This window comes from Polypterus senegalus, chromosome 10 (assembly GCF_016835505.1).
Source record: "Polypterus senegalus isolate Bchr_013 chromosome 10, ASM1683550v1, whole genome shotgun sequence".
Lineage (NCBI taxonomy): Eukaryota > Metazoa > Chordata > Cladistia > Polypteriformes > Polypteridae > Polypterus > Polypterus senegalus.
In genome coordinates, this window is record NC_053163.1 from 139713683 (window position 1) to 139857861 (window position 144179).

Sequence of the window (144179 nt, forward strand, 5' to 3'; positions counted from 1 at the left end):
CTTGTACCCAGAGGTAGACAGTGAAAGTTCTACAGCAACAGGAAGATAAAGCCTATCTTTTATATACACTCTTACCTCGGTAATAAAATTTTGATGTTTAAATGTTCACGTAATTCATTCTGGAGGATTTTTGCCCTATATTTCATCTTAAGAAAACTGTCCCTAATTATTTAAAGTTGTTCTTATTATTTTATAATTGCTTGACATGTTTAAACAAGGTGACTTACGAGAGAGAGAGAGAGAGAGTGAGAAGTTGGGAGCATGCACTGATTACAGAACGTTGCCGCACCTACCACACTGTGTACCACCTGGATTGAGATCCAAGTGCAGCCAAGCAATGGGTGACATCAAAGTTTCTTTTTACAGTAGCTGGAGTGCCAATCCTGCCACCAAGTCCCAAGGTCAGGATATATTATAACTATCTATGGGTAATTTTTACAGTTGGAGAAGAGGCAGGTTAAGTATCATGCATAGGGTCACACACCATACTGCCTTCACATTTCTTTGAATATGTGAACTGTTGGACCTGCTCACGATACTGGCCCTTGACATGACACAGACTGCTGGTGTTAGGCATGATGGGAACGAATAGTAGTTCTGTAGTAGCTTAGTAATATTAATAATGCCGTAGAAGTTTGGATTTCTTTTCATGGCTGTATTAATATATTGTATTATGTTGAGGTTTGTTCCTCCATTGTCCTTAAGAAGAATGTAGAATCCAAACCACAGATGCAGTGCTGATTGAAGCAGTTTACAGTGTTCAGTTTACTCAATCCAGCTTTTAGCTCACTCATTCCACTCCTTTCTCTTATTGTCTGATTTTTGCACAGTTCCCAAGTGTGGTAGGGAGTGATACTCTGGGGAATTTCAAAATGTAACTTGATGTTATTCTGGTGAAAATAAGTGAATTAGATTGGTATCTTTAGCCTGTTCTCACCAAAAATATTTCTTCCTCCTCTTGCCTCTTTTCTTTTTTCTGCCTCATGCCTCAGTGTGCACACAGCCTTCTGCTAATAGTGTACTCTCAAACTGTGTGACTTATTTTTATTGAATTTTGGCTGTTACTTAAAGTAATCTTTTAATCACTAACAACATGATGCTCTTGTCTGTCATGACTATCATTATCTATTGTGTAAGAACAAAACATCTATTTGTGATTACCATAATTGTTTTCCTTCAGGACATGGCTTATTTAATAAGAATTATGCTCTTTGATAAACTTACAATGACATTCTTTATGGCTTTTTGTTGGGGTTAGGCTAATTTAAAAGTGAACCTGAACTAAGCCTAACTACAGTATATCCCAGCTCCTGCCTGTCTGAAGAATTTCCAAGAATGAAAAATATTAGTAAATTAGGCTACTTGTGAAAATATTGCATTTTACACCAAAGCATACAAAGAAGGTTGACTGTCCTACTCCCTTCTGAGACAACATAAGATTTAAGAAGAGTCTGCTGTCTCAGCCCTTCATTGTATCTGAAGGTTGTTTAAAGATAGATGTCTGCTATTAAATTGCATTTCTCCTAAGTACTGTTTGTGAAATGCAGAAAAAGTGATTATCTTTACTCTGAAACATTTATACATTTGAATTTTGCTTGCAGCACAGTGGTGCAGTGACCAGTACTACTTTACAGCTCCTGAGTCTTGGGTTCAAATCCTCTATATAAGGACCGTACATGTTCTCCATATGTCTGAGTAGATTTTCTTTAGTTGTTTCAGCTTCTTTCGTACGTTACCAAAGGTGTACAGATTAGGTTGATTGAATGAAGGGTGAGGATATGTGAGTCTGTCTTGTGATGGCCTGCACCACATCTATTTTTTAGTTAGGCCCAGGTGCTCCCTGAATTGGATTAAGCAGAGTGCTGCAGTAAAATAGTTCTTTTCCTTTGCATTTCACTGTGGCCATAGTCCATAGTTCAATAATTGGACAGATATTGAGGGGCTCCATTTATGTTAATCAGTTTTGAACCACTTTGTTTCCTATCTGTGAAAACAAATTTGTGCCTGCACACAGTGAAGAACATTATATAAACACAAAATGTATTTAATTATATTTTTGGATGTCAGTGCTATTTTACCAAAAGAGACTTGCTCATTTCAAAACAAGCAAGTTCCCATATTCAGTTTACCAGGGATCCCACCTTTCCACCCTAAAGCCATACAAAGCAAGCTTGCTTCTAATTTCTTCTTGCACCTTTAATAAAACGACATTCTGCTTTAAGTATTATTGTGATTTGCCTTTGCTGAAGCTCATGGTTGTAATGGAGATCCAAAATAAGTTGAAGCTGTGCCAGGCCTATCTATTCTTAACCAAAACGCCCCTGCCCTGTATTGATGCACTATATATACTTAAAGAGAAAAAGCCAAAATGATGACTAGACATCAAGCCATTCAGTGATGTGGGTTCTTTTGTGTACATCAATAGCCTTTTGAGAGAAAATGCAAGCAGCAGCCAAGAGTTTCACTATTATAATGGCGTAGTCAGCACCTGTATGAGCTGTGTAAACAAAAGATCTGAGGGGGCTTGACTGTTTTAATGGTCATTTTGATGCCTTGTCTCGTATGTTCTACCAGTAGATAGATAGATAGACAGATACTTTATTACATAGTGGTCTCTGAAGTCAGCTGCACAAATAAGACCCGACTCCTGAATAAACGGATGAGCAAGACCATAAGAACATAAGAAATTTGACAAACGAGAGGAGACAATTCAGTCGATCACGCCCGTTTGTTTAGCTAAAAGCTAAGCTGTCCCAACTGCATTTCAGGACCGATCTGAGACTCCGTACAGACTGTGGCAGAAAAGAGGATCTGGCAAAAATAAAGAACATCATGACTATTGGCATTGATCCTCTAGAAGTAGAAATATAGTCATGTGTACTAACACAGTGTATTTTTTGTCTGCATGTTTGTTCAAAATGGAATATTACGCGGCAATATAATTAACAGGGATTTATAAAACTATGTCACTTAATTCTGTTTAATAAAAAGCATAAGTATACATGATGGAGCACCTAGAGTCACCCTCTCATTCCGTCTTGGTCTGTTAAAAGGCCTTCTGGGGCTGTGAAGCATTGAGACTATGTGATGCTATCTGCCATACAATATTTTTTGGGAACACGATACATTAAATGTGGTTTTCAGTTTGGTTTTTTTTTTTTTGTTTTTCTACTGTTTTTCACTAAGGCAATATGTACTTTTTACTCTGTTACTACAGCAATATATTAACTTCTTCCAAGGAATCAATATCTAACTGTTTTATCGGTCTGTTTGTCTATGCATCCATCTTTCAGTGTCTTTCCTAACTGTCAATTTATCATATCTATCTATAAGAATAAACATAAGGAACCCATTTCAAAGTCTCCTTAGGGCAAAAGAAGTATAGCAAGCAGTACAGTTCAAATGCCTCCTAAAAACACCCTAGGTGCTATCATAGGGCCGAAAGGACTTGAAATGCAGAAATACATCTGCCGGTCTGAGCACCTCTTTTAAATCTTTTTTTCTATGCCAGATATTGCAGGAAAGAATGTGGTTGTTGGGCCAGAGCAAGAGTTTTGAGCAATGTTTATTTCATCACTTTAAATTAGGATAAAAATATTTGTTGACAATGTGTGATGACTGATTCTGCTGGGGTAAATCTTCCTCTTACTCCCCAACTCTCATAACCTTATGACTGGGTTAATGGGTTTTGAAAATAGATGAGTAGTTATATTTTGTTGACAAAGATGACAGTGGGATGAAGATTAATTACTTCACATTGATGAACATTTACAGTAAGATGTATCGATACATGCGTCTGTTCTTCACATTAGGCAGCACATTAGTTAGCACATCTGCTTCATACCAATAAAGTTCAAATTCCTGTCATGTCACTGTTTGCACAGAGTTTGAACATGCTGTGCTTTTGATGGTCCTATTATCAAACCTTGAACCTTTGTCAGATTCCACCCAACTTTTTATTTGGTTAAAAAAAAAAAGGATCTTATTTTAAAATAAGGTGATAAACTTACCACTAGAATATAACTTAAATATGATATTTTCTCAACTGAAGCAAATATAATTCATATGTATGATGGTTGAAATCAGTGCATGAGAAAAATTAAGGTCATTTTTTATTATTTTGTTTTTTAATCTAGCAGATTATAACTAAAACTAAATCAAAACAGTAGGGAAAAAACATAGGTTTGAGAACACAGGAGGGGAAATCTGCCACATCTAGAAATGGGTGCAGTTTGTCAGCTCTACAGTAAGACATGTGAGCAGATTTAAAAACAAACCACAGTTATTTATCATCACTCTAAGGGCTGAGTGGAACTGGCACTTATAGTTACTTTGGTTAACCTCCTTAGCGTTACATTTTTTCTCAAAACATCATGAAAAAAGTGTTTCATCTGAAAAAATGCATTTTTAATTAAATCTCTTCTTTTTACTGTAAAGCATGCAAAACACTTAAAGTACAAATTTATCAGTGTAAAAAGTATACTACTACAAATAATAGTGAAAAATAATAATATGAAATTAATAAAAATAATAATAATCATGCAAATACCGAATATGCTGTCAACATATGTCTTTTGTGTGGTATAAATCTGAACAGGAAAACTGCTTAGGTGTGTGGTCATTTACCCGACACTGTTCATCATAACAGTTTATCTCAACAACAAATCTTTCCAACATGTCATCGTCAAGAAATTAACTTCAAGTAAGTAAGTGGATCTTGGCTGTCAACGTTCTCTATTAATCCAGGCCACACCACAAAATGAGATCTGGCTTGCTTATTTAAGGCAAAGTTAACAGAAACCCAAACGCAATTGAGCGTAATTTTCTGATTCATCAGAATCACTTTTGGTTTCACTGTCCGTTTCGCTGACTGAAGACAGATTCACATCACAGCTGATGAGAGGCTCCTCAAGATCACTGTGTTACATGCAAGTATCTATCTATCTATCTATCTATCTATCTATCTATCTATCTATCTATCTATCTATCTATCTATCTATCTATCTATCTATCTATCTATCTATCTATCTATCTATCTATCTATCTATCTATCTATCTATCTATCTATCTATCTATCTATCTATCTATCTATCTATCTATCTATCTATCTATCTATCTATCTATCTATCTATCTATGAGCATGTAACACCTGGGTTGCTGTATAATGTTTCTTACGAGACAGCATTATGAGGCTAGGAGAAGACGCATCTACACCACTGCCAAGGTAATGCTTGGGCCTGGGCTTATGTAAGACACACCTATACCATTGACTCGAGTAACGCTTGGGACTAATGATGTTGGCACTTTTACAGCCCGAGTAATCCTCGTTTACGTGAGACTTGTCTATACAGTTGCCTGACTAGCACTAAGGAGGTTAAAGTGTTTTATTTTTAAAAAAATTGGACAATAAATAGACTGTGTTGGTTGTACTGAATATCCATTTTCTGATGGTTTGGATCTCTAGGAGCCAAAGTCAGTGTTTGCTAAAAGTTGCTCATAAAAAAATGACAGATGACTTAAATAAGCACAGATTAATAAAATGAGACGTTTTTGTTCCTAAAACTTTTTTGACCTTTGTCAATTAGCTTAGTTACAGAAACTAAATTATAAAAACTGATACTTGTTCTAAATTTTTATGTTAGTTGTTATACATACACACATATATATATATATATATATATATATATATATATATATATATATAAACTGCTCAAGAGGCTAAAGAGTTAATGAAACAATGTACTCCAGAAAAACAAATCAAAGTTACACTCATATTGGTGGAGTACATTATAAACTGCTCAAAAAATTAAAGGAACACTTTGAAAACACATCAGATCTCAATGGGACAAAGAAATCCTCCTGGATATCTATTCTAATATAGACTGGGTAATGTGTTAGGAACGAAAGGATGCCACATCGTTTGATGGAAATGAAAATGATCAACCTACAGAGCCCTGAATTCAAAGATGCCCCAAAAATCAGAGTGAAAAAATTATGTGGCAGGCTAGTCCATTTTGCCAAAATTTAATTGCAGCAACTCAAAATTGTACGCAGCACTTTGTATGGCCCCTGTGTTCTTGTATACATGCCTGACAACATCGGTGCATGCTTCTAATGAGATGACAGATGGTGTTGTGGGGGATCTCCTCCCAGATCTGGACCAGGGCAGATACTGGTCCTGCTGATGGGTTATGGACCTTCTATGGCCCTCTCCAGCTCTCCTAGAGTAACTGCTTGTCTCCTAGAATCTCCTCCATGCCCTTGAGACTGTGCAGGGAGACACAGCAAACCTTCTGGCAATGACACGTATTGATGTGCCATTCTGGAGAAGTTGGACTACCTGTGCAACCTGTGCAACCTCTGTAGGGTCCAGGTATCGCCTCATGCTACCAGTAGTGACACTGACTGTAGCCAAATGCAAAACTAGTGAAGAAACAGTCAGAAAAGATGAGGAGGGAAAAATGTCAGTGGCCTCCACCTGTTAAACCATTCCTGTTTTGGGGGTCATCTCATTGTTGCCCCTCTAGTGCATCTGTTGTTAATTTCATTAACACCACAGCAGCTGAAACTGATTAACAACCCCCTCTGCTACTTAACTGACCAGATTAATATCCCATAAGTTTCATTGACTTGATGCTATACTCTCATTAAAAAGTGTTCCTTTAATTTTTTGAGCAGTGTATATATATATATATATATATATATATATATATATATATATATATATATATATATATATATATATATATAATATAGTTGTAGAATCAGTTCACAGCATACAGTTACATTGCATGATGAAACAACCATTTTAGTGTTGCATCCACTAAGTACATTTGTCTCATGAAATGAAGTTGTTCTGCGTAATGCTGGTCAAAAGTACAAGGCGACATGCCTTTTGTTTGCAGACTATGTATGATGTGATTTGTCTATTTAAGATATGTGTATGATAACTGATAGCATTCTCTGTATGTAATTTATTGTATACTAGCAAAATACCCGCGCTTCGCAGAGGAGAAGTAGTGTGTTAAAGAAGAAATGAAAAAGAAAAGGAAACATTTTGAAAATAACGTAACATGATTGTGAATGTAATTGTTTTGTCACTGTTATGAGTGTTGCTGTCGTATATTATATATATACACACACACATATACATATACACACACATCTATACTAATAAAAGGCAAAGCACTCACTCACTCACTCACTCACTCACTCACTCATCACTAATTCTCCAACTTCCCGTGTGGGTGGAAGGCTGAAATGTGGCAGGTTCATTCCTTACAGCTTCCTTACAAAAGTTGGACAGGTTTTATATCGAAATTCTACGCGTAATGGTCATAACTGGAAGCAGTTTTCTCCATTTACTGTAATGGAGATGAGCTTCAACGCCGTGGGGGCGGAGTTTCGTGTGACATCATCACGCCTCCCACGTAATCACGCAGTACATAGAAAACCAGGAAGACCTCAAAAAAGCGCTAAAGAAAACATGCATTATATAATTGAGAAGGCAGCGAAACAATAAGAAGCGAGCGAGTGACATATACAACCATATTCATGAGTTCTGCTACTTCGGAAACAAAGCACGATGTAAACCTACACTTTAAATTAAGTTCATAGACAGGCTGCCGCTGGCGTTTGTAATTTAGTGCCTGCCCATATAAGGCCGTCCGTCAGCGGCAATCCAATAGCAAACTGCCACGGGTAAATATTCACGGGTGAAGGACTGTGCTTATGGAGAGGAAGATGAGATGGTCAGGGTGGTGTTTGACACAAACTCAGCGAAACTGCGAGAGAAAGTTTTAAGTGCCAGGACTAAGGTAACATTAAATACAGCCATGGACATAGCACGAGATGGCACCAGCACAGCTGGGAACCTTCGATGCATGTACACCGAGTGGCTCACGTGAACTGGCGCAGTGCACAGATAAAAGCAACAGTTCCAAAGAGCTGAACAAAACCGAATTACACAATTGAAAAGGCAGCAAAAATATGAAGCGTCTCATACATACAAGCATATTCATAAATTCAACTACTGCGGAAACAAAGCACACGTTGGAAAAAGTCAATGTCCCGCTAAAGGAAGACAGTGTAAAAAACCGTGCATGCAGTGTGTCAGGTCTCAGATAAAGAAGAAGACGAGCTGTTTATTGATGCAGTAAGAAGCGAATCGATGAATGAAACCTGTCATCTTTACAGCGATTGACAAACACGGAATGTAACTTGAACACAACACATCCTACAAATACGAACCTGATTGAAAGAAATAATGATAATCAAATCCTTGATGACAGCAACACTCAGTAACACTCACAAAACAAATACTGTATATTGACAGTCATGTTACGTTATTTTTAAAATGTTCCCTTTTCTTTTCTAGCTTTTTTAACACACTACTTCTCCGCTGCGATACGCGGGTATATATATATATGTATATATATATATATATATAACCCGATCTACATACTCGAATAATGGATACTTTATTCGCCATCAATGATTGTTTTGGTAAAGCCATACTCAGTGTATTCATTAGATGAGCGGTAAAAAGTAAGAGCGAGGGAGGATGACTTATTGAGGCATGCAGGCTGTAGTCTTGCGTCAACTCTATCTGAATTGCGATCACATTTGAAAAATATATCTTTTCAAGTTCTATTTAGTCCATATGTGTCAAACTCAAGGGCGGGCCACATCCGCCCGGCGTGTAATTATATCCGCCCGAGATCATTTTATATACTGTATTATTGTTATTAAAGCCCGGGTATATGAAGCGCTGGTAACACAATAAACTACAGATCCCATAATGCAGCGCTTCAGCTGCCTTGCCGAACAGTTACTGCGTTAATCAAGTCTACCTTATGATGCTGCAAGTTATTGCGAAGCTAGCTCACACGATGCTGAAGAGAAAAGTTGATTCTGAAAATAGAGCCTTTAAAACCGATGGGAGGCTGAGTATATGTTTACTGAACCCGTGTGTCTCATTTGTGGAGCTAATGTGGCTGTAATTACAGAATTTAATCTAAGACGGCACTATGAGACAAAACATCAGGGTAACCTGAAAGACCTGAATGCAATGCAGAAGATACAGAAAGCAGAAGAATTAAATAAGAATCTGACACTTCAGCGGACGTTTTTACCCGTGCACAATCACAAAGTGATTTCAATTGAAGCTGCTTTTATGGGAGACACAACCACTTGCCCCACTTTCCCTATTACCAAGTAATGTTAAACCAAGTCGTCACTACGGTGTTCCCAAATCGCACTTTGCTGATAAACTGAGCGCACTGAGTTTGCACGGCGCTTTGGTGACTTTGAAGAACAAAAAGTCCGTCTACATGCGGCTCGAACCTTGTGCATGTTTGGTAGCACATATCTGTGTGAGAAGCTCTTCTCAGTGATAAAGACTAACAAAACAGCACACAGGAGTCGCCTCACTGATGAGCACCTGCAATCCATCCTGAGAATCTCCACAACACAGAACCTCACACCAAACAGAAACGAACCTGTGCCAAAAAAGATGCCAGGCGTCCAGCTCTAAAATGACATATGAGCAAAGACAACTGAATGATTTGATTTGTTATTGCTGAAAGGAACACATTTTATTTATATTTCCAGGTTTTGTTATGCAGCATGTTCATATTTGAATTTGTATAATTTTGACAGGATATATTTTTATGGAGAGCAAAATCTTTTGGGATATTTAAAATCTAAGTTTATTTTTATAAAATATAAAATTACATAAGAGTAAAGAAATTTGAATGTTTGTTCTTTTAATGTTTACTTTATTTCTAACTTGTATAATTTAGACAGGATATATTTTTATGGAGAGCAAAATATTATAAGTTGTTTAAGGTTTGAGTTGATTTATTCAGGAATAATATTCCTGTCTGTTTTACCATTCCTACCAAAGATATTTCTGTCGACTAAATAAAAATTCCTTCTATTTAAAATTTAAATAGAACTTGAACAAATCGATAGTTCATAATATCCACGCAGACTTGCGTAAGAGCGGGAGTTATCCGTTTTAACAAGCAGCGTATTGCACTGATCTGAAATAGCTGTGTGTGTATATATGTAGATATGTATGTATATGTATATATATGTTTATATATGTGTGTGTATGTATATGTATATATATATATATATATATATATATATATATATATATATATATATATATATATATATATATATATATATATATATATATATATATATGTATTTGTGTGTATATATGTGTGTGTATGTATGTATGTGTGTATGTATATATACTGTATATATATTTACACACACACATAAACATATATATATACATATCTATACATATACACATATATACATACATATATACATACATACATACACACATACACACATATATAAACATATATATACATATACATACATATATACACACACAGCTATTTCGTATCAGTGCAATACGCTGTTTGTTAAAACGGTTGACTCACGCTCTTACGTGCAATAACAAATCAAATCATTCAGTTGTCTTTGCTCATATGTCATTTTAGAGCTGGATGCCTGGCATCTTTTTTTGGCCACAAGTTCGTTTCTGTTTGGTGTGAGGTTCTGTGTTGTGGAGATTCTCAGGATGGATTGCAGGTGCTCATCAGTGAGGCGACTCCTGTGTGCTGTTTTGTTAGTCTTTATCACTGAGAAGAGCTTCTCACACAGATATGTGCTACCAAACATGCACAAGGTTCGAGCCGCATGTAGACGGACTTTTTTTGTTCTTCAAAGTCACCAAAGCGCCGTGCAAACTCAGTGCGCAATAACTCTAGCCGCAATAACTTGCAGCATCATAAGGTAGACTTGATTAACGCGGTAAGTGTTCTGCAAGGCAGCTGAAGCGCTGCATTATGGGATCTGTAGTTTATTGTGTTACCAGCGCTTCATATACCCGGGCCATTAATAACAATAATACAGTATATACAATGATCTCGCGGGCTGGATATAATTACGCCGGGCGGATGTGGCGGCCCTTAAGTTTGACACATATGGACTAAATAGAACTTGAAAAGATATATTTTTCAAATGTGATCGCAATTCAGATAGAGTTGACGCAAGACTACAGCCTGCATGCCTCAATGAGTCATCCTCCTCGCTCTTACTTTTTACCGTTCATCTAATGAATACACTGAGTATGGCTTTACCAAAACAATCATTGATGGCGAATAAAGTATCCATTATTCGAGTATGTAGAGCGGATATATACAGTGTATATATATATATATATATATATATATATATATATATATATATATATATATATATGACAACAACACTCATCACTCACAACAGTGACAAAACAATAACATTGACAATCATGTTACGTTATTTTCAAAATGTTTCCTTTTCTTTTTCATTGCTTCTTTAACACACTACTTCTCCGCTGCGAAGCGCGGGTATTTTGCTAGTATATATATACTGTTTGGGGTGGGAGCAGCTGTTGGTGGTGGTGCCAGAATCCATCGAGGAAGAAAAATGAAAAACATTTGTACAAAATCTTCATTTATCTATCCATTCCTAAATAATTAAATGGGCAGGCTATTTCATATCAGTGCAATATGCTGCTTGTTAAAACGGATGACTCTTAATGCTGCGTGGGTATTATGAACTATCGAATCTGTTCCAGTTCTATTTAAATTTTAAATATAAGTAATTTTTATTTAGTCGACAGAAAAATGTTTGGTAGGATTGGAAGTTAAATGTAGTTATCATTGCATAAATTTTTCTTCACCATAGAAATTTAAAGACTAAATTCAACTTACATTCCTACCGAAGATATTTCTGTCGACTAAATAGAACCTACTTATATCCAAATAGAACTTGAAAAGATATATTTTTTCGAATCTGATCGCGCATTTTAAATCGACTTGACACACATTACATCGAGCCTGCGAGCTATTATGTGTTTTGGTGTTCAGCCAGCACTAACGGGTTCCCTTATATATGGGGTAATTTGCACACCACACATACAATACTGTAGCTATGAATATTAAAATATAATCAATTTTACATGCAGGCTTGTCTTGATTAAATTTACTGGCATTCTCTGATAACAATTCAAATGATAAAGTACAGCTGGTTTAATGCCAGACAGTGTGGGTTTTCCTCTTTGGCGTTGTGATATGTGTAGTATTTATACCTTTTTACATCAGCTTTTTTGTTTAATTCAAGGTTTTAACACCTAAAGAAACTAATTTTAGTGTTTGTTTAGTGAATGTCATGAATTAAAAAAAAATAATAATTTTCTTTACTGACTTGATTTTCTTTGTGTACACCACATTTTTAGTATAGATCACACATTTGGTATTTAGTACACCGTATTAGTCCCCAAATGGAAATCGTCTTTTTAAATGTCAGAGCACAGAGTCAGCTATTGCATTCAGGTTAAGGGCCTAAATCTAGGGCCCAACTGAGTAGGATCCCTTCTGGTAGTAACAGGATTTGAACTGGCAACCTTCCAGCTACCAGCACAGTTCCTTAGGCTCCGAGTCACCGTTCCCCATATAATCATGTGATTGTGGCCATGATTGTGACATCATGAGAAGTTTATGCATACATTTTTAGGTTTTTCTAGCCATTTTCTATCCAATTCATTCTTGATGGTAGTTTATTCATAAAAAAACTGATGGAGGTTTACAAGTTTTTATTGTTAATTTGCTATTTAATATTTTTACTATTTTGCTTTTTTTTTTTGTTTTTGTTCCCAACCTTCTCTAGGGTTGAGTTATATTGTATCTCAAATTTTCTGAGATTTTGTTGATAACAATAAGTAGATAATATTTTGAAAACTTCAATAATGTGTTTTTAAAAATCTTATATTGTACGTGTTCCGTCTCTCTTGTCAATAGGATATTATGTACTAATGATATTAATGGAAACAAGTTATTTAAGGAAAAAAGGGTCTTATTTATTTACTTACAACTGAAGCATTCAAGTAAAAACAGTACAAAACATCAAAATCACCAGTGCAAGTATTTGTGAGATCAAACAGTGCAAATATGAGTAAAACATTTCAAAGTGGCCTACAGGATTTTCTTTGTACAAATTTGCACAAGACCAACAAAAACTATTGTAATGTGATCAACAGACACTTCCCCTTAATGTAAACAATGCATGAATCCAAGGGAAATAAAATCCTAATTATAATTGAAATGCAGGGCATGTGTAATCATTCAGCTGCTCTGCTTTGAGGTGAAGTTTGCAGCTTTACAATTAAGAACAAAAATCTAACCTATTGTACTATTAATCACCATGTCCAAACTTCAGGTTCTGTCAAATACTGCACAAACAAAAAAAAAATATATATTATTTAAAGCACACATGCGGTAGTCTGTCCTACTAGTCTACACGTAGTCTTACTGTACCAGACATTTATTATATCCAGTATGTCTGGAGGCAGCCATGAGTGGTAGATACAGTTAGACGGCTCGCTGAGTGTCATATTTCTAAACCAATCCATCATCTCATGAAGGTGGAGCTCAGAGTAGAGGTGGTGATTTTGAACAATGGTGCTCTTGTTAATTTGATCTGAGAGAGAACAAGCCTCTGGAAATGCAATTTATGCATTTGATGTAAATGATTTGTCACACCTAGTCAAATGAAGATGAAAAGGACCGGTGCTAAGAGAGTTGTTAACGAAGTGCAGATTTCAGTACTCAAAACACCTGATTCAATAAATCTGCCTTATAACACCAGTAGAAGCACACATGGTGCTGTAAACATCATTATCTGTCTATTCTGTCACAGTTACAGTGTAAAAATTAATCACTATGCTTCTGTTACTTTCTGATATTGAGCTCCTGAACTGATAACAGCAATTTTAGCTTTTTTATTGTCTTCTAGTGTCAAGTCTTTTTTTTTTAGTTTATTTTTTATCTCTCCCCAAAACTCCAGTGGATTAAAATTAACAAGATGGAGAAATTGGGGGAGGGAGTTTAGGAAGAAGATTTGCTGTGTGGGATTTCGCCTCTGTTTACACAGACTTTTTAAACTTTAACCCCTAGACATATATTCTCATTTGAGAGTCACGTATGGCCCCTGCAACATTTGGCTACTCTCAAGGCATATTTTTTTCAATAATGTCAGCTCACACACTGTTAAAACAACAATTAAGATATTATCATAGACGATGCATATTGCACTTCCCTAGACACCACCGTTTTCTGCTTTATAGCATTATGGTTTCCAAGACATTTGTTTCTAAAAGGCACAAGGACAGTGCAGCGTATGATATCACTGGAGCGAATATATATAAAAATCAGCAAGCATCCCTTAATTATCTGAGAGTAGGATACAAACAGTGTTGGTACTTAATTCTATTTTGACTACCTCTTTCCTGACATATAAATGGGCTTTGTTTCGTCTTAGGTTTCATAGATATTCGATAATAACCTTTGCTTGATTTTTTGATGACATTTAACTTCTGATCCCTTCCACTTTAAAAACTTCTCTGCCTCATTTTTGCAGTCAGTACGGTTTTCAAAGCTTGAATTTCAGCACAGAATTGTGTGTATTCCGCACAAAGTTAGTAATGCCTACAAATTCAAATTTTTAGGGTGTGAATTTCCTGCACATATTTAATTGGTAAAAACATTTTATATCTTGTTGCAAGGATAGTCTGCTTTTTAAGTCACTATTTTATAATTATGACACATTTATTACTTAGGAATTGATTTATTTTTTCATTGTTTAAGTTTTGCTAAGGTCATATGCATAGGATGTCGCCTTCCTGTTGGCATTACTCTTGATGGAACTCACAGCCGCGTAATTCAGAAGTCGACTGTATAGTGGAGTTGTGTAAGTGTGCAGCAGGAACAAAGAAAACTGTGTTTACACTGCTTTTTGGAAGACTTGACTAGACTTTGCTAAATTGAAGGCTGACATATACGTGAGCTCTCCAATAATTAAGAGATTCAAGAACTTGGATTTTTTTAGTGAATTTGTGTTTAGGTTTATTCTTATTTTATTTGATGAACCGACAGCTGCCAATTTGTGGCATCAGAGTGGGCTGATTGCATTTAACCATTAATCTGAAAAGTAAAAATCAGTGACACTAATGAACAGATTATAAGCAGTGCTCAAGAATAACTTGGGACATTGTGAAAATTGGCTGTAGACAGCTGCCACCTCTCTTAAGAAAGACATTTTAATAGAAAAATTTGGTACCTAGGATACCACAATTCACATTTACATTCTCTGATGGTCTTTTGCAAATGTATATTTAGAAAAGCAAATATATTTGCTGCTAAACTAATAATAGTCATGGTTATTCACAAACACGTGTCCTTTCAAAGGAACAGTGAGTAAGAACCTACCCTGGCAGTACTGAGCACAGAACAGGAAAAGGGCCTGGTTAGGGTACCATTCAATCACAGGCTCTACTAATGCACACACCCACACTCACATTAACCAAACTGGAGCACCCAGAAGAAAAACAGACGCAGGGAGAACATTCCAACTTCATACAGATAACCAGGTGCTGGATTTGAACCTGGTACAGTAAATGTGTAAAGTAGTGCTACTCAGTGTGCACTACTGTGGCACCTGAGCTAAAAATATGTTAACTGTATTTTAACTAATCTCCAGCTTGTAAAATTAATAACATTTACAGATTTACACTGATTGCTTACCTGTCTTAAAGCTGCAGAAAAGTATACTCTTGCATTAAAAACATTATAGAGGTTAGACATCTTCTTTGTCACATATACTGCAAGAACATAGTGAAGTTCTTGTGCCACAGTTACAGTGACATACAGTATAAATAATAATAAATTAATAATTAGCAGAAGATAAATAAATTCATGAATAAGTAAATAAGTAAATGTTTTAAACAAAGTAAAGTTAAAAAGTAACACAGTATAATTACGCATAACATAGCATGGATTCAAAAATATTTTATATTTTCTTTGCGTATTTTATCTTCTCTACATTTTTGTATAAGTGTGCTGGTGCAGAGAGCTGAGACAAGTTCTTAGTTAAAATGCAAACACAAACTTAAATTACTATTACATAATTAGTACAGATAAAGACATAGATGTGTTTTAAAGGAACACAAAGAGATGAGAAACTGATTTAACATAAGTAGAACCAAGCAGTAAATGTTCGTTAATTGATGATCTGTGGCCAGGTGGCAATGAGAGAGAAGAAAACAAACTGTAGTCTGCAAAATGCATGGAGAAAATAAACCTCTGGTGTATACATTGGTCAATTTAAAACAGAGAAAGTCGAAGACAAAGTCACAGTCCTGGAAACCTTAGCCAACTGTCCACGAAACCGCTCCTGGGCAAAGTGCAGAGGAGAAAGACAGTTACTTACATATGTGTATAGAGTTCTTCAGTGAACCACACAAAGCTTATGTGACTTAGTCAGGGACACACAATGAATCAGAGAGAGACTGAACCGCTAACTTAGTGTTGTCTGAGGCACGAGACTTTAAACACTATCTGCCAGGTACATAAAATTCAGGATCGGTAAAAATTGATTACAGTAATTCAGAGAGTTCAGTACCCCATGGAATTTGGTCAGAAACAGCCAATATAGGGGCATCTTGTTAAATTTTGTATTTTCTTTTCATTCAAAGGCTTTCAAAAAATCATTTATTTTAATAACAAGTGTGCCTGCAGGTGCGTGGGCTTTCTTCATGAGAACTGCAGTAAGTTAAATATATGCTAGTAATTTCATTTTAGAATTTGAAGGAAAGGGAGCTTGTCTGCCTTCTCAGAGGTAATAGAAAGGATTTGTTGCAGTGAGGATGCCTGATCCAAAAGAACTCACCATTGAATTGGTGCTTTCAGAGTAGCTTTGCTTTTCAGTAATCCAGCTGCTGTATATGAGATCTCAGATATCAGTAGATCACCAAATCTGTATTTGATTGCATTTCTTACACCATTGTTCATGAATTTAAGATGACCATATAATTACATGCCCTGTCAACTCCTGTCAAGTTCCAATTGTCACCCAGTGAAAGCAGTGCAAAATCATCATTTTGTATTTCTTTATTTAAGTGTAGGTCTTCTCAGACTATTGACTGATTATCAAATCATTTATATTTTAAGTGTATATGAACTTGAAAGAAAAAATATTGTCATTAATATGTACTTAAAATCTGAGATTATGCAGATTTGTAATCCTTTGGAATAATGGGAAGGTCTTTAAGGATTGTAGATTTTTAGTGACATTGTCCTGGTGGAATGTGAGTGTTCTGGACATGTCTGCAGGGCTTTTCCATTAGGTTACCACTAATCTGTAAATTGGCCCCTTAAGTCTGTGTCATATTAAACAGGTTTTTCAGCTTTCCTTTATTTAAACAGTCCTAGCCAGCTCGTGGTGCACTCCTGAGAAGCTGATCATCTAATGTGACTTGCCCAACAACTGAGGCCAACTAGTCTGTGACAGGCTAGGATAAAATCAAACAGGTTTGATTTTCTTTTAGGTCAGAGGATGGGTTTTTTGTGTGCAAGACTTGAGAACCAATGAATATTCAGTCACAAGTACAATGCAAAACATATAGTGATGGGGAGCACCATGTTGTGAACCTCACAAATAGAATAGAAGTTTGTCTGTCTGATGTCTCATGTTTTATGTACTCAAACAGGCTGGAAAAAATAAATAAAGCAGAGAATTTGCTGCTGAACTCAGAGCAGCTTTTAACGCTTCTTATAGCAACAGTTCTGTCAGGCAACATGCTATATTGGCTGTGAGAAAAAGTTGCAAGCATGATTGTTATGGAATATCGGCGCTTGGTTGGTAAATGTTACAAGGGCTACAATTTTTTTTGTTGGGTAAGTTGACGTGGTGAAGCAGCAAAATCATTGAACTTGATCAGCAAATCTGACATACCCCAGAAGAAAATGTTGCATAATGTGAAATTCGCTTAGTGAGTAGCTGTATGTCACGTATACACGGTATGGGAGTGTACATGAGTGTGTGCATTGCACGGCACTGATTTTGTTTCCCACCTTGCAATAAGTGCTACTGGAATAGGCACCAGCTCTTAACAACCCTAGGCTGGATATGGATGAATAGATGGAAACTACCAGTGTCCATCAGGCCGGGCGGTGTCCTGAAGGTTTGTCTTCCTGTCTTATTTATCTTGCAGTAGCAAATGAGTTGTTTTAGGTATTGTGTACTGAGAAAAATTTTAAAAAGATATATATTTTTATATATATTTATATATATATATATATATATATATATATATATATGTATGTATGTATGTATGTATGTATGTATGTATGTATATATACAGTATATACACAGTGGGTACGGAAAGAATTCAGACCCCTTCAATTTTTCACTCTTTGTTATATTGCAGCCATATTGCAGCTAAAATCATTTAAATTAATTATATATATATATATATATATATATATATATATATATATATATATATACACTGCTCACAAAAATTAAAGAAACACATTAGATACATCAGATCTCAATATGAAGTTGGATATCTATACAAATAACGACAGGGCAATGTCTTAGGATGCCAAGTCTTTTAATGGAAATAAAAGTTTTCTGCCTACAGAGGGCTCAATTGTGTAGACACCCTAAAATCAGAGTGAAATGAAGATGTGGCAGGCTAGTCCATTTTTTCAAAAACTTAATTTCTGCTACTCAAAATGCTTTTCAGTATCTTGTGTGGCCCCCACGAGCTTGTATGCATGCTTGACAACGTCGGGGCATGCTCCTACTGAGACGACGGATGGTGTCTTGTGGCATTTCCTCCCAGATCTGTATGAGGGCATCCCTGAGCTGTTGTAGAGTCTGAGGAGCAACCTGGCGGCGCCTAATGGACCAAAACATAATGTCCCACAGATGTTCTATTGGGTTTAATTCAGGGGATCGTGAAGGCCATTCAATTCCTTCATCCTCCAGGTACTGCCTGCATACTCTTGCCACATGAGGCCGGGCATTGTCGTGCATTAGGAGGAAACCAGGACCTACTGCACCAGCGTAGGGTCTGACAATGGGTTCAAGGATTTCATCTCGATACCTTATGGCAGTCAGAGCACCATTTCCTACGCAGTAGATGTCTGTCGTCCCTCCATGGATATGCCTCCCCAGACCATCACTGACCCACCACCAAACCTGTCATGTTGAACGACGTTGCAGGCAGCATATCATTCTCCTTGTCTTCTCCAGACTCTTTCACGTCTATCACAGCTGCTCAGGGTGAACCTGCTCGTCTGTAAAAGTACAGGGCCAGTGGCGGACTTGCCAATTCTGGTGTTCTTGAGCAAATGCCAGTCGAGCTCCACGGTGCTGGGCAGTGAGCACAGGGCCCACTACAGGAAGTCGGTCCCTCAGGCCATCTTCATGAAGTCTGTTCCTGATTGTTTGGGTAGAGCCATTCACACCAGTGGCCCTCTGGAGGTCATTCTGTAGGGCACGAGCAGTGCTCAGCCTGTTCTGCCTTGCACAAAGGAGCAGGTATCGGTCCTGCTGATGGGTTGAGGACCTTCTACGGCCCTGTCCAGCTCTCCGAGAATAACAGCCAGTCTCCTGAAATCTCCTCCATGTTCTGGAGATTGTGCTGGGAGACACATTAAACCTTCTTGCTGCAGCACGTGTGGATGTGCCATCCTGGAGAAGTTGGACAACCTGTGCAACTTCTGTAGGGTTAAGGAATCGCCTCATACTGCCAGTAGAGATGATTACTCAAGCCAAAACTAGCACGAGTGGAAAACCAGCCAAAAAAGATCAAGAGGGAGAAACTTGAAATGACCTCCACATGTAAAACCAGTCCTGTTTTGAGGGTTTTCTAATTGTTGCCACTTTAGTGCACCTGTCGTTAAGTCCATGAACAACAATACAGCTGAAAGTGATTAACAATGACCTCAGCTGCTTAACCAACCAGAAAATTATCAGACAGGTTTAATTGATTTCATGCCAGGCCCAATAAAAAAAGTGTTCTTTTAATTTTTGTGAGCAGTGTGTAATAAAAGGCAAAGCCCTCACTGACTGACTCACTGACTCATCACTAATTCTCCAACTTCCCATGTAGGTAGAAAGCCGAAATTTGGCAGGCTTATTCCTTACAGCTTACTGGAAGTTTCCTTTCGAACTTCTACGCGTAACGGTCATAACGGTCAACAACGTCCTCCATATTGAACTTTCTTATTCATGGCCCCATCTTCACGAAATTTGGTAGACGGCTTCCCTGCTCTAACTGAAACCAATGTACATACTTATTTCGGTGGTATGACGCTACTGTCAGCCGCCATATTGAACTTTCCAACGTCACTAATTCTCCAACTTCCCGTGTAGGTAAAAGGCTGAAATTTGGTACTTATTTTGGTGGTATGATGCCACTGTCGGCCGCCATATTGAATTTTCCAACATTACTAATTCTCTAACTTCCCGTATAGGTAGAAGGCTGAAGTTTGGCAGGCTCATTCCTTACAGCTTACTTACAAAAGTTAAGCAGGTTTCATTTCGAAAATTCTACGCGTAATGGTCATAAGGGTCAACAACGTCTGTCCTGTTGAACTTTCTTATTTATGGCCCCATCTTCTCAAAACTTGGTAGGCACCTTCCCTGCACTAACCAAAACCAATGTACGTACTTATTTCGGTGGTATGATGCCTCTGTCGGCGGCCATATTGAACTTTTCAACAGTCTTTTTTACTTATGGGCCCATCTTCAAGAAATTTGGTACACGGGTTCCCAACGCTAACTGAATCCTACTTACGTACATATATACGTCCATAGCCTGCAGCTCAGTCACCGTGTGAGGCGGCGTTGGGTCCCCCATCCCAACGCCTCCCACGTTGTTGGCTGCCTGCCTATATAAGGCCATCCGTCGCTCCAGTCTCTACATTCCCTTCCTTGCTTCGCCACGGGATTCATGTCTCCCTACTGATAACTACAGCCTTTTTGATTAATCCACGGCTTCTCCGCTGTTTTATTGTTTGTTTATTACAATTATAGTTATTGTATAGGTATTTTACACTTACTTTACATTGCTCAGGTACCCATTTCCTTTATCATTCCAGCTGTACCCCCATTAACATGTCTATCGAGGTGATCACCATCGATCAAAGAACTGTCACTTACTGAGTGGTTTCCATGCCCGGAGATGGCACCTACCTTTTCCATTCTCTTTGTTACATATTGCACGACCATATCAGGCTCACTCTTGATATCTGGAGGAACATTGTGTCTTATGTATTGAATGACTGGGACAGGTTCAAGGTTTGGACTGATGACGGTACAGGAGATAATTATACTACACAGGAGCACTATAAGAGTGAAATGCTTAAGCCCTTCACCTATGCATCTGCATGTGAATTGATGGCTGCCGCTGAATTGTTCGGTTGTCGCTTTCAAGTGTACCGAAATGGCCAAATATTTTACACCTTTCGACAACCGGCAATGCCTCTTAAACATCTTGGATTGACAGGTGATGATTTCAGTAGTGGACACTTTGATGTTTATGAATGTTTAAACTCCCAAAAGCTGGATGTGAAGTTATGGATGAAACTGGTTGTATACTTACAACGCTTGACAGATGCCGAATGTTTCTTCAACACAAGTCCTACAAATACTGCCGTAATTGAAACAAACCATGAAACTCAAACCGATTATGACAATCCAACCTGTGAGATTTGAAGCAAAATTACTGTTCACATGGCCAACTGTACGTTGCATGCTCAAGAGTAAGCTCCGCGCACAGCTTGGTCATATTACAACCGGAGGGCCGAACTCACAATGTGTTATACAAGGAGATCCTTAACAAATAATTATTGGTATATTTTCTCTCAGTTTTTAAAAAGGTTTAATTTTCTTCTTAATAAAAATTTTAAGGCAGTACTTCGCCGCTGCAAAGCGTGGGTATTTTGCTAGTATATATGTACAGTGGAACCTCGGTATACGTTCTTAATCCGTTCCAGACCCTTTGACTTATACCAAACAAGACGTATACCAAACAAATTTTTCCCATAAGAAATAATGGGAAAATGATTAATCCGTTCCCATGAAAAAAAAATCCTATTGCTATTGGCATATTATACAGTACATTGATGGGGTTGTATAAAATAATTTAAACACTGCTTAATACTAAAATACATAAATACAAAAGCAATTAGATGAAATAAATGAAAATTTTACCTCACTTTACTTTTTAATAACATCTTTGTTTTTCACAATTGTAGATACCGTTGTTCTCGGCAAACGGTATGCAACAGCCATGTCCCGGATACGCATGCCACCTTCATACTTTTCAACAATCAATTCAAATTTACATGAAAAAAACACAAAATCACATTGTGACTATGCAGGTTTGCTGTATGCTCCCATCTGCTGCCGGGGAGCCCTTGAATACTACACCGTCGGTAATGTGCCTTGCTACTAACCTCATCGGTAAAAACAAAGCAAGGGGATGGTGAAAAAGTACAAAGTGATTTTATTAAAACGATTAACAAAACAAGGTGTTCAAATTAAAGTGCAGTCTCCAAAGTTCCAATAAATAATCCATAAAATCAGAAGTGAAACGTGGAGGTTAAAAACAATAGAAAAAGTCTTCTTAAAACAACGGTTAAAAGCAGGAAGCATTCTTCAAAAAACACGAAGCCCTGTGCCTGCTTCCCAACTGGGGAGTTGCCCTACTTGCAGCCGACCTTCACACTGCCTGCTTCAGCCACTTCATCCATGCACTCGCTCGCGCTCTCTCTCTCTCTCTCTCGCGTCCGTTCTTTCTTTTTACTCCCCTTCAAGCCAACTCGCGCTTCTGTTTATCAAGATAAGCAGCCCTCTCTCTTTCACTCACTCAACCTTCCGTCTTTTTTTTCTTTTTACTCCCCTTCTAGCTGACTCGCGCTTCTGTTTATCAAGATAAGCAGCCCCAGGAACAATCATGAATGCGGACGGTCCCTCACAAGTGCACTTTGGTGAGAAATGCCCACATCGCTAATCGACCTTCAACCACATAACCACCACGCCCCCTCACCAAGCTGCGAGCGCGGTGATTATTTATTTTAAAACTGGACTTTGACAGGAGCTGTGGACCCGCTATATCACACATGTGAAAGTTCACAGAGAGTTATAGCGGCGGTTGTTCACTGAATGCTAGCAACTGGCACACTAACGCTCGTGGGCAGTCGTAGCTTTGTCTCGTGAGAGGTTAACAAGGTTAGCACGTGAGTCGTAATCCAAATAAAGGTATAGCAAGCAAAATTTTTTGTGTCCAAACAGGACATATACCAAGTTGGACTTATTCCAAAGCAGACGTATACCGAGGTACCACTGTATGTATATATGTGTATATATATATATATATATATATATATATATATATATATATATATATTTATATATACACACACACAAGTACTCCACACTTTACGACCTATTTGCTTAACGACTACTCGCACTTACAACCAATCGAGTTTCAACCTGCAATTCGGGGAATCCCCTTTCTCAGCTTGAGTGTCGGTCAGTGGCAAATGGTGACATGCGCACTGAGCGTACTATAGGCTTGCTATGCGTTTTTTCAGTCAGTTTCATTCCTACAAGCAGTCGCTGTGTAACCTCATTTTTCTTTTACATATTTGTAACCCCAAAATAGTACAGATGTTGACGAAAGGAAAAAGTATGGCATCATCTGCAGAAATTGTTAAGAAACGAATGAAAGCTATCGACCTTGAAATGAAAATAAAAATCATACAAGACTACGAAGCTGGTAAAATGGTTAAAGAAATAGCATGTGACTTGAAAATGGCACATTTGACAATTTCAACGATTTTAAAGGATAACGTTAGAGTAAAAGAGGCGGTGAAATCATCTGGTTTGACAACCAGATGCAAAATAATATGCCGATATGCCTTTTAATAATTCAAGCTAAGGCACGCAGTATCTTTAAGACTTTGAAGGCACATGAAGGCGAAAAATCGACAGAATCATTTACAGCAAACCATGGATGGTTTCAACGGTTTAGGCGGAGATTCAACCTGCACAATTGGAGAATCTGCAGCGAGGCAGCAAATGCGAATGTAGAATCAGCAGAAAAATTTGTTGATGAATTGGTTGGAATAATTATAAAAGGCAGCTAATACCTGAAACAGATATTCAATGTGGATGAAACCGGGCTTTGGTGGAAAAAAATGCCTGAAAGGTCCTATATGCACAAAGAAGCTAAGGCAATGCCCGGTTTCAAGGCTATTAAAGACAGGATCACGTTGTTGTTGGGAGGGAAAGCCTTTCCCGGTCTATCACTCTGAAAACCCACTTGCAATAAAAAACAGTCTGCCCGCTTACTATCGTGCAAATAAAAAGGCATGGATGACGCAAACTTTATTTTAAGATTGGTTTTTGAACTGCTTCATTCCCTCAGTCCAACATTATTGTTTGGAAATGGGAGTTCCTTTTAAAATTATTCTCCTGCTTGATAATGCTCCAGGCCGCCCCCAGCATCTTGATGATGTACACCCAGACGTAAAGGTGGTGTATCTTCCTAAAATCACAATTGCTGTCCTACAGCCAATGGATCAGGGTGCTATAGCTACGTTCAAAGCTTTTTTATTTGCTCACGACTTTTTCCCAAGCTCTAGCAGCAACAGAAAATGATGTAGTAACCGTTCGTGATTTTTGGAAATCGTACAGTATTTTAGATTGTATTAAAAACATTAAATCAGCTTGGGCCGAAGGGACAGATAAGTGTATGCAAGGCATATGGCATATTTCCGGCGCAAGCTCCTCGCTTATCGACCAATTCGCTTAACGACGTAGTCGTAGGAACAGAACTCGGTCGTAAAGTGAGGAGTACCTGTGTGTGTGTGTGTATATTGAGATAGATATATATATATATATATATATATATATATATATGCACACACTCATACACATATATACACTGTATAATAAATATAAATTCAGTGCAGGAGCCTATTAATCTTGATTATTTTCTCATCCTAGAACAAAAACTGGCAGGCTGCAAAATCATCCAAATCATCATGCAGATTTCTCGAGTCACTAGCTTTTTAGGGAATCCTCAGCTGCCCTTTCCATTTCTGCTAAGCATTGTACATTGAGCGGCAGGTGAGCGATTATTGCTAAAAGCTGGCACCATGGGATATCCACGTGTGGCCCAGCATAGCAAAGAGTGCGGTCTTCACCTCCAAGCCTAGAAGCCAGAAAGCTAGAATCTTCTGCTTTATTGTCGAGGGAGGAGTTGGCACAATCTGTATTCCCTACACTGTTGCACTTACCGATGGCATCCCACAGTGCAAAGCTTTTGCCTGTAACAAGCAGCAGCAGCAGGAGACTGTTGATTTTAAATCTCCCCCCTGAGCTCAGGACTAAACCTGTGCAAATACAGTGGTGGCTGAAAAGGAAAAAAAAGCAAATGAAATATATTTATATTTTGAAAAATAGCAGCAGGAGAGTGGCTGCAAGTAATGGCAAAGTTTCTTAGCTGAAGTTAGCTAGTTATGCCATCAGTGCTGGCATACCAGTATATATGGGCATCCAGTCAGTTAACTTAGGGAGTCAGCCCTTGTTATTTAACAGTATAGTGACTGCTGATTTTTATTCCAAATTTCTCATTTTTTAATTGAACTCCAATTTTGGCCGTTGAAAGCACATTGTCATTTAGTTAGGTATCATCCATCAGCTCTCACTCTGCAAGAACAGAAGTTCCTAATAACATATAATCAATAGAATGTTTTGAGGGGCATGATGAATCATTACTTCCCTGTCCCTAAACGTATTTTTGTTCTTAGCTTGTTTTATTTAAATGATTATGTTACGATCACTATACTTAGCTACAAATGGTACAAGCAGATGGTTACTTTCATACTTGCACATCATTGTGAATTAGATAGGTGAAGCAAAACTGTAGTGGTTAGCAGAGTTTCAGAGTAGTTTGGGGTTCAGTTCCTGGCCTGGGCACTGCTTGTGTAAGGTTTGCACAATCTCCTTGTGTCTATATGGATTTTTCTGATGTGTCCCAAAAACGAGTGCTGGGTTAGGTGGCAGTGTGAGCATGTATACTGCATGTGTTGTGCACCATTTAGGGCCGCTTCATACCTTAATCTCAGGACTGATGAGTACTAGCTCCCTGGAACCCCTGAACTCAACAGACAAGTTAGAAAATTGAAATATGGGTGTCAGTTAAATAGATTTAATAACACAGTAGCTTAAAGGTTACCATTGCCACCTTAGTCTTAGGTTCATATCTCCGCCCAGTCACAATATGTGTGAGATTTGCATAGTCTCACCACTTTATTGTAAATGTATCTCCATATTTCAGACATGTACGGGTTAAGTAAACTGATCACTGCCCTGTGAATAGATGTGCCTAGCAATGAAATAGTACTCTGTTCAGGGTTAAGTCTTGCTTTGCTTTTCAAGGGTAGTACTCAGCTCCCTATGACCCTCAGTTAGAGTGTGAAGGTTCAGAAAATGGAAGAATGTTAATTGGATGGTAATTAAAAAGGATACTAGTTTAAAATTAAATTAAGAGCTCAGATAATTGCTAAAGTATTGAACCAAAATAAATCATATATAAATGGTTGCTGCAATAATTCCTGTGCCCTAAAAGCATTATTGTAAAGAAGTAAACCTCACACTGTTGGGAATTTCTAGCAATTTCTGATAGAATTGTAAATGATGAAAAGGTATTGACAACAAGTATTGGACTCAAATTAAGAGATTTATTGAAATTAAAACCTTCATAGTATTGTCACATGTACATTGTACAGTAGAATTCTTACTTGTATGTGCTATTGAACATGCAACATGCCACCACTCTCCTGTGCCATGATCAGTGAGTATAACAGCCTTTACTCAAAATGTCTGTCTTAACTCAAGACCTCTGCCTTCCTTAACCCCAAAACTTCTGTCTTCCTTATATGAAATAACTATCTTACCTTAAACTCAAAATTAAAACTATGGAAGACCGATCAGTCTTGGTATCACCCTTCAATAATGGAGATAGAATCTGTTTGCCAACTCCATATCCTGTTATACGGTTGCAGTAAGATACCTCATGCAGGTCTGCATTGTGGCCCAGTTTGCCAGCTTGCACCTTATGTAGTGCTGTAAGCAGAACAGCAGACCAACATTTTCATCTCTTAACTACAAAAGTGTCCACTTAGTTCACAGAATAGATTTGACTTTTTTAACCTAGTGTTCATGAGCAATATGAAAGTGAATGAATGCACAAAATATAATAACTCATAAGTCAAAAAAGAAATCTTATATGTATTTGTTTTATCACTGTATTTATTCAATGAATGTTTTATCAAAACACATTGTACAGTTGTTTCTTAATTTCTGTAGTTAGAAGTTGGTGGTATGGCCTGAAATTTACATTGTGGTATAACGAACGTTCTGGCAGTTTCTCTAGATTCTTATATAATGTATTTGTACATATGTCAGACTGAGACTTGTTTTTATTTAAACAGATAACTAATGTAATACCAATTAGTGTAATTAACACAGTCACACATCTTACTCATTGAAATGCCTGTTAATACTGCGCTTCTTCTTCTTTCCGCAGCTCCCATTAGGGGTTGCCTTAGCGGATCATTTTTTTCCATATCTTCCTGCTGTGCTACTCAAATAAATTTGACTGCAGGGATTCATATCTCTTAAATCGACAAAAGTATAGTTTGTTCTCTCTCCATCGCTCACTTGCTGCCGTTGGTGCTTCCAAGCAAACACAGAACAAGACGCAGCTTCTTCCTTTCCTCCCTTTTCTTTTTACATTGGACCCCAAGAGCACATTGAATAATACTATTAAAGGAGTAGGCTAACTTATTACACAGTTCATTAACTTTAAGATGCTTATTCACTGATGCATAGTCACATGTCACATGCCCTTTTGCCTAAACATTTTGTGTTTTATGTTTAAATGTGTTTGCAGGTTTTTCACTAATTTTTAACGTACAAAAAATGTTTTGTTTTTTTTACTTTACCCAAATCCATACCAGAAGGAGAATGCTATCCAGTAAACTGGAATCACCAGAATATCACCCAGTAGTTAGTGATAAGATGTATTCATTTAAGAGCAGCTTCCACAAATTTAAGTTTGCCTTCTTTTTTGTTTGTCTTATTAGTAAAGCAGTTTGTCTCAAACACTAAACTACCACTCAACATGTCATGCAGCACTTTATGGATCTTTTCAGGGCTAGGGTCTCCCAGCTAGTGATAATGATCTGACCTTTTCTAAGACAGGGCTCAAGTGCATCTTTTGAACCACGTTAGTTCTCTGGTGTCAGTTCAGATGAGATGAGATTAGACAGGAATCTCTGCAGTGACACTTCTACTAGAGCTGGTTCTGGCTTTCATATAGGTCATCTTTGCCTGGAAGTGGTGGAGGGGTTTCTCTTAGTTTAAGAAGAGAACCTTATTGAGGCAGCTGTAATATTTAGAGAAGAATGGTACAAACATCACCATAAACCAATAGCTTGGTTTCCATCATGAGATCGGTGTTTTTAAATGCACAGTGGCTTGATTTCCTGAAGGATGAGCTGAGCTTCTGGTTAGCTGCTAAAGTATGGAATAATAGCTGTATGGTTTACAAGACATCACCTTTGCAGTCTAACCATTGTTCTGGTGACTTTATTGAAGGTTAATATTGCTAGGGTTACGTAGCCAGGAACTTCTCCTCTTAAGCACAGTTCTGTTGTGTGTGGTAGTATCAATCTCTTTTACCTGTAGAAGTAGCATTCAAGGTTGCCATAGGTTACTAACTGAACCATTTTAGAGGATAAGTGAAAACAGGTAATCTGGCTGCAGTAGACAGTTACGCTATCATTTTGCTTGCTGGCATGAAAAGAGGAAGAAGTCCCCTCTGTGTGAGACTTGTCTTATTTTCACTGCTACTTTCAGGCTATGTCTGGTTTGTTTTAAAATGGTTTATGAGCAGTGGTTAAACTATTGATATTTGGAATCTTTCTAAAAATTTGAAGAAATCAGAGATAGACATCATTGTAACAGCTAGCAGAGTTCAGTATGGATTTGCTTCTTTGGCACTATGAAACAACCTGCAATGTACTGACACTTAGGTTGGGAATGAAACATTGCTAAACCAGGAAAAATCGAAACAGGATTGATTGTCTTGGATTGGACTCATCTAACTTGAAAGCTCACAAGAGCCATTTTTTATTTTTCGAAGACTATTGTCAGTATAAGGTATGTTTGTGAAGCAGAGTATGTTTTTAATGGAGGACGGCTCTCCTTTTGACTTCATGCGTACACATCATGAATGTGTCGTGCTTGTTCAGTTTAGGGTCATGGGGACAGAAGCCCATCCTAGCAGTATTAGTAGCAAAGATAATCTCTCGTAGGCCAATTTAGAGTTAACAATTAATCTTAACATTCAAGGCAAACTATGGAGTACCTGGAGATATTAAAATTATTCCTATTCTATTGCATCTCTCTGCTGTAAGTTCTGGGTTGTGAGCACTGCTTCTTTAAGGGAGACGGACATTACACTCTTTATTAATAGCAACCAAACCCCAAATGAATTGGACTTTGAAGATCCCTTTGACTCATAGAATGTTGCAGTATCTACTAAACCTTCATGGCAGAGTATTTGCAATTTTTGGTAAACACTGGGGCTTGCCAAATAACTTATATTAAGAACCATTAACCTGGAAAAATTAAGCCAAAATGCTGTTTTGTTGGGGCATGGAATCATTATAGATGATAGAGCAGAAACCCGATTGCATGCTCAGGCGAAGGAAATATTTAATAAGATTTTGAAATCTGTCTCGTGACGTTTCCTGGGGCAACAGCATACTACATTATTGTATCCTCATACAAACCTCTCCTCTTTCAGACCAAGCGGGACAAATCTGCATTGCAAAGGAGCCAAGGGCGATAGCAACATTGGCGCATGCAGCAGGGGATTGCGTTCCTCTCTCAGAAGTGTTTATAAATTATGGAGCTACCTGCCTAGAGATCTTTTTTTAATGCCCTCTGTTTTTTTCCCAAGGAAGCGCAGAAGCAGTGGGGGGTGAAAATGAGCATTTAGTTACCACACAAACACAAGCGTGTGAAACCCAAGGTAGTCATGGAAGCTAAATCAGCTCCTGAAGGAGTTGCCTGTAGCACATTAACACTGGAGTGTTTTGTTTTTTTTTTTGTTTAAATATAAATAGAAAGTTGACCTCTGATTACACATGTAGCATCTTTAACAAAGATATTGGACAAATTTGAGAGGGTCTTCCACATATGAAATATGCAGTATGGGGCTCCATCTGCACTAAAGGGTGGTAGTACCTGCCGTCATGAATGATGAACAAGGCCGTGTTATGTCCCCCTCCCTCCCGTGGGTCAGTCTTGTGATTTAGGCAACCTGATCAGACTACATAAAGCGTAAAGCATTGTCCTTCTGGGAAACACGGTTATGTTCGTAAACAATTCACTGCAATCTGACACCAGGATTTTATCCATCCCCTTTTCCTTTGAGTTGTCAGTCCTTGCCACTCAGTCACACTTATTGTCTTTATTATCGTTGCTGCAATAAAACACTCTGCCTCTTTTTCTCTCTTTCTTTCTCCCCCTCCGTGATTTTAGCTGGTTGAGTGCCTAGAAATGCCTTTGTGCCATCCGCTTCCTCTAGGCTCTCAAAATAAACTGCCGCTTTGAGCTCCAGGTATATGATGATGGTGTACAACTACTGATTGTTGACAGTTGTACTAAATGCCTTCAGAAGTGATATTTGAAAGGATTTTATCCTACAACATTTTCAAATTTTTTAATATCGTCTTCACCAAAGCAGTGTTTTTCATATTAGTTTGCAATCCCTCTTTACGAGGGGGTGTTTGAAGCACCTCATTCTTCCTTGTTTTGCAAACCCATATGTATAAAATAATTAACAAGAATATTTTGCAAGCATAAATCCCTTTCTCTGCCAATCTTCCATATGCTGAAATGGCAGTCACTTTCATAGACAAGGTAAACAGTTAGCAGCCTCTGTCTAGGCTCCCATGAAAAGGTTCAGATTCCAGTCCCAAAAAAAGGATTAAGATTTAAAGCTGTTGGACTCAAATAGATTTGTCAAGCAAGCAAGACTTTGTGACCAGCGCTGGGAATATCCTGCTTGTACATTCCTTTCACAGTCTGCTTGCATACTCCCCGCCGGGTGCTTATTTAGGTTTGGGATTGGGGTTAACCAAGTGATCAATAGTATTTGTGTTGCTGACCTGTGTCACAACAGAGCATTTTCCTAGTAGTGTTCAAGGGTCTTATGGGTCAAGGGTGATAGTGGGGGAGTTTAGATTTCTTTACTCTTTGACTTGCAAATAGTATTGAACATTCAGTCAAGCGAATCAAAGCTTTGATCGTTGTGTGCTCTAGAAATTATGCAGAGTGGCACAGTTTTGTCTTTTCCACACTGGACAAATGGCATACTGTGTGTTCAGAAAGTATTCAGACCACTTCAGTTTTTTCACATTTTGTTATGTTGCAGCTTCATGCTGAAATCATTTAAAATCATTTTTTACCCTCATCAAGCAACACTCAATACACCAGAATGACAAAGTGAAAACAGGATTTTAGAATTTTTTTTGTAATTTGTTAAAAATTAAAAAACTGAAATAATTATTCAGACTTTTTCCTCAGTGTTTAGTTGAAGTGATGACAGCTTGGAGTCTTCTTGGGTACGACGTGACAAGCTTTGCACCCCTGGTTTTGAGGATTTTCTGCCACCCTTCTCTACACAGACTCTTTATCAGGCTGGATGAAGACGGTCAGTGGACAGCTATTTTCAGGTCTCTCCAGAGATGTTCAATTGGGTTCAAGCCCAGGTGAAGAAGGACATTTCTAGAGTTTTCCCTAAACCACTCTGTTTTTGTCTTTGCTTTGTGCTTAGAATGATTGCCCTGTTAGAAGGTGAACTTTTGCCCAGTCTGAGGTCCAGAGTGCTCTGCAGCAGGTTTTAATTAAGGATATTTCTAAACTTTGCTTTGTTCAGCTTTGTCTCTGCCTTGACTAGTCCCCCAGTCCCTGACACTCAAGATTCAGTGACTACCAAGCTGCACCATTGGAGTGGTATTATGCAGGTGAAGAGCGGACATAATGCTAAGAATTGAGCCCAGATAGTTCAATCTTGGTTTTTCATTAGATCAGAGAATCTTGTTTCTCACCATCTAGAGTCCTTTAGGTGCCTTTTTCAGACTACAAGTGGGCTTTTATATGTCTTTTACTGAGGAAAGGCTTCCGTCTGGGCACAGTGTTGATTGTCCTTCTCGATTCTTCTCCCATGTTCTCTGGAGCTTAGTCAGTTTGACCTTTGAATTTTTAGTTTAGTCACCTCATCTACTGAAGTGAGGAGTCCTGTTTGTTCCAAAGTTCCGTTTAATAATTCTGGATGTCATGGTAGTCTTGGGAACCTTTGATGCTACAGAATATTTTTCTTGCCTTGCCCAGATTTGTGTATCAGTACATTCCTGTGACTAAAGAGAATGTTTTTGGAAGAAGATTTCATTAGCAATTAGTAGGAGTGGCGGAGGTTGAGGAGTGTAACCAGAAACCAATATGCAAAGGCAGTAGAGGAACAAATTATCATGGAAGCAGTTATCGAAGAGCCAAAATACAAACCGTAGTTGAGATAGAGCTTACAAGTCAAAAGCCTGAAGATCTTAACAATAGAAAGTCACTGTGAGTGATTACAATTTTTTTACAGTTAAGTTCAGACAAAGAAACCTCTGTGACCCTTTGTCTTTAAATAGCCTGACATACTATAAACAGCATCACTATGGGGAAGTGCCCATGACAAATAGTGTAATGCAAACATTAAATGAGTTAATCAAACTCTGACTATGGAAAATAAATAATAAAAAATAAAAACAAATGAGTCAACAAAATATTTCAAACACTCCAGAACTAGTCTTAAATTACTAAGGTTCATTTACATAAAACATTAAAAGCAAACTGCAAAGCAATACAAAAGTGTAGAATCCAGAACTTTGCACACAATATACTCAATGTAATGTAATGTATGGTCTCCTAAACAGCAAATGTTACTCTTATGGCTAGGTGTCTGTTATAAATGGTTTGGATGATGATGAGGGTTGAGTTATCATATAATGTAATGGCCATAAATTCCAAGTAGCACATCTTAGCTCACAGGAATGGAATGAGCTGTTGGATAAAGATGCTGTAGAACAACAGATTATAGAGACGCTGGACAGCCTTGGTGATGATGGCTTGATGGCTTCTAATATAGTACACCCAACATCTTTTCTGGTGTTGTCCCCAGTGTGTCTAGGGTCAGTTCCATAATACAGAAGTGAACAAAACTAAATAGTTGCATGTCTAATGAAAGCGGTTTACAATCCTGAGTGGCCTGTTTAGGCATTCTAGATGTAAACTCTTAAGAGCACCAAGTGTAGCACTTTCACCCCAAGGTATTGCTCCCTCTTGGTTTTATAGGATGAATAGGGACTCAGTCTAATTTTGCTGATTATAAGTCCCTCCCCAGCATCTTCATCATCATGTTTCAACTCATTGTATATCTTTCTCACTTTTGCTTAACCCTCACCTTATCAAGCACTTTCCATGCACAATTGTGAATTTAAATGTCAGGACTTTCTGGCACCCAAATCATTAGGGTTGTGGTCCCCCATATACCCAATCTGCATTATCACAACAACACACATTTCAGTGCCACAAACAAAGCACCTTGCTTTCCTCTTCTGCACATCACCTCCCACTACCAATACTGTCTTCTAACCAGAATATTGTCCTAGTAGGAAGAGAGATGGCTGACATGAAGTCCCTCTAACATTGTCACTGTACAGGTCAGTGAAGTGACATCTAACAAAATGCACACATACATTCCTGCTTTCTTCAAATGGTCACAGGCATTTAATAGAAAAGCATGCAGTCAAATGATATACAGTGCAAGACCTGTCATTTTGCCTGAATTTTATTTAAATAGATAAGAAAATAAAAGAAAACATTGAAAACCACATTTTTGTAGCAGACATTGTAGCCAGATATGACCTTTGATTGACAGGGTCAGGGGGATGGGATGATGCATCCATTATATTAGCTGAAAAAATTGTATTGAACAGCAAGCGTTGTCGTAATCGATTCTAAAAAGGTCAAAGCCATCTGGCATTTTTAGTTTAAAAAAACAAAAAGAATGGCAGAAGAAAAAAGACAGCTAAAGGTAAAGGGATGTTAATCACATTGTCATCATAAACATTTGTATGGTAGGTTATTGGGTTACCAGAGGTAATTTTAATTGGGGACAGGACCTATTGCTAGGTAACATCTAATGTTACATACCCCATTACATAGAATAAAACTGAACATTCTCTTGAAATGTTGAAAGGAAGGGGTTAGGTTTTTGACTCAGACTTTATGTTTCATAAGAAATAGCACTGTGTTCAGTTTAATTGGTTATTTATTGTGTTTTGCACTTTGCAATTTAAGATCTTGAACCTATTTAGTTGAAGACTAAATACAAAGACTACTGTCTAGGAGGTCAGACATATTACTGCACTTATTGTTTTTGTCCTGAAAGGATTTTTGTAAGGAACAGTGTTCTGGCATTCACGAGTACAGTTTATGTTCCTGAAAGGTAGCTGCCGTAGATAAATCTTGCATGGTCTGGACTAGACGCCAAGCGACCCAGGACTGCCATTGTCAGCATCTGTTTTTGGTAAAACAGATGTAATGTGAATATTCAACATTGCAAATAAACATTTTGTGAAAGTTTAGAGTGAACAGTACCATAGAAGCATGACATATACAATTCTGAGTTTGTCAGAATTTTGTTTAATCGTTAAATGACTTTATAACATGTTGACACACGTCCTTTTTAAAATCCCCTATATCTTAGCACAGATGTTCGTTGAAAGGCATTACAATATATAGTTTGTGTTTAAGTTGCACATTCAGATGTTACCCATTTCTAAATTTTAAGCATAATACAGTCGTGTGAAAAAGTAAGCACAAGCCATGAACTTTTTTTTTCATTTTTGTGGACATATCCTAGTGTTCATCTAGATTTGAACAGTTTCTATAGATAAGGATGATGTACATGTGGTATGACTTTTATCATATTACATTTTGTCATCCATTATTTAAATAAAAAAAGGCAGATTTTGCATGCGGAAAAAGTAAACACACCCCACTATTTATCACTAATAATAATAGTAATTCTTTACATTTATATAGTGCTTTTCTTACTACTCAAAGTGCTTTGTAAACTCCAGGCGCTGAGGACACAGGATGCAAACCCATGATCGCTTTACTTTAAGGCAGCAGCGCTACCACTGCAACCCAGGGAGCCACTACCTCAATACCACAAATTAGAATTAGGTGCAAATGATTAGCACATCATTAGAGTCAATCTCGTCTGAACCTGCCTTATTTAAACCTCAGGCATTTAGTTTGAGTTGCTCTTTAATATTGGAAGTGTGTGTTATCCTCATGCCAAGATCGGAAGAGCTCTCCGAGGCCTTCAGAAAGAAGGTTATAGGTGCCTGTGAATCTCGGAAGGGATTTAAAAAGATCTGCAAACAATTGGAAATCATCTGCTGCACTGTCCAGAAGGTCATCTACATGTAAAAGTGGTGAATGTTTCAAACAACTGCTGGCTTGGCCAGGCATCCAGGTGAGTTCAGCCTGAGAGCAGAATGCAAGACACTGAAAGGAGTCGCCAAATAAACCGTAAAAATCATCACAGAAGATACAGGGTAGCTCTTCCCACTACTGATGTTAAAGAGCATGACCACCATTAGAAAGAGGTTATGCAAAAAAGATCTACATGGGAGGTGTGCCCGAAGTAAAAAGAAAGAAAATGGAGGGTTCTGGAATGACCGAGTCAAAGCCCAGATCTGAACCCTATTGAGATGCCGTGAGCGTATTTAAAACATGGCTGAACACACAAGACACCCCTCAACCATGTCAAGTCAAGTCAAGTTGATACGACGAAACAACTTCGGATCCTGGTTGGCAACCCCCAAGGCAGACACGCGGGCCAGTCCCACCCTCTGGAAATGACCTTTTATCTGCCGCAGCCGGATGTTACATGGATGACCCTTAGGCCTGGTCCAGCCACTTGGGTCCCCAATAATGAGGATCTTACGAGCCGGATCTCCCTGAAATGCGTCATATGGCCGTAGTGCTGTAACTGACGCTCCCTCACAATGCAGGTAATGTGCCTCATTCGGGACTCCATGAGCAACACAAAGTCAAACCAGCGGTACCCAAGGATTTTCTGGAGAGACACAGTACCAAAGGAGCCCAGTCTTTGTCTCCGGTCATTGGATAGTGTTCATGTCTTGCAACCATATAGCAAGACAGTAAGCACCAGGACTCTAAAGACTTGGACCTTTGTCCTTTTGCATAGATATTGGGTGGGCCACACACCCTTTTCCAGCAACCTCATGACCCTTCATACTCTCCAAATCCGTCTACTGACTTCATAGGAAAAGTCACCAGAGACATGAATGTCACTGCCAAGGTAAGTAAACGTCTCGACAAGGTCGACACCCTCTCCGCAGACAGACACACTGGGGTAATTAAAGGCCTGGATCTTGGTTTTTATCCAAGACACTTGCAAACTCAGACACTCGGACTCCTCACTCGGTCTCTCGAGCTCCCCAATCAGAGCCTCCATTGACTCCGTGCAGATCACAGCATTGTCAGCAAAGTCAAGATCCGTGAATCTTACTTCACCAACAGATGCCCCACAGCCAATGGACCCCACGACCTTACCCAACACCCAGTCCATACAAGCATTGAACAGAATAGGAGCAAGAACACACCCCTGACGAACCCCAGAATCAACTGGAAAAAACAGAGGTTCTGCCTGCACTCTAAACAGCACTCACAGTACTAGTGTATAGGCCAGCCATGATATCCAGCAACCTCGAGGGGATCCCGTGAACCCTAAGGATGTCCCACCGGGCAGCTCAATCAACTTGAGTCAAACGCTTTACGAAAATCAACAAAGGCTACAAAGAAACTCTGCATATTGACTGATATTCACATTTGCGCTCCATGAGAACCCTCAGTGCCAGGATGCGGTCAATGGTAGACTTCTTAGGTGTAAAACCAGACTGTTCCGGTCGCTGGTAGGTGAGCAGTTGATTATGGATCCTGTTGAGGATGACCCTAGCAAGGACCTTAACCGGCACAGGGAGCAGTGCTATCCCCCTGTAATATACCGCAATCCAGGCGATCACCCTTCCCTTTCCAGATAGGGACGACAAGTCCCATTTTCCAGTCAGTTGGGATGATGCCAGTCTCCCAAATGGAAGCAAAGATTGCTTGCACTGCCAGGAGGACAGCCTTACCACCAGTCTGGAGAAGTTCACCCTGGATACCATAGATCCCTGCAGCCTTTCCTACCCTAAGCTGGTTCACCACCTGTGCAATCTCAGTGAGATTGGTGGTTCACAGCTAATTGGAGGATCAGCCTCAAGAATCATGGACCCAGAGATATCCAACATCCTAACCAGAGGATCAGCTTTGAACAACTGCTCAAAGTAGCCAGCCCAGCAGGTCACAACTGCAGTGTCATCCGTAAGGACCGTTCCATCAGCTGCCCTGACTGCGAGTCTCCAACGAACAGATTCAGTTTTGTGCGTAATGCTTTGATTCCTCTGTAAGCAGGACGTGGATCGCTAGACCACAGATGGTGTGTCACTTGCTCACAGATTCCTCTAACAAACGCCTCTTTATCTGCCCTCAGAGCCCTTGCAGCCGTCCTCCTCAGTTCCCGGTACAGACTAGAGTTGCCGTTGAGCTGTGCACTGCAACTCCTCTCGATGATATCTAGGGTGCCCTGCGAGATGAAACCCCTCCTTCTGGGAACACCAGTAACACCAACAAAACCCTCAGCAACCTTCAGGGTCTTGTCACATAAGGTCTCCCACATCACATTAGGATCGACAGTCGCACCCAAATTTGCAAGATCCTCACACAAACTGCTTGCAAACTCATTAGAGACAGCCTGGTCTTAGAGTCTGGCCAAATATGGTACAGCTGAAAGAATTCTACATGGAGGAGTCAGAAAGTGTTTCTTCCAGTCAATATCAGAGATTGCTAGGCTGTTATAGGAAAGTCCTACTTGAGGCGCAATACCAGGTGTTAGAGCCAAGGGTGGATTTCCTTTTTCCACCAATGGAAATGACATTCCTATTAATTTTCCTTTGAATAAATTTTTGCAAACTCAAATTTTTACCTTCATTTATACTGTTTAAGATCAAATCTTGATATGTCCTAATATGTTAAAAAAAGAAAAAGTAAATTTCTTTCTACATGGACTCAAAAGAATTATTGGGACTTTATTTTAGAGATTTTATAGTTCAAGCAATCTTATGGTCACATCTGCATTTTTCCTCATTACATTTTACCAGTGTTATGAAAATAAGTAATGATCTGTGGTGTTTTCCTTATAGGAAGCGTCATTTTGATAGTTCCTTTATTAACGGTTGCTATGCTGTTGTGAGGTAAAGTCCACCAGAAGTGTGTGAAACATGTCATCACCTTGTCAAAGGTTTAAAGAAGTACTAGTTGTCTAGGAGTGGATTCTCACAAAAATCTTTACGTCAGTATGAATAATCTTTGCCTTGCTTTTTGACTACAGTTTGACATTTTGCTCTGTTTACATCTTCCTTTTTATTTCTGGCTTTTATCATTTCCCTCATTTTTTCCTGGCTGTAATTCTTCAAACACATTCTGAACATTGTTTGCTCAACTATTAATGTTTCTGGTCCTGACACTTGGCTTGAAATTTTTCACTTGGCAACATCTCCTGATTCATATTCCACTAAATGCTTCTGCTGCCTTGTACAGTCAGTACAGATAAGATCTTGTAAATATTGTAAAAAAAAAAAGATGACAGTATCAAAAAAGTGGTGTTTCTGAGCTAAATTGTGGTTTGACTATACTGAAAAAGTGAGTTTTATTTCTTAAGCATCTATGAAGTTATTATTAGCAGTAGATTTACAAAAATTCTAAATTGACATCATAATCATAGATCCACCCATTGTCCAACCCCCTTAATACGTATACTGTACTGGGCTGTGGGGAGCCAGCAGCACTTGGTATAATACAGGACCCAACCCAGGATGGTATGCCAATCACACACGCATACCATCATACTGAGCTAATTCATAGTCAAAAATCTGCCTAACATTAATATTTTTAGGATTTGAGAGCAAAATCCACACAGGTACTTAAAGATGAGAGCACAGACAAGAATTAATGTATTCAAAAGCAGCATCATATTCTCAAACTCTCATTGGCAGCCAGAGGTTATTCTAGCCAAACTGAACACAAATAAGGTACCAACCCTGTACAGGCCGCAAGTCCATCACAGAACCCACTTATCCACATACCTAAGCTTACACAGGGCCAGTTCACAATCACCAATTAACCTAACTCAAACTCTGCATATCAACAGAGCCGGCATTCAAAACAAGTCTTCTGGACATGTGATGCAGTGGCACTAACTACTGTGCCAATTATACATCATCATATCTGTTCAAAGAAAAAAAATCTTCCTGTGAACAATTTTTCCATTGGCAGAGCTAGGCGGTGAAGCTCACAATGACATATTGTAGTGAAAGGGGCAGTTTGTCTGGTAAGATGGCAGCCACTTGAAGACTGTCAGTTTTATACTTTCAGGTGTATAAATGGTAGGAGATTATAATAACATTTACTGCTGTCTCTCACGGTAAAAAAAAAAAAATGTTGACATGCCTTCACCTTATGATGCCTTAAGAATTTGCAGTGTCAAGCATGCAAAATAAAGTTGTCCATGAGAAGAGATACAAGTCTGTATTTTAGTTCTTGCTACCTTAAGTAACCATCCTTGAAGCTTTTTTGATGCACATCTCAAAGCCAAGACCTACTGGAAACTGAAGACGTTTAAATTCACAACCGCTTCCAAGTGATCCTCCTTCGGGAAGCTTGTGAGAGATATGTGTATGATGGCAAACAGCGGCAAAAATTCCCTGGAGGACTGCCACGTGCCAGAGCTGTATGTTAATGGAGTCATGCTGAGCCCTGTAGCTTTGAGGAGACTGGACGATTAGGGTTGAAAAGTAATCTCTGATCTTCCCCTGGGCAAACACGTATTTTGTGTTTGGGCTATTGTATTCAAGTCCAGTCACGTATTGATTAGATGTGAAGAAGCACAGAACAGAAAGAAAAAGGAGAGGAGAGAGTAAGTGAGTCTGCTTTAATGTGTGTGCATGTGTCCTGCGAATGAAAGATACCTGCTGTCTAGTTTGGTTACCTCTACTCATCAAGCTGTAACTGTCAGTTATAATGTAATTGAAATGCAGTAAATGAAACTGACATAATAACAAAGGCAGTTCAATATCAAACATAATAATGTGCAGACTGTTGAGTATTCTATCATATTATAGCACAAAACAGTCAAACATCCTGAGCATATAGAAAGAACAGTGAAGACAGCAAAATGTTTATTATGGTAAAGATTTCCAAAATGCAGCGATCACCTGTCAGCTAAAATAGTCCCATTTGATAAATTATATATGCATCCACAGTTGTAAAATCAAGATTAATTCAAAATGGTCCCATGATGATAAAGGTATCTCACAAATAAGCCAATCCATTGTTTTTCAGATTGTCATATGTTCTTTGGGACTACCAAGGCATCACACTCATACTAAAATACTTCCCTTCCATTGCAAGGTACAGTCATACATGTATAAAATTACCACTCAAAAAGCACTGCACATTCTGCAAATATTACATCCGATTTATTTATATATTATTTTAAAAAATTTGATGTGGAGGCGATATGTGTTATATATGTGATATGTGAGAAATAGACTAAAGTGATTTGGGCATTTGACACAAAAAGTGGCGAATGATTGGGTGATAAGGAGCACCAAGGTGAAAGAGAAAGGAATGAGGCCAAAATAAGAGTTCAAAGAAGAAGAGGTTGGAGGGTGTGTCAGATAAAATGAAAGGAATGGTGCTTAATCCAAAGGATGCCCAGGACCACAGAGAGCAGAGGAAAAAGATGTGAGGGACAATCAGCTAACCTTTGTAAACCAATGGTGGTTTTTTTTATTGTTGTTGTTAAAATGTTGTACAGTATTTGTACAAAAATTTTTCATGACCGCATACAAACACACCCACATTTATTTGAAGAAAAAAAAATACTACCATCGCATCTTGCATTGTTGATCCTCTGCCGCCAATAATGAAGGTAGCATGCAGTGTGGCACTGTGGTTAAAGCTTTGGACTTCAACCCCAGAGGTCAAATCCTGCTACTCACACGTGTGACCATGAGCAAGTCAATTCACCTGCCTGTGTTCCAGCTGGAAAAAAAGACTGAACAAAATGTAACTGATTGTATTTCAGATGCTTTAAGTCACCTTGGATAAAGGCATCGGGCAGTTAAGTAAATGTAAACTTCACACGTATTGCTCTTCATTCATCACCGCCACTTTTTCTTTCTCAGTTCTTTCATTTTATTCGGCCTGTGAGTCACTATGCAACACTTGGCATTACCTTACACTATTGCCTTATCTGCATCAGGTGTATTATTATAATTCATATGTTGAAGTTAACAAAAACATAAAACATAAGCACAACATTATTCATCATTACAAAAGTTCAAAAATAATTAGTGTAATATGAAGACACTTGAATATCCATACATCCATTTTCCAAAACCTGCAATATCCTGAGCTGGATCATATTAGTGTGAAAGACGCTTATGATGTAGACGTTAAAGTAATTCACCTCTTAGCGTCTTGGGTCAGTACTGTTAAATAGTTTTAGTCTTGAATGACCCGATCCATTTGACCAGGGTAAGTGAGCAGAATGTCAGCAATGTGTGTCACAGGCCAGGGAACATTTTAATGGTTGTACTTTTTCCAAATGGGAAAATCTAACTGTAGCAAATCATCAGTGGAGGTGTGACTGCCAGTGATTAGAAGTGAAGCTCACGGTGCTGTCTGTTTGCTTCCTGTCTTCAGCAGACTACCAAACTGTGATGGAGAAGGTCAAAGCGTTTTGAGTAATGTATATTCATTACTTCCAATGGACATCTTTAACTTCCTCAAAAAGAACTGCTATGCTGAGATAATTTTGATGGTGCCTCTTTCCTGACTGCTATATTCTTTAAATTTTTCGGACATAAATGACATTAGCCTTTCAATAATATGACTGCACCTCATGTCTAAATGCTGAGATGTGTTTGTGCACCTGCCACCAACACACGTGAATCCAAGAGAAGGGTCCACCTTAGACAAACTTGTTTCGTATTTGGAAGCTGTTTGACCTGTACCACAGGTTCTCAGCACTTCCAGATTGCTTTTCATTTTCCTTGACCATTGAGCCCTGGTGTCTGTTCTAGATGGTACTGTAGAGGGTTACATTTTGCATCCTGCACGTTCTGTCTTTAAATGCTAGACTGCCAGAGTCTTCCACTCCACAGTGAATGCTGATATAACTCGCTGAGAAGGAGCATAGAAACTTCAGCCTCCTTTTTTCAGAAAATGTAAAAATAGCAGATAAAAAGTGAAGTACATTTTCACAGTTTGCTTTTACTGTCAAATTGTACTTGTGACTTACTCAAAGCCAGCGAATCATTTCCAAGCCTAGGCCTTATTGTTGTGCTGCCACGTAATCATGCCAGAGGAGTTTGAAATATCCATCTAGCATTCTGTATGTATGATTATTTTCACTTACTAATTGTGTAACAAGCTGCGGTTAACAGCTGGGGTATGAAGTGAATTCCAAATTGGCATTCACAATAAAAATATAAGGTAGCTAATCAAGAGCACAAAAGTCAGAAAAAATAGTGCTTATGAATATCATACACTTGCAGATGATGCTACTGTCACCTGCACTGTACAGTTCTCCCCATCGACTAACTATTGCTACGGGATCCCCTTGAATATGTTATGTTTCTCATTGATCTAGTCCAGTGACCTGCCATTTTCACTTCTTGGCACAAATCGCTGAATATACTGCCAAACAAAAACACCTGCCAATTGGTTAAAAGTCCTAACACACATAAGCATGTAAATAAAAGTAAATAGCAATGGTAACAAAGAAGATTAAAACAACACCACAAGACTGACTTGAATTCTGGGGGAAAAATGTAACTTGTTGCCCAGCAATACTTTGTAAAAAAAAAAAATAATGAATATCCAAGAGACATTAGCAAGCAGGCTACCCATTTCTCCCTGGGCAGACAAACAATAGCAGAAAATCTGTCCAGGCAGGTGTCCAAGATGGTGGTGCTGACATGTGAAGTGATAGAGCAGATTTGATTATAATAGCAGACTGCTATGAAGCCATTTGGTTGGCTCCATTCTAATTGGTTATAGTATAGTACATATTGAAGCAAATCACGAAAATAAAAGTTTATCCAAGTCATTCCAGGTCTCACTGATTCAGTAGCACTAACACAATTCCCTTCATTCTTTTCATTTTACTGGTTTTTATATAAAACTTTGTCTTTATTTTTCTACACGCTCACCATATTTTTTTTTTTTTTATCTCTTCCTGATATATTGCACTCTGCAAATGTCTCACACAATCTAAATCCCTCTGTTTGTCTATAATGCCACTCTAGTGTCGCTGCACCTGCATGAAGTCCACTTTTCTTACTAATGTTAACTAGCTAATGACAGATGTCACTATGTAGCTTTTTGATTGCTTTGTCAGTTGTAAGATAGGTAGGTCCAGTGACTCTCTCAAAGCCACACAGTTATGGAGAGAAGGGGTTTCAACCAGCAGCTGTGTGTTGCAAAGTTAAGGCCCTGCACTACCTTCCCAAGTAAAAAGCAAAGTGTGGCTAATTATCTACTTATTCACCACCCTTTGCTGTAACACTCAGTCAGAGGCAGGTGCTTCCATTTTTCATGTATTTATTTTATATCATATGTTGCAGTATACATGTCTGGTGTTTATATGAATTTCCTACTTATGGACTTGTGAAACATGCAGTTAGTAGTCTTGATGTACTGTGTGCACATGATAATAAATTTGAATGTGACTACAGCATATTGCACATAATTGAACAGAGTTCAAGTCTTGTTAGTGAAGTTGGAGACCCATGGGTTCAGGTTAAATCCACAGTCTCTGGAATTTCTCAAAAGGTCTTAATTAAAGTGTCATGATGAAGACAAAGGAACATTCAAAAAGTTTGCAAGAAAATTACAGAAACGCAGTAATAGCAGGAAGAGTAGAAGAAAATTACCATGTCATTGAAAAGCTTACAATACAATGTAAACACACTTATACAGAGAAAATATGGATATGTGGAACAGCCAAAACTGGGAATCTGGGTGAGAGAAGACCACCAGTTAGTAAGTATTCTACAGCTGAGAAGAAACTATGCTTTAAGAAAAATTATCAAAACCTAAAAAGTCACAAAATCTGATCCTGAAAAACAATTTACCAGAAGGAATATGGGAGCCTGGGTGACATTGTGGTGCAGTGGTTGTTAGCATAGCTACCTCTCGGATCCAGCATTCTCATTTCTGTTCCTTGTCTTGGTTTGTGTCACACTTGCACATTCTTCCTTTATTTTTGCCAGTTTTCCTTTGGGTACTCCAGTGTTCTTCTTGCATCTCCAAAGACTTGCATGATAGATGGAATGGCATCTCTAAATTTTCTTTAGTATGTGCCTGTGTGTCCAACAGTTGGCTGGAAAAAAATGTCTGGGGCTTTTAACTACTATGCATCATGTAATATCATATTAGATTCCATCACACCACAACTCTTGAATTAGGTTAGGCAAGTTCCAGAATGTATGTTTGCGCTACTATGGATACCGGTAGCAGCATGTATAAAGTTCAGATCCTTAATGCTTGCCTACTGAGTAGTCAATGGGTCAACACTTATCTATATGGAGACACTTGAGGGTTCCTATGCTCCTTTTCACCCCCTCAGGTCTGCTGATAATTGGTACCATATCTCAATCCAGATTTTCTTTGTGTGGAGCTCTTAGCTGGTCGAAAGAGCTGCCTTACTTTATTCAAAATTCTGACTCCCTCAATGTGTTTACGAAATGTTTAAAGACTCCCTTGTTTGGTAAATTTCTGTCTAATTGTGAATGGCTTTGTTAGGTTTTTGTAACCAAGGACGTGTTCTGAGCTCTTCTCTTGTGATGATTAATCTTGTAACTTGACCTGTAAAACTTGTTCCTAAACAGTCCCCAAGACTGATGTTAAGTCGATTATGATGATCTCTTTTGTAAGTCGCTGAAATATCTATAAAGCAAATAAATGTTAATCTAAATGCCTATTAGAGATTCTGACCCAGTGGATGCACTAGATTTGGAGTACAACCCCCATAATGACTTATGGATGGACACAGGTTATACAATGTTTAGTTAGAAGGTTGAGCGTAAACTGCTGCATTCCCATGTTTAATACTATAATTTATGTCAAACAAGCTGCTATTCATGAACCAAAGAGACTTCCCATTGTCTCCTTAACTCCTGGGAAACTGCCTTGCATCCCAGTAGAATCCATTCATCTTATTTTGTGACACTGGATTTCATTGCAGAATAATTAGGTGAGTGGGCAGCACAGTGATAAACTTGTTAATGTTGCTACCTCATAGCTTCAAGCAAATTAATTTAAAATCTGGCCTGGTCTCTGTGTGCAATTTGTATAATTTACCCCATCCATGTAAATTTTCACCGAGGTATTGCAGTTGTTGTGCCACATTCCAAAGACGTGACAACTCCAAATTAACCCAATATGAAGGAGTGTACCTTATGTTGGACATACCTCTGTATCCATAAAATGTATTATATAACATGTAAAGGGACATCACTGTGGCAATAGCTGGGACAGCTGTGGTCAAGGAGACCATGTGTGAGCACCTGCACAGTTACACGCTATTGACTGTCGAATTTGCACATTCTGAATGTATTTTCATAGAATTTTTTCTCCTGGTTCTTTTCTCTTACTGTCACATCCCAAAGATACATGTCACTTCAGATTGCTTGTGTGTGCGCAGGAATGCCCCTAAAATGGGCTACTGCCTTATCCAGATGTCTCTGGGAAATTCGGCTGTAATCTCCAAAACCTTGAATTAGATAAGCAAGTTTGAAAATAAATGTATGGATGAGTCACAATGTCTTGATTTCATCAAAATTGTCACCTTTACTTATTATTTTTATTATCTAATTATTTTGTCGCTGTTTGGCAGCACTTTTATGACACTACACCGTGTCAGTCTTAATAACTGCCTTCCTGGTGCGTTGTGACATACAATGCATTGAAGTGATAGGTTAGGGAGGGTCTCCTGTGAACTCCCAAATGTGTTTCACTTCATATTGTATTACTCTTTTTTTTAGTATGTTACATATTTTGCACAAAGGTTACATTTCCTGGTGGGCAGTGGGCCAAGGACTACATGTGGCTTAGGAACTTCATCATGCATGAATAAATGGTTCCTAAAGTTCCTGTGGTGGCCCCTTATGATGCTTTGTGTTTTACCTGGGGTTGTGGTTATGTCTGTGCATATGTGTGACAGCATACTGTCAATCTTACAAGAGATGAGCAGTGTACCCTGAAGTTGCCTTAACCTAGTCAAAGGGTATATTGAGAATAATTTTCAAGGATATTTCATGTTGGTTTTGTCTTGTTTGTCTTTGTCTTTGAACCTGACTTTGCCCCTTTGTTCTGGTTGCCACTCTTGGTGATTCCTGTGTACAAACTCTGCTCAGTCCTGACTGTTCTTCTGAGCCCTCATTAACCTGCTCCCTCACTCAAATATAAAATAGGATAACCTTTTATGAAAGGTCAGATATATTATAACACAAAGCATATGGTGTACATTCTTAAAGAGTTGTTCTCATTTTTATTAGCATTTTATTTTATTTCGTTGTTTTATTAGTAGTTGCAAGAATGTGTGAAGTTTGTTTTTAGATTTTTCTTATGTTGAATTATAAAAAATAAACTTTAGCTATATACAGTATACTAACACATCACATTCTAACAGAATAAGTTATAAAAAAAGAGAGAGAGCACAAGTATTTTTATAAAAACTGAAATTTCCCCAGCTTTTGCATTTGACTTCCTACATTTGACCTAGAAACTCTACTTCAACATGGATTATGAATGGGTGCATACAAATTGTTTGCAGGTTTTGATAACTTCATCCAGTACCAGCCAGTTAACCAATAACATATATAACTGCATATCTTTTCCGCCCTCTGCCCTGTTGGCAAAGTGTTAAAATCACCAGATGCTCATAAAAATGATTTAACCAAGAACTTAAATGAATGCAGTCCTTACTTGGGTGGTAATGAAATTTCATTTGCACAGATGTCAGTGTAAAATTGAAAAGGTGTAAGGGACAGCTCCAGATGCTCACCACATGCAGGAGAGTTTTGGATGTTCACAACATCCAGTTTTAATGGCATGTACCCTGGAGCTATAAATGCCTGGAAGGACCCATATGGTTGTGCCTGATTTTTAATATTTTTTTCCACCCTCATTTTGTTAACTAAATAATAAGCAATGGTCCTCGTCAGTTAGCCATTCAAATTGCCCATCTTTCTATTTCTACAGCTGTTGCTCCCTTTCCTGCACTGCCTCCTTATTGTAAGTTACTTGCAATTTGTATACTCCAGGTAATAGGAGGCATTGCTCTTGTTTGTATTTTGACTATAGTTCAGTTGAAGTTGCTGGAATAAATGAGCATACACTTGCAAGGAAAAAATTGTGTACCCTTTGGAATTACCTGGATGACTCATAAACATGTGGTTTGATCTTCAACTAATAATAGACACAGCCAATCACCTAAAACAATAACACACAAACAATTGAACAACTTCTTGTCAAAACTAAATTTCTGGACAAAGGCTGGACAAAGTATGTGAGCTTTTGTAATTAACAACTTTTAGAATCTCCTTTTAGCAGCTATGACCTCCACCACACATTTCCTATAGCTGCTGATCAAACTTGTTCAACAGTTAGAAGGAATTTTAGACCATTTCTACTTAAAAAAAAACTCTTTTAGTTAATTGTTTTTTTCTGACGTTAATTGAATGAGCAGCTCTCTTCAGGTCATGTCATAGCATCTCCGGTTGAATGAGGTTTGGACTTTGACCTTTCCAGCACACACATTTCCTTCTGGTTAAGTCATTGTTGTTGATATATCCTGTGTTCTGAGCCATTGTTTAAAATGATGGACAGCTACCCTGACATTCTCCTGTAATATTTTTTCTAACAATTTTGAATTAATTATTGTTCTTTCTATCGTAGCAAGCTGACAATTTCTTGAGGCAGCAAAGTAAATCCAAGATATGATGCTGCCTCAACCATTCTTCATTGTTGAGATGACATTTTGGAGTTTTCATGCAACTTTTGTCTCATTCATCCACACAAAATTGTTCCAGAAACATTGTAAAAAAAATTCCAAACCTCAGCCATGCATCAGTGTTTCTCTTGGAGAGTAGTGGCTTCCCCCATGTTGCTCTGCTGTGAGCATCATTTATGTTTTCTTATAATGGACAGGGGAGAACAGAGACGTTGACAAGTTCAAGAAATTTCTGCAGGTCCAATGCTTTTACCCAATGTCCATCTCTCGCAGTATTGAATATCCTCCATTTGTCAGCCACTTGTCTTGCTGGACAACACCCAGGACTTCTTTTTAACCCTTTCCATTATGCATCTCTACAATTCTTATTCATCTCTTACTTCTAAGGTCTCTTGATGTTTCACAGTTCAAAACAACAGGACTAACCCCGTCATTAACCAAACTTTTTGTGCCCTTTTTATTTGGCAGGGAACTTCCAAACCGTACTTCCAATCTCATCTCATTGATTGAACTCCTGACTCCAAAGCTGTGAATGTTCAAGTTATGTGTTCATTCCAGAGAAAGAAAGTCCCTGGTGTTTGTGTTAGTTTAAGCAGATAGTGTTAGTATACTTATTTGAAGATCAGACCACATTGCTATGAGTCATCTATCAATCCATTCACCATTCATTTTCTTGACCTGATTATCCAGAGCAGGGTCACAAGGCAGCTAGAGCCTATTCCAGCAGTTATTAGGCACAATGCAGGAAGATTTCCTGGACAGAGTGCCAGCCATGGTATGACCTTATACACACATCGCCAAACCACCTAACCTGTCTAGAGTACTGTCTTTGGATTGTCAGAGGAAACCCACATGGATACAGGGAGTTCCTTGGGACTTGAACCCCCAGCCTTGTTATGTGACAATTTAGGTGGTCCCAAAGGGTTCACAAAAATTTTCATGCAAATAAAATGAAATGAAAAAATTAAACCTGAACAGGTAGTTGGAAAAATTAATCTGGTATAGAACTGCAATATTTTTTGTTTAGATATTTTTATACAGACACTGAAAACAATTATCAGTATTTTTTTTTTCTTACATGTATGTTTATATTGCAGGTCAGGACATTAATTATCTTGTGTTTGCAGGTTTGCCTTACCATACACTCTTTTTTTTCCTATATCTCAGAGTAGTGTGTGTTGGGTTAATTAGTAACTCTTAATTGGCCCAGTATGGCTGTATGTGGTTGCAGGTATAAGTCCTATGTGATGGGTTGGCACCTGTTCAAAGCTTGTTCATTCCTTGTGTCAGTGCATGGACCAGTATAGCCTGCAGCTCCTGAAATGGATGTAGTTGTTAAATATGCCCTTTATATGTGCACTGTCTTCTCTAATGTAAGAACAGAAATAGCCTAAAAATGTTTTCTTTATGCATGTAAGAGCAGTGACAACAACTGTGAATGTTCGCTCTGCTGCTTTGTAACGCACTCTGTGACGGTGAATGCTATGAAAGTTGCTATATAAAGAACTGACTTATTAGTCATTGGCACTGCTTAACTTATCCCCAAAGTTTTTTTTTGCATCACATTTTATATGGTGCACTTTATTAACTGGGAGGTTTTCATTGTACTGTATGAAGCAGAAAGCAAGCATGTTTATTGAAGCTTTTATATTGTTGGGTTTTTTTGTATAAAGTGTTGTTACTCAAAGTTAAATTTAAATTGGAGTCCTCCGTTGTATTAGCATAGTATGTGTGAGTTTAGCTTTTTCACTGTGGATTTTATAAAATACATAAATACTTTGTTTATGATACAAAACAATGCAAACATCAAAGACAATTTTAAACAATGAAGAATATTTAAGGTCAATAAGATCAAAATTTATTTATATTACAATATTTCATAGATAATAGCTCAAAGTGCTTTACATAGATGCTCCAATCGATCATCTGCCAATCTAAATCACAGAAGCACTTGGAAGCAGTCGTTATTGCCTTTATCACATCTCAGCTAGGTTATTGTAATTTCTTATTCGGAAGTTGGGTTTCCCAAATCTGCTCTGTCATACCTTCAGCTGGTTCAAAATGCAGCAGCTAGATTTCTATTTGGGCCTAGAAAAAAAAGGGATCATATCTTCCCCATAAATTAGACTCTCTCCACTGGCTACCTGTGAAATGTTGTTTTGATTTTGCTCCAAAATACATCTGTGACCTCCTTCACCCATACTAGGCACTACGAGCTTTGGAGTCTTCTGGACGACAGCAACTCCTCATAGTTCCAAAATTTTGGCTGAAGTCTAGGGGAGGCGGAACTTTTTCAGTTGCTGCTCAGGGCTTTGGAATGACCTGTCTTTCCACCTCAGATCTTCATCCTCTATCAAGGTTTTTAAAGATTGGCTTAAGACCTACTTGTTTGCTTCCGCCTTTCACTATTTATAATTGGTTGTGAAGGATGGATTAATTGGTTCTTTTTATTGATCTGCTTTTGTATGATTGTTTTTACTGTGTTTAAATTTAATTTTAATGTTCCTTTTGTACAGCACTTTGGTGCAACATCTGTTGTTTTAAATGTAGTTTTATAAATAAATGTGACTGACTTGACTGATCTATAAATTGGCTGATAACAAAAAACAATATTTTTAGCCTCTGCTTTTCTAAGCATTACGGTTATTAAGTTGTAGTGCTTTTTTATGAAAGAAATTACGATAGTTGAGTCAGTGCATGAAGTGAGGGCTACTTTTTGCAGCAGCAGCAGACTTCCTGCAATGTAAATAAAGAGCAGAGATTGGAGGCTTATTTTATCAGACAGCGAGAGGCTATTGGTGTATTTGCCTTAAAAAAGTGGAGTAATAAACTGAGAAAAAGGAATCTGAGATGGTCTGACTTCATTAAAGTAGCTTCTCTTTACTTTTTTTTTTGTCCTTTAAACTAAAACAGATACCATTTGAGTTTTGACAGCGAACTGTTTTTTTTAAGTGCAGCAACCTTCTTTTTTAATTGGAAAAAGAAAAGATAAAGACGAATTTGACATTGCTGCTTATTAAACAATAGGCATTTTAATGATTTGTACTGTGTATTATTTGTTGCTGTGTGTCATACAGCATATGTTTTGGTAAGAATCAAATACCACATAATTAAAATGGTAATCCATATTTATAATTACACCTCAAGAATTATGAATGTCTGGCGGATATGCTGAAGAAATAAAGCACACCTGTATACATGTAGTAAATGTATATTTTAACAGCAAACAGCTTTAGTGCAATTAATGATTTAAAAAGTTTAAAATCTATAGGTGCATGTATATTAACATTTATGGAGTGTTTAATTACCAATATTAATTAATTGATTGTGCGAGAATATATAGTTACAGAAATGGTGAAAACTCCTTTTTTTAATTAAACTTTATTTCAGAAAAGTACACTACAGAAAAATTTTAACAATTTGACAGCTTGTAATTATGAGAAACATTTTATTCTTTTATACCATATGTATTATGGGTAAATATTTTTGAATATTTTTTATTAAAGTATGTATTGTAATGAACGTTTATCTAGTATAGTGTTTTAATAGTCACTGAAAGATAAGCCCTACAGAATTTCATTTTGTTCTTCAATAAAGAACAGTTAATACCTGTGGTCTATAGTTTAATTATAAAAAATACCAAAATTAACACTTGGGACGAAGCACTTCTATGCGTCTGGTTATGCAGGAGCTTAGTGTAAAAAGTTTTTAAAGGAAAAATATCTGAATCTGTATTGGAATTGGTTGATCGAGTAGCATGAAATCGGTGATTGGTATCGACCTTAAAAAACCTGATTGAAGCATCCCTAGTTTTACAAATAGTAAAAATAGTGGTAAGGTGTTGTACTGTGTTAGCCATTATGGATGCAATGGGAAGTCTGTTATTTTAGATCTTTTTTTGACAATTTTTGCCTGAAGATGGGGCCTTATTAGCTGCCTCGAAAGCTTGCATATTAAAATCTGTTCAGTTAGCCAAAAAGGTGTCATTTTGCTTGACTTCTCATTGCAAATAGTAAAATAGTAAAAGAAAAATAGTTATGTAAGTGTTGTGGGTTGAATTCTTGCTTTGTTAGGTGTTGAACTTATTTGCTGTATAAGTTCTATAAATTGTATTTGCTTGAGTTACTTTATTGAAATAAAATTAATAAATAATTAAGTAAAAATAGTTAAAGTGGAAGAATCCCAAGTTTATGCATTTCTGATAGTTAAAATGGTAAAAGTCAAAGGCCAATTTGATAATATATTTCATAGTCTGATGGCTTGATTCTGCAAGTATGTTGGTCTAAAAGAGCAAAAGTCTGTCATTATACAGTTACATTCTACAAAGATAAACAGATAAAATAAATGTGAAGAGAGCAAAATCAGCTGCACTTGGGACATGTGATGCTCATGTGAGTTCAAGGACTTGGAGGTTGAACTGAGACTGCTACACACTTGTCATGTCTGCCACACTTTTAAATGGCTTTCATTGTAGATGGTAAGAAATACACATCGGTCATTTACCCTTGATGTGCCGCAGAACCTAAGGTATCCCTATGGTTAAACCACAGTTTATCGCAGCTTCTGAAGTCATCATTGATACATAATACAGTGCTGTACAAAACTACTTGTCCCCTTCCTGATATTCTCAGGTTTTGTTTTTTTTTTAATATTTGTCACAATAAATGGTTCCAGACCGTAAGACGAAATATGTCAGTCCATAAAGGGAAACAGAGTAAATATGCAGCACCATTTCTAAATTGCTAATTAGTATGTTTGAGTAAGTTTTCCAACAGCTGCCAATACCTTTTGATGCATAAACTGAAGACCAAAGGTAACTGATACACCAGCTTATAGACCTCAATACCAATATGGTTCTGAAGCAAATAACATATAATTCTAAAACCCCATCTTACTCCAGCCACACTATTCACCACTTTCCTCTTAAAACCATGAAGTCCTGAATTTGTTGAATCAATAACCAGGGGGGGTAGGCTGGAGGGGTGTCCCTTTTAAAGTTCTGATTTCATTGAAGCATGTAGCTTTGTTTTGTGAAATCCAAAATGGATGATTTTCCTCAATAGTAATAGTGAGTGCCAGGGAAAGTGGAGGAGGAAGTGACATTTAACTCTAGAATCCCGGAAGCCTGCAAAAAATGTTTGTAATGTCAGGCAGCATGTGTTGGGGTCAAATCTTGAATGCTTGCCTACAGCATAGAGTGTGGGTCAGTACATATGTATATGGATGCACTCATGAGCTCCTATGCTGCTTCTTACCCACACAGATCTGCTGATGAAGGATCAGGCATCTTTAGATACCTCTATGTGACATCAAATTTAAGTCCAGACTCTTACCACGTGTAGCTCCTATGTAGTCAAATGAGCTGCCTTCTTGCATCTAAACTGCTGACTCTGTCATTCTGTTTAAGAAGACTTCCTTGTACTTTGAATATCTGCCTAATTTAATAATAGCTTTTATAATGGGTTCTTGTAACTTGAAAAAGTCTTCCGTTGTTCTGTTTGGTTTAGAGCTCTTCACTTGTGATGTGTGTGTCCATTGTGTAACCTTGTTCTGTGGCACTTGTTTCAAAACTGTACAAAAGACTAATGTTTACATAATTATTTTGATCTCTATTGGAAGTTTTTTTGAATAAAGGTATCTATTAAAGTGTGTAATAAATAAATAGCTTTAATGTCATGTGGTGTACTGCCCATGGAATTAGAGTAACAGATCCTGTCATAACATACCAGCTGTTCTCCAGTTTTCTTTGGGATTAATGGACAATAAGAAATACTGTCCAGGATTTTTGGATTGCAACTGGGTCCTTAATACTGAGAGAACAATGTATTTAGAATTTTCCCATTTAGCTGTAATTTTGCAGCTTGGTATTTATTTATTTAATTTTAAGTGCAGCTAAACTGCGGAGAGAGACTTGCCTGACTCCCCAGGGCACACCTTCCAATTACTTTAATGGAATTGAAGCACTTGCAGTGTTGTGAATCATTTTAAAATCTAATTCAGCAATGAGTTGTGGCTGGCAATTTTTATTTTCCTGTGGAAGGAAAAAAAAAAAAGAAATGCCCAAGTGACTCCTAAACTGCTAGTCAGATGGTGGCGCCACGTGCCCAGCACTTAGTGCGAGGCAGAGTCTAGCGGCGGGTTTGCTCAAAACTTTTACATCTAATTGTTACTCTGCTGCAGGCGTACAGTAAAATTGTCGTTTGACTGAAAGGAAGAGTTCTGTTGGGAGTTCGTAAAATCCAATTTTAATATCTCTGTCTCTCTCCCCCATTCTCTGTTTTCTTCAGGCGTCATCTCAGTCATCGCAGCAACTGAAGTTCACAACTTCAGACTCCTGTGACCGAATTAAAGATGAGTTCCAGTTTCTTCAAGCCCAGTACCACAGGTATGTTTGCAGTTTGGTCCAAATTCAGTGATGCTTAACACATACTGTATTGATCTAGATTAAATCATCTGTAACATTTCAGGTGTTGTTTGCATTAATGAAAGAGTTTTTGTAGCTGTGTTTGTCCAAAGTTTCCAAGGTTCTGTAGCTTTAACTTATTTGATAGAACAATCCAGGGACTAGTATGATACATGTTCAAATAATTCCACAGTCCAAGTATCATTTTTAAAGTTTTATTAACATTCAAAGCAAAAGAGTTCATACAAAAGAAAAAAATGTATTACAAAGAAAGTAAAAGCTCTTGTTTAAAGAATGTTCTGTATAAGGCTTAGTTGTTTCATTTCTCTGTATATGATAATACAGTCATGCTTTCAAATTTACATGTATTTATAAAATGGTCTGAAAACTGTACGCCAATATCCTACCTGTACACTAATCTAACAGTCCATGCCTTAAGCAGAGAGGCTGTTTCCTAACTGGCTTAATCAACACTCTGTTTTTACAGGAATGGCTAAGAAAGTTCTATTACATGCTATCTTACCATAATCTGTATGACTATCTGAGACTATGTCAAATTAGCAGACACTTAATGTGAATTTAACATTAACTTTCTAAGATTGGCTCTGACCGTTTTTATTGCTTGTTTTTATAAAATCTTAAGACAGAAAGTGAAATATAAATGAAAAGGTCAGGAATGTAGGAAGAATGAAAACATTTAAAAGAGTTCTGGAGTTGCTTTTCTAAGTTTGAATTAACTTTGAACTCCAGCTGAATACTCAGTGCTTTAGTTTACTATTTGGCAGGCATTTATAAGGAAGACAATAGTTCGACTTTTGCTGTTTAGGAAAAGGAATTTGTACTTTGTTGCATCAACTTGCTTAGTGTGCTTGTCAAGTTACCTTTTTATTGCCAATAAGTGTATATAAAAAAAAAAAAACCCTTAGGCAGTGTTTTATAAGTAGGCCTTAAATAAGATTGAAGTTGGCATTTCTATTATTCAGTATTTCATATATTGCAGTATGTGTCTTTGGAGTGCCCTCTTAACATTTGTGTAGACTTCAAAAGCCTAAGTCAGACAAAGAGCCAATAGATCTCATCAAGTATTTCAGTTTTTGTAAACAGCGTATTCAAAACACAGTCGCTAGTGCTGCTCCCTCACATCTCCAGAGTCTTGGGTTCGGTTGTAGCCAGTGAATTTCACTTTCTCCTCATGTTCACATGGGCAGTTCTCCAGTGTTTGGACTTTTCTCCCACATTCCAGAAATATGCGTGTTAGTATTATCGGTGGGGCTGAATAGATCCGGTATATGTGAGTGCACCTGACGATAGATTGAACAGCATCAGGGAGCGCTTTATCAGAGTGTGTTTTAGGAATGCACCACTTATGTCACATCTACAGTTAATTCCTGTCTTCTGTCCATTGATGCCAGGATAGGATCTCACTTGTTGTGTCCTTGAAATTAGTTTAAGCAAGTCCGGTAAGTAGATTTTCAGATATTCTGATGGAACTCTCGCAAAGGCTAATCAAAATCTCAGTAAGATAGGTTACATTTTTTCAGATAATCCAAAACAAAATAGGTGGAAACACCTTATGTTCAATTGTGATATGCAAAAGTACACATGAAGAAGCTTTTGTAGGAAGGTGAGGCTCAGATGCATCCACTAGCTAATTCTGTAAATGGTATAGCTTGCCAAACAAGAAGCTTACACTTATACATTGTACTCTTTTGGACATCAAATTAGTTCACTGCCAGGCATTGTTTGTTTAGAGAAGTTACCTAAGACACATCACAATCATAATTAAAATTACACATGGTGTAAGTGCTCTTAATGTGGGCTCAGATTGTTTTATTGTTGTTATAACCTGTTGAGTATTCTCTCTCTATGCACAAATCCCGCCAATGACAAATTCATTCCACCAATTTTGGCTATACAGTTTCATCCACCATTGATGAGTGCCCCGATATTGCATAAGTGGCACATTCCTGTAAAATGTGCCTGTGGAGCAGCTGTTGCATGCTTTTGCTCAATGGAATGAATGAAAATATTTTGAAAACCGTAAATCTCCTTCGTTTGTCTGTCTTCCAAACAGAAAAAGCATGACAAATGTCTAAGATAAGTCCCACAGTTTGTCCCGTGTCTTATGAAGATGTATGCAGGCATAATTCCCACATTCCGTATATCCAAGCAGGCATTCATATGTTTTTCAAACCCTCCTCTAATCAAATTCTAGTTTGCAGGGGAGGCAGAGCTGATCCTAAAAGGACCAAGCACAAGGCAGGATCCAGGTCTGAAAAAAGGGCCAGTCCATTACAGGGCACACACTTGCTCGCTCTCATACGTAAGCTATTTGCACAGAGGAAAATTAAAGTCACCAGTTAACTTAATGCTTATGTCTTGAGGGATGTTAGAACAGTTTATCCTTAGATTTGTTTCAAGGAGAATATAAACAGCATACTCTGAAGACAGCCTTACACTGAACACAAGCACATATTTGAAAAATGATTTGCACCCAAGTGCTGCAGCTCTCATAGGGAACAGCCATTACATAGAAATTAATAGACGAATAGATTGGATTTTATCCCAAGCATTCCTTACTTTTTCTGAATTTAAATTAGTAGAACATTGGTTTTCTCTTCTGTATATAAAAACAGCTTCTGACAAGTTGAAGTTTGAAATGGACCGGTTTTATCGATAGGGTGACATAACCAATTTTACCAAGCTGAAGTCCCCACAAGTGCATGGTACAGTAAATTAGTTTTATGACAGTAATCTGACAGATGGTGAAGAATTTAAATTTTATAACACTCAGCAGTACAATATGTCAGTGAATTTCCTGATCTATGATGCAGGGTCATAGTAAAAAGTTTGTAATTATTTTACAGATAGCTGATGCATATGGTACATTTTTGGAACATGCTGTGCTCTATGATGTGGTTTTATATTTAGCTTTTGTACTAAATTATTATTATCCAAAGTGCCCTCTTTTTATATGTCTTTCCTACTTCAGGATACTCTTACGTTTTTTTTGCCTGTGCTGTTCCTTGCTGCAATTTTTTATAAATTTCATTGTTGCCTTGTACAGAATTCTTCTATGTGGGTTGCATATTGTAGGGTTTTTTTATGCTCAGTGATGCATATTTTTTTCTGTACTACTATGATTCACGTAATGTGACTAAAGTGGAATTATTTTTTAAGCAACATTGTTCTCTAATAGATCCAGAGTGTAGGGTTTAAATGTAATGCTATTCTGAGGGTTGGTTTTATTCATGTGTGTGTACGGTACTTCGCATCCCAAAGAACTGCAGGTTTGATTAATTGGAGGTTCTGAATTGGCCCAGTATAACTGACATGTGTGAGTGAACCCTGTGATGAACTGGCATGTCATCCAAACCTGTTTCCTTGTGCCCAGTGCCTCTACACACCCCTGAAAACCCAGAATTGCATTAAGTGAATTTTAGATTCATTTATGCTGTGTTTTACCTAGAAAGATTAGATTCCCACGGCCCTAATATATATGAGGAGGTTTAGACCATGTTTTGTTTTGGTCAGGTCACATTGAGATGGTACCTATGTTTGGATGAACATTTCAGAACAGCTGGTGAATTTTCTTTCACAATGACAGGAAAAGTAAAACCAACATGCAGTGTTGCTGCAACACTTGGCTGCCATGACCCAGTTAACCCTATGTTAACTATGATGCTAGTATTAATACACTGCCTGTGTTTTGTTTATGTCTTTTGGGTTTTTTAAGCAGAAATAGCCTATTAAATAATAGTTATTTTTACTAGTGCCAGAAATCATACCATAAAACAAGTAGGCATTTTTAGTGATAAATAATAACCAGTAATTACCAGAATACAGAATATGTGACTATTATATGCTACACAATACTCATTTCAATTAAGTATTACTTTTTAAATTTAGCATAAAATTATTAAATATTTCTGAAAATGAATTTTTTTGATAACTTAACACTAGAATTACCAGAGCCTACGAAAAAACTCGTAAGTCCGTTCCACCTTAAATCGCTTCTTAAAATCGTTCACAGCTCTCCACCAGCGTCTTTTGTCATCTAAATGTGCTGATAAAAATCAGGCTGCAAGCAGCCAGCTATTCTATCCCCCCACCGACTTAGAACGTGCACAAACTTCTCTCAGCTCATACCTTGATTGATTTTCTGAGAGTGAAGTGGAGTTTTAGAGTGGAAATAATAGATTGTTGTTTGGAACACACGCATTTCATGTCTGTTCCGTTTCTACAGTAGACAGTATAGCCTTACTATTTTAGAATAAAAACATACATTTGATTTCAGTCTGTAACAGCTGGTGTAATTTATGATACTTCTAAAGGTTAGCTTTGTTTTTTTTTTTTTTTTTTTTGTCAGTTTTATTATCTCAGCCGCGTTCACGAGCCCAAACACACCTTTTCACATAGACGCACTGTAACAGAGGTAAACTCAGCTCCCTTCTACATCGGAGCAAGAATGCACATATCATTGCTTGCATACTAAAGTGTCAGCAGGCACTTTTCGTGGCATTACACACATTTTTGAGCATGCCCTCTGCACACTACTTGTGACTTTAGGCTTTAGGAAATAAGTAAATAAATAAAGGTAAATCGTGTCATAAAATGATTTCTTCAAAACGTCGAATGTTATTTATTTGGCACGGACATGCTCAAAAAATACATGTGTAATAGTAAGACTAAGAGCAGTTTACTTCTCAAAACGGAGTGGTGCAGGATCGAACTGGCGACCTTTTGATTCCCAGTCGGCAGCTGATTCTATTGCGCTACGGAGACAGTCATAATAAACGGGTGTCAATGTGGCATGTTATGGCGGCTTTTTGTTTCTGCAGTTATATTTTTGAATAAAAGCGCAATTGTTGTGTTAGATTTGTAGCTTTTGTGAAAGTACTTTTTTGATACTTCAGGCTTCATACATTATATAGTTTATGCCTACATTTTGTCATCTACTAGTAGAATATAAAAAACGTTTCTGTTTTAAAAATGTGTTTACACAGATTACTGTAGAAACGGAACAGACATGAAATGCGTGTGTTCCAAACAATGATCTAGTATTTCCAGTCTAAAACTCTACTTCACTCCCAGAAAATCAATCAAGGTATGAGCTGGGAGAAGTTTGTGCACGTTCTAAGTCGGTGGGGGGATGGAATAGCCGGCTGCTTGCAGCCTGATTTTTATCAGCACATTTAGATGACAAAAGACGCTGGTGGAGAGCTGTGAACGATTTTAAGAAGCGATTTAAGGTGGAACGGATTTACGAGGTTTTTCGCAGGCTCTGGTAATTCTAGTGTTAATTAGAGAAGCTACTTTGTTATCCTCTGGATTCAGCACTAAAGTACTTCCAACAGAGATATGCACTTTAACTCAAGTAGAAATGCAAATGTGTTTCCTCTCCACATACACAAATGTCAAGTCAGCAGAAAAGACCAAAACATCATGCAGAAGTTGGAAGTCACGTAAACTGCCAAAGGGTGGCTAGCTCTGACACCTGTACGACTTTAAAAAATGAGTGCAGTGGTGGCAGTGGCGTGTGTAGAATTGAGCCTTCATGAGACACATCTTTGATGTCATGCTGAAACACTAAAATGCTTTATGGAGGTGAAGCATGTCACCTTCTTTTCACTTTTTCTTGTTGGGTCATTACGAGCAGACATTCCCATTACAACTACAGATTAGTATCTGTGATGCTTTGTCCAGTTGGAGTGGACAACTACACCCAGAAGGTGAGTATGTGGGGAGTCCATCCGATGTGTATCCAGACACAATATGGACACTGGGGATGCATTTTAATGCCTGGTGCAAATGCAATCCAAATAAACTGTATACGGATACAACCTATACGTGAGATGGACTTAAAAAGGGGTCTATGACAAACTAATTGTCATTATGAGCCATATATAACATATTTTGAATGTTGGTGAAGAGTGCCAATTTAAAAAGATCCCGGGGCAGACCTGAGCTGCAAGCTTTAATCTTGGCCTTAGGTTTGTGGCTTGATTTTAGTAATTTAAGTGTTTTCCTGCTACTATATACAGTATTTATTGTTAGTCATCTTGCTGCTACAGTAGAAGTTTACATGGGTCCCCTGGTTGAGAACCACTGATTTGTGCCAATACTGTTTACTTTTATGACACCATACAACTAGATGGAAGGTGTGCACAGGCACTCTGATTAGTAAAGTTGTGTTAATACCGCACTGTATAGAAGGCCTTGCACAACCCAAACCAAACAAAAAAAGGAAACAGGCAAAATCTTAAGCTTTTTTTTTATCAAACTATTTGCACTATTGGTAACAGAGCTCCTAACTATGCATTATAACTTATAAAAGGCAAAATTTTAAAATGTTTTTTCTTCGATGCTGACACTGGTCTCTTTATTCTATGGCTGAGAGCTGTGCTTCACTTGAATCCATCTTTCACAACGTACCAGATTACTAGCTTATGGGTTTACATAAGCACAATAACAAGGCATCTGATTGGTCGGATCATTTTATATTTAAATGGAACACACCATTGTAAAACCAGCAAGGCACATTGTGGAAATATGAATACAGAGTATTGTCTACATAATTTGCAGTATTGGAAACACAGCAAGGACAAATGAAAGATTTTAATAGAATAGGTCAATACACCTAAATTAGTGCTGATGTGTGGGGTTGTTCTGAGAAATATGAGATTTGTAGACACTCAGAATTGTTCAATGTTATGTTTACAGTTGAATTATTTTTATGTTAATTAGATACATTTTTTATACTGTAATGTTGCATGATTTATCAGAATTGTTTGTGCTATATATTGTCACAGTACTAATTTTAATGGCACTCCACCATTTCTTTTATTTTACTGCATAATATAGACTACCATTGTAAGCTACATTGTGCAATAATGTAGAATTTCTTTTTTCGTAGGTATAGCTGATTTTTTTTCTTTGTCGGGGAAAGCAAATTTTCTTTTAGTCCTATTCAATTTTGTAACGCAGAGTAATTTTCATGATTCATTAAGTGAATTGTCTTTGTGATATGATGATGCATTTTTTTATTCCAAAATTGACCAAACATAATATTTCAATTCTTATTTCATGTTATTCTGTTGAATAATAGGCAATCAAGTTTTTTAATGTGTGTTTTTTTATTAATTTGTTGGAGCCAGACCCCAGGATATTCTAGGAGGATTATATTTTATAGCTGGTCTAGGAACAAGTGTGGATCCCCCAGGAAGGGTCTAAATCTGTTGCTGGGAAAAAAAGAATTGTAGTCTACTTTCACAGCTTGTTGCCACCATAACCTTCTCCAAGACAAGCCATAAATTAGTGACATTTTGGATGATTGTTCCTGAATCTTATCATACACAGAAAGCAAAAGTCTATTACTTGTTAAAAATTCAAGGTCCTATGTGGAAATATGACAGAGGAATTTATGTCAAAGATAATTCTTTGACACATTGCATAACTTGTGGAATTCATAAATGACATTGTTGCTCTTTTCTACCCAGTCATGATAGCTTTCTATATTTAAAATTAATATTGGAAGAATGTCCTCAAGAGAGCACCTTCATGCACTTTTAAAGCATAAAACCCAGTCAGATTTGACTTTCAGAAAGCACCCTCAGCTGAGTAAAGCATATATGAGAGATGGACACAGTTGGGCTCTCAGCCCCACATTAATAAGCGAAAGTGATTTGTTGCTGAGATGTTTTCCCTCCATATACTCCCTCCCACCCCTTACTACCCACCATTTCTATTCCTCTCTTGGTTTCAGGTAATAACAAAAAGTGAAATCAAGATTCACATCACTGTTTCACAGATCAACTCCAAGGCATTTCACATTTTCACATGACCATTTTTCAAAACTGTTTGAGTAGAGAAAATGGGTAAGTTACAGGGCAGCTTCCAGCTTCATTTGTAGCCTACCAATGACAGTAGATAATTCAAAAATGACCATTTCTACTTGTTGTCAGTATGAGGAAAACTGGCCAACATACTATGATTTGAAATGTTCCCTAAATCATGTAAAAAACTCATGGTTAATTTAGATTTGACAGAACATAAAATACTTTTCTATATGTGGGCTCCCATCAAAAGGTACAGTTATGATTTAAACTGATTTTTAAGCAGAGGAAGATTTCTGTTAAAAACATTCTTCCATCAGCAAAACCAACCAAACACTTTGAGCTTGGTAAAGATGTTACATAGATAATAATAATAATTTATTTGACTCATTTATTCATTTCAGGGTCTCAAGGAGCAGGTTCCTTTTCTGAAGACATTAGGCCTAAAGCCTGACATCATAGCACACATGTGCATACATAGATTATTTAGATTTGTCAATCAACACAACATGCATGCCTTTGGGACATGAAAGTAAGCCAGTGTAAAAGAAAATCCATGCAGAGGATGACATGCAAACTTCACAAAGCTTGCCAACTGAATAGAACCAAAACACAGTTCCACTTACACTACTTATACCTTTGTGAGAAATTTACTAACATAATATATATCAGGGGTCGCCAACTCCGGTCCTGGAGGACCACCATAGCTGCAGGTTTTCATTCTAAATCTTTTCTTAATGAGTGTCCAGTTTTTGCTGCTAATTAAATTCTTTTGAACTAATTTGAATTGACTTGCTCTTGAAGATTCAGATCCCTTTATTGTTTCTTTTTCCTTAATTAGCAGCCAAACAATAATGAGATACAAAATGAGCCAAAACAACTGGTGTCCATCATACAATATCTGAAAATAAAGAATGTCTTAGGAATGTTGCTCTGCTCAGGTTCCCGAAACATTTTAACAGAGCTGTTAGAAAAGAGAAAATCAACAATTTCAGAAATGTCTGCTAATGCACCACGAAAGCAGCAACAAGCCACAGAATTAAAGAATGGGATTAATTAACGACAAGAATTGGGACCTCATTAAGCAGCTAGTTGGAGTGAAATTGATTGGAGTTTGAGGCCCTGACTTAGTTGGTCTTCTGTTGGCTCACTCTCTTCACATTTCCTTTCTGTTTGGGTGCCCTTTAAGGAAAGAAATGAAACAATTCAGGGGAACAAATCTTAAAAAAGCAATTCAATTAACATTAATTCACAAGAAGTTAATTAGCAGCACAAAAACAGGGCACTCATTAGTAAAAAAGGGTTAGAATGAAAACCTGCAGCCACGGTGGTCCTCCAGGACCGGAGTTTGCGACCCCTGCTCTATATGACATCAAACTTTGTTTTTTTTAACTATTTTGCGACAGTCTTCTTGGAGACATGTCTGACAAAATTCCAATATCATTAGTGTCTCTGTCCAAACACAAATTAAGCAATTCTGTATTTCCATGCTCTAGAAGTGATGATTTTGGTTTGAGTCCTAAACAACAGAATTCAACCTTTCCACTTGTTAATGCTGTGCACATCCCATCCCTAGCTCTTTCATCCATTTACTAATGTGTGCCTCCAGTTTATGATCACACAGAGACAGTGTCTGTTTTGGGAACATTGGGTGCTAAGTGAGAACTACATCTTGATAAGACACTAGTCCATCACAATCATGGCACAGTTGAGCGAATGTTACATTATGTGACTTTCAGTCGTGATTATATCAGACTCGCTAATTGCAGTTGCTGATCTGGCTGCTGGACCATGTCAGTTTACACAACTGAAATCCCTAGCCATGTCACATTTACTGATTGAGTGCCGATCACCCAGCACAGTCATGTTTGTCCATTTATGTGACAGCCAATAATGTGCTCCCTGATTGAGCCAGCACTGTACGGGAGGTGAACAGGTACAGCAAGTTCAGCTGCAGACTCAGCCCTTCATTTCTTTTTTCCATTCTGTAGTGGTATGTGACACACAAGACATCAGACAGATGAGCTTTTGTTCTGTTTGTAAAGTCCAAAACACCTGTGCTCCTTATTCCTTATCACAGCTTTATGTAAATTTTACTTCCATATAAGTATTCATTGTTTGTCAGCTGCTGAGTTGCTGGGTATATCACATTACATGACTGTCACCACAGGAAGGCACTGCTGACCGAGTCTGACTCTTTAAGATTATGTAAGTAAAGACTACAACTGAATATCACTGGTAAGTTGTGTAATGTAACAAGATATATACTTGTATAGTTTTCCATTTTGTGTGCTTTTTTTTGCACACTATAAAATGAATTACAACTTAGCCAAATGGTGATTAAAACCGAATGCCAAAAACATCTGCTGGTAGGTCATCATCCTCTCCTGGGTACTCCATCTGCTGTCATTGGATGTTGAGTGGAGAAAGAAAAGTGGGAGACTTCCACAGTTATTAAAAAAAAATGGAAATAGCAATATGAACAGCATAACCAACAAACATGCACTGTACTAAAATAATCATTCTTGATATGAGTGCTGAGGTGGACAAGGACGCGCTAATATTGATACGCTGGGTCCATGTCAGAACGTTTTGTCTGGCCAGTTTGCCATCTCACTTCTTCGCATTGACACCTCCTTTCCCTATGCCAACAGCTTTAGATGCCAAATCTTTGCAGTTATGCATCACTTTCCTTCTCACAGTACATTTCTCGCTTAAACGCTTTATCTGTGATGTACTATTCCCCCCCACACACCCTTCTCTTTTGGAGCCGAAGATAGATTCCATTAATTTGCCTCTTAATTATTGATGAAGTGGGACATTAAATATTCATTAGACAATTACGCTGAGACACAGGAACCTTCTCGCAAAGAGAATTCATTCTGACGAGCTTGTCGAGGATTGCCATTTTCCAAAGCCCGCGCCAAGTGTCAGCACACTGACGTGCGTCAGCTTCGTCTGAGAGATTTGCCCTGATAGCCAGGATCCGGCAATTACTGAGTGAAGTGCTTGCCGAGAGGACTGTGGAGCATCATTACAGTGATAGTTTTGACATCAGCAGCCTGGATGAATTCAAAGTAGTCCTCCAGTTCTAGATCTCCTCCTCCTCCTGCCTCTGTCTCTCTCTATCTCTCTTTCTTTACCTTGTTATAAAATATTGCTAAAGATACTGAAAATTTGCAGCCTACTTTGTGCAGTTGATGGCACCTTCGTCCCCTAGGAGGGACAACCTAAAAACCTGAGAACAGTTAAGTTGTCAGTGACTGATTACCTTTGATGTGTTTGAATGTTAGAATCTCCTAATATGCCATAACCACATATATTCATGGGTGGGCTCATCACTTACTTCCTCGCATGCTTTCCCCCATTTGAGCTTTTCTAATCCTGCCAAAGACCAGCCCGCGTAAGCCAGCAGTGAGCCCGTTCCCATGGTGACCGGTGCACTTGTTGCCATGGCAGAGAGTCTGTGCAATAACTTTGAAAGGAAAGTGGCAGCCCTGAAGATGAGATGAGAAGGAGCATCAAGGCTGACAGCTCCACCTCCTCTTGAATGACAGGGAAAACACACACCTCCAGCTCCCAAACACCCCCGCCCCCCCCTGAGCTCACACACCCCCATTATTCCAAGACTTCAACTTTTTTTTTTTTTTCTTCTCTTCACTTAAGAGGCTCAATGTCTGTGCATGTGGTTTTATTTTCCATGATGTGGACACAGGCTGTTCGTTCCAGGCTGCCATTGTGCCCATTTTAAAAGAATGAAAAAGGGGACTCTGTGGTAGACATCTATTTCATATTTCAATCATGGACGCTTATTGGAACTCCAGAATGTAACACCAGTAGGCATTTGCCTTTGCCAGTCAGAATTGTCTGTGCCCTCTGTATATTTGACTTGAGATTGAGCCTCACATTTCCCCTTCTTCGGGAAAATCCAAAGCAGTGCTCTCTCCAGGGCATGCTTAAAAAAAAATTGCCTTGGTAGCAACAGCCATGGTATATGTGCCAACTAGCGCCCCCTCATAAGGAGCCTTTTTTTCCCCAAACTGAGCCAATTCTGTTGGCAGCAGTAGGTCTAACATTGATATTGCATTTACAGAAGGATTAAAAAAATAAAAGCAACCTTTCACCAAGGGAATCAAGACAACATCTAAACTGGACAACTTTCCATGTCAATAAGTTAAAACTGGGAAGTAGCCAAGTTTACCCAGAGACTGAAAAGAAAACAAAATAAAAAGAAGAGAGAGTGAATGGCAGACGCCAGCCAAGTCAGTGCACAAAGATTCACATGGCTTTTTATAAGCTCTCAAATAATTAAAGTATAGTGAACCCCTTCTGTAGCTCTCAATACAGTCATGTGTGGGTGAGGGGAGTATTCAGTGTTAGTCTGTCACAGATATTTAAATGTCTAACGTTTTTAAACTGCACTATATGGCCAAAAGCTTGTGGATACCTTGCAATCACACCTATATGAGCTTGTTGGACTCCCTGTCCCAAAACCATGAGAATTAATATGGTGTTGTGTCTCCAACCTTTGCTTCAATTCTGGGAAGGCTTTCCACAAGATTTGTATCTTATAGTTTGGGAATGTTAAACAAGACAACTTACAACATTTATGATACAATTGGTTACATTTGTTTTGGCTTTCCAATTGCAGCATAGGTTGGTCAAGTGACTTGACTTGACACTGTCAGTGGTGGGACTTGAACCCACAACCTCAGGGTTTGAAACCCAAAACCTTAACCACCATACCACACTGCCTGCCTATTTGTGCCCATTCAGCCAAAATACCATTTGTAAGGTCAAGTACTGCTATTGGATGAGAATCCCTGGCTCTCAGTCAGTCACTTGAGCTTTCCTTGTCTTTGTTGACCTGGCTTTGTACACAGGGACACAGTTGTGCTTGAACAGGAAAAGACCCTCCCCAAACTGTTGCCACAAAGCTAGAAGCACACAATTGTATGTCTTTGTATGCTGTAGCCTTAACAATACCCTTCAAAGAAAACAAGGAGCCTAGCTCAACCCCTGTAAAACAGCCCTAGAGTGTTATCCCTGCTTCACCAAACTTTAGAGTAGGCACTACACACTCCAGAAGGCAGTGTTTTTTCCTAGGGTCCATCAGACTGCGAGATAGCGAAGCGTGATTCATCACTCTAGAGATCACGCTTCTATCACTCCAGAATCCAAACACAGTGTGCTTTGCACTCCACCAGCTGGCACTTGGAATTGTACACATCAATGTGAACTAGCACTGTTTTTTCATATTCCCAGATACCCCTGAAATGCATCCAATGACCTTTTTAGTGTTCATCTGATCACACATTTCCAGAGCTTTGTGTGCTATAACAACCAAAAATGCTGCCATCTCAAAAGAGCATAACGGTAAAATTATTGAAGTTACTCAGGGACCCATCTAAATAAAAGCATGGGGTCAGAATTGAATTCTACAGGTGCATACTTTGTTTGAAACACTCCAGAAGATCCCCTAAAAATAAGAAATATAAAATATAACAAAAGAAATATAACATAAACAACATGGCTGCAGCAATTCAGAAGACACCGCAAAATGGAGGCAATAATAGTACATAAAATGAAACCCAGATGATGTTACCAACATAACAGTAAAAAACAATGAATACTAGTACAAATGGTCAAAAACTTCTCAAAACGAAGTGGGTACATTGCTTAGATGGTGTTATGAAGATTCATAACAGTTGTGATAATAGGATGCTATATTGCACCCGACCTGGCATAGACTCACATGGAGGCACGTGTAAAAGACACAAAAGACTTTTTATTTTCTTCAGCTGGAGGGCATGTCTTCCCCGTAATCCCTCCAGCCACAATACAGTCCCAAAAAGCACTCACAGTAAATCACAAATACACCATTCTGGCACCACCACTCCTCCCTTGAAGCTTTGTCCTCTCCTCCCGACTCTGGCCTCTGAGTGGTGGTTGCTGGCCCCTTTTATAGCCCACCCCGGGTGCTTGATCACCTGTTTCCGATTGCACTTCTGGGCGGGGCTGTAGAGTCATCCATGCAGCACCCCTGAGGCACCATCGTCAGCCAGGGAAGCTGCCACCAAGCGAGGTACTAAGTAGCCCATGGTTGCTCACCCGGAACATACATTGAAGGGGCGTCAGTGCCGCCCGCCACACAGTCAAAAGGCTTAGTTGTTAATTGTTGTTCAGCAAAACATTCAAATGGGATAGGTGAGTGATCGAAGTGCCTTTCACTGTGGTATGATTATTAGTGCCAGGCGTGATGGGTTAGAGAGTCTCAGAAGTAGCTACTCTCCTGAAATGTTTACACCCTTTACTCTCTAGAGTTTGCAGAGAATTTTGCAATAACCAGAACACATGCAGTAACTGAAAGCACCTTATTAAAGAGAAAGGTCAGAGGAGAATAGTCAGACCCATTTAAACTAACAGAAAGGCCATGAATACTCACATACATTAACAGCTCTTTACACAACAGTGGTGTGCAGAAGGGCATCCCTGAATGTAAATGGTGTAAGACTTGTAATGAAATTGGCCATAGCAGCAGAAGACCATGCCAGGTTCCACTTCTGTTAGTTGGGAGCAAAAAGCTGGAGCTAATCACCAAAACTGGACAAATGAAAATTAGAAAAAAGTCCAAAGCTTTGACAGAGATAAATTCTGCTATGATGTGCAAATGATAATGTCAGAATGTGGCGTAAACAGCATGAATCCATCTGTTTTGTGTGAATGGTACATGCTGGTGTTAACAATATAATAGTATGTTGTAATACCACATTCCCCACAGTTGAGCTTCATTTGAATACCATATTGACCCTTTAAGCATTGTTACTGACCATGTGCATCATTTTATGACCAGAGTCACTCTCTCTCTCTCTCTCTCTGAAGTATACCTCTAGCAGTATAAGGCACAATGTCACAAAGCCCACATCATCTCAATCTGGTTCCAGAAACACAGCATTGACTTCAGTTTACGCTACTGGGCCACACATCTTCCAGATATTAATTCAACCGAGCATTGGATAAGGTATAACTCTGAAAAAATCTATAGAAACTGTCATTCTGTCAAGTCAACATTCTACCAAAATCCCCAGAGAATGTTTCCAGCACCCTTGTTGAATTTATCCTTCAAAGACTTCAAGCTGTTTTTAAATCTAAAGAGTTATACCCAGTAACTGGACAGGTATACCAATAAAGAGGCCACTGGATGTACATGCACAATACTATCAATTGTTTAGAGTAGTTGTTTTAAGGTTTAGATCTAGGGAACCCATGTTGCTTCAAATTTTAATTACAACCAATTTTACAATTGTTGCATTATTTGTACTTTTAATTAATCTCATTGTTCAGTTATCTGGCCTGCAAGTATTTCTGTGAAATTCATAAATATGTGCATTTTTTACCATAACTTTAAATTTCTTTTACTGATTTGTTTTTAATTTAAGTCCTTTCTATAGTTTGCTTCCTTAACTGCAGTTAAATATGCTTTGGTTTATTCTGAAATGTGAATTCATATTTCTGGCAGTGATTAGAGCAGTTTTAGTTTTATGGACAAAAGGTAGCCTCAAACTATGACAGCTCCTCCATCACAATTGACACTGCAGAGATAAGGACTTTTAAGACATTATGACACCTTGCATTTTAAATTGATTTGTTCAGAAAAAAAACTAAAACAAAAAATACAGAATAATGCATATGACCTTGCACATAATTAATATGACATAATTGGATGAGCTCCTTTTGGACATCCTTTTTGTGAATTTGTATTGTTATTACATATACTTCTGAAAAGTGTGTGCATTTGTAGGTATAATCACTTCAGTCTCATATTTTATCCATTTCTTAACTATTTCTCTTACTGTAGATAAGTGTTTCTCAAAGTGTGGTTCGTATGTGTGAGTCAAGTGATCCAGTCATCAAGGCAGTGACTTTTAAATCCCTTGGATACAATCCTTTACCTGCTTACATAATCATTTATTTGTCATAATTAAGTTTGCCTAGCTGACATTGGTGATACCAAACTGATATACTTATAGACTTCTGAGAAATGGCTTTAAAACTACCACCACGAAGCATACCGTCTAATTTTCTTGTGGACAGTGAGAACTTTTGCTTCAATTCTGTGCCTTTCCGCTCTACTCCTGTTTACTTGTTGAGGTTACACCTCTCTCAGTCTGTCTTATAGGCAGCACTTCTTCAACCTCAGTCTCTCTTGAGTCTAGCTGATCTCAATCACTGCACAGTTCTCTTATCTAAACTTACTTTGGTGCAAGCCTGGTGAATCCATGTCTGGTTAAGGCAACCTCTTAATTCTAGACTGCTGGTGACAAGTTCAGGCTGCCTGCTGGTAATCGATTTTCATTGTTAAGAGTCTATTATAAATCAGTGGCTGAAATCTAGGATCTAAAACACAAATCCAGCAAAGTTTGATTTAAATCTTAGCACTTTTCACATAAATGCCTTTCATAAAATAAATGTGGGAAATTTAACTCAGGATTTCACTGACTGGTTACACTCATCCTCAAGTGACCTGCTATTATTTTTGAAGTTATCAAAGTGTCCCTCAGTCCAAGACACTTCAAGTACTACTGCTGCAAACTGATGAATTCCAAAATGTTTTGCTGTGGTTTCCTAATGCTTTCTGAACTGATGATCACTTGTGACGCTCTTTCTGCAGTTAATTTATGACTATACTGTATAAGTCATTTATGGTTGATAACACTAACCTATGTGATGAAGACTGCATTGACCTGCTCTCTTATCTTTATATCGTAGAGAGCCTCTTAATCTTTTAATGCCACAGATTTTAGAAAAACTTCAAAAAGATCATTGTAAACCAAGCCTAGTTTTTATGTAAGGTTTTTGGTTTCAAATATGATTTTTTAATATATTCAAATTGTATCCAATTAGTGAAATTTGTTCTGACAGCCTTCTTGATAACCAGTCATTTAATGAATTTAACGACTATATTATTAAACCTTGTGGTTATTTTTACATATTAGCTAATTCCAAAGTTTCTCTTTTTTTCAGGTGCTTGTACCAGTTACTCTAAACAGTATGTGAAAATTGTGGTTATAAACCTCCTTCTTTTCCACAAATTAAAACTAGTTTTGAATAACCAAGAATTTCATTTTAAACATGTATCATTTAGATGGGATTTACGCTTAAGCAACACTGTAGATATGCAGAATTTTACGAGTCATGTGTAGACAAACAGTTTGGGGGAAAAGGAAGTGTGTCGATGACAAAAACAGGATGAGGTGATTTGAGATTGTGGCACTGGGTGAAGTGCAGTCCACTGTGATGGAGGTGGAAATGATGAAGTCAGTAGGGAGAAGTAGGAGGATAGGAATAGGTTTATAGGATCATTATTGTCATGTGTACGTAGTAGGCTGAAATTCTTACTTGCATGTGTGAGCATAACAACCTTACCTCAAAACCTTTACTTGAAAACAATCTCAGAACAGAGTTTTCAATACTATGCACCTGATTTTAATCACCAGGTGCCTCTGATAGCTGCAAGTGCTCCAACTTTTAGAAATATGGAAAAATGCACTTAGTCCATCAGTTTTAATGTATGTAGTACTTTCTATGGTAAACAGTTTACTCACTACCAGTGTTAGTTACTATAGTTTTTTTATTCAGCCTGTTTAGTTTATTTAATACAGGGCCTTTAAGACAGAGCACTAATCACTTTATTTTATATAGACCTTTTATAGTAAACATTTAATCTCAATCATTCCTCAGTTTTATTTAACACATTGTCTTTGAGATTAAGCACTAATGAGTCTATTTTACTGAGTAATCAGTGATCATTCTCTTTTTATATGCCTCAATTGTTGCATTACCTTTATTTTATAATGCAGCTTTCATTGTGCCTAATTAGCAGGCTCTCGCTTCTTGTAATTATACCATCAGTTTTATTTTATTTGGCACAAGTTTATTGTCCCTGTGTAACTATGACTGAGTGTTTGTGTAAGTGGGCCCTGCCTTGGACTCATTCTCTGGCCATGGCTGTTTCCTGTGTTGTGTCCAGTGACTAACCCTGACTTGGATTAAGTGTCTTTGATAATGTTGTTTTATGTTCCCTTTCGTTGTGAGCATTTCAGTGCAGGCGTCCTTGTAGGTAGGAAGTTAAACAGGGGAATTCCAAGATCACAGCCTCAGTCCAAGGCACTAACTCCCTAACCTGAGCATGTTACTTAATCTACCAGAATCCATTCATTATCCAACCCGCTATATCCTAACTACAGGGTCACGGGGGCCTGCTGGAGCCAATCCCAGCTAACACAGGGTGCAAGGCAGAAAAAATACCCCAGGCAGGGCAGGGCACACACACCCACACACCAAGCATACACTAGGGACAATTTAGGATCGCCAATGCACCTAACCTGCATGTCATTGGACTGTGGGAGGAAACCGGAGCACCCGGAGGAAACCCATGCAGACACGGGAAGAACATGCAAACTCTGCCAGAATCTTCTTTATAAAAATAAAGAAAATGCAATATGCTTTTATGGTTTGTAATTCACTTTATTGAAAAGTATAAGAAAAAAGGAAAAGAAAGTTAAGTCTGTCTAACAGTTTCTTTTTTTTTTAAATGTCATGTTTATCAAGAAATTCTAGCATTTATATGATTAAAAACCTTCGTTTATACCATATCAAATAAATAAAACACAAACAAATTTTTGCACTTTATGGATTTCTTAAAAAAAAAAAAAACTGGATTTTACAGTACGGCCAATTTATGATGTACCACTCTGTACCAGCTCAGAAAACAAACATTTTTGGGAAACACTTCTTTTTCGTTTCCCAAGTGCACACCACAGATAAAAGGCAGTACAAAAGTAAAGCACCAAGCACTTTGTCTTTACCTTTTTCTCTCTCTGTATTTCCTTCCATCTCCTCTCCTCACAGCAAGCTTTGTTTCTCTTCCTCCTGACTCTGGCTTCTGGAGAAGTGGCAGCGGGCTTCATTCATCCAATACCCGGGAATACTTCTGGTGGCACGTTAGCGTGTTCCAGAAGCACTTTTGGGTGAGACAGAAACTCAACCAAGTAGGACTCCGCAAGTTCAGCAGTACCCCCTAGCATCACCCACAGATCCCAACAGGACTGTGCCAGACTCCAACTCCCGTGAAGCCTTTTGGGAATCTGAAGCACCACTGCATCCCAGGGGGGCTGCCATGTAACGTTCCGGGAGAGGTAATGCCCTATGCTTGTTTTCTCCCCTGGTCCTTCCATTATCGAGGTGTCCCTGCCAGGTAAGGCCCCTGGACATCTGCCACAACTGTTTGGTACAAGGTGTTCCCCTTTTTGGAGACATTTAGTCAATTGCACCTAAACAGTTTCTAGAAGAATATACTGTATATACGCTCATCAATGCACACATTGTATCACTCTGAAGCAACTCTGAACTAAATAGTTTGTAATTCTGTACAATTATAATTATGTACTCATCCACTCTTTTTCTTTCAAATTTGTTCCTGCCAGTTCTTGAAACAATTTCTTTTTACCACCAGACACAAAGAAACCTTGCATTGTGTGCACAGGATTGGAGTTTTTGTGCTACAACTCACACGTATTCTCCTACCTCTTGTTGCAGTTGCTTCTCAGAAGTTTAGTTTGTTTTCATTTATTTATTTTTTGTTGTTGTTGCGTTTTTTGTTGGATTTCACGTTTGGAGCAAAATAAGTACATGCATACATTTTCATACCAACTTTTTTCAGTGCTGGGTTACGGGACTGGGGACGATGCCTTTTTTGGCAGCCCTTGGCGCAGGGTAGGAAACAGCCCTGAACACAGCCCCCAAAACTATTGATACACACACACGTAAAGCAGTGTTTCTCAACCACTTTTGGATCGCAGGTGGCCATCTCAGCGTTGCGAGAACATCAGACTTGTTTCAAAACTGTAAACATGCTTAACTTAGTTTGACTTTGATTTTTTTTCTTTTACTTTGGTTAGAGAGTTACTATTTTTCCATCAGATTTTGTAATTACCACAACACCATTTTGCTTTAGTTATCAGCACTGCCATTTTGCATATCAGTCTCTTAGACACAGACATCTGTCATCAAAGACCTAGCCCAAACGCTGCAATGCATAATGTCATCAATACAGTGATATTTAAGCCAGTGTCACAGGCTGGTCTGTGGAGTCCATACACAAAGCCTTGGACTCTGACCCCTGAATTTATGGTACCTCCTACTCCTCTGTTTGTAATTAGACTCATATATTTTCAATGGAGATTGATAGCATATGACATACAACATACAAGACATTTTATCACTGCCAGTGTGAATCTTTGTGCTACTTTTCAGCACCCTATCCTGTTAAAGTTAGGATTTAAAGGCTGTGACTCTTTTATGTTATTAATTAAAGAAGGTACAAACATTGAGTAACCTTAAACAAAAGGCAAAACTTACAAAATTAAAAAGACACTATATTTTTATGAAAATACGAGAAGAACAGTAGCTTAGTCAAATTAGTATAAGTGAAATTGGAAGTTTTAATACATTATATTACAGTTTGTTTATTCAGAGTCATTACATTTTTTCTGACTCCCGACTCCATTTCCCCAGTGATTGCTTGCGACTCTAACTCCGACTCCACAGCCCTAGTCTCATGTCAAGGGATGTCCAAAGTTATGGATAATTTAAAAAGACTTTATGAGTGCTTAGTTAGTAGATTCCCTGTGGTGTTTCGACTTTTGTTAGAGTTTTTTTTTTTACGTTTTGCCCTCTTGTGCCCTGACTTATGTTTTCTTCTCTTGGTCCTTTTGTGTTACCAAAGTGCCTACCCACCTTCACCAATGGCAGTTTGTTTAGTTGCACCAAAACAGTCATTACAAGATAGATTTTCTTTTAATTTTTCAGGTGTGTACTTAGATTTTGATTTGTATCTTTTTATTAGTATTATTATTTGTATTTGATCTGAAATTTGATGCCAAAGGTAATCTCTTCTAATGTAAAATGGTGGGATTAGGTACATGTTGAACCTTGAACACCAAGGGTAGCACCTCACATAATAAATGTAATTAGCTGAATGATGCACTGTAGCTTGCAGTTCTATAACATTATAATGTCTTAATTCAAGTGAGAGGCTTACTTATATACTAACGCAGATAATCCTACTGAACTGTGGGTTATAAACTCTGGCAATGATACAGTGCTGCTGCTATGCAACCTATAGACCTACTTTAAAAAAATAAGACAAAGCCTACAATGTACAGGGCATGGAGAAGGGTACTTGGCAGTTCTCATAAAATTTAAAACATGGCATGTACTGTAAATGGATTAATTGAAATTGCTTCATGCAGATCTAATTTCTGCCCAAATTAAAGCTAATAAAAAGTTAAAAACTGCAACTTGTTATATTTAACAACTTTGAAGTAAACCCACAAAACTGGGAACACTGACTCCATTAGACCTCTCAAAAAATGCTCAGATTTCACAACAGAAGTATCTTTGATTCATTAACAGTGTACTAGGCAGCATTATTGATGATACAACATTTTCAAATTGGTAATCCACACAGGATGATTTATGTACCAGTTATGTAATTTTAAAATCAGGTCTAGTGGTTTTGGACACAGAACATTCCAATGGATATTTACGGGTTAATATACTACATACTGTAAGTACTAAAAATGATATCATATTTTGCATCAATTTTAAAAACGTTTCATTTACACACCATGGTGACACAGTGGTTAACACTGATGCCTCAGTCTTCCCATGTCCTGAGTTCAGGTACTGTCCGGGTTTGCTTTAATGATTAAACAATCAATCATAAAGTGTTTCTGTGAAGAATGACTTCAAAGAGGATTTCCAAATGACAGGGTTCAGAATGGTATAATCCCAGAGGATCATTCGAGCCCAGCATGGTCTTTTCATCCCCACTGTCAACTTCAGCTAATTTCCCCCGCAAGTCTGCAACATCATCTCCCACTGAACTCACAACTCTGCCTATGGAGATCGGGGAAGATCGAAACACGCTTACCGAGCTGAAGGTAATGATCGCCACACTCTAAAAGAACATAAATGATATAAGGCCAGATACAAAGAAGGACAATAGAGAAATAAATGTCCTAAATGAAATAAATGAGAAACTGCATCAGGATATGAAAGACCTGGAGCACCATTTAAGTACTAAGTTTACTATACCCTTTACAAGAAATGCTACAAAAAATTGATGACAAAATACTTTACTTATAGGACAATACAAGTAAATTAGAGAGTAAACTTAAAGTACTTGCTGCTCAGCTTGAAGATGTTAAGCAAACGTTCACAGCCTTTATTGAAAATGTTGAACAATCTGCTTCAGCCACAGATGAAAAAGCAATAGCTACAAAATCAGAATGCAAAGTGCTCATGGACAAACTGGCACCACTGGAAGATAGATATAGAAGTTGCATCATCAGAATGAAGGTCTTCCTGAAAAATGGCAGAGTCCAAACCCAGTGAAATTCATAGTTGAACTATTCTCTAAAATAACTGGAGAGGACTTTAAATTTAAATGGGACATCAAGATCTCTGCCGGCTGCCACATATGAAGATCAAATGCCTCCAAATCAAAAAGCCTAATTGTCTGTGTTCGAGAAACTACAGGCCAAATAAAATCTTTTGCCCTTTCTCAGACAGAAGGTTGAGATTATTTTTTAAAGTACCCCATTTGTATTTTCCCAGATATCTGTCCTGCTACATTCTGCAACATTAAACAGAGCCTATGTAGAGCTGAAATCAAATATAGCCGCTTCGCTTATACCTTACCAAACTGAAAGTGGTTATTGAAGATCAGTTTTACATTTTTAGCTCTCCGTACAAAGCAGATAAAGAACTGAGAAGACTGATCCAGACTTTTTAATGAAACACACGATCAAGAGTCATACCATGTTCTGGCAAGTCAAAGAAGATTCTACTTGAAGTTTGCATTTTGGACCATTTGTAAAGCGAAATTTGCCGTTACTATATATTATATATATATATATTTTTTTTTAATTAAACTGCAATTAAGATGCAACAGCTAACATCGGCAGCAAAGCTAATTTGACATTTCTGATCAGGAAGGGCAGAGGAATTGCAAAACTGAGCAGCAGTGACAGATTAGCACCATCACTATATCACATTTAGCCAGCAACTCTTTCCATCACTGTGCGCTATGAGGATCTTTCTGCTCATAGCTATCAGACTTTATAAGTCCTCCTTCCATTGTGCAACTTTATCATTTACAAGTTCCAACACACACACATTTGCATGTGGACAGCATTTCTTTAGGGACACTATACATTGAAGTACACTATGTAGATCGTGTGTATAGTTCTGAGTAGTCCACATGAGCATTTGTGTGTACATTGTTTTACGTAAATGTTTTTCACTACGTCTGTGGACCCTTTGCGTTTATGTTGCTATTTAAAGTTTGTTCTGTCTGTCTGACTTTCTATCATTTTCAAAATGATGTTGAATATATGACCATTTTGACAGGCTGCTGAGACCCACACAGAGCCTGCATGTATATAACTAAATGTTAATACCAGTATGTCTCTATAACCAGAATGTAAAATGTAATCCGTAATTCTTTTTCTAAAACACCTTAATACAATGCATGGTCATGGAATCGGTGCAGCCCATGCTGACAAAAATGAGAAACGAATCCGGAACCAGCCTTGATTTTAGAGCACCAGTTCAGTCCAGGGTGCACTTTTGTACACATTCACTTTCATTTATGCCAACCAATTAAAACTCACCAGTAAACCTTACTGTGCACATCTTTGGGATGTTGGATGAAAACCAGAGCCCACTGTAGAAGAATAAATTGGGGAATAGTTCCTCTAAGTTTTATTCATTTATACCTTCAGCAAGTATAGATTCAACATGTGTACATATTTTTACAGGTTTAACACAATAACAATAAAATACTAAACCTTACAATATTTAAAAATCCATACACACTATCAAGGTAATTAACAGTAAAATAGAAACCAATTTCAGTTGATACACAGATGCAAAATCATGCCAATTCTAAACCAGTGAGAACTAACAGTTGTCAACTGAGGAGAGGAAAACATTCCTGAGAAAATGAACCTCGGAGTGGTCTATGGCATTTATAATTTTCAGAGTGACAATTTTACTGGCTAGGCTACCACCTGCCCACCCTCCATTTTTTTGACATCTTTGAATTTCATAAGCTTATGCTGGAGTCCACAACTCTAATGAACTAAAGTAAAACAAGATAGTCTGGTGTTCTGTTTGTAACCATTGGTCTTAAGGTTCCCAATAACTCTGATATCTTATTGCTTGGACAGGAACAGCCATTTGATAAAGTAGCAGTGACATCAAGTGCCTCTGTAGAATACTGGCAAGAGGATAGGATGAAAAAGCTAATTATTAATTACTGTTCTTAATATAGTACCAGGTCTAGGGCTTAGACCCATGTTTCTCAGGCTTTTAGGCTGAACCACTAACTGCTTTGCCCCCAAAGCACTCAACAACAATACATTAAAATATTAATGTTATTTGTAACATTTGTGGCTGCTCCTTGCTCACAGGAACAAAATTATCAAATCTGTGAAAGGCTCTGAGCAGTCCACACAGCTGCTGAAATCTTGTCAACTTTCACCATTTCATTCCTTTTGACCAGTAAACCTTTGCCAACATTCTGCTCCTGACTCTAGGCCCAATGTGTATACAGTTCATGGTCACCTAGTCACTAAAAGCTTTAATGTCAGGACTTACCCAAATGGTCAGAAGTTCCCACCATTTTTTGGACTAATGCCTGCCTCTTCTGTTCCTTCCATAAATCCAAGAACACTATGACGTGCCTGTGTTTAGAGTCCCAACGGTGTGCTGCTACGAATGCTTTCTGGTTCCTGCTGTATTTCCTCATTTGTTCTAAAAAAATGTGATGTCATCTGGGCCTCTGGTAACCAGAAGCAGTCCTGCTGACAATCCTACACTCCTATTAACTGTTTCCAGTGAACTAGTGTCATTGTTATCCTCAAGTAATTCCTTCCTACTCTCCAGAAAGAAACAGCTAAACCAGGTTGAACACTCACAAGGTTGACTGAGAAAGGGCAGTGTCAAAAATTACTAAGATTCCACTTCTCTTGGTAGCCTCTGTCAGTGCTGACTTGCTCCATCTCACAAAAATGCAGATGATGTTTCCATAGTCTGACATCTGATCTCTATTGACACATGAGTTTTATCTCGTATGAACTTCTTTTTTTTTTCTCCCTTGCAGCTTAAAGTTGGAGTGTGACAAGCTTGCCACTGAGAAGTCTGAAATGCAGCGTCACTACATTATGGTGAGTGTGGCAGTTTTCGGAATGGTACTGGTTATCCTTACTGTCGTAGTGCAGAGGGGTTTAGTTAGTAGCTCTGAACGGTCTTTGTATCATCCACCAATTATGGGTCTGAAATTACTAATTTGTCTTTACCCAGTAGGAATTTTGTGCATTTTGGGATCATTAAGTTATGTTTAACGGGACTGATGTATCTGTGTAAGTCTGGTAGAAGACTGTAGGGATTTCCTAGCTGAGCAGACACTGAGGGCATAGGGTGCCATGTAAATCTCTCTGTCCATGGCCGTCTTACCAGTATCATAGACCCTCAAACAAAGTCTGTTTTGATAGCAGAGCAGAAACATACATAAGAATCAGAAATATCATGGGCCCCCGGCCAGTGCTTATTATGCCCATACATTAACACAGCCCTGCCTCTAGCAGCACCACAATTCCATAGCTTTTAAGAGAGTGGGGAACCAGAATGACGACACATGCTGTAGATATATCAAGAACATCTAGTTGCAAAAAAGTATTACGTTTACGGTCTTCAACATTCCAGTCACAGCCTTCAGTTGAGAGACTCTGTAATCCTCAGCACTATTTTTTGTGAAGTAAAGCTGAGGCAACAGCCACTATCATGAAGAGCATCTCGTCTGACGGCTCACTTTGAAGATCAGCGTGTGTTTTTATCATCAGATGCCAGATTGAACAGTTACCAACAATACCCTCAAATAATTCATCCATCCATCCATTTTCCTAACCTGCTCTTGGGCTGGATTGCGGGGCATCTGGAGCTGTCCCAGCAATCGTAGGAACACATGGACAAGGCACCCCAAAAAATGTATCCTTTAATCCATATTTGCCTTAAGTTTTATGTGGTTGTGTGAGTATTCATTTCAGTGCACAAGGGTGCCCATCTTTAGGTGTAGAGATGTCCCTACCTCCAGCCTATGGCCCTTCTGCAGTCTGTATAATTTGTTGATCTGCCTAATCTCATTGTCACTGGCCCTGCCTGCGTAGCCGTCTGATGTTTGCGTCTAATTGATCCGTTTAACGATATAATCTGATCTAATCCCCGACTTGCTTCAGCGTCAAACTGACACATCAAAAAAAAAAAAAAAAAGGTGGGATGCTATCTAATAGGCTATTGGATTTCACACTCTTGAAGCTCAGCTGGGCTTTCCGCTCTGCCATGCGCTGTAATTGCTTTAGGATTTGGAAATCCATTCAAGTTGCCATTAATGGCTGCCACGCTAGACACTCAATCATTTTTTTTTCTTCCTTTTACATTAAATCCTGTTAAAGGTGTGCTTATATCTGGCGTGGGCAGGCTTGTTTACTGGCTCTCGCTTTTAACAAGGATGTCTCCTGAGAGATCTTTAGCCAGTTTTTTTCCCTTTCTTTGTCATCATTTTCTTTTTTCTGGTTTATATATTTGACCAAATGAGATCCAGTAAATCCTGAATGTATAAGAAAGATTTCCAGAGTCACAAGATTGAAACTACTGTAAAACATTTTTAGTTAATAATTTGAAAAAAGTGGATGAGGTATTAATTAATTATGTGTGAGTGTATATATACACATATATGCGTGTGTGTATTGGCAAATAAGTAACTGGATATCAAAAAAACATTTCCCGTTGCATTAAATGGGAAAAATAATAACACATTCCCAGACCATAAGAAAACCCCCCTCAATTTTCCCAAATATCACTAAAGCACACATTCATCAACCCTTGATTTCTCTATGATATGCAACAGGTCATATATCAATTACCTAATTAAGAAACCAATAATTAGGTCATTAATGAGAATGTTTCAATACATTAGCCTGCATTCAGGATAAAAGAGAGAAACCAGGTATTTACTTCTCTCATGCAATGGGAAGGTTTATTTCCAAGGCCAACTAGAACAGTGGACTTGACTCACAGCAAAATGTATTTTTGAAATTTGTGGGAAAGAAATTGCACTTGTTTTTCAACTGTTTCCACATTTTTCACCTTTTTAGAGCCATTTTTCAAGATTACACAGGTATATTATGGTAGATGCAACCACTGCACAAGACTAGTACAAGAAAGGTCAGGGGTGCATAAGATGAAATGTACCTTATGACAATAAAATGGTCTGGATAATGAATTTTTGGCAAAGAAAACCAAGTGTTGTATCAAAAAATCTGGATAATGAAAAGTTGAATAAAATGGGACAACTGTATTTATTTATGTATTGATATGGCTGGATTCCATTATGTTATTCAGTTTCAACTACTTTGTTTTCTCATCTATTTAAGGAAATTGGTTTGTGTTTATGTGTACTCTTTATGTAATTAGTAATTTGTAAAGTTTGTATTGGCATCTCACTGTAAACCTGATACAGCACTCTTCGCCCATGCTTAATGAAGAGTGCTATACAAAGGTATACTGAATTGAAGTACACAGTTTGTGTGTGTATATATCTAATGTATAATAAGATGATCTCTGCTCTGTGTTTGTGTCCAGTCCCTCTAAACAATATAATTAGTCAGTTTGTCTCTGTTGGCTCAGTTGGAGGAGGAAGTACATTCTTTACAGGAACATGCTCAATAAAGGAAGCTCAGGTTAAAAGAGGTTCAGGCAAATGACGATACAGAGGGGAGGCGCTGAAGGTACACGTAGGGCAAGAGATATATAGTTGCAAACGTTTGAGCACCCTTTCTTAAAATATCTGTTACTCTGAATAGATAAGTAAGCAGAAGTTGAACTCATCACCAAAAAACAATAAAGTTAAAGATAAAATATTTCTCCTTAGTATTTTATTCAAGCATAGTATATCATTTTTGCTTTGTGCATTTGTTCAGTGAAAAAAGAAAATTAGCACCATGCAGAATTTTTGGCACCCCAATATATTTGAGATCTCAGTTAACTTTTCCCAAGGTCTCATACCTTCATTAGCTCATTAGGGCTATGGCTTGTTCACTGTCATCATTAGGAAACCCCAGGTGATGTAAATTGCAAAGATGTATAAATTCTCGGATTCCTCAGCAAGTGAAGACTACAAGAAGATAGCAAAGCGTTGTCTGGTAACTGTTTTCTTAGTTCGTAAAGTTATTAAAAAATGTCAGTTAACAGGTGTAGTAGAGTTCAAGTTGAGGTCTGGAAGACCAAGAAAACTTTCCGAAAGAACTGCTTGTTAGATTGCTACAAAGGGAAATAAAAAAAAAAAAAACTCCAATTTGACTGCAAAAGAGTTTCTGGAAGATTTAACAGACATTGGAGTGGTGGTGTACCGTTCTACTGTGCAGCGACACCTGAACAAATATGACCATGGTAAAATCAGCAGCCACAAAATTCAGCACCTGAAGTTTGCAAATGAACATCTAAACAAGTCTGATGCATTTTGGAAACAAGTCCTGTGAACTGATGAAGTCAAAATAGAACTTTTCGGCAACAATGTGTAAAAGTATGTTTGGAGTAAAAAGGGCACTGAATTTCAGGAAAAGAACACGTCTCCAACTATTAAAAATCGCAGTAGATTGATTAGGTTTTGGGCTTGTGTTGCAGCCAGTGGCACAGTGCACACAAGACAACCCAAAAATCTTCCAGAATGAGAAGCCTTTTGGAAGGATAAATCAGCGAAACTACCCCAAGTAAGAACTGGAAGACTCTTGGCTCACTACAAAAAGCGTTTACAAGGTGTGAAATTTGCCAAAGGGGGTTTACTAAGTATTGACCATGCCGATTGCCCATACTTTGAAAACACATCAGATCTCAATGGGAAAAAGAAATCCTCCTGGATATCTATACTGATATAGACTGGGTAATGTGTTAGGAACGAAAGGATGCCACATCGTTTGATGGAAATGAAAATGATCAACCTACAGAGCCCTGAATTCAAAGACGCCCAAAAATCAGAGTGAAAAAATTATGTGGCAGGCTAGTCCATTTTGCCAAAATTTATTTGCAGCAACTCAAAATTGTACGCAGCACTTTGTATGGCCCCTGTGTTCTTGTATACATGCCTGACAACATCGGTGCATGCTTCTAATGAGATAACATTGTGTTGTGGGGCATCTCCTCCCAGATCTGGACCAGGGCATCACTGAGCTCCTGGACAGTCTGAGGTGCAACCTGGTGGCATTGGATGGACCAAAACATAATGTCCCAGAGGTGTTCTATTGGATTTAGGTCAGGAAAGTGTGGTGGCCAGTCAATGGTATCAATTCCTTCATCCTCCAGGAACTGCCTGCATACTCTCACCACATGAGGCCAGGAATTGTCGTGCACCAGGAGCCACTGTACCAGCATAGGGTCTGACAATGGGTCCAAGGATTTCATCCTGATACCTAATGGCAGCCAAGGTGCCTTTGTCAAGCCTGTAGCGGTCTATGTGACCCTCCATGGATATGCCTCCCCAGACAATCATTAACCCACCACCAAACTGCTCATGCTGAATGATGTTACAGGCAGCATAATGTTCTCCATGGCTTCTCCAGACCCTTTCACTTCTGTCACGTGCTTAGGGTGAACCTGCTCTCATCTGTAAAAAGCACAGGGCACCAGTGGTGCATCTGCCAATTCTGGTATTCTATGGTGAATGCCAATCGAGCTGCATGCTGCTGGGCAGGGAGCTCAGGGCCCATTAGAGGACATGGGGCCCTTGGGTCACCCTCATGAAGTCTTTCTGGTTGTTTGGTCAGAGACATTCACACCAGTGGCCTGCTGGAGGTCATTTTGTAGGGCTCTGGCAGTGCTCATCCTGTTCCTCCTTGCCCAAAGGAGCAGATACTGGTCCTGCTGATGGGTTATGGACCTTCTATGGCCCTCTCCAGCTCTCCTAGAGTAACTGCTTGTCTCCTAGAATCTCCTCCATGCCCTTGAGACTGTGCAGGGAGACACAGCAAACCTTCTGGCAATGACATGTATTGATGTGCCATCCTGGAGAAGTTGGACTACCTGTGCAACCTCTGTAGGGTCCAGGTATGGCCTCATGCTACCAGTAGTGACACTGACTGTAGCCAAATGCAAAACTAGTGAAGAAACAGTCAGAAAAGATGAGGAGGGAAAAATGTCAGTGGCCTCCACCTGTTAAACCATTCCTGTTTTGGGGTCATCTCATTGTTGCCCTCTAGTGCATCTGTTGTTAATTTCATTAACACCACAGCAGCTGAAACTGATTAACAACCCCTCTGCTACTTAACTGACCAGATTAATATCCCATAAGTTTCATTGACTTTATGCTATACTCTGATTAAAAAGTGTTCCTTTAATTCTTTTGAGCAGTATATATATATATATATATATATATATGTATATGTATATATATATATGTATATATGTATATGTATATGTGTATATATATATATATGTATATATGTATATGTATATGTGTATATATATATATATATATGTATATGTATATGTGTGTATATATATATATATATATGTATATGTATATATATATATAATATATACACACACACACAAATGTGTCATACTTTGGGTTCTGAGCTGGACAAATGAAGTTGATAAACATGACTTTTTAAAAGCACATTTTATTCATAAAGTACAAGCTAATTTAGAGTCCTTCAGCAACAAATAAAACGGAAGAAAATGTAAAAAATCTTCAATCCTCTCAGATTGAATAAAATTCAAAAGCTATCTTTCTCAGAGCTGCTCTGCTAGAGAAAGCAGGGAACACTTTGTTTGAGACTGAGCAGAATCCCTTTAGTGGGAGGCCTCTGACCTTTAATTGGGAAACCATGTCCCCCTGAGTAGGAAAGTAGCAGATCTTTGAATGGGGTACCTGACTTCCCAGACGGAGATATCTCTGTAGATACAATAAAACTTCCAGTGATAGTGCAGCACATTTTATTTTTAAAAGGTCTTCAGTACGTAAAACATTGCCAGTCCTATCTTATGCTAATCGTTTTTTTTTGTTTGTTTTTTTTTTTACAGTATTATGAAATGTCGTATGGTTTAAACATTGAGATGCACAAGCAGGTAAGTGATTTTTGCAGGGAGTTTGAAAATATGAAATACTAGCTTCACCCCTTACTGGCAAACCTAGGTTAAAAGGTGTTTTTATGAAATCTAAGTAGAATGTATTTTATATGACAGTTTAAACTGGATGTGGTTCACCATCAAGTTGCAGGAAATGTCTGTATGAGGGAAAATTATAATTATTGGCATTAAACATCCTCTGACAATCCAATGAAACTGCAGTTAGTATTTTTTGTTTATTATTTATTATTTTTTGCAGCACAGTTAGACAGTCCTGCATATCAATTCTACAATCGGTCATTGTCTCCACGGGTTTTCCTCCTACATACCCAAAGCTGTGCATTTTAAGCAATTGTGAATTCCAGAGTGGCCCACCCCTTTGTGAGGGCGGTTAGGCTCAGCCATGCACCGACTCCCACTCCATGGTTGGATTTCTGTATGTGCCAGTGTTGCCAAGGTAGACTTACAGTAAGCCCTTGTGCCCTATTAAATTGGATTATTGCGGTTTAAGAATATTATGTTACTTAATACTTTTGTTAAATCATATCACTTCTGCTTTTAAAATATATTTTTTCCAGATCCATTTTTGGGTAATATTTAATTGTTTTCTTTATTTAATGTCTATTTTTATTCCTTTTGAAATAGGCCCCTTTAACCTAAATCAGTTTAGGGGGCAGGAGTATTAATTATTTATTTATTTTCACCAGCTGCCTTCTACTACCACACCAGTGAAATTTACAGAGAGCCTACTTTCCCCAGAAGTAATTGCCAGCAGCCAAATAAATTGTACACAGAGGGTGTTGACATAGGAAATCAGAGGAGGCTGTTGTGTGTCATTTGTCACGCCTTTTTGACATTTATTAAATAAAAAGAAAGCATGAAAAAATTGTAGGTACTATCTTCCTGGGCAGTTTAAGAAATTGATGGGGACTTTTCATGATTACTTTCAGTAGAAATTCATCTTTGTAGTAGCACTCACACACATTTGCACACCCACACACCTATTTACCCTTTCATTACTCTAGTGGAGCTAATCTGCTGTTCATGTTTATCTTGAGGAGGCTTCAATAGAAAACTAGACAAATTCTTATGGCTCTGCTTTTAAATTCATGCTTTATAAATCAGTCTCATCACATCTGCCGCTTAATCAGTAACATTTTGTATGTTTAACTTGTCAGAAAATAACTTCATTTCCCCTTCTCCTTAAAAGTAAACCAAGCCAACAAAATGAAGATTGTCTGGGCTCTATTTCACCCTGACGCTGAATTGTATTAATTGAGTTTGAAAATGATACATTCTGTTATTTAGTAACAGATTTTTGACATTCTGCTGGCTGCAAAATCTCCACTTTCCTTGTCAAGACTGGAAGCAACAACCTATGTGTGAAATTCAAGCTACAGTCCTTAATAAAAGTGAAATTAATCGTGGTTTGCTATTTAGTATTTTTAAATATTTTTAAGGGCATGCACAATCTCAGGGCCATCCATCTGCTAAGTGTAGGTTTTACATTTTCCTCTCCCAACATCAATGATCATTTTCAAGAATCACTCATATTGGAGTAGCGGCCTGTATTAATATGGACAGTCGCATCCCTATTCATAAAGATTCAAGTTATGGCGCCAACCTGAGCTTCCGGTTACACTAAGTGCGGCATCAAGATTTGTAGAATCCATTCCTTGCTGGTCTTTGTTGGTTGTGGAATTGAGATGCACAAGGGATCCAGCAGGATCAGCTCCTCTTCAAGAGGGGTTCTGACCATGACATGGTGTGCCCTAGACACCAGAATCACGTCCACAAGAGATGCACTCAGTTCAAGCTTCTCACACTGCACTGCACCTTCAAATGTCATCACTTCTAATAATGTGAGGTATGAAACAGGGAAAGAGAAGGGTGTGCGTTAGTTTCCTAGCTCCTATGTAAAATCTTTAGTGACCACAAGGCACTCGGATCTTTCCTCCTTTAAACAGTGATTTATTTATTTTATTTCAGGGACTCCAGGAATGCACCCAGCCTTGACTTGGCTCGGACACACTCATGCACAGAGACCCATAATATAGCAATTTAATTAAATCGGCGTTAAAGAATGTATTAAAGAAATAATGAGTTCAAAAAACAATTAACCAAATAACACCTAAGCAGAAACCCAACAAAATAAACCCAATGGCAATAATTAATTAATTAAACCAACAAAACACTAGGCACTAAACAAACACACAAGAAACAGTCCAAAACACAGTCTGGTTTTTACCGGTGCAGATGAAGATGGCGAGTGAAGTGAAATCCCCTGTGAACAACCTCCTGAATTTAATGTGAAGTTTTGTCCTACTATGACACAGTTCTTCAGTGAGAAGATTTGTAAAAGTGTGGAGCGCTTCTAACTCCGATAAAACTACAGTACATTAACAAGCAGGCATAGGACAAGAACACAAATCCAGCAAAAACTAATCCTAATGATAAATGTTATTGTCATTTAACAGACAGGTCAAAGCAATAAAAACTCTGTGCCTCTTCTTCTTTCTCCTAGCAACCCTTGCACCAAGAGCCACTCAAGGGTGCAAGACTCCCTTGACTCCTGGGAATTGCACTCCATTTTAACTAGTGCTTCCTACATTAGTACCAATCATTTGCAGAGCAAAGGTATCATAGACCAGCTTAATTTGGTCACTGAGAGCAGATCATTGAGAACTTGCTTACACCACTGCCCATATCTAAACCATGGCCTCATCTTTGCACTTATAACACTTTTTCTTAACCCAAGCATTATATTGATATGCTAGTTATTTCCTAAGAAAATGCCTTGCTCAATAGCAATTTATATATCGCCATGCACAATAAGTTCAGTTGTTTCAATATTTCAGGAAGTGGCATGCTAGCAAGTTAAGTTCATTTTCTCAGGGTCTCAAAATGAGTCAGTGAAGGAACTAGTTTTGATTTCTCTAGACTTTTACTTGTGCATATTAATGTGTCTGCACATAGTCATGTCTGTGAAAATTGTTCAAACAGTTAAACACTTTTAATTTATGTCATTTATGTTTAACGTGTTGAGTGGCACTTTAAACACTTAAAAGACACTTTTACGTGTACATTATCATAGTGTATATTACATTATTTCGAGCCTTTGTAGATAATGACTACGTGGGTACTAATTGTATAGGCACCAGAGGGCACTATTGGAAAAAAAATACAGCCCTGTTATTAGAAATATGTCTGGAGAGAATGGTGCTCTCAATGGGATGTTTAAAAAGTAACTGTTCAAAATGTGCCCTGGAAGATTTTATTCTAGCAGCTCAGTGATAGTAACAAATAGATGCTAGGAGAGGGCAGGCTACTATGGCGCTTCATGACTCTTTAAAGGAATACTTTGAGCAGAGTGATATATATTTTTATGTTTCTTCCACTGTAGTTTATAGTGATGGACAAAAAAAAAAATTTAAGTCTCCATGTAGATTGGAAATGACAAAATTTCTGGTATAATTGGAGTTTGTCGTGACCAACGGTGGACAAAAGCAAATAATTAAAACTGTGCATGAAAGAAAATCTCACATTATCTGTATCACGTAATCCGTGTGTGTGTATATGTACTGTATGTGACTAGGGGGCTTTCGCTTTGCTCACCAACCCCCGTTTTTTTTTTTTCCGGGTACATACTTTTAAGATTTTTTTTTCTTTGAATTGTTGCTATCTTATTAGTTTTAACTTTTATTCCAGAACTTCTGTGTAAATGATATTTGGAATCTTTCAAGTCTCAATGTGCTGAATCTTATTAATGAGGTCAGTGAGACGTGTTTAATGACTTTGTACCATAATTTAAGATAGGTTTCTCTGTTTGGAATTTTAGCACAGACAAAACGATCTACATCATTAGCAGTTAATAATTTTTTTTTTTGCAAAGTAACTAATAAATGCATGCGAGGTAAACTCCATTTTTGAAATTTTCACTTAAACTTCAAAGCCTTACAATATTTACCTACTTCTGACATATCACCTATGTCCATATATTCAATCTCTATTGGCCTTTTCGTTATTTCTCCGAGTAATAATTTCTCTTTCTTTGCCCCAATGCGATGTTTACTTTCTTTGGTTTGACACTGTCGTTTTTTTTTTCTGCTTTCATATTCTGTATCTTGCTCTGCATGTGTTTTTACGAGTCTTTTGAATTCCAGTTTTTATTATCTCTAACCTGCTGTACATGTGTTTGGCCCCGTCTTTTTTTAAGCTCTTTATGACGTTTTACTTTGTTTTCTACTCTGTCTTTTATTTTTGGCCTCGCTTTATCCTGCTTTTGTTTCAATGACACCTAGTCCATGGTGATTACTTTCCCTTTTTCGAGTAATAATTTCAGTTTGTTTGCACTACTGCGATCTTTACTTTCTTTTTTTATACTTTATAATTTTCCTACTTTCATATTCTTTAACTTCCTTCATATGTGTATCGCGCCAGCCTTTTTTTTTTTTTGAGCCTTTCGAATTCCACTGCTTTCATAATCTCTAATCTGTTCTGCATGTGTATAGTGGCAACGTCCGGATTGAATATGCTTTTTTTCAATTCCACTTGTTCCGGGCTGATAATTACTTTCCTTATTTTCTGAATTTGCACCTAGATTATTCTTTTTCTTTTTTGTCTCTCCAACGCTTTTGAGCCTGTTTTCTCCGCGCTGCTTTCTTCTTCGCTTAGTCGTCTACGTTTCATTTATAACGTGTTGTCCTTATACGCTTTATATGCGCTGAGAGCCCTGGATCTGTGTGTGCTCAAAGCCAAAACACGACTGAGTATGTTCCTGCTCGTGCTGTTATTTAGTTGTAAGTAGGCCGTGTCTTGCAAGAATCCTATGTTCTATGTCATCGTATGACGGTCCTGGGTCAATCTCTTGGCACGAAGTCTCATATTTAAGGTCCCCACGAGACGTCTCTTTAGTCTCACGGGTCTTTTAAGTGTCTTCTGTGATCTTAACATTGAATATCACATATCGTCGCCGTACTGTTTCTCTACAGGATTTTTTTTATAATATATATATATCTATATATATATATATATATATATATATATATATATATATATATATATATATATATATATATATAGTGTGTATGTATATATATATTTGTTTTGGTTTTTTTTTATCTCATCTTTTCAGACAGACCAGATTTAACAAACTTTCTGATACTGTTATTTGTACACATAATCCACATATAGGGTGGTCCAGATCAAATTATGCAATTTTCATTACACTATAACTTATTAAGTTTATTACATAGAAAATCACCCGGAAAATCCCGGACCATCGAGACGTGTGCAAACTGATGACATGAAGAATCGTCTTCACGCCGAACTGGAATCGTCCCCACATAAATCAAAGTCATCCAGGCAATCTGGATCTGCATAATTAGATCTGAACCACCCTGTATAAAGTCATCTGGTTGTACACTCACAATATTCCAAACACATTTATCTTTACAAAGATATTGTTAAATAAACCACCTCCTCAAAATACTCTTGTGTAATGAAAATGGAAAGCATGCATGCACAAACAAGCATTTGAATTGTAGCACCACCTTCCATTGTTATATTTATAGTCATAGATGTGAGCAACTACCAGAGTACCCTGTGATTATTTAGCAGCATCACTGAATTGACCTTCTACTTGTTAAATCATTTTGGATCTGCAGAGGTAGGAGGCATATTCTCTTCCTGATAATGGTTTTCACTTTCTTTTACTGTTTAGTTTTACATGTCCTTCAGCATATGATTTTTGTTAATGTCATATTAAGGAAAATGTTAGCCATTGAATAAGCCGTTACTGGGTTGGACTCAAGACCACTGAATGAGGCAGGGAAGTGGATCTTAAATTTGAATGCTCAGGTGTGCTTGACTGTGTTCCATTTTCATTCATGACAGTGTTTTGCAGAAGTGTCATACCATACCATTTTCTAAGCCCACTTACTCCTGAGCAGGGTCACAGGGGGCTGGAGTCTATCCCAGCAAACATAGGGTGCAAGGTAGGAAAAAAACAGTTTTGCATAAGTGGTTATCTAACACTATTTTAGTAAAAATATATGTGTTTGGGATATTGTGAGCATATGATTGGATGATTTAACCTGTGGATTATGTAACATGAGAAACATGAGTTTTTTCATGACTTTTTGATATGTTTGCTGTTGTCCAGTTTTAATACCCATAGATCCCAATAATTTCAGAAACTTTCTTATCTCTATTCTTCATGAAAACATGAAAATGAAAATAGATTTTGGGTTTGGATACAAACTGCATGGAGTACGTAGCCTATTACAAAATTTTTGTTGGAGTATTTCTTTATCTGGAAGCTTAAATTTAGGGTTATTAGAATACCTGGGGCCACCAGAGTAAGGTGTGGGATTCCATCTCTCATTAATTTCCAGAATGTATTCCTGACTTTGAAGGTGTTTGTGGGGATGATCCAAATAGTGATGACTGTCTAGACATTTCAAGCTCTTCCATGTCAGACCTTAAGGTGACCTTGGAGTCAAGAATTTCATAGTTGGCAAGAGTCTGGTTGGCAAGGGGATGAAAGACTATAGTATCACAGGAAATGAGAAGTGGCTTTGTGTGGTACTAAGGAGGTTAGTGAAGCAGCTACCTCACCAAGTAGATAGCTTTGTAAAGGGGAGGCCAAGAAAGGCATCAGGATTTGTTATTTTCTAGTTTTTTTTTTTTTGTTTTTTTTGTATTCTTATCATTCCCTTGAGTTCTACTGTATATGATTAATCCCTCTTAGAGTTCACTCTTATTTTGGGGTGGCTCAAGAGCGGCAGCTGTTGTTCACACCCTGTTAAAGGTGTAACGATGAGGCATGTTATTAATGGTGCTATATTAAAGCTTATTGTTTAGAACAGCAACCTTAAAATGTCAAGTCTAGTTCCTTAACTTCTAGACTATACTCCCTACACATTACAATAAAATCACACAGAACCAAAGAGAAGAATTCATCCTGCTACTGTTTGTCTTTAGCTCCAGGCCAGTAAATCACATAGAACTGTCCCTGAACTCTTACTTTTTCTCTGCTTTTTGTATTTTCCCTGCAGGCAGAAATTGTGAAAAGATTAAATGGTATCTGCGCTCAAGTCCTGCCCTACCTGTCTCAAGAGGTAAGAAAGGGTCACCTCTTTAAACACATTGAAGGAGTAGGGCAGCTGTCTTGGGAAGGACAAATGCTTATTGCATTCATTAAAACATTCCAGAGTGGCAGATGTGCATTCTGTTTATCGTTCGTGCTTTGCAGCAGACAGACTGTGTCTCCTGTACAGGGTATTTACAGTTGCTAAGCATTTCTCTCAGTATCCACAAGATAAGGTCAACATAGTTTGAGTCTTTCATGCTAAGAGGGCAGACAGTTGTATAGTTATTAGGTTAATAAAGAGTCAGCAGACACTGGGCTTATTGTACTGTGTGAGCAATAGGGTGGACATTTAGATCCTGGGCTGGTGCCAAATGAATGTTGGCTTATGTGCTTCTGGGAATAAATTTGATTATTTTGATAGGACAGGAGTTTGGCTTTAATGCAAGTATGAAATACATACAGTATGAAGTTCTGTTAACACTAGCTCTTCTGGCCCAGACCTAGAATTGTAGGTGAGGCTAGACCAAGTTGTTACTGCCTGAACACTTTAAAGACATGGCTTGAACACTTTTTTTTAGTCTCACACCCTGTTTCATTTATTTAATGGACTCACTCTGTTTTTTTTTTTTTTCCTCTCTTTTTACATAACAGCACCAACAGCAGGTCCTAGGAGCCATTGAGAGGGCCAAACAGGTGACTCCCCCAGAGATGAACTCCATCATTCGGGTATGCAAGCCTTTTTAGGATGAGTAGCACGAAGAGTTTATTTCTTATACTGCATCACTTCTAAACTATTAATTTTGTTCACGTTCTGTTTTGCTTTATCTGCAGCAGCAACTCCAGGCACACCAGTTGTCTCAGCTCCAGGGCCTGGCCTTGCCAATGACCCCTCTGCCTCTGGGCTTGACTCCTCCGACCCTGCCTGCTGTTACCAGCAGCTCAGGTCTGTTTTCGCTGTCCAGCATCCTAGCTTCACAGGCTCACTTGGCAAAGGAAGAGAAGGCAGCACGTGAGGGGGGTGACAGCCACCGAGACGAGGAAGGCGACAAATCAGATTAACATCCTTGCCCAAAGTGCAGCAGGGTGGCAGATTTTGCTCTTTCTCTCTCTTTCTATCTCAAGCTCTTTCTGTTTTTTTTTCCTTATTGTTTCCCTTATACCTTTTTGTTTTGAATGGGCTGATGACACAGAAACAGCTATATCTGGAGCAAGGGTGATATTTGCTGAAGCAGATTATAAATATTGTCCTCTCCATTTCCGTCAGGTATAAGCCTTGCAACTTCCACTTGTACTTTTGCTCTGGCATGGAACCACATCTTTAAGATGAAGTGTAAATCTTTTTTATATATTATTTTTGCCCAGTGTAAAAGTAAGTGGCATCAAAAAAGTTTGTTTAAATATTTGAAGGCTTTGCAATTTTTGCCTACACATGTTTTCAAAATAGCCTGTCAGCTTGGAGTGTAAAGCTGAAAGGATCAAAATTTTCCCATCATTTCCTTTTGTTTTCCTCTTAACTGATGATGATGATGATGTAAATGTTTAATTTGTTACTTTTATTGTTATTCACTTTTTGTTAATTTTTGTTGAGCCATTTATGACAAAAGTTAGAAAGTTTTGATTATAAAATTAGCCTCTGTGTGCTCTAAAACTAGATTATATAAAAAGAAACTACAGCATGCAGTCGGCCGTTAATGCCATTAATGCATAACAACAAAAATGAGAAACTATGGGGGAAAAAAAAAACTAAATCATCTTTCAGACTGTTTTTTGGACATGCACCCTCCAGAGCATTTTGACTTGGAAGTGTGTGAGCTGCATGGCGAAATGTGCTGGGATGCAGCGAAAGAGAAGGTAATGCCACTGAACCGGCATATATATACTCTGACGACCTCTAGCAAAATTTAATAGCAGGTATACTGATGTAATGATGCTCTGGTCAGTCTCTAGCCCATACATGCCAGTGGGGTAAAATGAAATTAAAAGCTCCGAGATCTCAGTCAGGCTGCACATAGGGAGGAAATGGAAAACGTTACAATGTTCAGATAAACACTTTGCCCCATATAATGCCAAAATGAATGCTACTACACATCCTATGGAACGCCATTAATATTCTTTTAAGATACGTATTTAATAAAAATGATTTCATTATTGTTAGCAACCATGCACATTTATTGCAGACATTCAGTTGCTATAGAACTTAGAGTACTTCTTTTATTTCTGTGCTACATAGAGCTCTTCCCATTATTTTGGTTGGGACTCTTCAGGACCTCCATATTTTGTCTGCCTGCAGAATTTCTCATTTGTAATGTTTTGCTGCTTAAATGTCATCAGTCTGAGATTTCAAATTCATACCTTCTTTAATTTTTTCTATGTTAGTATTTTATTTACTGCTTTAAATTCCCATCAGGCTTCTAGGTACCAGGCATACATTAATTCTTCTTCCAATATAAAAACAGTTGTACACCTGAGCTCTGTATCCTCTGAGAGATCCTCATTTATGTACACAGAAGTGGATAATCAGTAAATCATTCATTTATTTGCCCATTTTATGAACCTGTTTTTCATTTGCAGGACTGTGTAGTTGATGTCTATCTCAGCAGCAGTAGACTCAAAGCAAGGAGCAGCCTGGATAGGGATGGCAGTCCATTTATGAATCTGCTTTGGCTTGGAATTGTTCCAGGAAAATTATTCACCTTTAGCCAATCAGCTTGACATCACAAATCAGGAAGTATATGGAAAGGAAATGAAAATGCCCCCAATTGTAGAAGAAAATGAATATCCTTCCTCATTCACAAAAACATACGCAAAATGCTATGAGCTTGGCCAAATACATCTCTCATCATTTAAAATCTTAAGTAAACAGGTTTTCAGTGTATTGTAAGAAATGTAAATTCATTTGCCTCTCAGCACTGTATACCTTATTCATGATATCAGAAGCAAATTTTAAAGCTGATTGGTTAAATGTGAATGACAGTCCTCAAACAACAACTTTTCAATGTTGTTCGAGGAGGAACAGAAACCCAACAACATCTGATCAACCACGGTTCATCATAAGGCACACCAACACTCCCCTTCGCCACCTGACTGTCGCCAGCCAGCATAATTATGCAGAGCCTCTTGACAGAATTCGCCCGAATACTGAATAAGCAAGGTGGGAAATAAACTCGGATATAGACAGCAACATTACACCTGCTACAAATAAGATTACAAAAACAATATAAGACTGAAAAACTTGTAAGTAGAATAACAATTTGAATATGCCTGTAGTTAATTTAATTCTGTAATTTGGACAGGTTAATTCATACTTCCCCTTCTCTTTCTCATATCTAACCATAAACGTCTTGCTGAATAAAAAGTCTGTTGTATCCAACCCTCAGTATTCTGAAACTCGGATCCCTTGAGGTTAGGCCCTAATCTGCAAGCAGGTCATCACATCAGAATGCTCTCTGAATTTCAACACTAATCGCCCTCCTTAGATGAAAATTCCATCATCTTTGGTAATACAATTCCATGCCTCCCTGAAGAAACTCCATTTTAGAAAGAAAAGCAGCACATCCCATTGGAATGAGGAAAATAATACAGAACGCTCTAAGCAGTCATTTTTAATTATCACAATTTTTTTTTTTCTTCAAATTCAACACTTTTGCGCCGCAAGGGTTTTAAATAAGGATTGATCAATGAGGTGGTTAATCTGCCCTTGTTTATTCAAAAGAAGAATAAAAGTGCTACCTGTTGGTGTTATGTTTTCATCAGCAGCATGTACTGTTTAGCTTTAAAGCAGTGCATTCTCTCAAGCACCCCCTTTCCATTTCCAACCCCCACCTCCACTCTGTATCCTCTCCGACTCCAATTGCCTGCTTGCCGCTTTCCTTTTAATTTCATCATGCTTTTGCTGAATAGCCTTTGAGACTGAAAGCCGAATTTCATACTGCTAGGCGAGTGGTTAGGGGGGGTTGCATATAAATAAAGACCCTCACATTACTATTACCTGTATGTATGCAAAAATAGTCCAGCCTGCCACATTTTCTGGGATATGCTGGGCATGGCTAAAAATGTCTTAAAAAATGAATGGGGGTATTTTGGAATAGGTCATCCTAGTCAAAGCTGACATGTTTGTAACAAGTTGTGCTTCTGCCTAAACAAGGCAATAAAAATGCCGATATCCTCATCAATGTGTTAATGAAGCATCGTAATCTTTCAAGCTTTGTAACTTTTTTCTTTAATACTTTTTTGTGTTGTATGTATGTAAAACATTCAGTGTGTATTTGGCAAATGTATGTCATTTGTGTTTAAAACCAATACTATAGCTTGGTTTAAAAAAAAAATTAAAAACATCGAAAAAACATTTACTATAAAGAAATGACCAGTTCAGCAGTAAGGAAATATTTATGGTGCCTTACAAATAAAAAACAAATCAATGGAGGTACAGGTGGGTGGTCTTTTCTTAAAGACATAAGTTTTTTCCACTATTATGCTCTGAATACAGTATTAAAGGTCTGATTTTCAAGTGAAAGAAAAACTCAAACACAAAATGAAATTCAGTGTTCCGCTGAAGGTGTTTTCAATGTAATGCTAGACATGTGACCATTCAGCCAACTTTTGGTTTTGATTGTAAATATGACCTCAGTTTTGGTTATTGAATTATCACAGGAAGAAGATGAAAATCTTTTAGCTGTTAAAATCTGTCAATAAGTGTTTGTCTTGCTTTTGCAGATCCTGGTTGGCAGCAACACCCCATGCGTATTTTATTATTGTACGCTTTGTTGCAGTGAAAATGAAAATAATTTACAGCCCCCTCTGAAAGCATTTTGATGGCAAGTCCAATTCTTTGGTTTTTACTAAACATTGAAGACATTTGGGTTTGAGATCAAAAGATGAATATGAGATGAGAGTTCAGAATGTCAGCTCTTATTTCCTGTTATTCAACCTACAGTAGATGTGTTAAATAACATATAGAACATAGCACCTTTTGTAGCACCCATTTTTTGTTGCTTGTTTTTGTTTTTTTTCCCCCTTCGGTCTCCTCTTCAAGAGGTGAAAAGCAAGTTCAGTTAGGTTAAGGTCTTGTGATTGGTTCGGCCAATCTAAAACCTTCCACTTTTTCCCCCAGAGCAAGTCAAGTCCTTTTTTGAAATTGGTAATATGTTTGGGATCATTGTCTGGCCACATAATGACGTTCCACCTAGTTTGGATGCAGTTTTCTATAAACTTTCAGACAAAATGTTTATGTATACTTCTGAATTAAGTTTGCTGCTACCATCATGAGTTAAACCATCAATAAAGATAATTGAGCCTGTTCCAGAACCAGCCATGCAAAACCAACCATGTTTTGGATCATGTGCAGAACCCATGTTCCTCCATTTTCTGGAATTCCCATCACTTCGGTACCTTGGTAGAGGCTATCTTGGTCTTGTAAGGTCTCATCAATACTTTTTCTCTGTACCTTTGTTTTTTTTTTTTTCCAAATTCTAACCTGGCTTTTCGATTCTTACTACTGATGAGTGGTTTGCATCTTGTGGTATGGCCTCTGTATTTTTGCAGTAAAGTCTTCTTCAAACAGTGGATGGTGATACCTTTACCCCTGCCCTGTGTAGGTTGTTGATGATGTCACTAACTGTTGTGTTTGTGGTTTCTTCACGACTTTCACAATGTTTCTCATCATCAGCTGTTATTGTTTGCTTGGCCAACCCATTTGATGCCTGTTGTTCCAGTGATCTGTCTTTTTCAGAATTTTTATATTGGCTATGCCCAATGTTTGTGCAATTGCTCAGATTGATTTTCCCTCTTTTCTTAACTTCAAAACGGCTTGCTTTCCTTCTGAAGACGGCTCTTTGGTTTTCATGATGGTCTAACCTTTTTAACAACAAATGCATTTATTACAAGGAACATTCAAGGGTAAAGAAAAAAGTTCATATTCAGAGCTGTTTATTGTTTAAACAGTCAATCTAACCGGACACATCTGGGTAACAAAACACACCTGTCAGTCACATGTCCCTATACTTTTGCTCATCAAAAAAAAAAAAGGTTGGCCTGTACAAGCTGTTAATACCACAGACTAAAAGCTGATGTTCTGAACTTTTGTCTCATATTGATATTTTGATCTCAAAAACAAATGTCTTCATTGTACAGCAAAAACAAGAGAATTTGCCTTGCCATTCCAATACTTTAAGAGAGGACTGTATATTTAAATTAAGAAAGTCTGCAGGAACATTTGTGTGTTCTTAAATGCAGTGATGTTTGTATGTCACCTTGTGTCTTGAAGTAGACGAACAAGGCTTACAGTGCTACTCAGATGTGCACCTGCGTCGGTTTCAATCATATATTGCACACATGAACAAAAACCTTTTGTTTTTGATTGTGTGAATAAAAAAAAAATCAGCACTCAGTTATCAACAATTTAATTTCTTTTTTCAACAACAAAATTTTGTTGTGCCAGCTATTTTTTTTTTTTTTTGCCCTTCTTGTCAGGCTTTCTTCTGTAAAAGTGTTTCTTTATAGCCGTGTTTTGATCCCTTTTTTGCAACCCAACTGTGACTTTTTGGGTGCTGTATGGGACATCTGCTTAAGTGGAGTAAATTAAAATCAGCCGTTGCTTTAATGTCTTAGGGAGGTACTAATTATAAACTTAAGTCAGATAGAATTTTTTCTACTACATACTTGGTATATGAAACCAATGACGTAATTCCAAGCATGTGCAGATGAGAACCTATTTTATACCATATGCTTCTGTTAAGGATGCTACTAAACACAGACAGCTTCATCAAACACCTTGCAACATCACCTACTCCATCTTCCAATTCTTTGTAAGGCTCAGACAATTCAGCCCAAAAACCTGAACCAAACAGAAAAGTTAAATGCACATACAACCCACAAATTCTGAGGTATCGATTTACTGCTACTGTGAGTCATTGTGCAGTATGAAGCTTTCCAAATCATTAAGGTCTTGTGGAAACAGAGCACAATACTTACAGAAGTACATCCATTTGACTGAAAAAAAAAAATCTTGAGGCGTCACAAAAAAAAAACATTTGTGCATACTTACACAGTAAACCAGCAGGCACTCCATCTATGTCTTGTTGCACATTGAATTACCAAAAATTAGAAAGCATTGCAGAACAGCTCATTTTGCCTTGTGAAGTAGATTTGGGCTCTAAAATTTTAGATGAGTGAGCCACCAATAAATTACAAAAATATTACTGTCTGTACTAGCCACAGATTTTGAAAAACCTTTGAAAACCAGGCAAGTTTTTCCCATTAAAAAGAGAAAAGGACACTAAATTTCATTCAATGTTATAATTTTATATTAATATGTATAATATTATCTACTCGAAATATATAAAATCCTAAGCCTAAAAGTGCAATGATTTCATGTCACGTTTTTTTGTCACACTTTAAATCAGGCTTATTTTAAAACCTACATATATGTATGTATGGTATCATTCTTTACAGAATTCATCAAACTTTAATGTGATATTGTTAGATTTTCAGATTGTTATTCTATTTTTAAATTCTAAACTAAAATATCAAGAAAGTTGTGCATCAAGCATAGTGGTAAGTAAATATTTTATTCTCATTTCATGATTTTTACTCTATTAAATAATAATTAACTTTTCTTTTGTACATTTACAGATTTTAGTAATATTCTGGCCGTAACTCGGGTTTGGGTGGCAAAGGCGCCAGGGGGGCTTGCCCCCCTAGTATTATATATTCAATACTCCTTTGTCAGGTTATTTTTATTATGTACACCGTATTTTCTTATTAAATATATATTGTAACTGAGTGAAACAGAGATACAAAAAAGATTTGGGGATCCTTCCCATATATTTTTGTAGGAGAGTAGTCTTTTGAGACTGATATCGGTCTTTTAACTGCTAAACAACAAAAGACAAACAAGATGAGTTAATGGACTGGATTTATAATGCGACAGCAGGAAGTTGGAAGTGACATCATCAGGATGGGACAGAAGTGGAGAAAAGAATGGGTTATTCTTCTGCTGGTCTGTAGGAAGAAGAGAAAAGGCATTACCATATATACTCACGTTTACGTTCTCCCGCAGATAAATCGAGGTTTGATTTTACAGTTTAATTTCCCGTATTTTATAATGTCGGTCATATAAGTCAAATGCGGAAAACTCACAATATTTATCCAAGAGCTAATGATATGCTAACGCACACCTGAGAGAGTAACCATGGAGCACACTGCCTCTTTTTTTTTTTTCCTATGTATTGTGCCTAAGTGACCACATGGTAATACCCAAACTATTCCAAGGCAACGTTTGCACTGTTTTGTGTTTTTTCGTATCTCACACCCTCATACACCTTTATTGTAAGAGCATCCCTTATCTACAGTGGAGCGTTCGATCAGAAGAAAATATGAAGCTGGTTTTAAATTAAAAATCGTTGGAAGTGCCGAAAGAAAGTGTTAACTGCGCAACAAAATTTTAAGTGTCTGAGAAACTGGTGTGAGATTGGAGGAAGCAAGAAGATGTTAAAAAAAAAAAAATTAAGTCGTATTTTTGAACAGGCATGTAAGTTGGGGTCTAATTTTATGATTGATTTTTCGGGTTTCAAAACCCAACTTATACACGAGTATATACGATAATTCTCATAACCAACCCTTTTACTATCATGTTACTGTCCTGAATTGGACCCTTTGGCTGACCCCTAAGTGCGCGCGTGTGTAAAATTATTTACTGTTTCTTGTGTGTCATCCAGGGAAAATGCTGGCTAATTTACATAAAAATTACCATTAATAAAGTATTCATCACTGAATAAAATTAATTAAAAATGGTTCACAAGGCCAAACTGGTTGAAAGCTACCGTGTGTGTGTATGTATGTGTGTGTGTGTGTGTGTGTATATATATATATATATATTTATATATATTTATATATATATATATATATATTTATATATATATATATATATATATATATATATATATATATTTATATATATATTTATAGATATATATATATATATATATAAATATAAATAATGTGTGTGTGTGTAAGTATTACTTATAGCATGTAGTTTGCAGTCATGGCCAAGAAAATGTTTTGTCATGTTTTCAGACAGAACAGGCTTAACAAACTTTCTGATACTGTTATTTGGTGTGTCACATAATCCACATATGAAGTCATCCAGTCATATGCTCACCACATCCCTAACACATTTATTTTGGCAAAAATATTGTTAAATTAACCACCTCTGTGAAATGCTCTTGTGAAAATAAATAAAACATAGTCGGAATCAATTGAGCCTTTAAATTGTAGACCCTCCCCCCATCATTCCAGTGAGTACTCAGGAATATTTAGCAGCAGTCTGTGAACCTGCATGGGTGGCTTGACCTTCTGCTTGTTAAAGCATCTCAGATATGCAAAATACAAGGCATATTCCCTTTCTGATAATGTTTTCACTTGCTTTTATTTAACTTTTAATCTTTAGTTTTGCATGACTCTCCGTGCATGCTGTTTGTTGATATCACACAACAACAACATTTATTTATATAGCACATTTTCATGCAAATAATGTAGCTCAAAGTGCTTTACATGATGAAGAAAAAAGAAATAAGAGACAAAGTATGAATTAGAATAAGACAACACTAATTAACATAGAATAAGAGTATGGTCTGATGGCCAGGGAGGACAGAAAAAGCAAAAAAAACTCCAGACGGCTGGAGAGAAAAAGTAAAATCTGCAGAGATTCCAGAACATGAGACCGCCCAGTCCCCTCTGGGCATTCTACCTAACATAAATGAAACAGTCCTCTTTGTATTTAGGGTTCTCTTGGAAGGACTTGATGATGATGGTCATGTAGACTTCTGGCTTTTAATCCATCCATGTAGGACATCACGGTGCTTTGATTAGGTGGTTATGGCGCAGATCGCCACCACAGAAAACCGGGAAAAGAAACAGAAGAGAGAGTAGGGGTCAGTATGGATTTTAGAGCCATCATGAATAGTTATTATAATGAATTGAATACACAGAGTATCAGGATTAGATGAAGGTGATGTTATCAGAAAGCCATGTTAATGTGTTTTTAGCAGTTTTTTTAAAGTGCTCCACCGTATCAGCCTGGCGAACTCCTATTGGCAGGCTATTCCAGATACCGATAATCAGTGTAACCAAAAAGTAAAAGAATTCATGAACCTCCTGGACTCTTTTGATTTGAGACACCTCGTTAATCAGCCTACATATAAAGCAGATCATACATTAGACTTAGTAATTACCAAAGGACTAAAAGTTGATGTAAAGCAGGTCATTGATAATGGTCTATCAGACCACTTTCTTTTACTATTTAATATAGAAATAATGATAGAAAACATTCATGAGAAGCATATTGTTAAAAAATTCTTCTTTGTAATTAAATTATTTGTGTTTATGCCGCACTGCCTAGATTTTTTACGCGCATTAAGATTGGTTATTAGAGTATTAATGTTGTGCACTTTTACGGAAGACTTTGCTAAGCAACTATCAAGTGCAATATTAGCCAATGAATAATCTGTTACTGGGCTTGAACTCCTATCCAATAGATCAGACGGACAGGTCGGTCTACAGTTTAAATGGAAGTGGTTTATTTAACAACATTTTAGCAAAAATGCATGTGTTTGGGATGTTGTCAGGTCGTATGTTTACATGTGAAGTATGTGATGCAAGTAATGTGAGATTTGTTTCTTCAAACCTTTATATATTGTTTGCTGCCAGCCGGTATTGATCATCAATGGACACTTCTATCAGAGACTTGGGTATCTCCGTTCTGCTTGAAAACATAAGATTAAAAGTCTTTCTCGGCCATCACTACAATCTACGTGGGATAAGTAACGTTTTAACATTTTTGGGTGAAGTATTCATTTTATTCATCCCATAGTTCAGTTGCTTATTCACCAAGCCTTTGTTACCCACACAGGAGAGTGACCTATTACCTGAGATGTCTTGTAATGCTGACATCAAGGTCGAGGAGCTTGTGTACCAGATATACCCTCGGACAGCTTCTCTCTGCCAAAGTGTTAATATCAGTGTTCAATTGCTGACCATCAGTGTGCCTCATCTGTGTGGGACTGCACTCTCCATATGACTCCTGTACTCAAAACTCATCTGTTTGGAAGAGCACTGGTGAGTTGTATGAACAGTGCTCTTTTCCTGCTTTGTTCTCATCATGTGCGGCCTCTTTGCTTATTTTAAAACAAAGTAACAATTTTATGCGAGCCACCATTGTCTGTCAATGGGCAGAATTGAAGAGCTGCAGAATTTGTTACATGTGCAGGCCTTAGCTTCTATGAGTAACCTGTGTTTTGGACACAAATTAATGCTTTAGCTGCAATCAAATGCAGGTGATGGTTTAAAAAATAATTAGCACTAATGGTAGAATTAATGTGAATACCCAGTAGTTTTTACATTTATTAGCTGGAGTTTGTGATCTTTGGAAACTTAATTCTTTTCACGTCTGACCCAAGATGGCCCATCTACTGTGTTATTAATGGAAGTACTAATTTGCCCAGATCAATACATGCATGTTTCTGAGGTGGAGCCGGAGAAGCTCACCTTATCAATTCCCCATCGTTGCATTTGTTTTTCTGCTCTTCGTACTGTAAAGATTCATCTTCTTGAGGCTTGCTTTCCCCAGGTCCCAATGCAATTTCACAGAAGAACAATCATTGAATATTAGTTGAGAGGTACAATAAAGCTTTAATAATGATTTCACAAAAAAGAGAAGCTTGACACCACTCTTGGAATTCTTCTAACGGTTTTTTATGTTTTAATAAGCTTTCTACTGACACTAATTATTGCTGGAGGATAATCCCCCATCCTCTCTTGTGTGCATCTGTCAGAATTGCATTCCAGTTCCACACGCTTCTGCCACAAGGTGGCACTCTACATCTGTCTACATTTGAACCCATCATGTGAGCCAAAGGGACAGGCCCGCTCCTGCCGTTGCCTTGAAATCGATTGCAAATTGTTTTTTTTTTTCCTTACATTAGTTGTATATTTCAGCACTTATGTGGAGATGTAAAGCACAGCAGGAGAGGAGGATGATCTTGTGTTTAGTTTTGTGCTGAACTGAAACTCTAGGCAGGCAGTACCTCTGGACGAAGGTGGTATGATGAAGCACTAAGGCACTGGACATTAAAGTACAAGGTAGGAGACCCCCTGAGTGAGTCACTTACAGTAGTGTAAAAAAATAACTACACCCCGTGAAATGTTTTCTCTTTTATAACAGAAGTGGACATATCAAGATTTCATTTTCATTTAAACAATACCTGTAGATATTGGTGATATAATATAACAAACATCATGCCACGTTTATATTTTGTAACCCAGTGTATAATTTAAATAAACGCAAATTTTACATGTAGAAAAAAGTCCAATCCTGTTCGTCACTACCTCAGATCAGAATCAGGTGCATCAGATCTGGTCTGAAGCAGTCATATTTAAATTTCAGACATTTAGTTGGGTTTGCTTTTTATTGTGTTACGAGACCTTTAGAACGGTTATAAGATGCCTGTGAGTCTGGGGAGGAATTTAAAAAGATCTTTGAATAACTGGAAATTTATAATACACTGTCCAGATGATGATCTACAAGTGGAGAAGATTTCAAACAACTGCTGACTTGGCCAGGCCAGGCCACCCCAGTAAGTTAAGCTTGAGAACAGAACACGAGAAGCTGAAAGAAGCCCTGACTTTTCATCACAGGACTTACACTGTCACTGTTGATGTTAAAGTGTGCGTGTTTTCCATTAGAAAGAGTCATCACAGATGAGATCCACATGGGAGGTGTGCCAAGAGGAGACCTTTGCTGTAGAGGAAGGAACATCAGGGCAAGACTAACGTTTACCCAATGAAGACCTGGGAATTCATTTATAAAACTTTGTATGGGCATGTCCGAAAAAAAACAGTAAAATGCATCCATCAAAAAAAGAAATCACATTTATGAAACCTCACATACGCCCCTTTCTACACGATTTACTCTTGTAAATCATAAAATCACATCATAAATATGCGCCGCCTCGAACAGCACCCTGAAACAGCCATACATGGAGCATGCTAATCACCCTTATGCATATGCAATCACAATGCTGCAGAATGCCATTGGCTGGTACAGCAGCCGTTCCATCCTGGCAAATCCCCCAAGCATTCATATGAGGGCGCAAGATCATCTGTGTCATTATAGCGCCTCTGTGCATTCAGAGTGTCCAGGAAAGGCGTATGAAGCCAACGTCCAAGCAGGTAGCTGCTGGCACTTGTAATGATGGGATTGCTGTTACGATGAATAGAGCAGGCCATATGAAACACTGACGGTTCAGCCAGTTACCTTACAAACAAGTCGGCCATTACACTGCACCGTCACACCTGCCAAAGCTACTTTGCCTCACAATCATTACACACAGCATCATCATTTCCAGCACTTCTGCCAAAGCTACTTTCCCCCCAAAAAAAAAGTGAATCACAGACTGATCTAGGCCAGTAAGACATGATGTTTATCAGTTTGATCACAGATGACTTGTACATTCATGTAACGTACCTACTTATGGTTAACAAAAGCAGCTTCATTCTGTCCAGGTGTCCCTATTGCAATGTGATTGCAGAAATTGCTCCGATTATGTTAGGAAAACCAGACACAGCTGCCTTTTTATGTTTTACATACTGTGGCATTAGTGGCTTCCAGCACAACAGGTAGTTGATATAAACTGAAGAAAAACCAAGACAGTTCTTCAGTGCAAATATGCAGCATTGGCCCTGAGTAAAAGGAAACTAAAATAAGAGTCTAAACATTATATTTGTCACTTCGGAGGTCTAATGTATTAGTCACATCAACACTCATTATAATAACGGCTCTGTGATACGAATTATAATTCATGCGAGTTGTTATTCAGCTGGTTTGGCTCCATTTCCCTACTTGATTGAGGTTGTTGTCATTCCCCTGTTTCTCTAAAATGCTGCGTCCACATGGGTCAAAGTTACCCTAAGTATATACCTGCTCTCCCAATAAGGTTTTCTTTTATAAATCCCAATGTTTGAGTAGGAAGATGCATACGCAGATTTCAAGCCTCATTTTTTTGCGTATGCAAGCTTTATAAGTAAAGCCCATGGAGTTCTGGAACAATTTGTACCAGACAGAGGTAGCAAAGAGTTCTCTGCCCACATTACCAGAAGACATGCTTGAAGAAAACCAAAGTGAGAATTTGACCAGAAGAACTTGATACCAACTGGTATCAGGAACTCGCCATCATAAAATCCACTGTGGATTCTTTCTTTGTATCAGAGAGTGCTTGAGGACAATGTGGGAATATCAGTCAGAAGACTGAAGCTCAGCCAAAAGAGGACTTTGCAACATGACAGTGACCCTAAATGTTATCAGTAAATCCATGGCTGAAAAGGAAGAAATAGAGGCTTCTGGAATGGCCAAGTTAGTCCCAGATTGGAATCCCATCAAGATTCTGCGGAGGGGGGATTTCGAATGGGCTAACGGCTAAAAGAATTCTACATGGAGGAGTGGGAAAAACTTCCTCCCAGTTGATGATGTTGGACAGTTAGGGGAATTGTCGACTTGAGGGGGCATCACCATCTGCTAGAGCAGTGGTCTCAAACTCCAGTCCTGGAGGACTCCAATGGCTGCAGGTTTTCATTCTAACCAATTTCTTAATTAGTGGCCTGTTTTTTGCTGCTATTGAACTTTGTTTGAATTGATTTGAATTGACTTGTGCTTGAAGACTTGGACCCCCTTAATTGTTTCTCATTCCTTGATTAGCTTCCAAACAATATTGAGACACAAATGAAGCCAAAACATGACCAGCAAACTAAGTTCATCATACAATATCTGAAAATAAAGAAAGATGAAGGTCTCAGGAATTTTGATTTGCGCAGATCCCCAACACATTTTAACAGTGTTACTCTTAGAAAAGAGAAAATCAACAATTTTGGAAATGTCTGCTATGGAACATCGAGAGCAATAACAAATCATGGAATTAAAGAATGGGTTTAATTAACGGCAAGAGTCAGCGCCGCTTGGAGTGAAATTTGTTGGAGTTTGAGGCCCTGACTTAGTTGGTCTTCTGTTGACTCATACACTTCATATTTCATTTCTGTTTGGGTGCCATTTAAGGAAAGAAATGAAGCAATTCAGAGGAACAAATCATAAAAAACACTGCGGTGGGCTGGCGCCCTGCCCGGGGTTTGTTTCCTGCCTTGTGCCCTGTGTTGGCTGGGATTGGTTGGAAATCATAAAAAACAAGTTGATTAAAATGATAGGAAAAGGAGTTAATTGGCAGAGAAAACTGGTCACCAATTAAGAAAAAGGCTAGAATGAAAACCTGCAGCCCTCCAGGACTGGAGTCTGAGACCACTGTAATAGTGCAGGGATCGCCAACTCCAGTCCTGGAGGACCACCGTGGCTGCAGGTTTTCATTCTAGCATTTTATATTTAATGAGTGCCCTGTTTGCTCTGCTAATTGACTTCTTGTGAATTCATTTTAATTTTATTGCTTTAAGATTTATTCCCCTGAATTTATTCATCGTTCCTCTGAATTGTTTCATTTCTTTCCTTAAGTGGCACCCAAACAGAAGTGAAATGTGAAGTGAGTGAGCCAACAGAAGACCAACTAAGTCAGGGCCTCAAACTCCAACCAATATCACTCCAACCAGTTGCTTATTTAGGTGCTGAGTCTTTAATTCCATGGCTTCTTGCTGCTCTTACTGTGCATTAGCAGACATTTCTGAAATTGTTGATTTTCTCTTTTCTAAGAGCTCTGTTAAAATGTTTTGAGGGACCTGAGCAGATCAACATTCCTGAGACCATCACCTTTCTTTATTTTCAGATATTGTGTAATGGACAACAGTTGTTTTAGCTAATTTTGTGTCTCATTATTGTTTGGCTGCTAATTAAGGAAAAAGAAATAATTAAGGGGTCAGAGTCTTCACACGCAAGTCAATTAAAATTAATTCAAAAGAAGTTAATTAGCAAAAACTGGTCACCAATTAATAAAAAAGTTAGAATGAAAACCTGCAGCCACTGCGGCCCTCCAGGACTGGAGTCTGAGATCACTGTACTAGAGCAACAGTTGTGCTTACGTGTTGCACAGATTTAAATAGCATATCTTTTAGTTTTTCTTTGAATAAATTACAGCAAAGTCAGATTTCCTTTATCTAAAGGTACTGTTTAAATAACAATCAAATCTTGATTATGTCCACAAAAGGTGAAAAAGGTAAAACAATTCATAGGTCTGATGAAGTTTAACATTTGTAACATATCCAGATCTTTTAAGTTGCCTTAGATAAAGGCATCAGCCAGATATGTAGGAAGAGTAAATTAATATATGTTTTAGGTTTGAACTATCAGTAAATACTAGAAGAGGAGACTTTGGGGGGCAACACTGGAAAATACTCGGATCAAAGAAAGAGCATTCTGGGTGTAACTGGAAGGCTAACGGAGAGTTCCTGAGACCACTATGTGACTCCAAGGAGTGCATCTGCAGGATGTTTCCGTTTGACACAGCAATGATGAGCTCAATCTGCAGGCTGCCAAAATCGGACTAGGCACGATTCCAAGGAAGGGCTCTTGGATCCAATAGATTTAAAGTTAGACACAAATGTGAATGAATCTGGCCAAAATGAGTAAAGCTGCTTCATCTTAAGATCTGACAGGCTAAAATTACAAGGTGTAAGAGATAAGGGGCAGTCAGATCAGATAAAATTAAATTCTATTGCAGTAGACGTTACAGGGCACCAGTATCTGACAGGATCCAATTTCACAGGTTAAATATTGAGGATCACACAGGATAAGAGGCCAGGGAATAAATTGCAGGATGCTAAAATCTAATAAGGGTAGGCGCCAGGGGGGTGAAGCAGCAGGAGATGAAGATCTAATACAACCAAACAACAAGGAAATAAATATGTAAACCACATTGAGCTGACACAGTACAACTCTGAAGGTCAAAAGCTGCAGGATTTTAAGATCGGGTTGGATCAGACCTCCACGAGTTAAACAATGGGGTGTTGAGATGCAGCCAAATTGTCCTCTTGACAGAGTAAGATTAACAAAGAGGTGAAACTGCAAAATGGCGACATTGGGAGGATGAAGTTATAATAATAGGTGACGCTGTCACGCTCCAAGGGATAAACACGGAAGATATTAAGTTTTTAGAGAATAATTCTCTGAGGAGGCAAAGATATTGTGCCTTGGAAAAAAAAATCCACTCACATCCTTTGTTTCACAACCTGGGATTTTTATGTTTTAGATTTGGAAATGTTGAATGTTTTCTACACTTTTCCTTAACAGCCAGAGCTCTGAGCATGGCTTAAGCGAGTTTAGGAAATAAGAGAATAGATGGACATTATACGTCAAAGAGCTCCTATCATAAAAGAAACGATATAGTGAACTATAAAGTAACAATAAAAACAAATGGCGTAACAATCAGCTGTGTTCAGAGACTGGGTTGGCTGGTTTGAATGTTTTTGCAGCTTTAAATGTTCTGATTGTGACCATTTTGGTTATTGTGTATTAATAATAATAATAATGGTGGTCTGCTCCGATTTAGGGGTTGCCACAGCAGATCACCTGTCTCCATCTATCCCTGTCTTTTCTGCCACACTGACTGCCCTCACCACATCCATAAATGTCCTCATTGGCCTTCCCCTTTTCCTTCTGCCTAGCAGTTCCATCCCTAACATTCTTTTCCCGATGTACCCTTCATCTCTCCTCTGCACGTGCCCAAGCCACCTCAATCTCGCCTCTCTCACTTGGCCGTCAAACTGTCATGCACATGTCGTCCCATGTCACATGTCTACCCTCGTTACTCTCAGCGAAAATCATCACATCTTCAACTCTGCCACTTCCAGCTCTGCCTCTTGTCTTTTCATCAGTGCCACTGTCTCCAAACCATACAACATGGCTGGTCTCACTACCGTCCTGTCGACCTTCCCTTTCACTCTTGTGGTTACTTTTCTATCACAAATCACTCCTGTCACTCTTCTCCACCCTGTTCATTCTGCTTGTACTCTCTTCTTCACCTCTTTGCCGCACTCTCCGTTGCTTTGGACTGTTGAAGCATTGGAAGTGTTTACATTTCTCCGCCTCCTCTCCTTGCAGTCGCACCCTTCCATCACCTCCCCTCTCATTCGCACGTGCATGTACTCCATCTTACCCCTACTGACTCCCATTCCCCTTCTCTCCAGTGCGTATCTCCACCTCTCCAGGTTTGTCTCAACCTACTGTCTATTCTTACTATAAATCACATATTCACCCACGAACATCGTAGTCCATGGAGACTCCTGTCTGACCTCATCTGTCAAACTGTCCATCACCATTGCAAAAAGTGAAGGGCTCAGAGCCGATCCTTGCTGCAGTCCCATTCTCACCTTGAACCAGGCTGTCATTCCTACTGCACACCTCACCACAGTCAGGGTGGTCTCATACATCTCCTGCACCACCATCACATACTTTTCTGCTACTCCCGACTTCCTCATACAAAAATAACAGTAATAATGGAAGGAAATTATATGTACTAGTAGTGTACATCAAAGTGTTTTTAAATTCCATTTTACAATCTCATGGCTGGCTGAAACAGGCTATATGCTCACTCTCTTCAGGATTCTGCGTCAACCAGCTGCTGATATCCAAACGGACTAGCTATGGTGTCTGTTCACCCGATCGCTTCAAACTATGCCCAAACTTACAGTAAATGACGCAAGTCACATTATTCAAACTTCACGAGTTAAAGAGGAGAAGGGCATCAAACTATAGGGATCAAGCTACATCCACAATTACAAAGGTAAGATCTGGACTTCTTAAAAACTTGTCTGTTATGAACTTACATGGGACAAATATGTGATTACATTAGGCATCTTTAAAGAAAAAACAACTGAATTTCAATAATTAGTCATTAAACTTAATTCAGTGACCTGTGAATGTGTGTGTGAAATTAATACATACGTACTAACATGAGTCTGCTAGACATCTTACCTTGTAAAAAAGTGAATGTCTCTGTCTGAGATGGCAAAATGGTGAATGCCAAACTGCTGCTTCATTGTTGTTTCCTCGGTTCTCCCCTCTAAGAGGCATGTTTTCATCAAGTGCTAGATTCACAACTGCTAGATCCTCCTCCTCGCCCTTTGTGTCATCCGCAGTTTGTCACTTTCTTCTCTCCCAAACCCCTGCTCTTGAAAGTGGAATGGAGAAATTGTTCTACTCAAACAACACAGAGACTGCTCTCTTCTTCAACAGTCGCCACCCTGTCTCAGACCCTGTCCTCTTTTTTAAAAATTGGAAAGGACTAACCGTGAAGCTCTCTCACCAGATAGCGACAATCCATTTAAATCAGGTTTCTACTTCAGAGGGAAATGAATGAAAACGAAGTACCTCGTTATTCTTACTGGAAGCTGAACCTATAGATACACATCAATGTCCGGCTCTAGAGCTGTCTGTACACTGAAACTCAAACTTCTTTTTCTTGGATATTCTCGCCACTAAACAAAAATCACAAGTGCAGTGTGGACAGCGGAGGTGACTGAGCTGGCTGAGATTTTACTAGAAGGACGTCAGTCAGCACTACTGTGTGCACAGAGCCTCCTCCTCAACTAGCTAGCAGAAGACATTTGTGTGCTGTTGCTGGATGTGGAGGCTCTGGGGCTAACTGTGGTTCAAATTTCATAAACGTTACATGTTTCTAAGAAGTATCCCCTGGAGATTTAAAGTCTCAAGGTAAAATTGTTGGCTGCAACTGTACCCGATAGAGAGCTGATGTTGTAGTGTCAGAGAAATGCTGAATTATAATAATTATTGGATAATTAGGTTGCTTTTAGTGTTAAAGAAATACACGCATATACACCGCAGTATGTATTGTCACTAGGCCATCCTTCATTAAATAAGTTTATATTATAAATTTTTACTTTAATGAACACCATGTAACCTACCTGTTTCCCTTTCAAGGAGTAAGAGAAGTGAGCTGCTATGACTGAGGTTCTCAAAAGATGATGCACAACCACAGAGATATACACAGGATGTGACGGAGGTAGAAGGCAGACTGTTACCATATTTCAAGACATATCACCACTTTCTGTTACAGTTAGAGAGAGCCTGTACCTTCTACAGTGGTGATTAAATAAACAATTTAACTACTACTGTACTGAATAAATAAAGAAAATTTGAGACGCCTGGACACCCAAACTGCACCCAGGACTCCAGATGAGGCCTCACCAGGGTGTTATAAAGCTTGAGCAGAACCTCCTGTGACTTGTACTCCACACATCAAGGTGCTATATAACCTGACATTCTGTTAGCCTTCTTAATGGCTTCTGAACACTGCCTGACAGTTCATAGTGTCTACAACAGATTCAAAGAGGACTTGTTAGCTCCATGCACCAGACATGTCAAGAGGTGGTCTGCAGGACAAGTCTTTCTAAAATTCACAGTTGTGCTTGATGTACTAAATAAGCAGGTAGGGATGTCACAACGTTTCAAATGTAGTTGGCACTTAGCTGGTATTCATTGTGCACTCATATTATGTGATATCATCTACTGTTGAATTCTGCTCTGTATTTGTAATATTTCTATTGGACCATTATAATGTAATGTGTATTACTTTAGAACATTAGAACAATCTAGACGAGAACAGGCCATTCAGCCCAACAAAGTTTGTCAGTCCTATCCACTTATTTCTTCCAAAAAAAACATTGTCAAATTTTGAAAGTCCCTAACGTCTTACTGTCTACGACACTACTTGGTCGCTTATTCCAAGTGTCTATCGTTCTTTGTGTAAAGAGAAACTTCCTAATGTTTTTGCAAAATTTACCCTTAACAAGTTTTCAACTGTGTCCCCGTGTTCTTATTGAACTCATTTTAAAGTCACCGTCTCAATCCACTGGACTAATTCCCCTCCTAATTTTAAACACTTCACTCAGGTCTCCTCTTCATCTTCTTTTCTTAAACTGTAAAGGCTCCGCTCTTTTAATCTTTCCTTATAACTCATCCCCTGTAGCCCTGAATCAGCCCTGCTGCTCTTCTCTGGACCTTCTCTAGTGCTGTTATGTCCTTTTTGTAGCCTGGAGACCCAAACTGCACACAGGACTCCAGATGAGGCCTCACCAGTGTGTTATAAAGCTTGAGCAGAACCTCCTGTGACTTGTACTCCACACCTCAAGGCGCTATATAACCTGACATTCTGTTAGCCTTCATAATAGGTTCTGAACATTGTTCTGTTCTGTGTATTGTGTTGTATTTACCCCATTTTCTTTGACACCCACTGCATGCCCAACCTACCTAGAAAGGGGTCTTTCTTTGAACTGCCTTTCCCAAGGTTTCTTCCAGGTTTTCCTTGTCTTCTTTTAGAGTCAGGTCTGGGGGGCCGTCTAAAGGCAGGGCCTGTTAAAGCCCATTACAGCACTCCTTGTGTCATTTTGGGCTACACAGAAATAAATGGTATTGTATTGGTGACTAGCATGGGTGGTATAAGGCCTAGGGCTGCTATGGATTTCCTTCATGCTTGCTCTGCTTCATCTCCTCCATTGCTTCTTTCTCCCCTTCCTATTTTCCATTTCTCTTGCCTTTGAACAGCAAAGCTCCTGATTGTGAGGAAAAGCTGAAAAATGTCACCAACAACTTGAAATCTCTGGACGCTCGGTGGACTCCTATGTCCTTCTCAGCGGTGGCACTTTCAAATTACAGGCCACCAATTGAAGACTAAGATCTGCAAGACACAGAGAATTCCCGTAAAGTGTTTTCATGCAAAACCCAGATACATTAAAATTCCACATTTCAGAACTTATAGGTCACGCCAATGACGACATACGCCGCTCACTCCCGTGGAGCTCTGGGTTAATGGCTGATGCTCACAGAAACACTGCACCTGAGAACAATCTGGAATGCCGATAGAAAGATACGAATGTCTAAATCAAAGTCGCTGGGCATGAAGCTGCCAATTTAAAGGGAAAAGGTGCAGAAAATTAACAAAATGTACGCATCATAACTGGATGAACAGGAAATGCGTATCCTGACCTTTATGTCGCCTGCTGCACATTTCCAGGTCGATTTCCAATCAACGCTCCCCAAAATGGAGGCACCCGCGATAAACAAAATGGCATCACAGAATACATGGTAGAGTCCAGTAGCCCACCTTCTTGACAATACAAACTAAAGTCTCATTTAGAATCCTTGAGTTAATCAATTTGCCTTTTTTCACCTGACTATACAGGCAGAAGTCAAAAAGAGTGAAGAGAATGTAAATGATAACGCCATTAATTGTAAGAAGCGGGATGAGGAGATCCCTCTGAATCGGACCATTTGGACTCCAGCAGCCGGCTGCAGGGATTCCATAAGCCGTAAGAACTGACACCATTAAATCATGCAGCCGGAATGGGAGATCTTATGGGATGCTGGTGAGATGAGTCTAGATCGGCCCCTCATTGTATCAGGCAGCAGTGCATCGAGACCCGTCAGGATGGGAACACAAACCGTGAAGATGGAGGGGTCATCGTGTTCCTCCACTCATTAGAGGCGGACCACTCACTTACAAACGGCGGCAGGCGCTGCACCCCGAGGGGACGACCGCTGCCCCCTGCAGCTTTAGCTCAGTGGAGCTCTTTGTAAAGATGTCTGTCAGCCTCCCTCAGATGTTGTATTCTCTCTTTTTTTTAATGGCTGGCAGTCCCCTTCCCGCCCATGGTGAAGCCAGCACCTTGGCACACAAGCCACAACGCTGCCCGCCAAAGTGATTCGCCTTTGCCTAAGCAGATGAGCAGAGTCCTGCGGGGGCGCCTTGTGTTGTTACATTTTTAAAATCCCCTCAAGTTGAAATGGTACACAAGCTTCAAGTTTTTAAATATTTAATGGCTCACAGTTCATTGCTTGATCTTCTATTCTAGCAGTCTGTCCCTTTACTTGAAAAATAAAACTGGAAACTAACGGGAAGGGGTAAAGAGATTCTATTAAGAGTGCCAAAGTGGCCAGGGCGCTGCCAGGCAAGTGAAAGTGTGGGGACTCATAGCCACTGCTGTCCTGACTATGAGTCAGTTCAGGTGGGACCCCTTCTTCAGGCCTGAGGTTCAAGAGGAGAGGGACCGTCACCGGCCGTGTCCTTATGCCCTGACCTCCCAGTACACAGTTAGCGTAGACATTTGACCACAAGCTGTTAAGTGAATGTTGAGGGGTTAGTATGGTAGGAGTGTGGGTGGACAACGACAAACACCATCCTAAGTCCAATTTTATATGTCTGAGGTGGACTTTGAACCAACAACTTATAAGGGGGGCTGCGATCAGCAAAAATAAAAAGTCTGAATTGGTGTAACCCAACCTAATGCGAGCTGTCTATAAGGAACAACGTGGTGGTTTACTTCATGAGGTCGAAGTACAGAAGCTGATCCTGTAGGCCAGGAAGCCAAACGTGCATCACGGGCAAATTTAATGGGAGCCACCCTTGGCAGAAGAGGGAGTGTTAGTGAGCAGTCAGCAGCACGGGGGTCTCAGACGAGGTGGTCATGTTGTACCAACATGCTGGAATTCAATGAGGAAGCAACAAAACTATACGATCAGAGTGGAGCTGATGAGATTATTTATCTGTCAGTCAGTCATTGTCCAACCCGCTATATTCTAACACAAAGTCACAGGGGTCTGCTGGAGTCAATCCCAGCCAACGCAGGGCGCACACACACACACACACACACCACACACCACACACACACCACACACTAGGGACAATTCCGGATCACCAATGCACCTAACCTGCATGTCTTTGGACTGTGGGAGGAAACCCACGCAGACATGGGAAGAACAAGCAAACTCCACACTGGGAAGACCTGGAAAGTGAACCCGGGTTTCCAACTGTGAGGCAGCAGCTCTGGACTTTCAGAAGGCATCTGATAAGGTGCCACAGGAGAGGGTGGGTTTCAAATAAAACAAGTGGGACTTCAGGGTGATGTGTGTAGATGGGTGCACAATTGGCTCAGACACAGGAAACAGAGGGTGATGGTGCGAGGAACCTGATAAGAATTGGTTGATGTTAAGATTGGTGACCAGCAGGGGGCAGTGTTAGGGCTGCTGCTATTTTTTCTTTCTCGTATGCGAAGAGTAGGGAGATTATTGTAATCGACCAAAAATTCAGTGTTGAGATTTTGATGAGTTTTGACGTTTTAGACCTCCCTGAGTCCGAAAATACCATTTTTGATATTATGTCAGCGTGTCTGTGTGTGTGTAAACACGATAACTTGCTTTCACTTAGGTCAACCAAATTTTGTATACAAGTATTAGGTATAAAACGTATATTTCTATCAACTGTTGGGCTATTTCCATTAACCGGAAGTGGTACTTTACCTTTTATTCAAGAAGCTGCAGAGTCTGATTTATTCAACTTTACTTTAATAATAATTATTCAATATATTATTAACTTGATTTGATTTGTTGCTGATTGTCCTTTAATGTACATAATATAACAATGTAATTATTGTTTGTGGTTTACTCCTCAAATATCCATCCCCATATCTGAGTAAATGAGAAAGTTGAGGTTGAGACCACTCCCGAATTTTAATAAATATAAATGATTGGATAGGAATGTAAGTAACACGCTGGTTAAGTTTGCAGATGATATCAAGATAGGTGGATTAGCAGATAATTTGGAATCCGTTATATCATCACAGAAGGACATGGACAGCAGACAGGCTTGGACAGATTTGTGACATGAAATTTAATGTCAGGAAATGTAAAGAATTACACACAGGAAGTAAAAATGTTAGGTTTAAATACACAATGGGCGGTCGGAAAATCGAGAGTACACCTTATGGGATTTAGGAGTCATAGTGGACTCTAAGCTATCAACTTCCCAACAGTGTTCAGAAGCCATTAAGAAGGCTAACAGAATATCAGGTTATATAGCGCCTTGATGTGTGGAGTACAAGTCACAGGAGGTTCTGCTCAACCTTTATAACACACTGGTGAGGCCTCATCTGGAGTACTGTGTGCAGTTTTGATCTCCAGGCTACAAAAAGGACATAGCAGCGCTAGAGAAGGTCCAGAGAAGAACGACTAGGCTGATTCCAGGACTACAGGGGTTGAATTATAAGGAAAGAATAAAAGAGCTGAGCCTTTACAGTTTAAACAAAAGAAGATTAAGAGGAGACCTGATTGAAGTGTTTAAAATTATGAAGGGAATTAGTCCAGTGGATCAAGACTGTTATTTTAAAATGAGTTCATCAAGAGGGACACTGTTTTGAAGCTAGGATTCTCACTGTTTTTTATAACAGTGACTTCTTTATTTTTTATTTCAGAGTCCCCCAGGAACGCACCCAGCTCATACACTCGCAAACAGGGACACATAATAAAGCGGCTCAAAAAAAATAGATAAAGAACATATTAAGTCTTTCAGGGCGGATGTCGACTTTTGTCAAAAGGAGAAGTTGACGTTGGTAATCGGCTGTAGACGGTGACAAAACCCGCAGTTATGTTTTAGATGGACTCTCATTGCTAGGAGGAATATTAGCTTCTTTGGTCTGACCGAGATTCCCTGCGCTCACGTGAGTAGCGAGGAGTAAACAACGGAAAAAATGGCATCGATATCTGGCAAGACATCAAAATGAATGCGTGAAGCAAAATACTCTGTGGACAACGTTGTGCACATTATGGCTGAATTGGACTCCGATTTTGGTGCGTGTGATCGAAAATGAATGTGGGGTACCAGCATCAGCTGATCGTGGTGCTGAACAGGTTCGTGTAGCTGACGTGCCTACGCCCACATTCACCTGGGAGGGCCGCCACTTACAATGACAAGAGGTACAAAGAAGATTGCGATGCGCTGCGACTGCTGCTGCAGCCACCCGACCCCGAACACACAAAGATGGCCTGGCAGCCATCCTGCTGCACATTCCTGCCGACCTGGCGGCCACAGCATGCAGCAACGGACGTTTTATGTTGATTTCTGTGTGAAATCATTGCTCTTTGTGCTTGTTTGAAAAACTGTGTTGCACAAAATCGCACTGAAATTCCCCCCGCTGCAGTAACTATTTAACAGCCTGAAGAAGGGGCCTGAGTCGCCTCATAAGCTTGCGTGTTGTAATCTTTTCAGTTAGTCAATGAAAGGTGTCAGTTTGCTTGACGTCTCACCAAATCCATAACAAATGAAGTGAAATGAAGCGCTAGGCACTACACGGTAAACACGTAACACTGACCTCACCGTCCAGTAGGTTGTGTCCTACAAGGCCCGTAGCAGTTGTTCCATGAAGATTTCCCGTGATTGGGACTGCTCCTCAGACTAAATCACTCAAATAAGTACAGAAATCCAGTTTGTGTTTTCTGCCATCCACGGTGGGGATCGAGATCAGCACCATTTCTTGGCCTCTTTCAGCACCATTTGTAAAGAAAGCGCCTGATCATCCTTCTTCCCAGCAACCCGCATGCCACTCTGAAGCTGCCAGATGGTGTAATACTGCTGGGGCTACTGGGATTTGTAGTCCATTTAAGTAGCACTGCTACAGATTTACAAAAGAGGTCAATATAATCGAGTAACATCAGTCTGTTTGGGAGCAAATGTTAAAGGGACAAAAATGAGCACCACAAGTGAAGACCTCCAGACATGACACAAGCTCATTACAGTTCCTAAAATAAAGCAACCTAACAGATGGACATTCACCAAACCAGAGGGTCTTCAGACGCTTCTTAAACGCATTGAGGGAGTCTGAATTTTAAACAGAAGTGGGCAGCTCATTCCACCAGCTAGGAGCCCCACAGGAAAAGCATCTGGGATGAAGTTTGATAACACGCAGAGGTGGCGTCACCAGATTGAGTTCCTCAGCAGGCCAGATTGGTCGAGAAGATGACTTCATTTATAGTATATAGCAGGGGTGTCCAACTGCGGTCCTGGTGGGCTGCAGTGGCTGCAGGTTTTCATTCTAACCATCTTCTTAATTAGTGGGGACCAGAAAGAGGGGATGGCAGTGCACACGGTGGCTCGGCAGTGCCAAGAACGACCCTGCATGACGTGGCTGAAATGCCAGGAGACAACTTGTCCCTCAGGGTCTCCGGGTCTGTGCTTCGGTTCATTCGATCTCTTGTTCTTTATTTACAGTTTGTGTTTCAGCGGATCAGTTTGGGTGGTGACTCGCTAAGAATGACACTCTGATAACTAAGGACCCCTCCAAGACTGAATGGATGGGCTGACAGAGTCAATTCAGCTTTACGTCACTTTAGACCATTTTAACGTTTGGTGGAATGCTAACTTGATGGTTGTTAGCTCGATTACATTCTGCCCTGTCTTGACTAGGTGGGCACCTGTCCCTTCCACACCGCATACAGTTAGCCATCCTTCCACCCGTTTTCACTTTACTCCAGTTTGGGGGCAGAGATGGAGCTATTCCTTCTAGGAGCCAACCCCAGGTGGGATGCCAGGCCTTCATTTGGAGGTCATTGAGATCTGCAGGCTCCTCCACATGCAGTCCAGCAGTACGCTGTGCTCAATGCCCCTTCACTAATGCACCTTGACTGGCATGGGGGCTGTGGTAAGAGTGCATTCCAGTATTGTACTCATTGCACCTGCTGGGGTACACAAGGAGCTCCTTGATGCCACAGTGCAGCAGGCAGTCGCCCACAATTGTGGCCTTTCAGTAAATGACAGGCAGATCATGGCATTGCATTGCATGCGTGGTGCAGACGGGCGCTGTGGCGGCTCTCTTGTACCGTCAGCCCCGCAGCTAAAGCTGACTTGGCTCATTTACAGCTGTTTGTAGACAGCCTGCCCTGTCAAATCCAATTACTAACGCTTCACCTCACTCTTCCTGCCAACATGCCAGTCCTCACCCCCCCAAAGACACTCTATTAATGATGAGGTGCTGCAGGCAGGAGAGAAGCCGACTCATTGCTGACGAGAACTGGTGGCTGACAAGTCCATCAGCGGCGGGACATTTAGCCTGGCGAGTCCCCCCAACTTACCTCCATTTTTTAGCAGTCCAGGTAGAGGCTTGCCATTCTAGTGCCAATTCAGACACTGGTCTGCCTTTGCACATCTGGCTGCAATAAAATGCTGTGTGGTCCTGTGCCAGCTCAGGAAGAAGCCTGCTGGACGAGTGCCAGCTCACGCACAAGTCTGCCAGCTCAGACAGAGAGGCCTGCCACTCTATTGATAACTCAAACAGGGGACTGGCACTCAAGTGCCAGCTCAGGCGCTTGTCTGTCATTGCACATCTGGCTGAAGCAGAGGCCTGCTGGTCTAGTGCCAGCCTATTGCCATCTCAAATGTGGACCTGTCTCCCAATTGCCAGCTGAGAAGCTTTCTTGCCATTGTGTTCCAATTCAGATAGTAGCATGATACCAAATCATATAAGGTTCTGCCACTTCAGTGCCAACTCTGCCTGTTCCTCTACTAACATGTTATATAGATGACTGCCATTCCACTTTAAAAATTTAGATTAGCCGGACATTATATGTAATGGAAATAGTGCCAACTCATCCGGAGCCCTGCTACTTCTATAGGTGCCTGCCAGCCTGGAGAGTGGTCTACTATTTGGTATACAGCTTAAATCCAATGCCAGTTAATCTCTTAACAACTTCTGATGCCAACAGAGAGTCCATCCTGGCATAGTAAGTGTGGCTTAAACAGTGGTGTACCACTCCAGTGCCATTTCTGCAAAAGGCTTACTGCTTATTTAAAAACATCTATAGGAGTCTGTTATGCCACTGTCAACTTACAGTCATCTACCAATGTGTGTGCCCCAGAGGTCATCTCAGTCAGGGGCCAGTTGCTCTACTAAGAACTTCTACAGAGACCCACCCTGCCATAGCAGAACTCAAATTCCATCACAGTGCCAAATGTGTCACATCAGATTCTGGCTTGCCACTCGAGTGCCAACAAAATCAGAAGCCTGACGCCTCATATATGGGGGCTCCTCTCTTCAATACCAACTTGATGCGAGGTCTGCTACAAAAGTGGCAACTTACATAGAGCCCTGCAATTTACAGTCTGCCTGGGCGAGAGCCTGTCACTATACCACTGCCTTGAATGGTAGCCTGCCATTCTGGTGCCAACTCAGGCAGAAGAAATCCCTTCACTTTCTGACTTTCATTTACAGGCTTGTGTGCCAACTCTGGCACAGTCATGCCACTCCAGTGCAATCCCCAGCATGAAGCTTTCACATTAGGTCCGACTTGAGCAGAGGTGCCAATTCCAGCTCAGGCTCTGTGTTTACGCCTTGGTGCTGCATGGCTGGGTCTGAGAATGTTACGACTCATTTGAGGTGACGGGCACCTTTCTGCCCAGCTTTGCGGATCCCAGTGTCAATTGATGGCTGCCGCGCCAGCTCTGGGCTGCTTTGGCTGGGGCTTTTCAGTTTTTCTCACAGAACACAACTGAAGCTCCTGTTTCCCATAACCACATGTGTTTCCTGTGCTGTTGCTGCGGTTGGCGTGTGGTTCACAAGTGGTTTGACATGCTGCCCGTGCAAAGCGGGTGAGGCGCGTTGTTGCTTGCCTCTGCAGTACATGAATGGGATAATCTGTTCCAACTGACTGTAGAAGGTGAAAGGGAAGGGTCCTCACTATAGACAGGATCAGACCCCACTGCTCCGTGGAGCACACTTATGGAGACTTAAATCGGATGGAACTGGATAGAGAAAGCTAAGGAGCAGCGAGACTTCACAAGGTGACGTGACAGAAGGGAGCGGCGTTACAGGGTCAGGATCACATACCCAAACCAATCTCCATAAGGCAAAACTGAATCAGCCTGAGGTTTGGTGTCACCAGACTTCCAGGGACAAATCTGCAGGTCAGCAAAACCTCATTCAGGAGGTGAATAAGTCTATTTAAGAGACTTGACAGAACCCAATAGAGGAGGGTTTATGAAGCAGCACACTGACCTTGTCAGGCTTCCAGCAATGGACTACGCAAGGGAAAGCCGCACCATCCGGAGATCTCACCAGATCAGACGCCAAGGAGAAGATCTGCTTCATACTGGGAGTGGTCAGGTAGCACGACTGGGCCATATTGATGTCTGGCAAGATTCACTGAGTAAACCTGGATGGTAAGGAGCCCTAGCAGGATCTACACCCATCAAGTGAAACTGCCATACCTATGACATGTGACAGGATTAAGCCCCATAGGTTGTGGTTTTTGGTCTGGAGATCTCCGTGGACTCGTCTACAAGTGGTAAAACTGTGCCGTATTGATTTCTGGCAGGACCTCATCTGACGTGAGTAAATATGGAAAGTAATGAGATCTCACAGGATCGACTTCCATCAAGTGAAGATACACAATAGTGACATTTAGCAGGATCAGGCCCAGAGATTGTCTTTTGTGCTCCCAAGATCAGACAGGCTCACTCCCTCAGCGGTGAACATAAAATAGTGAGACTTCACTGGATCTGCTGCCATCAAATGAAACTTGACAGGCTCAGGCCCCACAGATTATGGTTAATGAGAGACCTAACAGGATCACTCTCCCAGTGGTAAATCTGGAAGGTATTGAGACCTCACAGGATCAGCTGCCATCACCTTACACTGCATAACCGTGACACTTAACAAGATCAGGCCCGTTGATTATGGTTCCTGCTACTGGGACCTGACAGGATGACTCTCCCAGTGGTAAAGATAAGGTTTTGAGATCTCACAGGATCTGATTTCACTGAGTAAATCTGGAAGGTACTGAGCTGTCATGGGATCAACTTCCATCACATTACACTGCATAACCGTGACACTTAACAAGATCAGGCCCGTTGATTATGGTTGATGCTACTGGGATCTGACAGAATCTCTCCACTAGTGATCTACTTCCATCAAGCAAAGCAACATCATAATGTCATTTGATAGGATCAGGCTGCATAGATTATGTTTTATGTTACTGAGATCTGACAGGATCAGCCTTGCAGTGGTAAAAACGCAGGATTGTGACATTTGCAAAGCTTCAGAGGTGATTTTTAAGATAATTCAGTTTTAGAAGATGTAAATTCCATCAAGAAGTTCTGCTAATTGACAAGATCAGGCATCGCAAATGGTGGTTCATGCCACTGAGATCTGACCCGGTCAGCTCCCCAGTGGTTTAAGGTACAAGACTGTGTCACTTGATCGGATCTGCCTCGAGAGGAGACTCTGTAATAGGGTGAGATGTTATGGAGTTGGGATTATTCGGGTAAAGCTGCAGGGTTGTGACAGACAATGTTTCAAGATCCTGAGATCTGCAAAGCTGTAGGATCCTTATATCTGACAGGTTAATATGGAAGGCAATGAAATCTCACAGGATCTCCCTCCAGGAAGTGGAGCCATGTACTGTAAGAACGACTTGACAGAATCAGACTGCGTAGATTACGGTTCAGCCAGTGTTAAAGAAGAAGATTGCGACATTTACAAAGCCCTGGACTTTAGAGGGGATTTCGGCAGATAGTTCAGTCTTTCAGGGTGACATTTCATCAAGTAGTTATATGAACTGGCAGGATCAGCCGTCACAAATAAAGGTTCATGCTATTGAGATCTGACTGGATCCAACTATAAGGCTGCAACGCTATAGGCTTGTTGTATCTGACAGGATCAGATTTCTCGGAGCAAACCAGGAAGGTAATGAGTTCTCAGAGCTTCTAATTCCATTATGTAAAGCTACACAGTTGAATGTTTTGCAGGGTCAGCTTACATAGATAATGGCTTACAATGCGAAGATCTGACAGGGTCACTCTCCTTAGCAGAAAGATCCGGCATTGTAACATTTGAACGGATCAGAGACTCCAGGAGAAACCTCCAGGATGGTAGAATGTCAAAACACCAGGATCCTTGGAGTGACGTTTGCATGTCCTCACAAAAATAATCTCCCTATACATTTTGGAAAACAGGATCGGGCTCTCTGGGTCAAAAATATGGGTTAGTAAGATATGACTAGGATGAGAGTGAGCTACCAGTAGGGGTCCGAGATCTGAAAGAATCCACTTTTACTACAATTAAGTTACACAATATGGAGATAATAACGTCAGGATGAGAAGCCCCAGAAAAGTCACGTGTCACAGGATCAGGCTTTAGAAGGTAGAGTTAGGCAAGTTCGGGATCACACGTGGCACAACATCAGGGTGCTGGAGAGTCACGTCTGACAAATTCAGGCCTCGGAGAGTAAAATGACGTTGTAACCAGACTGTGCACCACATGATCTCCAAGTGTCCTGGAGTGTCACATCTGGCAGGATCAGGCTTCAGGAAATGAAGGTACATAGCAGCTGTATCATCTACTACGTGACCCCTTGATAAAGTGTCTCACAAGTGAAGGATTCAAAGGGCAAAGATGCCTGGTGCCGAGATCTGATCGGGTCAGACACCCGAAGGTAAAGCTACAGTACCGTAATGTCTCACAGGATCAGGCTGTGTAAAAATCGAACATAGCATAGAGTCACACTTTGGCGGGTAACGTTTCCTGGTAAAGACGTTCTGCGGGATGTAGCATCAGGGTTAAAGCTGCAGAAGAGTGGATTCTCTCAGGATCAGGACACTTCTATTATACAGTACATACGTCTAAAGTCCCCGGTCGAGGACATTGAGCTCTAACTGCAGGGCTCTCAAACAGAAATATCCGAGAGGATGCAGCTTTAAAGGCTAAACCTGAAGGATAACAAAATCTTACCCGGTTGAACCGTATCAGGAAAGACGTGGCAGGAAAACATGCCTCCGGGTAAATCTGCAGGAGGATGAGGTTTACCACACACAAACTTTGAATGGAGTGGGGAGCAGGCGTCTCAGTATATTACTGGAGGGGCCACATTGGTCTCCAGCCGCAGAAGAGTGCCACTTGACACGATCAGGTTTATGGAACTCGAGCTGCAGGCTGGGTTGATCTCTAGCGATGAAATCCACTGAATCCAATGACGTGACAGGGTCAGCTTCTTGCAGGAAATAACTTAGAACAGTAAGATCTGTTGATATCAGTCATCTTGGGGGTAAAGCTCTAATATGAGGGGAAACCAACCTGTGTATAAAATGGCATGCAAGAGAGAGAGAGCTTAAAAGATCAGACTTTTAGGGGATTGAGCCTCACTCTACTGGATCCAATGATCTGGCAGGATGGCCTGCCACAAGAAATTGTCACATCTTAGCATCAAAAATTGAGTCAGAGCCCAGGAAGGAAAGCGCCAGTATGCTGGGAACGGACAGAATGAAGCGCCAGTGCATAAAACTGCATCCCGGTGAGAGCTCACAGGATCAGACTAAAAGAAAAAGCTAACATCTGAAGAGGTCGGCCACTAGCAGATAAATCTACTCAGTTCAATGCCTTGGCAGGGTCAGCCTCTTGTACACAATAATTTAAGATCGTGAGATGCACCAGGCAGTAAAGCGCTAGCATGCCGGGACAGGACAGCATCAAACGTCTGTGCATAAAACTGCAGGCCAGTGAGAGCTCACAGGATGAGACTCTTGAAGGGAAGCTTCAGGACAAGGTCAGCCTCGAGTGGAAAAACAGATTAGATTGAATGCTTCAGGACAGGGTCAGCCTCTTGTAGGAGAAAGGATTTGCACTGCCTCCTAAAGGGAGAATCATCCGCAATTTAGGGACTCGACAGAGTCAGCATCCTGTAGAAAAGAATTTACAATGATAGGATCTGACAGAATCCGACACCGGCAGGTGATAAAGCTCTGGTATGCTGTTCACCCCCAGGATCAAACTGGGGTCTGCATAAAAGTGCAGACTGCTGGGAGCTCACGGGATCCGAGTTTGGAAGGAACACCTAAGAATGGAGGGGGGATCAGCCTTTACCATAAAAAAAAAATAAAATCTACTAAATGCAATGCCTTGGCAGGGTCAGCCTCCTGTACACAATAACTTAACATAGTGAGATGCACCAGGCAGTAAAGCGCTAGCATGCCGGGACAGGACAGGACAGGACAGGATCAAACGTCTGTGCATAAAACTGCAGGCCAGTGAGAGCTCACAGGATCAGACTTACATTAAACATCTAAAGAGGACATCAAACGGGCAGATAAATCTGCTAAGTTCAGTGACTTGACAGGGTCAGCCGCCCGTATAGTGAAAAGTTCAAGGACAACGCTGATCTAACGGCATGAGGCGACATCACGGCAGCGGACAGCCTCTGTGCATAAGGCTGCCTGATAACGAGATCTCGCTAGATCCGCCTACAAGTGAAAGTGCGGAGGCCACGTAATTAGCCGCTCGCATGCCATGGCGTTCAGCGCTGCAGGGCAAGGCTTTCATGGCTGATGTGCGTGCAGCTTTATAAGGCCGCAGCTGAGCCATGTTTTGAGGAATCTGAGCTTGAGCGCTTCAGTAAACAGCTTCGCACACACGCACACAATCTGCTTCCCGGCCGGCCGGCTCGCACAGATGCCTGCCATCATCTCTTGGCTCCATTACCTGGGGCTTTTTTTTTTTTTTTTTTTTTTCTTTCATTTTTTTTTTTTTTTTGAGTCCCGCTCACTGGCCATATCCTGTGCGGGCGGCTGATTCTCACTTGAGATGCCAGCCTTTCCGGAATGCTCCTCTGCTTTGGAGTTGTGAGCAGCCCAGACTCATTATCAGCCGCCTGCATTGTTCCTTTGTGAACCCTGGGAGCAGTGCTGGGGAGTGGGGGGCGAGGGCACGGCTGCTGGTGGGTGGGCGTTGTTTGTTTGAACAGCCCAGGGCGCTTGTGGTCATGTTAATGAGACCGAAACCGCTGCCTTAAATGAAGGTGCGTTCTGGAATGTGTAGCCTTTGGGGGCTCTGTGTGTGTGTGTGTGTGGGCGGGGGGGAGGTGGGGGGTTTTTGGCACTCGCGCTTGCCGCCTTGTCTCTGATGTGATGAGGAGGCGAGTGAGCGCGGCCCTGTCTAAGCACTATAATTAACCGAGAGAGAGAAGAAAGAAATCCAGCTGGGGCGGACCGGCTTCTGTGCACCACGTTACTTTGATTGACAGCTTCACGGTGGCGTGTTCTGGAAAAATAAAAACCCGCCCCATCGAAACCCCCACCCCCACAAGCCACCACCTCCTCCTATAGGCCTTCATGCTCATTCCGGCACAACACAAATCCACGCTGCTCTAACAGCTCTGAGCGGCGTGAAGCGGCGTCCTTCACCTTCCCCTGGCATTTCTGTTCTCTCACAACGTGTGAAATGGCAGGATGAGCTGAACATTTTCTAAGGGGCTTGCATGGTGCAAGGGGGCACAAAAAAAGGCAGGGCGGTCAGTCACTCCAGGAGCACAAACAAGATGTCTGGCTGAAACCAACATGGGGGCAAGGGGGGGCTCAGCACACATGGCATGGAATCACAGCTTGGAACGCGGACCACGGAAAGAAACGTCACATTTGCACATCAGCCCGGGGAGCTCAACCTGCTCGACCATGCAAGGTCAACAATAATAACACAAGGCGCTATATAGAGCTCCGCCGAAGTGAAGTTGCTTACAGACACTCCGTCTGCGCAGGCTTAGTAACACCCTAAAGAAGAGATGTGCTGGAACCTGGGCAGGGCGCTACATAAATGTGGGTGGCACAGCACTTAAAGATCCTGCATGGCACCTCTAGGGACTCGGCTTCAGCTCCTGACCCCGTCCGTGCAGCATTTTTAACACACTGGAGAAGAAACCTGGGAAAGGCGCTATGAAGAGCTCGACTGAAATGAAGTGAGCATGGCTGGCACGGCGGTTTGAGCAGCTTCTGGGATTCGCGTTCAATTGTTGGCCCCATCTGTGTGGATTTTATAACGCCAGACAAGATGTGAACACAAATGAGAAGGGCGCTATAAACAGCTCAACTGAAATGAAATGAATGTGGGTGGCACATCAGTTGGCACTACTGGGTTTGATTCCTGGCTCTGCCTGAGTAACACAGCAACAAACCAAACAAACATGTGAAGAAACCTAAGGTGGGCACTATAAAACGCTTAACTGACATGAAGTGAATGTGGGTGGCACAGCAGTTAAAATAATGCATGGCACCTCTAAGGATTTGAGTTCAATTGCTGGCCCTGTCCGTGCAGCATTTCTAAAACCCTAGACGCCATGTCTAATAACTTGAGAAAGATGCCAAATAAAACTAAAGTGAACTTGGGTGGCACAGCGGTTAAAGCAGCTGCATGGCAGTCTCAAAGGACTTGGGTTCAATCGTTGGCCCCATCTGTGTAGATTTTATAACGCCAGACAAGATGTGAACAAAAATGACAAGGGCGCTATAAACAGCTCAACTGACATGAAGTGAATGCGAGTGGCACAGCAGTTACAGACACTGCATGGCACCTCTAGAGACTCGGGTTTGATGCCTGGCCCTGTCTGTGCAGCATTTCTAACACCCTAGACGCCACGTGTAATAACTTGAGAAAGGTGCCAATTAAAACTAAAATGAAATGAAGTGAATGTGGGTGGCACAGTAATTTCAAAAACTTCAGGGACTTGGGTTCAATTAACAGCCCCGTCTGGGCAGGCCTTCTAAGAAACATGGCAACAAACAAGACAAGATGTGCAGAAACCTGGGAAGGGCGCTATAAACAGCTCAACTGAAATTAAGTGAACGTGGGTGGCACAGCAGTCCAAGGTGCTCTATGATGGCTTGAGGGACTTGGGTTCATTCCTGATTTTGGCTTTAAAACACAGTTGACAGCATGCGTGATAACCTGGGAAAGGTGCTGAATAAAACTAAAGCGAAACAAGTGAACGTGGGTGGCACGGTGGTTAAAGCTACTGCGTGGCAGTTCAGTTGTTGGCCCCATCTGTGTAAATTGTATAACGCCAGACAAGATGTGAGCAAAAATGAGAAGGGCGCTATAAACAGCTCAACTGAAATGAAGTGAATGTGGGTGGCACATCAGTTGGCACTACTGCATGATGGGTTCTAGGGACTTGGGTTTGATTCCTGGCCCTGCCTGAATAACACAGCAACAAACCAAACAAAGATGTGAAGAAGCTTCAGGTGGGCGCTATAAAATGCTTAACTGACATGAAGTGAATGTGGGTGGCACAGCTGTTAAAGACACTGCATGGCACCTCTAGGGATTCGGGTTCCATTGCTGGCCCTGTCAGTGTAGACTTTACAACACACAACAACAGATATGCAGAAACTTGAGAAGGGCGCTATATGAAGCTCATCTAAAATGAGTTGAATTTGGGTGGCACAGCTAAAGGTACTGCGTGATGGCCCCTGAGACTTGGCTTCAATCGCTGACCCTGTCTATGCAGGTTTTCTAGGAAATACAGCTGCAAACAGACAAGATGTGAATAATCCTGAGACGGGCGCTATAAACATGTCAAATGAAATGACAGCTCAGGAGACGTGGGTTCAATGCCTGAACCTGTCAATGAAGGCTCCATAACACTCTGGGCCTCCTGTGTAATAAGCGGAGTGAAGCCCTGGATAAAACTCCATTGCCATTGATTGAATTTGGGGAGTAGAGTGGCGACAATTCCTACAGGGGCTTGGGTTCAACTCTGGCCACATCTCTGCAGGCTTTACAAGAAATACAGCAACCAACCGGACGTGATGTGCAGAAACATGGGAAGGGCGTTATATACACCAATCACACAACAAGAATAACCCTACAAACCAATAAGCAGAAGATAAAATAAAATGAATTGGGGGGCGAGGCGGTTGCTCTAGGAGTTTGGGTTCAATTCCTTGCCATGTCTGTGGAGACTGTTCAAATGGTGCCATATGCGACTAAACTGAAACAAACTGAATTTGGGTGGCACAGTAAAGACAGCTCCAGGGGTCCGACTTCAGTTCTTTCTGCAGGCTTTGTGGGTTTTCCATCCCCAAGGTGTGTAGGTGAAGCTGACTGATGTGGCCATTTCAATGCGTGTGCCCGTCTTCTACCCGTCCAGCTCAGAGAAGCTGTTGCTCGCTACAGAGGCATGGATGATGGCTGGCATGGTGATTGGTGCAGCTGATCCAGCATCCTAGACATCAAATGCTGGCTTTTGTCCATGTGCTGTTTCCATGCTTTGTTGGTGCCCATGTGGGATTCCTCCTGGTACTTTGCTTTTCCTCTCACATCCTCAAATTGTGCCAAGGGCTGACTGGAATCTGGAATGAGAAGAAGAGGCTGACAGGGTGAGTGTGGGTGAGCGCACTGTTTGGACGCTGCTACGTCTTTGACCTTCGGTCAGTGAGTGTGGTAGGGTCAGGTGGGTTTGTGGGTGCAACAATGCCACATGTACCTCATAATACTAGACAGCCCACCTCAATATGGCACCTCTCAACAACAGACTGGGGGTACTGATATGACTGTATGTTTCATCTCAAGGGGCAAAGCCTTGGGTTCAGACCTCAAAGGCAGGGGAAGCAGCGGCTGGCATCTCTGTAAGAAGACGAGACAAGACAAGATAAGGAGACACACAGAGGCTGTGACGTTCACAAATTCATAATGATAGCCCAACTGCGCCAGGCTGCACATGCAAGGCAGGAAACGCCAAGGCAGCTGAGAAATTTAATTAGCAGCCCACGTTCAGCAAAGCGGCAACGTGGGAAATGCACTCTTGACACCCTCCACCGAGCCGCAGGCCAGACGCCCTCGTCCCAGACTCGCACCAAACTGACCGGGCACAACAGCCAGCGGAGAGTCACTGAGAACGCCCCGCGTCCCCAGATGGAAGTCGTTTGGCCTCTGAGCTTAATTGGCATGACAGTGGCTGGGCTGTCTGCCAACCGGAGAGGGTCCGTCTCACAGATGTACACATCACACTGTGAGAAGAGAAAACGGCAGTTTAAAACACGAGGGAGGAGAAGGGGGGGACAAGACATCTGCCTGTCGGTTATATAGCGCCTTTCATATCCATCTATTATATAGCGCCTTTCTTATCTATCTATCTATCTATCTAGTGCCTTTCATATCTATTGTGGGCTGCATCAGGAGTGGGCAGGAGGAGTATAGGAACCTAATCAAGGACTTTATTAAATGGTACGATTCAAACCACTTACACCTGAACACCAGCAAAACCAAGGAGAAGGTGGTGGATTTTAGGAGGACCAGACCCCTCATGGACCCTGTGACCATCAGAGGTGACTGTGTGCAGAGGGTACAGACCTATAAATACCTGGGAGTGCAGCTGGATGACAAATTGGACTGGACTGCCAACACTGATGCTCTGTGTAAGAGAGGTCAGAGCCGACTATACTTCATTAGAAGGCTGGCGTCCTTCAACATCTGCAATAAGATGCTGCAGATGTTCTACCAGACGGTTGTGGCGAGCGCCCTCTTCTACACGGTGGTGTGCTGGGGAGGCAGCATAAAGATGAAGGACGCCTCATGCCTGGACAAACTGGTGAGGAAGGCCGGTTCTATTGTAGGCACAGAGCTGGACAGTTTGACATCCGTGGCAGAGCGACGGGCACTGAGCAGGCTCCTGTCAATCATGGAGAATCCACTGCATCCACTGAATAGGGTCATCTCCAGACAGAGGAGCAGCTTCAGCGACAGACTGAGGAGACCCCACACTATGCAACTCTTCAATTCCACCTGGGGGGGGGGCAAACATTAACATTATACAAAGTTATTGTCTGTTATACCTGCATTGTTATCACACTTTAATTTAATTTTGTTTTTTGTATCAGTATACTGCTGCTGGATTATGTGAATTTCCCCTTGGGATTAATAAAGTATCTATCTATCTATCTATCTATCTATCTATCTATCTATCTATCTATCTAGTGCCTTTCATCTATCTATCTATCTATCTATCTATCTATCTATCTATCTATCTATCTATCTATCTATCTATCTGTTATATAGTGCCTTTCCTATCTATCTATCTATCTATCTATCTATCTATCTATCTATCTATCTATTATATAGTGCCTTTCATCTATCTATCTATCTATCTATCTATCTATCTATCTATCTATCTCTTGTATAGTGCCTTTCATCTATCTATCTATCTATCTATATGGTGCCTTTTATATCTTCTGCTTATCTAGCTTATAGAGAGTATATCTCATATCTCTATCTACTCCTGTCAAAGGCACTGTCATAAAGAGGCCCCAGAAATAATTTTATAGCGCCTTTCACATGTCTGTATCACTCCACCAGCCGCTGCTCCCATTTTGCATGATCTCTGTCCTTCTAAAGCACCTTGAGATGATAGTGAAAGGCGCTATATAAAATACTGGTGGCTTGCTTGGCTGGCCCCCAGGCGCTTGTGTGTAATTGGATTTGCCCGCTTACTCGTGGGGGGCACTAACATGAGACGGCTGCCTCATAATTCACTCAGAGGCCCTAGTTGACCCCAGCAGCTGATGATCTTCTGCTCGGTGGTCCAGTTTTAAATTGTAACCCCCGTCCTTATTTGATGTGCTCTCCCCTTTACAAATGTGCTTTTCTCTCCTGATGGCATCAAATGCATAAATAAATTGGCGTCGATTTCGCCGCAGAGCTCCCCGGCCTTGAGCGTACAGCAGACACGGGCAGAGGTGGGCAGACGCCGTTACAGTTTGGATTTGCAATTTGGACCCAGCATGGTGACTTCTAAGCCCACTGTGATGTGCTTTACTTTCACCGCTCGGCGTGTTCTCATGACAGGTGCCCACATAGCTGATGTTTGCTCTCTGCTATTCTTTGTTTGAGTTCTTCTGTTTGTCTTTCCGCTTGTCAGAAGCCATTATGAACTCCCCTCCCCAACCTTTCCCTGAACGTACAGGCCAGCCTCACGGCCCTTGGACCTCCGGTTCAACTGCTCTTCTATCAGACAAAATGGGGGCCCCCAGCTGGCCTGGGTGAGTCTGTGTCCAGGCCTGCTGCTGGGAGATTGTCCAAATCCCTTCAGTCCTGTACTGGAAACTACATTGACATATATATATATATATATATATATATATATATATATATATATATATATATATATATATATATATATATATATATAGTATATAAATATAGTAAATGATTTGTGCCTATTTTGCCACTGAATCTGAAGCCACCGCCACATTATGTTGTATTTCCCGGCCCGCCTGTACAGCTGATATACTGTAAGTGCACTTTAGCCCTTGGTGGTTTCTCACGCTTCACCACCTAAACCTAAAGTACAGCCTCAAGTGAAGAGCATCCCACTGCTAACACCAGTGCATCGAGTTCACACGATACTCTCCACAGGATGATCCCCAAATGATCGCCAGCATCTCACCTCCTAGTCCATCAACAGAACAGAAAGTCAGCAGTCTAGCCAGTTCTGCTATGAGAGGCCATCACTGGGAAACGGGACGTGAGGCGGCCGCTGTTGTCAAACCTTCATGCCTCAGACCCCATACTGCCTCTCAGTGTATGCCTTGTCAGCTCCTGAACTGAGAGTATTCCGTTAACATGGCTTCATATTCTCCGACCTGCTTTACCCGCTTCTGGACTGTGCGCGTCACGAGTCCTTCTCAGCAGTGTCGATGTGTTCAGGATTCATTAACGGACTCCATGCCAGTTTAGAATGGCCAATTAACTCAGCCCGTGAAAGGATAACTCGTCAAATCACACAGGTAGAACATATAAACTCTACATAGACATGGCGAAGTGAGGCAAGATCACAAATATACAAAACATGCGGGTCCTAAATCTACCTGCCCTTCTAAACGGCCAGCATCGGTGCAAGGCTACGGAAATGTGAAACATTTTGGAGGAAACAAGTGGATAGGACTGGCGAGCTTTGTTGAGCTGAATGGCCTGTTCTCGTCTAGAGTGTCATAATGTTCTAATGTTCTAACAACGGGAACGCCGCCGCCTGAACTTTAAAAAGACATCAGCCCGACTCCTGGCGCTCTCTTACCGTCTGTCTTATCTTCCCCACTCCCCAATACATTTTTGTTAATAATTCCTATCTTGCAGTTTTAACAGCTTTATTTAACAAACACGACACACTTCATGGCAAGACTGCCTCCCAGTTTTCATAAAAACGACATAAAACGGCCGGCCAGTCCTCCGTGCAGCACGTCAAAACCCCTCCAGTCGCCGCTGGACTGCACTTCCCAGGAGCACCACATCGTTAGTCTGTCACTCAGCGCGAGCCCCGCCCCTACGCCGGGGTTTCCGAAAATATTCACCCAATAGAGGGGGACCCAGCACGCAATTGGGGAAAAACTCTCTGATGTCACGACCCAACGTGGGTATACTTGTGCTTAATTGGCTAACTTTCTCTGCCCGCTGCGTCCAATGAGGAGACTCCCTTGTGCCGGTGTCAACGCTCATCATTTAAGGTGGAACGGCTCATTTCCCTTCCGTTTGGCTTCGTCGATTTGCACGCGGAGCGCATTAATTAAAAGCAAATAAGGAAACGCATAATAAAAGTAATAAACGCATATATATATATATATATATATATATATATATATATATATATATATATATATATATATATATATATGTGCGTGCGTGTGTGTGCATAAACGATTAATTAGACATCTGATTTTTAAATTATCAGAATAAAACAAAATGTTGTTTTAAAACTTTAAATATAACTTAAAACGACACAATAACAAAAAGAAAAACACACAAGATCTACCTATTATATAGCGCCTGTCCTATGTAACTGTTATATAGTGTCTTTCGTATCTATTTTATAGTGCCTTTCCTATCTATCTATCTATCTATCTATCTATCTATCTATCTATCTATCTATCTATCTATCTATCTATCTATCTATCTATCTATCGTGCCTTTCACCTACCTGTCGCTCTCTCTATTTATCAGTTCACTTTTCCCTTCCCACACTCGAGCTCTTTTCAGTCTCCAGTGTTTGCCATGAAGACGTTGGATGATCTCAGATGTGTAAATTGCTGTGTGTCATAAAGATGCCAAACAGGAAGAAGAACAGCGGTGTCGATCCCCAAAAGAGCCGCCCTGGAGGTTCAATTCATTCTGGAACAGACAGAAATGCTGAAATCCTTTCTAGTTACTCATACACTCAGATTTACAAGCCGCCCTGTTTTGCGCACTCTCCTTGGGTTCTTTCCGACTTTGGCTTCCATGATGTTGCAGCCCTGCTGACTTAGCCGTTGAGGTTAACACCACGAGGTTCCAGTTTAGCCTGCACCACTGAGAGGCTCACCAGTTGCACAGGTAGGCTGTGACCTCATTAAACCCAAACAGTCCAATTCACTGTCATTGGGGAGCTGAAGCCTGTTCTGGGACAAATAGACGTAATATTGATCAAACCCTGGACAGGACATCACAATGGCCACTCGTGTACTCGGACACCAATATTACAAAACTGCAGGTGTGCTGGAGGGAAATCCACAGATCCATAGGAAGACCCAGGGCCAGTGAGGCAGCAGCACTAACCAGTGTGCCAGTTCTAGTCATTTATAAACGCATAACTGGATGGATCATACTTAGTTCCTATTAAATAAAGCTAATGTGCCCCTAGGGTAATTCCCACCACTCGCTCATAAACATCTCACCTGTGGAATAACATCAAACGGCCTGTTTAAACTTTCAGGACTTCTTCTGTCTGGTGAGCACATGACTGCCTTATCTCCCGCTAAACCTCTATTGACAACATGTCCAGCTGGTCCTCCTCCTGGACGGGTGGGCACCCGTTGTCCGGCTCAACCAACTTGTTGGCAGTGTAGCTGTGACAGCTGTGAGAATGCAGCTAAAAAGCCTCTGGCAAAGAGAGCCGACACGTTAAATTGCTGTGGCCAGACATGTTCACTTGCCACGACAGGCCGGCCATTCGTTTTTTTGTTCCATTTTGATTTTGTCCCCTTTTTGCCAAATAGTCCTATTTACATATTAATAAAGAGCACATATGTAGGGTCATCTATCTATCTATCTATCTATCTATCTATCTATCTATCTATCTATCTATCTATCTATCTATCTATCTATCTATCTATCTATCTATCTATATAGTGCCTTTCATTTATCTATCTATCTATCTATCTATCTATCTATCTATCTATCTATCTATCTATCTATCTATCTATCTATCTATCTATCTATCTATCTATCTATCTATCTATCTATTGGCTGCCCTATGGTTGACTGACATTGCGGCCAGGGTTGGTTCCTGTCTTACACCTGATGTGTCAAAATAGACCCCTGGATTGAAATAAACTGGCTATTGGGTGTTGGGTGATTTCCAAGTGCCAGCCCTGAGTCAGATGCCAACCCATTACATCTCACTGTCCCCTGCCTAGCCCATCCTCAGCCAGTTCAGTATTCTGGTCGAGTCTCTTTTCAAAGTGCTACCCACTCAAACCAGACTCGAAGGAGCTGCTTGATGGTTGCCACCTGCCTGGAGACCCTGCTCAGTCTTGAGCACCGTGCCCCTCAGAAGTTTATCATCTCCCAGTCTCTGCTTCTTGACCCCTAGTTTTGTTCGGCTCTCTGAAATGTCACGTTCAGTAATAGATAGCTGAGGAGGAAGGTCACGAGTCGAGACTTGTGGGGTATCCAAACTGGCTGGAGACACATGCACTCTAAGGTGACAGATGGCACACATTTCCATTAGATTTCCAAGCGAGGCCTTCCCTTGAGGGCAGCATAGTGGCACAGCTGCAGTCTCCTGGGTTTAACTCCTGGCCTGAGGATCTCTCCGTGGTCTTCCTGCATCTCTATGGGTTGTCCTCTCAAATCCCAAACACCATCACATTACTTGGGCTGATCCCAGCATGAGGCTGCCCTGGGATGGACTGGCATCCCCTACAGGCATGAGTCCTACTTCGCTTCCAATACTTCTGGTAGGCAGGTCCAACGGGATGCCAACCTTTCATTGGTACACTCTGGTGCCATGAATCTCTCAAAGAAAGGTGCCAACCTGGAGTGGCTCAAACCTTGAGTTCTGTGTGGTGAGAACCTGGGGCTGGGTGCCTTGTGTGTAGCGTTTGAAAGCCTGCCTGGTGTTCACTTGGTTATGCCATAGGATTATGTGACAATCATTTTTGCTTGCTTGCATGCAATTATATGATTGCTCATTTTTTCAAGGTGAACACCTGAAATCGAAATTTCCACATTTTTACAGAAAACCTAGGAATATAACAAATGAAAGGAAGGTGTCAGGCTTGGAGGAGTCACGAATGTGATACCAAGTCTGAGTTTGGCAAGGCGAAAAGTAAAAATTAAGGAAATGGGGCAGGAGATGAGAGAAACTAAAGTCGTCTGAAGGGGTTGAATCCTTGAATCTTCTGATGCCTGGTGTTTTGAATCATGTGATACTCTGATGCCTAATACCTTGATTCCTTGAATTCACTAACCCCTGGTAGCTTCAATCATTGAATCCATGAAACCTCCGATGTATGGTATTTCGACTCTTTCTATCCTCTTATACCTGGTACCCTGAATCCTTGAATCCTCTGATCTCTGGTACCTTGAATCCTTGAGTCCTCCAATGCCTGGTTCCTTGATTCCTTGAATCATCTGATATCTGGTACCTTGAATCCTTGAATCCTCCAATGCCTGGTTCCTTGATTCATTGAATCATCTGATATTCGGTACATTGAATCCTTGAATCCTCTGATCTCTGGCACATTAACCCCTTGAATGCTCTGATACCTTGAGTCCTTGCCCAAATACCACAAGCACATCTATAGTAAGCACCAAGCTAGCTGTCTTATTTTGACTATTAGATGAAATTCCACCAGGATCCTACAACCCTCAACCAAAGAGACACCCATGCAGCCTCCAAAGCACCCTCCTGTCAGGGAGGCATAAAACAATCAATGAAGCAAATCAATGCACCCTGTGATGAGGAGTAAAGGGCCTGAGTCTGAAACCAGAAAACTGATAAATCACATTTTACCGAGCCGGTGTCCCTGAAATGATTTAAGCTAACGATACACACACACCACTGAATCCATTTAGAAATCCAAAAATACAGAATTAATAGCTGCCATCTTAAATATGGACATCCTAAAGACATCCTATGGACATCCACCTAATAGAAACAACTGGCTGTCAAGAACAAAATGGACAAGGCCTCACAAAACTGCACAAAATGGGGGCTCCTGAGATTGCAATATGTGTGCAGGAATGTCACAAAATTGAATAATAACACCTTCAAAATGCAAGTAAAAATACAACACACAAGGTAAAATGAATCCTGCACGATCCAGAACCTTGATGTCATAGGTCGCTCCGCTGTCTCATTCCAGCATATGTTTTGGCCCGGTTGTTGGTTTTTGTGTCATTTTTATTAACTGACATTTTAAAGTGTTGTTTCATTTCCACAATCTCCTATTGCTTCCTGAGAACCTTGATGGCAGGTCCACATGTGTCGATGTGTTCTGTCGCTGCAGTCAGTTTCACTATTAAAGGAAGCTTGGCAATAAGTTGGACTAATTTGGGAGAAGCATTAACATTTGTTTATTTGGCTGATGCTTTTTATCCAAAGGGACTTACAACATTTGAGATCCAAGTGGTTACATTTCTTTTGGTTTTCCAATTGGAGCAGAGACAGGCCAAGTGACTCGCTCATGGTCACCCAGGGTCACTAGCAGGATTTGAGTACAAAGCCTTAAGCACTGTGCCGCACTGAAGACTCCATCTTTCTAATGCTTCAATCCTCGCTCTTAATAAGCAGTTGCTTGTACAGATGTTTTTGTAACTTTTTAACAGCGGTTTACTAGTTTCTGTAAAGGTGCTGCTACTGTGCTCATTAGGAGCTTTTAAAAAGGCAGGCGCTCACATTTGACCACACAGATTCATACATCTATCAGCCGTAACAATAAACCCACCAGCCTAATATTGTGGAGGCCCACCTGTTAAGGCATAAAGATGCCAGAAGACCTCTGAAGGTGTCCTGTGGTATCTGCACCAAGATGCCAGCAGCGCATCCGTTATGTTCTGTAAGTTGTGAGGTGAGGCCACTATGGTTCGGACTTGTCCTTCTAGCACATCCCACAGGTGCTCAATCAGACTGAGAGCTGAAGAATTTACAGGCCCAGTCAACACCTGGAATTCTTTGTCATGTTCCTTAAAGCATTACTGAAGAATTTTGCAGCGTACCTGCTGAAAGTGGCCGCTGCCATCAGGGAATACCTTTGCCATGGAGAGGTGCATAAGGTCTGCAACATTCTTTAGCTAGATGGTTCCATGTGAAAGTGACATTCACATGTTTGACAGGACCCAGTGTTTCCCAGCAGGGCATTGCTGAGTGCATCACAATGGCTCTGCTGGCTTGTCTTCTTCCCATCATGCATCCTGCTGCCATCTCTTCCTCAGCTAAATAACACACATGCACCCAGCTGTCCACATGATCTAAAATAAATCCTGATTCATGAGACCAGGCCACCACTGCTCCATTGTTCTGTTCTGATGCTGATGTGCTTGTGCTTTTGGCAGTGGACAGGGGTCAGCATGAGCACACTGACCGGTTTGTTCCGCAGTAGCTCCTCTGTGGACCTGGCCCGGGCGGGCTAGCCTTTGCTCCCAGTGCACATCAATTAGCTTTGAGCACCAGATGTCCTTCCTTGGACCACTTTTGGTAGGTACTGATTATACCCCACAAGACCTGCTGTTTTGGAGATGTTCTGACCAGGCTGTCTAACCATCATCACCATTTGGCCCTTGTCAAAGTCGCTCAGGTCCTTACACTTGCCCACTTTTCCTGCTCCCAACACATCGCCTTCAAGAGCTGACTCTTCTTCAGCTGCCCAATATATCTCACCCGTTGGCAGGTGCCACTGTAATGACTTTCCAATCAATGTGATTCACTTTACCTGTCAGTGGTTTGAACGTTGTGGCTGACTGGAATATGAATGAAGAAGACTCTTCTGTACTTTTGTATTGAATGTTGGCTTTAGCTCCTATAAAAGGCTTTAAGACTGTATATCACATGGTATTTATATTTTGGGTTTTGAGATTTGGTGTCATTGTTCATTTCTTGTGAAAGAGGACAAACTTTAAAAATCATTAAGCAAAAAGGTATCACTAACTAAGCAGACGTGAGTTACACTCCAAAACGCAGAGGTAGACTGACTCCCAACTCCTGACGTCACGCTTCCCCTCCCCTCAGCCCGCAGCCTCTGTCTCGGAGTAGCGTGAATTTATCACTCCTGCAAGCAAACTCTTATTCTTAGCACGATGAAAGAAGTCTCAAAATCAACTGGGATGTTCAAGGAAATTCTACAAAAAAACCCTGATCTAAATCCATTAAGTAGTTCTCTCGTTCACTAGCTAAGCAGATGTAAGCTACACCCCATGCGAGTGAGGAGAGTCACACGCGGCTCCCTACTGCTGAGGTCCTGCCCCCCCCCTTCCCTCGGCCCGCTGTGTCTCTTTTGAATTTGCACAAATAAATCAATACCACAAGCAAACTATGATACTTAGTGCAATGAGAGAAATCGCAAAATCTACTGAAATGTTCAAGCAAATTATAGTAAAAAAAAACGATCTAAATCCGTTAAGTAGTTCTCTCGTGAAAAGCGAACAGACAGACGTTGGATTTTATGTACAGGTAGTCCCCAGGTTACGAACATCCGACCTACGACTTATGAACGGGGCCGCAGCTGCGACGCATGCGCCTCAGTAACTGCCGCTCTGTCATCTCCGGCTTGGGGACGCTGCGAGCGGTGGCTAGACAGAGGCTAGAGAGGGGCGATTTTGCTGCTTGTGCAGCGTAGTGTCCCTTGGGTGGCTCCCGGCGGCAAGCAGTGACCTGTGGTCCATAGTCACCGGGGTCACAGCAATCGCTCGTGTGCAGGATAGAGGCTTGATGGGGCGGATCGCTGCCCTCCAACTATACTGTCGCAGCTACTACTCCTGACTGGATGAAGGCTCAGCTCGTGATGCTGCAAACGGTGACCTGGATGTGACTGAACGGAGGCCATTGAAGGTGAACGGGGCAGTGGGAGGTATCATTGTAGTGTGTCTCGGTTGGCTGCCTGTTGAATGGGGGTGGTGGTAGGCGATTCACAACCTGCCTTTGGCAGTACTCGGTGGACGGGCGCTGCAGGCAGCATACTGTAGTGGAGGTGACTGTGTGGTGAACCTCCCCTCACCGCCCCCCATTCATTCTCAATAGCAAGCCTGCTTGTACTGTTACATACATAGCAGGAAGTTGTCTCTTGTCAGTACATCAGACGTGTTGACGACGGGTGCCTTACTGCTGTGATAGCGTGGACAGTGCTGTGCAGAAGAGCTCATCTTAACCTTTTGTCTTCACCCTTCAAGAATGTCTCTGAAACACAAATCTGATGCAAGTGCTGGTGATACAGTAAAGAAAAGAAAAGCCATCACCATGGAAAATAAAGTAGAAATAAGAAAAAGGTCAGAGAGAGATGAAACTCCATCATTCATTGGCAGAGCACTTGGTTACAGTCGGTCAACAGTAGCATTTATTAAAATAATGTACTTGTTCCGACTTACATAGAAACTCAACTTAAGTACAAACCTACAGTCCCTATCTCGTACGTAACCCGGGGACTGCCTGTATATAGAGATGATGTACTTCCCAGTTTCCGTCTAAGGTGGGATTCCCCATAAATAACGTGATCTGCTCTTTCCCTGAGTGGATTGACTTTACTGAGGCCTTTATGAGATGTGAGGAGGTGGATCGATGGATTAGTTAAGTCCACACATAGCCAAGTCACAGTAGGATATGCTGCTTGGTCCAGGGATACACATGGCTGTCTATTGTGTAGTGTGGTGGTCAGAAACAGCCATGGGGCTCATGGTGCTTTATAGGTTTTGTGTGTATCATTGGTTTGGTTTGTACCCTCCATCTTTTCAGCACATCAAAACCTTTCAGACCGACATTATGAAATTCAGGGTGTCCTCCTCATATTTTCTTCTAAATAAGTGGATCTGATACCCGGTACCTTGACCATTGAGTCATTTGATGACTAGCATCCAGTATCTTGAATTCTTGAACAATCTGATGCCTGGTACCATGAATCCTTAAGTATTCCGATTGTTGGTACCTTGACTCCTTGAGTCATCTGATCCCCAGTATCTTGAATTATTCAAGCCTCTGATGCCCTGTCCCTCCACTCCTTGAATTCTCTGATGTCCAGTACCTTGAATCCAATTCCCAAATACCACAAGCAACTGCCTTATTTTAACATAAATCTTAGCCACAATGTCACCAGAATCCTGCAACCCTCTACCAAGGAGACACCCACGTTGCTTCCCAAGGACCCCACAGGCAGGGAGGTGTGAAATGATCAAATACGGCGTTAATCAGGAGCAAAGGTCCATCTGTGACTCATTTTCAGATGTTAAGACCTGATGCTGAGGGCACTGAGTGGGGAGAAGATAAATGGGTGGGTACTGGAAAGAGTGCTACTTGGCAGGAGGTAGAGATGAGTGAAATAATTTTTCCAACAATTGAATTTGTGCAAAGAATTTACAAAACACTTTCTTCTCCATGTTCAAAAGCATGACAACATTTAACCTGATGCAGGGTGTGGAGAGGGGGTTGCAGCTGGAGACCGCTAACCTGTAAGCACTTTGAAGGTGTCTCACCACTGCTAAGATCCATTGGTCTGGGCACGTGGCCTTCAATGGGTCTCCAGAAGGATCCTGGCTTGGGTCAGCTTTGCAGAGTTGAGGAAAGTGAATGAAAAACGTGTTACCTCTGACCCCCCAAATGGATGGTGTGAGGCAGGTCCGGTGGTGTGAATGTGCAGACAGGCGGTTTACAAAGAAGATGAGATCATATCGACCTGCATGGAAGGAGTTCTGGAAGTTCAGTGCAGCATTAGAGAGCAATTTTGGATGTAATACTCCCTGATTTCCATCCCAAAAAACGTAATCCCCCCAAAACATCCTCATTTCAATGAGTTTCATACTTCACCATGCTTTAGAGAAAATTTGCAAAACTGCTGAAAGGAGGGAATTAGCAGTGATGGAGAGTGGAAGGAATGTTCTGGATGGGTAGGTGGTGCTGTTTAGGGGTACTCGATGGAGAATACTTGATTAGGTAGGGGTACTGGATGAGGGTATTCTGGTTAGGATGGTTGCACTAAATTTGGGGGGGGGTTTACGGGATTGGGGTACTAAATACAAAGAGGCTAGTCATTTGGGATAGTGATTCATCATCATATCATCACGCCACTGCTGTATTCAAGTAAGGGCGGGCATGTAGCAAACCTTCTTGTGGTGCCCCTGTTAATCTGCCCTACCAGACAGAGACCAACTGCTACACTACACAGTCCACTGCACTCATCCAGGGGTGGTAAAAGGATAAACCCTCGACGCCAAAAATGTCCAAGTTTAGATTTGGGATAGTGATTAGGAATACTGGATGGGGTGGAGGTTACTGGATTGGGGGGGCTGGATGTAGAGGACTAAGACTTACCTCATAGGTTAGATGGAGGATTCTGGATGGAGAGGTGGTCCTGGATGAGAGAGTGAGTGCTAGTCGGTGGTGGTGGATAGAACAAGGTGTTTAAGAGAAGGGGGTACTAGATGGTGGGGTACAACTTCAGGGGTGTACTAGATGGGAGGGGGCACTAAGGGTAGGTGATACTGAGTGAGAGTGCACTGGTTAGG

At 39.8% G+C, this 144179-nt stretch overlaps 1 protein-coding gene across 1 annotated transcript; it reads left to right on the forward strand.

The window, feature by feature from the left end:
* Nucleotides 1–54516: 54516 nt before the first annotated feature.
* On the forward strand, nt 54517–97284 carry LOC120538260 (TLE family member 5-like; the record flags this gene model as incomplete). Its single annotated transcript, XM_039767714.1, has 6 exons — nt 54517–54665; nt 79752–79815; nt 85724–85768; nt 92827–92889; nt 93513–93587; nt 93693–97284. Coding segments are annotated over 6 exons (624 nt in total), but the record flags the coding sequence as incomplete, so codon positions are not given.
* Between the last annotated feature and the right edge of the window lie 46895 nt (nt 97285–144179).